Source organism: Malus domestica, chromosome 10 (assembly GCF_042453785.1).
Source record: "Malus domestica chromosome 10, GDT2T_hap1".
Classification (NCBI taxonomy): Eukaryota; Viridiplantae; Streptophyta; class Magnoliopsida; order Rosales; family Rosaceae; genus Malus; species Malus domestica.
The window spans coordinates 4753382-4895634 of record NC_091670.1 but is presented as its reverse complement, the minus strand read 5'-3'; the positions used below and the strand labels follow the sequence as shown (position 1 = coordinate 4895634).

The following is a 142253-nucleotide window of genomic DNA, read 5'->3' as shown; positions in this document are numbered from 1 at the left end:
TCACTAGTGACCGAAGCAACCAAGCGAAGGTCACAAAACCTGACATTTTCTGTTGTACCAAAGTCCTCGCTGATTTTGTGCATCAACATTTGGTGCCGTCTGTGGGAAACGACACTTATTCCCACTCTTTTCAGCTTTGTCAAGCTGGTTTCCACCGCTCGTACACTCTCTTTTGGCCAAGCATCTCTCTCCGATATGGGGAGCGAAAGAAACCACAGCACACAGAATGACACCCATGCTGGACCTAGTATGAAGCAACGAAAGCAGGAAGGAAATAGAGTTACTCTTCAAGCTAAAGTCGATGAGCTAGAGGTTCAGAACAACAAGATAGCGATGAAGAATGAAGTCCTCCAGGAACAATATGAAAAACTTTTCGAGATGCTTCACGAGGCTAGGCAGGCTCAAACACACAAGCTCGTCGCCCCTGTCGAGGTCAACAATCAACTGAATGCCCCCCAACACGGAGGGTCGCTGATATCCGACACGGACATCCCTGATAGGGATCGAGCTACACATCAATGTGATAATCAACATGAGACTTCTCTCAACCCAGCTGCTTCAACCCGAAGCAGGAGAAGTAGAGGAAAACACCTTCTCACAGAGGGTGTGGAAGGATCAAAAGCTGTCTATCGCGATTGTCGAGACTTCCTAAAGCAACGTCGAGAGAATCCCATCCACATAAGCTCGAAGATCAATGACCCAAGGGTTTCTAAAAGACTCGGTCCTCTTCCACGACCCAGGCCAGCCGCCAATCTAGAGAAGGGGCAACAAGTCCCAGAAGAATATGAAGGTACTGGGGACTCGGAAACATTCCGACATACTCACTCTAGAAGTCAGTGTGGCCAGTCCAGAGAAAGATCACGCTATCTTGATCAAACTTTCCTACTTCCAAGAGGCGATGGGGACTTAAAGAAGAAAACTTCGGTGGTGCACGACTCCGCTCAGGACCCCCTTGTCCTGCAGCTCCTTGAGGAAGTAAACAAGCTGAAGGCTGAACGTCAAGCCGAGATACCTGACTGGAACCAACCCAGGCCTGGCCCTCTCACAAGAAGGATCCTCAACACTCCCCTCCAAGCGAAGACAAAGCAGAAGCTTGACTTACAGCTCTATACTGGAAGGGAAGACCCGATTGAACACCTTAACCTCTTTGAGTCCACCATGGTATACCGGGGACACACCGACGAAGAACGGTGCCTTCTCTTCCCCTCCACCCTCTCTGGCGAAGCTTTAAACTGGTATTGCCGTCTTCCACCTGAGACAGTAGACTCATTTGAAGAGTTGAGAAAGCTGTTTGTCTCTCAACACATCTTCCAGACCGATCGCTTGCATTCCGCAGATGACTTGTACACTATTCGCCAGAAGCCGGACGAGTCATTACGAAAGTACGCTGGCCGCTTCAGCCATGAGTATTCTCGCTGCGCTGAGGTAGATGACAAGACCGCCTTCAAGGCTTTCACTGCAGGCTTACGTGACTGTTTCTTCAAGTACATGATCAATGCCAACACTTGGAAGACTTACTCTGAGGTGATGACACAAGCTTACAACCATGCCTCCGCCGAGGCAAAGACATATCAAGGGAAACCCCCTACAGTCACCCCTTATCAGCAAGTAGGGAGTGGAGGCCAGATCCAACCGAATGAAAGACCTCAACCTTCCAAATGGTAGCAGCACACCCCCTGCCTCATTTAACGCTTCGCCAAGTCAGCAGACATATCAATCTCAGGGCAAAAGGAAAGACTTCCATCCTCACCAATCTCATTTTAATAAAAAGAATAAGGGGCACTATCGCGATAACTCAGGATATCGTCACAATAATGCCCGCCCCCAGGCAGTCAACGCAGTGGGCCAATCACGTGTCAAGACAGGCCCTACCCCGAGGTATGAGACATACACCTCTTTGAATGCTACATGTGCTGCCATCTACCCCAGTATAGCTCACCTGATACCAAAGCCAAAGCCAAGACAGCCAGATTACAAGTCCACGAAGAACACGGGCATGTTTTGCTGCTACCACGAGTATAATGGCCATGATAGTGAGAAGTGCATTATCCTCCGTGACCATATTGAAGCTTTGGCACGTGAAGGAAAAATTGATCAGTTCCTCCTTCACCCTCCAAGGGATAACCGTAACCAACGCCAGGTGAATGTGATATATTCCATAAGCGGCGGCACACCCATGTCTGAATCTTCCAATAGGGCCATGAAAAGCAGTGAACGAACTTTGAGACCTGGCCATCAAGTGTTTCACGTGGAAGACATCAGAGGAGGCAAGTATCAAAAGCCTAACTGGGATCCAATATGTTTCTACCCTGAGGAAGAAAGAGGTATCATCTACCCTCACAATGACCCGCTGATCGTGGAAGCTCACATAGCAAATTTTGATGTGAAACGAATCCTGATAGACACAGGTGCTTCAGTCAATATCATGTTTGCTGAAGCTTTCAAGGCACTTAATGTAGCTGAACACTTGCTTGATCGCTCGATTTCTCTTCTGATAAGCTTCTCTGGCGATATCGTGTAACCTTTAGGGAGTATACACTTACCCTTCACCATTGGTACAGGCCCCTACACAGCTACTATTACCACTAACTTTCTAGTGGTCAACTGCCCGACGGCATACAATGTCATCTTTGGGCGCACAGGCATCAATGATCTCAAGGCCATGGTATCCACACATATGTTGTTGATGAAGTTTCCAACCCCTTTCGGCAATGGGTACATCAGGGGAGATCAACTTAGTGCTCGATCATGTTACAACACTTCAGTCAAACAACAACACCTGCCTGTCCCCAAGGAGACTCTCTTTATACATAACCAAGTCGTAAAGACCAGTCCAGATGAATCCAACTCGGGTCTTCAGGATGGCAACAGTCAACCCGACGACCCTCGAGATGACTTATTCACCCAGCAAGCACAACCCGCTGAAGAGTTAGAGAAGGTCTCTATCTCCAAAGACCATCCAGACCGCATGGTGAATATTGGCACCACTTTGTCACCACCCCTTCGGTTGTCGCTGATCTCCTTTTTGCAAGAGAACGCCGAGGTCTTCGCTTGGTCATATAAAGATATGCCGGGCATCTCTCCCGATATCATCTGTCACCACTTGAGTACTGATCCCAAGACCAAACCAGTAAAACAGAAGCGAAGATCTTATGATGTTGAACGATACGAGGCGATGAAAGCAGAAGTTGAAAAACTCAAGGATATAGGCTTCGTCCGTGAAGTCAATTACCCAACATGGGTAAATGTTGTCCTTGTTAAGAAAAATCCGACCAAGGAAAGTCTCCTGCTTCAAAAGGTCTTATGGAGAATGTGTGTCGACTACACCGACCTAAACAAATGATGCCCGAAGGATAGTTTCCCCCTTCCTCTCATTGATAGACTTATAGACTCTACGGCAGGGTGTGAGCTCTTGAGCTTCATGGATGCTTATTCAGGATACAACCAAATCCTCATGAACCCCTCAGACCAAGAACACACGGCCTTCACTACTGACAGGGGATTATATTGCTATAAAGTCATGCCTTTCGGCCTAAAGAATGCAGGAGCAACTTATCAGAGACTGGTCAATTCAATGTTCGCCGAACAAATTGGGAAGAGCATGGAAGTTTACGTTGATGATATGCTAGTCAAAAGCAAACATGCTGACCAACACATCACCAACCTATCTGAAACTTTCACCATTCTAAAGAGGTATCGAATGAGGTTGAACCCCAACAAATGTGCCTTTGGCGTGGGCTCTGGCAAATTCTTAGGCTTCATGATTAGCCAACGAGGCATTGAAGCTAACCCTGAAAAGATCAAAGCAATCCTCGACATGAAAGAGCCAATAACTTCAAAAGACATCCAAAGCCTTACTGGCAAGGTGGCAGCCTTAACCAGATTCATCTCTAAGGCCACAGACAGATGTGCTCCTTTCTTCAAAGCACTCAAGGGAAATAAGAAGTACATTACATGGACGGAGGAATGTGCCAAGGCATTCAGGAACCTCAAAGAGTACATGAGTAAAGCCCCTCTGCTCTCCAAACCAGAAGTTGGTGACACTTTCATCATCTATCTATCGGTTTCGGCTTTAGCAGTCAGTTCTGTTCTTATTCGAATGGACAGTGGTGTCGAACGGCCCGTCTACTACGCTAGCAAGGCCCTACAAGATGCGGAGACACGATACTCCAACATTGAGAAATTAGCTCTAGCATTGGTCATGTCTGCTCGGAAACTTCGCCCTTATTTCCAAGCACACGCCATTATCGTGCTTACCAATCACCCTCTTCGACAGATACTCTAGAGTCCTGACACGTCTGGACGAATGATCAAATGGGCGATAGCATTGGGTGAGTTTGACATCTCCTACCAACCAAAACCAGCCGAAAAAGGTCAAGCAGTAGCAGATTTCATCGCCGACTTCACATATCTTGTTGACATTGCTTCTACACCTGAAGCAGTAGCTTCATTACCATCGGAAGCTCAGAAAGTAAAATCAACGACCCCAGCATGGAGTCTGTATGTTGATGGCTCATCCAACCAATAGGGCTGCGGAGCAGGATTAGTCTTCACTACCCCCGACAAAGTGGCGATGGAATACGCTCTTCGTTTCAAATTCAAGGCATCGAACAACGAGGCCGAATACGAAGCCCTTCTAGCAGGCTTACGTTTGGCCAAACACCTTGGGGTTAAACGAATTGATATTTTCAGTGACTCCCAATTAGTGGTCAACCAAGTCACAAACAACTTTGATGCTAAGGATAGCTTCATGGCAGCATATCTTGCGCAAACGCGACTTTTGCTCAAGCACTTCCACTACCAGATCACCCAAGTTCCTCGAGCGGCAAACAGTCATGCAGACGCTTTGGCTCGCCTCGCCTCGGCAGTGAAAGACAAGATTGGGAGAAAAATTCACGTCGAATTGTTGGCAGAACCAAGCACCATGGTCGCAGAGGTGTGCAATTTACAACAAGAAGATAGTTGGATCACCCCAATTTATAAATTCCTTGCTCATGGCAGCCTCCCAATTGACAAAGTCCAAGCTAAGCAGATTCGATACAAGTCTGCCCGCTACCTGATCATTAATGACCAACTCTACAAGCGCAGTTTCACCCTGCCATACCTAAGATGCCTTACACCTGCAGAGGCGAAAATTGTCCTTCGGGAAATACATGAAGGAGTCTGCAGAGATCATGCTGGGTCTCGATCCCTAGCACACAAGACTTTTCGCCAAGGATACTATTGGCCAACACTCCACCAAGATGCCATCTGAATATCTCGCTCATGTGATAAGTGTCAACGATACGCAACTATCCCTCACTCCCCTCCCGAGCCGCTCACTCCTATGATCAGCCATTGGCCCTTCGCCCAATGAGGACTTGATTTGATCGGCCCAATGCCTGCATGGAAAGGCAAGGTCCGCTATGCAATCGTTGCAGTTGACTACTTCACAAAGTGGGCTGAAGTAGAACCCTTGGCAACCATTACTGAGGGAAAAATAGAAGACTTCGTATGGAAGAACATCCTCTGCAGATTCGGCATTCCCAATGCGATAGTCACAGACAATGGGCGGCAGTTCGACAACAAGAAGTTCAAGATGTTTTGCTTTAAGTTCAACATCAACTTATGTTTTGCCTCTCCAGCCCATCCCCAGTCTAACGGACAAGTCGAGGCCGTTAACAAAATAATCAAGCGCACTCTGAAAACTAGCTTGGACAAAGCTAAAGGTTATTGGCCAAAATTCGTACCCCAAGTCCTTTGGTCATACCGCACTTCATATCGGACTTCCACAGGAGAAACTCCATTCTCACTTGCTTTTGGTACAGAAGCAGTTGTCCTAGTTGAGCTTGAGCAAGCAACATACCGAATCCAGAACTACATACAGAGTGAGAACGACAAGCAACTCACCCTCAACCTAGATCTAGTCGAGGAACACAAAAATCAGGCTCACCTGAGGAATGTCGCCTACAAGCAGCGCATCTCCAACTACTACGACTCAAGGGTCAAACCTCGCTCTTTCAAAGTGGGAGACTGGGTACTGAAGAAAAGATTACTCTGTGATAGAGTCCCGAGTGAAGGAACACTCAGTCCTAACTGGGACGGACCGTTCGAAGTCGTCGGCATCAGCCGCCCTGGCTCCTACAAGCTCAGAAACTCCGACGGCAAGACCCTTGGCCATCCATGGAATGCTGACCACTTGAAGTACTATTACAAATAGACTCACATTGTACAAGTGTTAAGCTACAACCGTTCGGCATCCTATGTAACAAAGACCATTTGGTATGAATTCAATAAAGAGGTGATTTAGCCAACTCGGCCATAAACTCTTTTCCATTCTGAGCAATGAAACACTCAAGTGTTGAAGCTTCAACGCAAATGTTTTCAATACAAAACAAAATCTAAGTATGTGTCAACAAGACTATACAAAGGATCTACATCATACATTCCAACACATTCATACATAAACATCATACATTCCAACACATTCATACATAAACATCATACATTCCAATACATTCATACATAAACATCATACATTCCAACACATTTATGCATAAACATCATACATTCCAACACATCCATACATAAGCCAACTGTGCTTCGAAAGGGTTCAACACACTTTGTGTCATTCGACATTTGCCACAATGTGCCTTGACACCTTGCCCTTATTCTCACCAACTAGGTGATGAAGGAACTCACCTTCGTACCACTAACTAGGTGATGAAATGTACAACCCGTACTCTAATATTATTTGGAAACTTGCCACCCTTATCACCAATCAGGTGAAGAAGGAACTCATCTTCATGCCACTAACCAGGTGATGAAATGTACAACGCGTACTTTCCTTCATGCCACCAACCAGGTGATGAAATGTACAACGCGTACTCTCCTTCATGTCACCAACCAGGTGATGAAATGTGATGAAATGTGATTAAGGAATTCACATTCGTACCACCAACCAAGTGATGAAAGCAACCTACCATTCATTCCATTAACCAGAAGACGAGTGGTACAACTTGTACATGTGGACTCCTAGCATTCACAAATAATCAAAAACCATCAAGCTTTACAACTCAACTAGGGGAGCACTTATGCCTAACAAGAGCTATAGTCACCAACAAAGTCTTATTGCAAGCCAACAATGGCTTCAATGCATGGTATACGAAGATCAAGCTCTTCAGCCCTCTTGCATCTGCTTCAGACATTTCTCCTCTGTAACAATGCAAACACTACAACTCATAGAAAGCTTCAAACGCTTTTGATCAAGACTGTTCGAAGCAAATTCAATTTATATAGTTCATCCAAACCTTCGACTACTACAAGATGTGGCTTGCATCACAATCTCTCGCTTAACAGTATGGAAGCAAAATTTGTATACGTTGTCTCTCCCACATTTTCAAATTTCTAGTTTTCCCAAAAAAAAAAAAAAAAAAAAAAAAAAAAAAAAAAAAAAAAAAAGAGGAAATTGGAAATTGGGAAATTCAACAAAGCTTCATCAATGGTACACAACTACAATCCTCAAAAGCTTTGCACTATCTTCATCAAGATAGTGTGAAGCAAAATCAATTTATGGTGCCAACAAAAGCTTCATCAATGGAGGACAACTATCAATCTCAAAAGCTTCGCACTATCTTCATCAAGATAGTGTGAAGCAAAATCAATTTATGGTGCCAACAAAAGCTTCATCAATAGAGGACAAATATCAATCTCAAAAGCTTCGCACTATGTTCATCAAGATAGTGCGAAGCACAATCAATTTATGGTGCCAACAAAAGCTTCATCAATGGAGGACAAGTATCAATCTCCAAAGCTTCGCACTATGTTCATCAAGATAGTGCGAAGCACAATCAATTTATGGTGCCAACAAAAGCTTCATCAATGGAGGACAAGTATCAATCTCTAAAGCTTCGCACTATGTTCATCAAGATAGTGCGAAGCACAATCAATTTATGGTATCAATCTCCAAAGCTTCGCACTATGTTCATCAAGATAGTGCGAAGCACAATCAATTTATGGTGCCAACAAAAGCTTCATCAATGGAGGACAAGTATCAATCTCCAAAGCTTCGCACTATGTTCATCAAGATAGTGCGAAGCACAATCAATTTATGGTGCCAACAAAAGCTTCATCAATGGAGGACAAGTATCAATCTCTAAAGCTTCGCACTATGTTCATCAAGATAGTGCGAAGCACAATCAATTTATGGTATCAATCTCCAAAGCTTCGCACTATGTTCATCAAGATAGTGCGAAGCACAATCAATTTATGGTGCCAACAAAAGCTTCATCAATGGAGGACAAGTATCAATCTCCAAAGCTTCGCACTATGTTCATCAAGATAGTGCGAAGCACAATCAATTTATGGTATCAATCTCCAAAGCTTCGCACTATGTTCATCAAGATAGTGCGAAGCACAATCAATTTATGGTGCCAACAAAAGCTTCATCAATGGAGGACAAGTATCAATCTCCAAAGCTTCGCACTATGTTCATCAAGATAGTGCGAAGCACAATCAATTTATGGTGCCAACAAAAGCTTCACCTATAAAGCTTCAACCCTAAAGATTCACCTATAAAGCTTCAACCCCAAAGCTTCAACCCCAAAGCTTCACCTATAAAGCTTCAACACAAAGCTTCACCTATAAAGTTTCAACCCCAAAGCTTCACCTATAAAGTTTCAACACAAAGCTTCACCTATAAAGCTTCAACACCAAAGCTTCACCTATAAAGCTTCAAACACAAAGCTTCACCTATCAAGCTTCAACACCAAAACTTCACCTACAATACCAAATTTCAACACCAAAACACATAAAAGCTTCACACACTCTTCATCAAGATAGTGCGAAGCTAATTCCAATGGAGCTGAATTTTGGACATCTTATAGTTCTTGAGCAGATGAACAACTTTCACGAAGGAAATGTTTCTATTTGAGCGACGGAAGTTAGAGTGTTGAAGCTCCAAACATGACGGTCAGATTTCTGCAAGCTTCAAAGCTGCTGCGGTGTTTCGAAGATCTGGAAATATTCAACCGTTAGTTTGTTCTGAATTGTTGATATGTTATGGAAGAGATGATGAGGAAAAACTTCGATGAAGAAAGTATGTTGATCTGAACAAGAGAAAATGGAGTTTCGAAGCTCACAACAAGTCTAACGGGTTAACAGAAAATTGATGAACAGTTACTCATCATACTTGAATTTCTGAAGTTGTACTACTCCGATGGATCTCAAATTTGGATATGTTGTAGTTCACAAGATAAGGAACAACTTTCATGAAGTAGACTTTGCAATCTGAGCTATAGAGAATGGTGTTATCTTGCATCCACTCAGGCTGATTAGTGGAAACGAAAAGCAATTCCACCAAAGAAAAGATGAAAAAGAGAGAAAAGCTACTAATTGCACTTGATCTTGTCTAGTCAATAACATGCAGCATCAAACACACAAAAGTTGGAAATATTTTTAGATAAAGCATATACGAATGTGTGATATCGAAACAAGGATTCGTTACTTTGACAAATTAGTAACAAGCGAGACACCTCATTCGGCAACTCTCTTCGCTTGAAGACTTGGGGGACTCCCACCATATGCTACTGCACCTTGATACTCGACAGTCTCACAACCACTCAGTGACTTGGATTTTTCAAGTCTCCAACCGAGAAGTTTTCCTCACTCGGGAAATTAAGGGAACACTACCTCAAACTACACGCTTCACTCACAAAGCTTCAACAATACAGGTTTCAACAAAAGAAAAAATTCAAAGAACTTTCTGAAGAAGGCATTGGTGTATTTAACACAATATGTTGAAATGAAGCAAAGCTTATTTATTAATATTTTTGATAAGCCACAAATATGTACATATACATGAGTCAAAATAAACAAACAAAAGGGAGCCTTCACAAAGGTTGCTTAGGGGAAGTCTCAGCAGTCGGTAGAGCCCCAGAAAGAGAAAGCACCGGAGGGTGGTTATCCGAAGCCTCAGTACTTGACAAAACCCCAGAAGGAGGAGGCATTGGAGGTTCATCATTTGAAGCTTCATTACCAGGTACAGCCCTAGAGGACGAAGGCAATAAATGCCTTTGGAACAAACCCACAAACCGCTGATGATCAAGTAAAACCTTACCATCAGATTCCTTCATCTGGTCAAGCTTCCTCTTCATGTTTGTAGCATAGTCATGGGCGAGCCGGTGCAACTGTTTATTCTCATGCTTGAGCCCTCTAATCTCCTGTTTGAGACTCATCACTTCAGCAGCCAATGATTCAACTTGGCGGGTTCTAGCAAATAGGCGTTGGGCCATATTAGACACAGAACCTGCACACTGAACACTAAGAGCCAGAGAGTCCTTAACAGCCAACTCATCAGACCGTTTGGAAAGTAGTCTGTTATCTTTGGGAATGAGAAGGTTCCTGGCCACCACTGCAGCGGTCATATCATTCTTCATCACAGAATCCCCAACGGTAAGAGGACCAGTAGGGGATATGAAGGATGGGCGCCATATGTTGTCTGGAGAAGGCGTGGCTGTCTCTTCTCCAAGGTTCAAGTCAAAACGACGGTCGGAGGGTCCAGACATTTTCAAATGTGTTGAAGAGGGAAGAGGTCAGACAAATCAAGATCTTAGAAGTGCAAGAAGGGAGCTTCTACTGGTAGAGATTCAAGTGTGCTGTGGAACTTAATGCCAGCCTCTAAAAAAATCTGCACTCGGCGGAGCTTCAGAAATCGAAGAGGCGTTTGCTTTCTCAAAAGCTGGGCTGCTCAGAGACCACGAGGGCCGATCTCAGAAATCAAAGAAGCACCTGCTTTTTCAGCCTCGTCAGCACCTGTCACATGCACACTCAGCTTTACGGAAATTACGGGCAATCTGTAAAAGATTTCTGGTGAAGTAGAAAGCACGTGAATCTTACTGTTCAATCACCGCTCTCCACATGCACCATCAACTCCTCGGGTACCACATATAACTTTGTCAAAGATCTCTGACAAAGTTTAGGCACGAGAATTTCGAAGTTCCAGCTACCCTACTATTACCCACAAGGGTAAAGGAACAGCACCACTGCTTGACAACTGGAAAGTCCCTATGTGTGCCGACCTCCGTGTTTTGCGACAAGACAGGTTGGCAAGAACATCCAACCTTTACTCACATTCGAGAAAAGACTCCCAACATAATTACTTTCTCAAAAACCGAAGTAGCACCGCTTTCCGAATCTCGAGAGTCAGATCCTCGACGGGATTGCTTGTTCGAAAACCGAAGAGACACAACTCTCAGAACTTCGAGAGCCAGATTTCCTTAGATAAAGCTTGTCTGTAATCTTCACACGTAACATCAGCTTTCCAGATACCACATACCACTTTTTCAAAGTGCTCTGACAAAGTTAAAACATGTGAAGCTGGCAGCTCCCACTACATTGCTGTGACCAAGAAGGGTAAAGGAATAGCATTACTACTTGTTATTGGGAAATCCCTATATACATTGACCTCCCTCCTCAACGGACAGGCAAACCTGCAAAAATGCTCAACCATTTCTCGTATTCGAGAAGGCACTCTCAACATAACCTCTCGAAATACTCAGCTTTATTTCCCCCCGATAATACCTCAGCAAATAAGCCACACCAAGAACAAGAGTATCTCATATCATCAGGGTCGAAAGCAAGAGTATCCCATATCATGCTTTCTCCCTGTCTTTGTCTTTGTCCTTGTCCACACCTGCAGGACAAGGAGAAAGAGAGTAGTCAGTCGAAACCTGAAATCAAACCTCCAATTTGGAACTGACTGCCTGGAACCTTTGCCTGGTTGCTTACTTAGCATTGCTCTCGAGTATTCATCCTCAACTGCTGTCAAGGTCACGAATTCCACCGGCAAATACCTCATGACAGTTGATCAGATATTGGCTCTTTACACTAAAGCTGCCAAGCGTGGATGAGTCACTATGAAGGAATGTTCTGAAGGACCATTTAAATGCAAAGGTTGCACACCACTTCTGCCATGCAAAGGATTGAAGCAGAAGGTTCAACGGTGAGCTGAAACAGATCACTACAGCACGACACCTTTCCATACCACATTCATTATTCCGTCAACAGCAAAAGTATCCCATATCATCAAGGTCGAACGTACTCTAGATTTGATGGACTTGTTTTGACCCTCAAATTCTTGAGTCGGCCTTATACTCTGAAGGGAACCAGAAAATCCTCCAGCACAGTTCAAGAATAAGCATGTGGAAAGTTACTTCTTCAAAAGCAAAAGTATCTCATATCATCTATTCTCCATTTGCTTCTCCTTATCCTGGCAGCTGAATGAGAGACAAGGAGAAGGAGAACAATCAACCGGAAGCCGAAGTCGAACCTCCGATCCTGGGTTGCTTGCTTGGAAGTTTGACTGCTTACCTTGTCTGTCACCTCTTTCGGCAGATCTCCTAGCTCAGCGACTTGGGGGACTCCTACTATAGGGTTTGTATGGCACTTGACCAAGCCCGAAACTACAAGTAAGCTTCAAGTGAAATTGATACATTACCTTGTGCATCTTCATCGGTTAAAGATACCACCCATGGATGGAGGAAAAGTACTTCCAGAGAAGATGCCACATCTACATATGAGACAGATAAGGCACGTGAAAATGATACCACACTTCAGTACTTAGAAGTTTCGTGATTACTCAATGGCTTGGATCTTGCAAGTTCCCAACCGAGGAGCTTCCCTCACTCGGGAACTTAGGGGAGCACTGTTTGTACCATACTTGACCAATCCTGAAACTACTGAGCACCGATCAACGTTATACCGTCAAGGACCTAGAAGAGCTTCCCTTCAACCAGGAGGCCAATCACAATGCGACACGTGTCGACATCAGAAGCCAATCACAGCTCGACACGTGTCGACATCAGAAGCCAATCACAGCTCGACACGTGTCAACATCAGAAGCCAATCACAACACGACACTTGTCGATGTTAGAACAAAACTAGAAACTCTCCTCTATAAATAGGGATCATTCTCCCACAATAATCTCTAATGTCATTTTGTACTAAACTATTCGCTATAACTCACTAAACCAGAGCTTGAACCTATGTATTTGTGTAAACCCTTCACAATTAATGAGAACTCCTCTACTCCGTGGACGTAGCCAATCTGGGTGAACCACGTACATCCTGTGTTTGCTTCTCTGTCTCTATTCATTTACGTACTTATCCTCACTAGTGACCGAAGCAACCAAGCGAAGGTCACAAAACCTGACACTTTCTGTTGTACCAAAGTCCTCGCTGATTTTGTGCATCAACACAGTACAATTTGGTCAAAGGACGACATTTGCCGGGATTCTTTGTACTTGTGTAGAACCATGTTGTTTAATCAACTCTATTTTTCCTTCTGTACATATTTTCAACTAAAAAATAGGGTTGTGATTTTCACACACCCTTAACTACTTTTCCCACACCCCTTCCTATTTTTTAGTACTTAATTGGTATCCTACTATTTAATCTTCCATGCATACCCCTTCCTATTTAATCTTTCATTAATTACCATAAAAAAGTAGGAAGGGTATATATGGAAGATTAAATAGTAGGATACCAATTAACTATTAAAAATAGAAAGGGATGTGAGAAAAGTAGTTAAGGGTGTGTGAAAATCACAACCCAAAAAATATTCAATTGTGCTACAGCATTGTACAATTACATCGAAATAAGAGTTCAGTCATGATTTTTACTATTTTAAGAAATTCAAAATTCAAACAGTAAAATAAGTATTTGATTTTTTCGTATGGTGTTATCTGCACCTCTTTTTACATCTTACACACATTTTTCAAATTGTGGTTCATCGAATCGAATGAAATGAAGGGGAAAAAAAACAAGAATAACAAGAAAACTAGTTTTTCTTTTTTTTTTTGGATCAAGGATGCGACTTTTATTACTAACAAACAACTAAATACAAGAGGTCCAAAACAAGTGAAACACAACAAAAACAAAAGGACCCAAAGTTACACAACACAGGCCCAACACACTAGTTGGAGCCCAAAAACTAACACACCACAAACAAAGCACCCTAGCCTTCTGCAGATGCTGCCACCGCTTACACAGAGCATCATCGAGCCCTGGACGGCCGCCAAGCATCCACCTCCCAGAAATGAAGAACTTGATGCGATGAAAGTTAAGCACTCAAATTAAACCCTCTTGTTGTCAAATTGTAGTATAAATGCAAGTAGGGATCGTTCTAAACCGGGGATTAGAAGGGCTTGCTAAAACCTCTAAACTAACTCAAAAACATAAAAACAAAGTTAAACGTTTAAACAGACTCAAAGGACTCAAAACAGGTTCACAAGACTCAAAACAACTTAAAAACACTCAAAACTGCCTAAAAACACAAACTAGGCAGTTTCTGACTCTAACACAACTTTGGACGAAATTTGGGTTTTGACTTGACTCAAAACATTCTAAAACACAAACAAAACAGATTTTAAACACTTTGAAACAAGAAAGTAAAAGGGGGATTTTAGTTTTGATGAATTTGAAACAAACAAATAAGTTATAAAACTAGGCAGATTGTAAAACGAATTTAAGAAATAAGATGATGGATGGATTAGTTAGAGGTCCGTTCTTCACACATGACACACTTGTATATGAATCAATTTCCAATTGCTTTTCAATAAACTATGATGCTCAACACCCCAGATTAACCGTGATGCACAAATTAACCCTCAGATTTTTCTTTACTCATTGAATTGGATGAATGCATGCGACAACCCAAATCATTCTCTAAAAGTCCCCTATATGAATGCATAATAGAGATACAATCAGAGATCATTACATTCAATGAAAATCATAAGTGTTGACGAGGCAATTATAACTATGAATGCATGATACAATTGCCAAGAATTCAATTAACGCGATTGTAATAAACAACCTTCACTATTCATGAATATAAACTTGTAACGATTAGGTGAAACTCATTTATATTCTAGCATCTAATTCATGCATGACAACTAAGTATGCATCCTTAATAAACATACAAGAATCAGTTATGAATCAATTAGATAATTGAATTGAAATCACAACTTATCAAATCACAATTGGAAGAAATCAATTCAAATCTCAAGCATGTTCATGGCTTCAAACTTCCCCCTAACTAAATAGGGGTTTAGCCACTCATAATTGCAACAAAAATAGAAAATAACAAAGTAGACATTGAAAGCAAGAACGAAGTACACCTAAAACGCTCCAAAGTTCCAAGCTTGAAACGCCAAGGACCTTTGTTTTCACCACCTTGTTGTAGCACAAGTGTCTAGGATGTGTATGGATATATGGATGGAATGGATTTGCACGACATGGAAAATGGAAATGTATGGAGATGTGTTTGAATGTATGGATGAAATGGAATGGAGCTCAAGGCAAGGGACTTATGTTTGTGAATGAAGCTCTTTTGATGGATCAAGATTATCCTTAGGAAGGGGAATGGTGGATGTATTTATAGGCTAAGGAGAGGACCACTTCAATTCCTTGCATGTGCAGTTTGTATGGGTGTGTGATGTCCATGTTTCCCTTTACATTTGCACACACATGACCTCCATCATTTCAGCCACAAAACAAACACATTTTCTTCCATGTTTCTCCTTTATATTTACACACATGTTCTTCATCATTTCAGCCACAAATCAATCCATTTTCTACCCATGTGTGTGTCTTTCCTTTGCCCATGTGTGTGTGTTTCCTTTGCCCATGTGTGTGTGTTTTTCTTTTGCATTTGCACACACATGTTCTTCATTATTTCAGCCAACAATCCATCCATTTTCTGCCCATGCCATGCCTTTCTTGTTGTGTGTGTGCTGTCCATGTAGAGTGTGTGTATGCCCTCCAACCTGTGCAGTTTGCATGTGTGTAGCTGTCCATGTTTCTCTTTTGCATGTGCATTTCCACTTTCTCCAAAGCCAAATGAGTGCAATCATAACCCTATTTGCTGCTGAGTGTTGATGACAAAGCAAAACACAAAACAAGTGCCTTTACTTTCTCATTTTATTAGCCAAATCTGCTTAGCCCTTTTCTAAACTTTTCAGTGTTACAATGCCCATAACTTCTTCTAGAAAAATGATATTAACAATCCGTCAATTGCTCAAGAAAATAGACATCCGTAGCTTTCCAAGCATATAAGGCTCATTCTCTCATTCATTCTGAGCTGTTCGTAACATGCTTCCAAAGTCAGCTAATCTGCACAGGCAGTTTTGACGAATTTGTTACTTAATATCTCACTTGTGCTACTTTTCTTTTCTTTGCTTGATAAATCACACAAACACACAAAAACATAGTAAATAGCTCAAAAATATAAGGAACTAACTAAGAAAAGACAAATGAATTTTATGTAAAATATGTATAAATATGAGCTTATCACTCATGCATCCTGCAACAACCACCGTGCCGATCGAAACTTGAACACGAAAGAAGTCAGTGGAGAACCCACTAATGACAGTGCCAATAAAGGCAAGCAAGTGGAAGGTGGTGGTATGTACACCTAAGTAAAAACTTTATGCACCTTCCAAAAAAACCACAGTTGAGTGCTGTGAAGAAAGGAGATTGCAGATCAGAAAAAAGGAAGCAACGAGGAAGGATGGAGTCAACTCGGAGTGGGACTGGAAGAAATTGGAAAAACATAGTGAGAGGGATATATGAGAGCCTTGGAAGTGGGAGGAGAATAGAGGTGAGGGTAGATAGAAAGCAAAAAAAGGGTGGAAGAGCAAGGCGGATAGGAAAAGTAGGCAGTGGAAAATCGAAGCAAAAGGAAACGAAAAGGAAGAAGAACAAGGAAATAAAGTAGAGGACTGCCACCGACCTTTACCAAAGCTCAGGCCAATGGCTGTGGAGAAAAGTCAAGATGGAAAAACTCACACAGAAAGGTGAGAAAGACTCAGAGAGAGAGAGAAAAAGAAAAGCTGACACGCCCTGACCACGATATTACCCAATATCAGTATAGGCATGTGCTGGCCGATACCCGAAGATGACGAAAGACATAAATATAAGAAAAAGCAAGAACATAGGAGGCAATAATACAATTTTGAAATAAAAATGAGGGCAGCATAAGGTCCAACAGTTACAAAACCAAATTAAACAAGCACAAATATGTCTAGAGCATACAATTAAACGGAAGTACCAATGAAAGATAGGACAATCAAGTTACTATCATGAAGAAAGGCCATATGTAAGTAGAAGAATACTAGATCATTGGTAGGTAAATGCCTCGATACTCGGGTCGTACTCCTCGTCACTATGTCTTGAGGGGGCGCAAAACAAAAGGTGAGTGGACCATAATTTATAATAATACTAATCGTTCCATAAACTACTGCATGTTATTCAAAAATTACTTGTGAAAAACTCTCTCAGACCTGCCTTTGACTTCTTGGGTTCTTATTCATCAGTGGCAAGCTGGAGAGTGAAGGAGACGGAAAGGATGATTGCCATTTGCACTGAACTAAGAAAGGTTAGTTTTTAGTTGCTTTCCTTGCACTTGATATTCATGCACCTGCGTATTGCTTCCCTAACATTTGTTGGAGTTAATTCTCCAGCTAGGAGCAACTGTTGAAGAAGGACCAGATTACTGCATAATCACACCGCCAGAAAAATTAAACGTGACAGCAATAGACACGTATGATGACCACCGAATGGCCATGGCTTTCTCTCTTGCTTCCTGTGGAGACGTTCCAGTTACTATCAATGATCCTGGTTGTACACGAAAAACATTCCCCGATTACTTTGAAGTCCTTGGGAGGTTCACCAAGCATTGAACAACAGTTATAAGATGTGTATCTGTAGATAGGGAGAGAGGGAGAGAGAGAGAGAGGGGGATATTTTTATGCCTCTACAACCAAAGCAGTGCAGATGAAAGCCGCCCCTTTTTAGATCTCTCTTTATTCCCCTGTAATTTTGGATGATTTTATATTTGCAGGTTGAGCTCATTATTGTTTCGAAGGTTTGTCATCTGATTTCTACTCAATAATACTAATAATATGAAATCTGACCCCGATATCTCCACATATTAGGATCGGCACGTGCTGGCCAACACCCGAGTGTGACGAAGCTATTTTAAACATGCATACAAGTAAAAATGTCTTTAGAAAGAAAAACACCAATATCGAATCGTGTTCAGAGCATACAACTAACCAAGAAAAATACCAAAGACTCGAGGATACTTATGCGGAATTGCACTGACGCCAGGATCGTATAGAATGCCTCGCTTCTAACTCCTGAAGGGCCAAAAACAAAGGGTGAGTGGACCAGAGTTTATAATAATACTAATAATGCGAAAACCAGTTCTCTTTTTGAACATAATAACCCCCTGTTTTGAAATCTCATTTAATACTACGTATAGATTTTTCTGAAACCTTTAGCATGCTAAAATTGTTCGTAGCAATGAAATCTTCTCTAAATATGGTATCGAAACGCCCGAAGGCAAAAACCAAGAATCTCATAAATCACAGGAATGGTAATATCGCCGTTGAAGGCAAATCCGTAAATCTCTGTAAATCACATCAATATTGTACTCAACTAAGGGTATCATAGTCGCCTGAATGCAGTACCTGTTCATCTTCAGAGGTGAAGTTGTACGACACTGGGTTACACCAGTGAAGAAGCATGGTAGGCCCCATTACCTGAAGGTGAAGCTATACGACTCTGGATTACACTAGAGAAGAAAATATATACATCACACACTAACACTGCTTTCGGTAGTGAAGCTGGGGCTATAACGTAAATATGATATCTCACTCTTCCTTATATGTGTCATATGGCCATAGACATCTATACTCGTGTTGTGTGGATGTGTTGTATGATAACCCACTAGATAAGCATCAAAAACATAAAACACGTTTCTCGTATCAAATCATCGGACCTCAAAAGCTCAAAGCCTCAACTCATAAATCCAAGCTAGTTCATATTCGTAAATCCATGGAGTCTTATATACGCAAATCCAATAGCTCATAATCTTTAGTAAAACTATAAAACTTTCTAGCTCGAATCATCATCAAAAACCATAATAATTCAATCATGAACTTTCTAGCTCGAATCATCATCAAAAACCATAATAATTCAATCATGTGAAACTATAAATTTATATCTGTAAATCCATCATATATCGTAAATCATAAAAGCCATGGTTGGTTTCATAAACTTAATTTCAACTTATCGTAAATAAATCATGAAACGTAAAATCATGAAACCATACTTTTCATGAAAGCAATCCTAGCATTTAAAATCATGCAGGTTAAGAAGGGGTCCACTCACAACGTTCCACTATTGGGGCGCCACTCGAATGAGGGACAATAGTATCATTTTCCACCGATGCACCTAAACACAAATAGAGACCTTTTTATAAAACTTTACTAATATGATATAATTTGGGAAAATGGAGCGCACAGTTGCAATCAAGACGTTGAAATTAGTCTAGGAAGGGTCCTGACTGAAACCAAAAAAAGTCAACCCTAAAGTCAACATTGACCGGTCAACGGTCTACGGAAGTCAACGGGTCTAGTTTGGGCTTTGGTTGTTGGGTTGGGCCGGTTATTGGGTTGGCATGAGTTAATGGATTTGGGCTTGATTATTGGGTTAAGCCTGATTTCATATTTGTGTTTGGGTTTTGGGTTTTGGGTTTTGGGTTTCTGGGTCGGGTTAACCCTATTTCATGTCGGATTCCACGAAGAAGAAAGCTAGAGCTTCCTAAGCTACGAACATCCCTAAAACTTAAGCAAAACTACTCATTCAATATACCAATTTGAAGCCCAAAGAACAAGGAGTCGGAATATACCTTTGGTTTCCTTTGAGTTGGCCGGAAAACTTGGTTTTTCACTGGATTCCTGGGTAAACTTTAAACGTTCAAAACATCTTCCATACTCAACGAAATTGGATGATTCAAAAACAAAAATTGTACTTCTCGATGAGACAAAAAGATTGGTACCTTCCTCGATGGCTAAATCGTAGTGGTTTGGTTGGAAAATGGCTCAAAGTCATCGGGTTTCACCGGAAAATTGGAGAAGAGAAGAACAAGCATGAACAAAGTTAAAACCTTTGAATTTTAGCTCAAAAATCACCCAGATACCCAAAAAACGTCACTAGAAACTGAGATACAACCTAAACACAATGAACTTACCACGATTTCATCGAGTTTTGAGTTACGTCGCGGGGGAAAGTGTTAAAGTCCCAAATCGGTGGTGGGAAAGAAAACCAAAAGGGTTTGAATATGTTTACCCCACTCTAACTAATGCCGAGGCTTTTTGTGGTAAAACCCTACACCTGACGGATTGGGTTGGTGGTAAAGTTGGGGACAATATCAGTGTAATTAGAGTGGGGCGGGCCTGGCGATCCAACCACTTGTTTTCAATTGGAACTCAGCGGTCGTCTCTATGTTAAAAGCTCAGACTTGTTTCCTTTCCCACCATCGATATAGGACTTTAACATTCCCCTCACATGTAACCTCATTTAGTAGTTCACACGTGGAGATCCATATCGACAATTGAAACTCAGAGGTCAGCTCACGTTAGGCCCACTTGTTTTCAATTAGAACTCAGCAGTCGTCTCTATGTTAAGAGCTCAGATTTGTTTCCTTCCCAGTGGTGACAAGCTAATTGGCTTGCACACAAGCTCGTTAGCTTGCATGGGCTCGCAACCATGGGCTCTGATAACATGTTGAAATTTTTGGATCGACAGACCCACCCTACTTTAACGACACCAATATTGTCCCCAATTTTTCCACATGCCCAATCCGTCAGGTGTGGCATTTTACCACAAAAAGCCTCGGTATTAGTTAGAATGGGGTAAACATATTTAAACCATTTTGGTTTTCTTTCCCACCACTGATGTGGGACTTTAACATTCCTTTCCAGTGGTGACAAGCTCATTGGCTTGTATGAGCCCGCAACCGTGGGCTCTGATATCATGTTGGAATTTTTAGATCGTCAGGCCTGCCCCACTCTAGCGACACCAATATTGTCCCTAACTTTACCAACTGCCCAATCCGTCAGGTGTGGGGTTTTACCACAAAAGGCCTCCATATTAGTTAGAATGGGGTAAACATATTTAAACCCCTTTGGTTTTCTTTCCCACCACCGATCTGGGACTTTAACATTCATTTCCAAGTTGTGACAAGCTCATTGGCTTGCACACAAGCTCGTTGGCTTGCACGAGCCGCAATCATGGGCTTTGATACCATGTTGGAATTATTGGATCGCCGTGCCCGCCCCACTCTAACGACACCGATACTGTCCCCAACTTTACCACCTGCCCAATTCGTCAGGTGTGGGGTTTTACCACAAAAGGCCTCGGTATTTTTAACGCCCTAGAAAATTTAACAAGGACGTATTTTATCATCTTACATTTTATCGTATTTCTTGACATATCTGATAAAGTTCAATCTTACAAGTCCGTAGGCAAAAACCGTTCGTGAAACGGTGTTATGACGAAGAAATTAGAGACGTTTTCGTTGTTGGAAAAATAAAAAAATAAAAAAATAAAATTGGTGGAAACTACCAAGTAACAGCAAGAGAGAGAAGGGAAATAGGGGATACGTGGGGGCAAGAAGACCAATGGGCAGAGGAAAAAGGAAGAGAAATGAGGGAGGTGAGGGAGCACCGGATCCTTTTGGATTCGTACAACCCAACCCGACCTGGTTCCTTGACCCGGCTCTAACTCCTCCGTCCGACATCCAATCGAGGTGATTCTGGTGTCTATGGAAAGCTCTCATCAAGCCCAACATCCTGTGGTGTTAGAATTCTAGGTTTCAAACCCAAATTCACAAATTGAAGCCACAAAACTCACGGGTGTCATGGCGGCTTTGTCCTTTTTCCGATGAATCCAACAATGATTGTCTTCGATGACCACCACCAAAGGACTCCTCTCAACCCTAGGAGCAAGGCTCAAGCCTTGGATTAAGCGGTGGAGTGCGTTTTGGTGGCGAATAATCAACTACCCAAACCGAGGGTTCTGGCAGTTCGAGGCGTTTTCTAACCACTTCTCAGCCGAACTAGGCTTCGGCCAAGGTATAAAAGTTCTTCCCTTTGTGGAGTTCAACAATCTTGTAAAATTTGGTAATTTTTGGAGTTAGTTGGAAAATTGGGTTTCCGTTCGCCGGAAACCACCACTCGTGGCGATGTGTGCGGCGGCCAGTGTGGCGTCTAGGCGCTGGAAGACAGCCAACCGCCGCGCTTAACTCTTAATCGGCTCGGCTACAAAATCGGAGAGTAGATTAGGCAAGCGTTGGATGTGATTAGGCGGGACTAGGTGGAGATATGCAAGTCTGGGCGGGTCTAGGCAGAGCTGACTGAAGACTAATCAGGCTTGTATGAAGACGCCAGAATTTGCAGTTTTTTCACCTGTCAATCCGTCAGGTGTGAGATTTTACTACAAAAGACCTTGGTATTAGTTAAAGTGGGGTAAACATATTTAAACCCTTTTGATTTTCTTCCCACCACCAATGTGGGACTTTAACAGAAAGCTGTTGTTCCACAGCGCATGCCATGCATGCAGAGTTGATAGGAACGAGAGAGAGAGAGAGAGAGAGTGTGTGTGTGTGTTTGAAAGTGAGAGTTGCAGAGAAGTGAGGTGAGGGGGAGAGAGAGAGTGTGTGTGTGTGTGTTCGAAAGTGAGAGTTGCAGAGAAGTGAGGTAAGGGAGAGAGCACAAGAAGAAGAGAAAGAGGGTGTTCTCGAAAATGGAATGTGTCACGGGGGGGAGAAAGGAGAATAAACAATGGGTGTTTTGCAGAGATTGTGAGGGTGTTCTCCAGAACCGGCCCTGAGATTTTAGGGGCCCTGTGCGAAAGTGAATTGGAGACCTTAAAAAGTACTAAGAATTTAATTTTTTTTTTTCAAAATAATAATTTTAGTTTTCAATTGAACTTCTATAAATTATAATAGCACAAACAAATTTAACAAATTAACAAGTGGAAATGTGACGTATTGTTTTTCCTTAACTATTTAGAGGGTCAGGTTTCGAATTTTCATGTTATTGTGTGGAATTTTTATATTATTTTGTGGAAGTTTATGCATTTAATAAAAATATAAACTGAAAAAATGATGGAGATGAGTTTCAAACCCATTCCCTAGGCCGATGTAAAGAAGAAATAATTCCACTTACACTAAGACTCAAGTTTGTAATATTCTACACTTTATATATATGTATATGCATGCAAAATTGAAAAATCGGGGCCCTTCCGATTTGGAAACCCTGTGCGGTAGCACCACTTGCACCCCCCTCAACGCCGGCCCTGGTGTTCTCGAAAATGGGATGTGTCAAGGGGGGAGAAAGGAGAATAAACAATGGGTGTTTTGCAGAGATTGTGAGGGAGAGAGAGAGAGAGCTTGAGATATGGAAGGGACGGAACACGAGGAAATCGGGTGTCACGGAAGGGAAGAAGCCAACGTGCTGGTTCACAAACCCAACACAGGGGCATTTTTGGTAATTTGAATGCCATTTTAAAATTGGGTTGTTACAAAAGCTCATACAAAAAAACTAGATTTTTTTTTATGGAAACTACAAAAAAAACTAGTTATGCAATTAAATGTATTACAGAAATTTGGTTTCAGCGATACAAAACCTATCACGACCTTATATGCATCTACAACCAAAACAAAACTAGTTACACAGTCCAAGATAGCAACAAAACCACCCTTTTCCCATAGAAAACAAAATGAATTTATGATGGTTCCATTCCATCCGACCTCAAATTTGCTCCTTTTTTCTTCCAAATCAAATATTTTTTTAGCCCCCGTCTTTCCAAGGTTCTTTTTTTTTTAATCACAAATTCACCATTTGAAAATCGTGAGACCAAATTCCTTTTTTCTTACTTATCTTGGTTTTTCACATTCTACTTTTTAGCCAAAATGGTTATTGGGATTGACATAACTCTTCACTTTGGTTCATGAGATTTAAAATCGAGAGGAGTGGTCCCTAAGTTTGTGCACCGTCAATCATTTTGGTTCTTTTGTGAAAAATCTTTGTTAAATAAGGACCTAAATGAAAATATCCTAAACTTAATGAACAATGGGCCCAAATTATTTAACAAAAAATTGAAGGTCTTTTGTCATTTTTCTTATTTAACGAAGATTTTTCACAAAATGATTAAAATACTTGATGGTGGACAAACTTAGAGACCAGTTCTATTATTTTGAAATGTCATGGATCAAAACGTGAAGTTATGCCAATCTTAAAAGTCATTTTCGCTAAAAAGCCTTTACCTTCTAAACCAAAATATTAGCTTTTGCAACGGCACTAAAATCCCCACACCCCTCTAACTCTCTCCCTGCCCCAATCCGTCAGCGAAGGGCTTGAACTCTGGACTACCACTAAACAATCAGTCACCTTATACTTAACGGAATCTGAAAAATGCTTTCGATATTCACTCGACCAGAGAACCTTATATCAACATCTTCGTGCACGGTTACTCGGTTAGCACTATTCTTCACACAATTGATTTTCATTTCAAAATTTCCAGCTCTCTATTCCTCACTTTACTTGGGAGCGCCGAGTTTGTGTCATGCCATATCAATTTGTGTTCATCCCGAATTTGATTAATCATGTCAAATGACTGGACACACTAACTCTTGTAATTGAGTTGGCAGACGTGTATGGTGATCTAGAAACTTAAACGACTAAGTTCCTATTATTTATAGGCCAAACCTATCATTTCCGATTCTTCATTAACTAACAATCTACATTATCTTAGACAGCAAGGTTCATATAAATACCATAACATAAAAGTAACAAAGTTACGTCCACTCAGAATCAATACATTCGTCCTTGACACTAGGTTTGTGCAAAGTAATGGTCAACCTACTTAGTAACTTTGCATTTGGTCAAAGCCAAATTATCATGCCGTGCTCAAGATTGTCACTCCTAATTTTCTCTGATTCTTCTTTCCTTTCCTCCAGCTCCTACTCTTGTTTACTGAAATGGAACTAATAATGATAAGTTCATTTTCTCACTGACAAATGGAAAGAGAGAGCGAGAGAGAGAGGGAGAGATAGTACCTGAACTCTATGGTTGAGGGAGTCGACCAGGGACTGTAGGTTGGTGATGGGGTCTCCGTCCGCGACTTCCTGAACATGGTCGATCGACTGATCTTGGTGGTTCGTTTCTACTTCCCAGAGAGAGAGAGAGAGAGAGAGAGAGATGGGTGGGTGGTGATGGAGCCTGGTATGGAGAAGGCCGGGGATAGTATTCGGTCGTTTATCAATTATAGCGTACGGGCGAGAAAAGTTTGGGTTGGGGGAGGATTTGGTTGTCGAATACTAAAATTTGGGATTTAGCATCTCCCATTGCAGTTGGTCTAAGTGGATGATAGGGTTGATACGTCATACTTTTATGGTATATTTTTCAATATTTTTATCTTTATATTGTAATACGTGGTATACCACCTTATACTTCAAATACACCTAAAAATATCTAATGTAATAAGTGTAGCAGTAAATATATTGCAGGACAAAATTAAGCAAAACTGATACTATAGTGAAATCTGTTTAGGTTAATATTTGAATATTGGGCTACAAGTGTGAGAAAGCCCAAGGGTGCCAATTAAAAGAAGACTTGCTCGAAGCCCAGCACTAGGCCCAGAGACAAATTTGGTGCCTTCCCATTAATGCATAGACCATGTGTCTATGATTTAAATGTCAAGTGATGGAGACTAACTCACAATCAGCCAAAAAACACTTTTTAGTGGCAATACAAGTAAAAATATGATGAGTCACTACTCTCCAAATGCTTTCGGGCAAGAGTAAGGTCACATCAGTCGGGCTAATTGGTCTATAAAAGAAAGAAGAGGCCCCAGAGACAAAGACATTCAACCAATCAAACAAACAAATATACAAACTCTGCTCTCAAGCCAGATTTGCATCCAAAAGCTGTAATCAGCCCAGATCTCAAATCTTTTTAGCAACAAGCTATCCTTTGTTTAGATCTCCTTAGAAAGCCTATCTTTCTCCAGTTTAAAAGCTCTGCTACCTCCCTCAGTGGCGTAATATCGATCCCCTCGTGTAAACCTATTTACCATCCATCCCTTTCCAGCATACAAACCTCTATAAACTCAAAGAGAAGTGCATGCAAGAGGTTCAACCTTGACAGACAAGGTGAAATCTTGCTCAACTTCCTTGTTTTTGTACTTACATTTGTAGATATATTATTTAATGCGTTCTCCAGTATGTATTCAAGTTATATCCATCAGTTTTCCTACTTCGAGAACGTCATTTGTAGTTGGATATGGTTAGTTTAATGGATATATCATTGTTAAAACCAACCAAGAACCAAGTAAATGGCTTAGAGCACTTTGAACTACCTTCATACGAACATACAAGACTATGAACTAAAAGTCCTTGGTCACAACGCAAGAAAAAGAACTTAACATGGACTTAACTCATCCACGACAATCTTTTGATAACAAGAAGTCCGAATAACTTGGGGCGCAAGTAATCGACTAAAACACACTTATTCTATATCTACTATACTGAGATAGCAGTGGCACGCCTAGCACTTAGTTTGTTTTGATTGCAAGCCTCAAGGCCTATACCTAAGGCCCCACAAAGGCACCTTTCAAAACTAACTTTGTCCTCTTCTTGTAGCACATCGACAAGCAAGACCCCGACTATACATCCAAAGTGCCAAATCCTTGAGGAGCTGTGGGGAGAGTCGAGGATCCCTCTCGAGAGAAATCTTCGCACGAACAAAATCGAAGTAAAACTACAAACTACAAGGTGAGCTAAAAACTATCGGAAGGTTGAAAATGGCTTAATCAAACTATTTTTAATCTCATGGGTTTGATCTAGAAGCGAACTATTAAATTGATATCGAATTTGCCATTTATGAAATTCGAATTTGATACCTCTCACTTATATTGGATTTGGTCACAAAAATGTTTAATTTAGTTCTAAGGACAAAACTAAAGCAAATCCAACAATGATTCTAACATCTGTCCAGGGCAGACCCGTCGTGCTCATAAAAATAAAATAACAAAATAGGTAGGAGCTCCTAAGTCTATAGAGAGTGAGAAAGCATTAATTATATCAAAAGAAAAGATTATCTCTATTTTTATTTGTTCATATTTATTATATCTTATTGAAGTCCAAAGTTGGTTAAAGTACAAATTTTTTAGGGAGCCTCTACAATAGTTTTATAGTATTTTTAGTTAAAATTAACTAAAAACAGAAAGTATGATTGGAGTCTGAGTAAGAATATGAAAGTCATTATCAAGTTTTCTAATAGATTTGTACGTAAAGTTAATCCAAACCAATTTGTTTGGTCACAAGCCTAAAAATCTAAACTCAACCATTAAATTGAGGATATTTATTAAGATACTACCGTAATTATGTATCAGTGAAATATAAGTCATTCTCATAGGCTAAGAAGTAAAAGAATATTGGGTGCATGTAGAAGTAGAAGCACCCCGTTATTCCGGCATATTGTGGCAGTGTCGAATTCGGACCCCATCTCTCCCTTCCATGGCTCTCCCGGTCCCTTTTCCTTTATTTCTCGTTTCAAAAGGCAGAAAGCAAGGAGAGGTGCTGTGAGCCGTTGGATGAGACGGACATTTCCTCCAGTTTCGCGTTGAATGCCAACGGCTTTCAACGCCCTACAATTTTGGTAACCGCCTCTTGACATTGTCTGCTCTCAAACCTAGCTCCCACCCCACTTCTTCCACTTCATCGATCAATCCCCAAGGACAAGCATACTGCCTCTTGATTTTGATTTTGATTTCGATTTCGATTTCTGATCATGGGTATAATTCTTTAATTTTTGCTCATACATTTTATGTGTTTGCCTGATTGCTCTTTAATTTCTGATTATTTTTGTTAATAGTTCCAAATATTTAAATAATTGTGTGTTTCTTGAAGTTGTTGCAGACCTGCATTTTCTTCTTTCCCAACATGGCATTGGTAGGAAGAAAGTGAGGTGATGTTGAATGTAAAATTTTCTCAGGAAAATTCATTTAATTGTGTACAAAAGTTAGGGCCTCCTGGGTAATGTTTTCGTGTTCTGCTGCGTATTAGGAACATATTCTGTAAACATGTCTTACCCCAATGGTGAATCTTGTGTATTGTATGTAAACATGTCGTGCACTCCGAGATGTATAGATTTCATGCACTTCTAGGTTTCTTGTGCATCAAGTATCATAGGGACGTCTTGTATAAATATCGTGTAATTGCGTTGATGAATGCTTGGCTAAGTGATTGAACTCATCCTATATCTTATTCTCATTATTCTGTCACATATTCATTTATCACCTGAGCTTTGATTGTGTATGAAGTCGATTTAGTTAGGTACGGAGCGATTGCTAAAGATTGTCGTAGTATTATTGACAATGGAATTGTTTTATTCTTCTTGTGAAACAGGCTCTAATTGATTCTTAATTGAGGCGTTCTCCGTAGAAATAATAGATTAACTACATAGTAAACATATTGGGGAATTGGTGCTGGTGATCACAGCAGAGAGCTTGCAATTTATTCGGTTTTACTCATCACAAACTGGAGGTATTATATGTTGCCTCTTGGAAACTATTGAGTGAGAAGGCCTGAGTTCAAAAGATAAGTAGAATGGTTCAGTGATGGGTTTGTATCAAAGGAGCATCGGGAGTTTCACTGATCTGCTTCAGAAAGTGCAGATCAATTATCTGCGTCTCCATTGCCCACTTCTCCAAGGTCCCCAAAGTCCCCTAAATCTTCAAAGTCCCGAAAGTCTCCAAAGATTCAGGGGAAACATGGAAAAGGAAGTCCACTCAAGCATGATAGACATTCACATTCTGCAGTTGATGGGCATCCTAAAAAGGGTAAACTACACTTTCGAAATTTTCTCATGGATTCAGGTTGAAGGCGTTCTTTTGCATTATATAATTGCTAGCATGAGGTACTAGGGAATGGCATTTTAGACAATGTCGTAGCTATATATTGTTATCTGATTATCACAATTCAAAATTAGGTTTTTACTCTTAATTTTATGAAGATTATCATTATGCAGGTGGTTCTGGGGGTAAAGGCACCTGGGGAGGGATAATTGATACAGATGACAGTTACACTGCTGACCCGAATGACCCAAACTTCAATAGCAGTGAGGCAAGTAACTGAACAACTCACACCTTCATATTCAACTCTTTTTGGATCTTGATATGAAAATGATCAGTTTATTTGGCATCTTCAATATTAATTGACTTATTTTCACCGTGTTTACCAATTACGTGGTTGCAGGAGTGTGAAAATTCCGATGCAAGAAAAGAGAGGGTTGATTTTGAGGAGTACAAAAAGAAAGCTACAATAATAGTGGAGGAGTACTTTCCTACTGATGACATTACCTCAACTGCAAATGAACTTAGAGAGCTTGATAGGCCTACCTATAGCTACTATTTTGTAAAGAAGTTTGTCTCTAAGGCGATGGATAGGCATGACAAAGAAAAAGAAATGGCTGCTGTTCTTTTATTTGGACTATATGCTGACTACATTGACCCCCCACAAGTTTACAAGGGGTTCTGAAAATTTGTAGAATCGGCGGATGACTTCATTGTAGACATACCTGATACAGTTGATGTTCTTGCACTGTTCATTGCCCGAGCTGTGGTTGATGACATACTTCCTCCTGCATTCTTGAAGAAACAAATGAACTATTTACCTACAGATTCAAAAGGGATTGAAGTATTGACAAGAGCTGAAAAGGGCTACTTAGCAGCCCCGCTCCATGCAGAAATCATTGAGCAGCGATGGGGAGGTAGCAAGAAAATGACTCTGGAGGATGTCAAAGCTAAGATAAATGATTTGTTGACAGAGTATGTAGTGAGTGGTGACAAGAAAGAGGCGTGCAGATGCATCAAGGATTTGAAAGTTCCCTTTTTTCACCATGAAATAGTTAAACGAGCTCTAGTAATGGCAATGGAGAGGCGTCAAGCTGAAGGCCAGCTACTAGATTTGCTGAAAGAAGCTGTTGAAGAAGGTTTAACAAACTCAAGTCAAGTATCAAAAGGCTTCGGTAGGGTGATTGACTATGTTGACGACTTATCACTCGACATACCAATACCAAATGCACGAGGTATATTGTAGTCAATGATCTCCAAGGCAGCATCAGAGGGCTGGTTGTGTGCTTCATCTTTGAATCACTCTCTGTGCAACCAGAAAGCGATTATTAGAAGATAGTGTTGCTAGAGTTTTCAAGACGAAGGCTCAATCTATTATTCAAGAGTTCTTATCTGGAGATATCTCAGAAGTAAACAGTTGTCTAGAGTCTGAGAATAGTACTTGTTCACTTGAGCTGAATGCTATCTTTGTTAAAAGATTGATAACTCTAGCAATGGATCGCAAGAACAGAGAGAAGGAAATGACATCCGTCTTACTGTCATCCTTGTGTTTTCCAGCTGAAGATGTAGTAAATGGGTTTGTAATGTTGATAGAATCTGCAGATGACACAGCTCTGGATAATCCAGTAGTTGTCGAAGATCTTGCAATGTTTCTCGCTAGATCTGTGGTGGACGAAGTTCTAGCCCCACAGAACTTGGAAGAGATTGGAAGTCAGTGCTTGGCATAAGAGTCAATTGGGAGCAAGGTCCTTAAAATGGCCAAGTCATTGCTAAAGGCTCGGCTTTCTGGGGAGCGGATATTAAGGTGTTGGGGTGGTGGTGGCAGACCTGGATGGGCAGTTGAGGATGTGAAGGACAAGATTGGGAAGCTGCCAGAAGAGTTCGAGTCGGGAGGGGATGTAAGAGAGGCTTGCCGCTGCATGGAGGAGTTAGGCATGCCATTTTTCAACCATGAGGTTGTCAAAAAAGCTCTGATGACGATTATGGAAAAGAAGAATGAGAGACTTTGGACTTTGCTGGAGGTATGTTTTGGCTCTGGACTCATCACAATGAACCAAATGGCAAAGGGGTTTGGGAGAGTTGCAGAGTCTCTAGATGATTTGACTTTGGATGTTCCTGATGCCCAGAAACAATTTACAAATTACGTTGAACGAGCAAAGAATGCAGGGTGGTTGGATTCCTCATTTTGTTTCAGCAAATTAGGACACAGTACTGAGAATGGCACTGGCTAATTAGTTAGCTATTTTCTTAATCGCACATACGAGCGTATACACACAAAAATATGCATGCAACCAAACATATTGTAAAAATCTAGTTACATTTTCCTTGTCCATCATCTTCTTTAGCTACTCTCTCCTCCTTTTTTCTGGCTTATTGATCATTGATCAATTGAATACTGGTAGATTTTCTTTTGGATGAATAAGAGATTATTTTTCAGTGTAATTGCAGAATAAGCAGACTAAGATGCACACGATTATCTAGTTTCTCTCGGCACAAGAAACACAATAAATACTGCAGAAACTCAAAAGCAAGTCGATTACTGATTACTAGCTGATAAACCCCTCACAAGATTCCTATTCTCAACACTATTTACATTGGGAAGAACTGTAGCATGGAATGATATATCTAGTTTCTTGTGTGACAAGTAAACTGAATTAATTGATCTTTCATGAGGCATTAACTCTTGTTAATTCTACTTTTTATACATCTCAGAGCAGTCCAACAGTTAACAACAAATGCCTTCCAACAGAGAATCTCTCATTCATATTTCATCAAAACTGTAGCTACTCATCTTGGCTCCCAATTCACACTAATATAGAACTTTTTTTTCTTTTTTCACAAAACAATATGCTTTTTGTAATCCTACCAGATGCAAATAAATTCACCACAAAAAAAAAAATAAATAAATAAAAAATCAGGCGCAAGTAACAAAATGTTTTTTGATTAAAATTTTTTTGTTACAAACTGTAAAATACACTACGAAATCTCTTTAATTCTCTCAATTTTTTTAAAATTCTTTAAAATGAATTTTTAATTGAATACACGTGAAATGTTATAAACTTATTTAAAATCTTAATTCAATACACTTGAATTTCTAAATCTTAAAATCCTAATTGAATACCAGTTGAATTTTAAAGAATTATTTACAATCTAAATTAAATACGTTTAAATTCATTAAAAAATTAAAAATTCTTTAAAATCTCGATTGAATACATTCGAGTTACAGAGGGCGTAAAGGTGAACCTCCTGCAAGTATATGTGTTGACCCGTTTGGCTTTGATGCCTCCTATGCGCACCTCAAAAACAAAATCTATAAATAACATAACACGAGCTTGGATATAAAAAATTGCAACCTAAAATCCAAAAAAATGGACGAGAAAGCTGACAACAAAACCGGGGAAATAGAGGAAACGGGTCCAAAATCCGACGGGTATTCTCCGAACCCGAATCCGAATCCCAAAACTGCGAGGACGAAGGTTCCAGAAGTGGAAGTCTGCCTGTATCGACAAGGGAAAGGCCCGATCGACACGTTCAAGTCGGGTCTGGGAGGTTGGGACCAGAACCAGTTGGAGGTCGGAGACATTCTCGACAAGTACGGATTCAAATCGCTTTACGCTTTCAATACCGAATCGGGTCGCGGGGTTCCGATCCGGTTTAACCCTAGAAACGGCAGGTCTATGCTGCCGTATAGAGATGGAGCCACGGTCCACATCGACGGAGAGCCTAAGGTAAAATTTTCTAAGACTCTCCTCTTGTTAGAACATGATTGCCAAAACCCAATTGATGAAATTAGCCAGAGGAATTTTCTGTTTGGATGCCGAGAAAATTGTATTGCACTGTATTTTTTTTTTTTTTTAATTTTATTGAATTGTATTGTATATAGAGGTCGTACTTGCCTTCGCCCATGAGCGGTAGCTCTCGGGTTCGAGGTTCGAGACTTGGGAGCAGCCTCTCCATAAATGGGGTAAGGCTAGCCAACATTCACCTCTTCCAGACCCTACGTAAAGCGGGAGCCTTGTCACTGGATACGACCTTTTATTGAATTGTATTGTATTTAAATAAATTTACTTTGCATGTGTGAGAGATACATTAGGGTAAATACATTTAATGTTTTTTGGCTTTGGAGTTATATATGCTTTCAGTTGTCACTCTCAGTTAGCAATATAGTAGTTCCTCTTACAATTAGAGGCTTTGGAATTTAGAGCAAGAGATATTAGCAACTTACTTGGTTGAATTCGAGCCATCGCCATCGGTTTTCATGTTTCAATTAGTTTAACTGCGGCGTTTCATTTGTGGTCTAAGCATGTAAATGATTTCAAATGCCCCTAAGAACCCTACGTGATTCATCTTGTAGAGCTTTGATTGTTTGTTTGATAAACACCGAGTTTTAGGACCGCATAGTCCTAAAAAATAGGATTTCGCATCGTTGTTTTGGTGGATGCTTATGCCCATTTTTATGACGAGCAAATTTGCATTCACCCCTTAAAGTGATTGTGTTTAGGCACCGTGCTAATAGCACTGTGCCACAACATAGCAGTGTCGTTAACTGTAACATGAATAACTGCCCGCTAAATCCATCTCGAGGATTTCAATTCGTACCTTGTTTGTCGTCTATTTTATGAGCAGTCTGTAAGGAATCAGGATCTGCTGACTTTATTACCCTTCTGTATAATTTGTGTTTCCATACTGCCATTTCCTTCTGATCATGAATACTGAAGGAGGAACAATTGTTCTCTCATTAAAGTGAAACAGTGACACTTCCAGTATTCTTTTGGTGCCAGTTCTGCTACTGAGTTCTTGTATGTTCAAATTCTCTTAATGCAGGATTCCATGATCCAACCGGTGACGAAAATCTTAATTGGAGTGGCTTTTATGACCATCCTGATAACATTGGTTTTGAGGGATCCTCCGCAGTGGATCCAGAAATTAAACATTACTGGAGGTAACTTCCCTCCATGGATCATCGCTCTCGTGATCATAGTTTTTACTCGAATGAGGAAGAGAACCAGGGATTTGCTGAAAAAGTTTGGTTGGTGAAGGGCGCCATTGATGCTTCTCTTGTAAGGTTCATTAGTTTCTCCAGTTGCTTTCAAATTTTGTTAGAAGGTGATTCGTAATCACTGAAAGTTACTCTGAAGTATTTAATGAATTTTGACAACAACCAAAAAATAAAATAAAAAGACGCTCATCCGCGACAACCACTTGGGGATTAGACTTTGTAATCCCCTGCAAAACTTTGCGGATGTACGCAAGGGGGCATTTTCCATAGTTTCCCACTTACATTTTAGGCCAAATTGGATAAATCTTTGTGGTAATAAGGTATTTGGAAGACAAAAAACCTAACCCACAAACCCAGAACCTTCCCCCCCCCCCCCGGGCCGGCGACACACTTCCCCCCCCCCCCCCATCTCCTGCCTCTTCACCTCCCGTCCCTTGTCCATCTCCATCCCCTCCCTCTTCACCTCCCGCGACGCACTATTTATCATAATTTATATACCACAGACTACAGAGGTTGGAAGGGATATAATGGGTCTTGTTGGCAGCATTATGAATTGAGAGAGAGAGAGAGAGAGAGAGAGAGAGAGATGTGTCTGCAGTCAAAGAGCGTATAGAAAGAGGCTCCTGAAATGTCATTTCACTCTGCAAATATAATCAGAGCATGTACTGTTTGGGGGCTATGGAGGTTGGAGACATTATTCTAAGGATTTAAAAAACAAACTTATTTTATGGTATGCTGCAAAAGTGTATTCGTAGCCTCGGAAAAGGATTAGCTCTGTCTACTGGGCACTGGTCCCAACCTGAAACCCGTCTACCGTTGCCTAGCGCTTGTTCTTTAGGTGGAGGGACGATCGCCTCTCTAACCTGAACCCATTTCCATACGTTCCGTTAAAAAACAGACCGATATGATGACTTGTGTTGCAAGAACGTAGAGAATCGTAAAAAGAATCAAACATGGTAGCTCAATATCACATAAGTCTATCCCATAATTTTAACTTCGAAAATTCCATGAAGTTGATTCTCTCACAAGTCAAAACTACAAGCAGCGATTTCGTTTCCAAAGGTCAAAGCAAAACTCATAGCGACTGCTTTCCTTGGCGTTCCTCTGACAAAAATAGGGACTACTTTCCTCAAATTGGAAAAAGTAGGGCATCGCTAAACAACAGAACTTAGTATACAACGTGTACAAACAATGCCTATGAATCGGACAACAAAATAATAAAAATTAGGCAACCCAGCATTGGAGGTGAATTGCCCGAATAAATTCAGCATGCACAGCCGCCACCTCCTCTCTGATCGGACTCTGTAACAGCCTCCGGGACGCCCTGGAAATATCTGCAAGTAAAAAGAAAAGAGAAACAATGATGAATAAGGCAGGTTTGGAGGGTCATAAAATACCTCATATAAGCGTAAAGCAATAATAGCAGAAAGATAGATACTGATGCCCTGTAGATATACAATTGGGGTAAATCGTAAGGTAATTTTCACTAGAATCATATGCTTATTCTACAAAGAAGTTTTGACAGAATTTGGAAAGATCAAGATCAGATGCTCATACTTTGATTGCTTTACAGCAAAGATCCATTATGTGGGACAATGAGACTTAGTTTAGTCATCTGCTTCCACACTGCCGAGCCCCTTACCTCGTCTCAAGCTGTACTTAGTCCCATTCAAATGCACATCCTTTGATGCGACCAGTCAAACCAGGCTTTATCTATACTTACAACTATTGTGACTGGTGAAACCAGGCTTTATCTATACTTACAACTATTGTGACTGGTGAAACCAGGCTTCATCTACACATGCGACCATTCTTCTCCTAAAATATCTTAACTAAGTTCTAAGAAGACCAATATACTAGGTTTTATCCTTCATGTCATAAAAGTGAGAACTAAAAACTACATTCATAATGAAAACTATCATGTTCATTCTATCTAATTCTTGTCTATAGAACCAAGACTATGATCAAATACACTATATAGAATCATCTATCCACTATGCGGATGCTTCCAAAAGAGAGCCGATGCTCATCTTCTGAATCTGGAATAGCTGATGAACTTAAATATATTCTAAAAAAGAACTTGGCAATATCCTCCATATAAACTTACATGTCCTGCTCATGTTCATTTGCAAGAGCAGTCTTCGCAATACAAAGAAATGCACCATCAACGTTGTAATCCTCTTTTGCTGATGTCTCAAAATAAGGTATATTCCCCTTTGATGCACACCAGTCCTTTGCTTTCTTCTCCGACACCTGTAAAGAAAATAATTAGAATGATGTACATGGGCAAGTTGTAGACAGCACTACAAATGTGTATCCTTACCACACGACTGTTCCCCCCATCTATATCAATCTTGTTACCAAGCAAGATAAACGGAAATGTCTTGGGATCGGGAGGGTCGGCCTGGGAAACAATTAGAATGGAAACGATATGCGCATTAAAACAAAATATATGCATTTTCTGAAAAACAAAATTCAAATTACAGAACTGTAAGCCAAACTGCTTAGGCTTGAAAGGTATATATTTACAACTTTCAAAACTGCTTAGAGACACTTTTATCAAACCACCATGTTTTATAATTAAATCAATGACAACATAAAATAAGGTAATCGTATTAATTCGGATAAACAAACTGTTATAAGGAATGTATAGAATTAAAGAAATAAGAGAAAGGCAGCCTTATGTAGCCACCCATGGAAAAGCAAGCACAAAATGGAAAATTAAAAGCCTATAGCATGGAAACTTAGTACTATCCGAGGCTCAACTGTCATCTCATGTCAAATACACCATAAAACACACACAGAACAGCATTTGGAAATTAGTGCTAAAATGGTAATTCATCTGGAAGAATTCTGTGCAAATTCTACAATTTTTCAGCTGAAGCAAGAAATGATGGATGGAAGTAAGATAAGCAACCTTTACTCCCTACATGGGAATTCCCTTCTTGCATACGAAATAAAGGTCCCAGGAAATGGAGCATTGATGGAATATTGATTGCTTTCGTACTTGGGAAGAAAAATACTTTTGCATTTGTCTCAAAAGCCAACGAAAATAAGGGGACAAAGAGAGAATGGTTAATAGAAAAAACTAAAACGTCCAATATCAGAATTGTATTCATTTTACTTAAAAAACTCTTAATTCTTCCTCCTTTTTTCTCGTTACCTCTCTCATTAGACAAAAACAATAGAAAACATAGATATTATCAAGCCAACTCTAAATAAAAAACAAAGCAATAAAAAATAATTACGCATTAGACAACTACTATTCAGTATTTTTAAGCTCTAAACTAGTCTTCCCTGCCGCCATATTCATTCTTCAGGCTAGAAAACCCCATTTCCGAAAAAAATTGTTATAACTTAAGTAGCTAACCCAAGATAAAGCAAATAGCTCATTATTGATCAAAGTGCAGTAAGAACAGAAGTAATACAGAACTAGCATAACTTCTCTAAGGTAGTTATATTCCATTGTGCTAATGCTGCCAATGTTTACTCAAGTTTTATTATGTCAAGGGAATTATTAATAGTGTTCCAAAATAGTTATCATGACCTTTTCTCCTTTAGTTAATTCACATGGGAGGAGTACTATACGACTTTTTTGGAGTTCAAATAATAGCTCCCTTTTGACAAACATATATCCTTGCTTGAATATAGAATGACTGAGAAACGCTATGTGTGTGTGTACACATTTATATAAGTAATTCAATCTTGTAACACAATTGGCACGCTATGCTATCAGATAACAATAAGAACTGCACCTCAGATCCTCAACATATGTTTCCAATGGATAATGGTCCTACTTGAGAATCTCACAGCACAGTACATCAGTTTGGCAAGAGAAAGTTATCAGATAAATATATAAAGAATTGAGAAAGGCATGAAACAAACCTGCTTGAGAAACTCCTCATGCCAATTATCTAGAGTATCAAAGGACTTCATTACGTTAACATCATAAACAAGAACACAGCAATCTGCTCCTCTGTAGAATGCAACTCCAAGACTCTGAAATCTTTCCTGCCCGGCCGTGTCCCAAATCTTCCAGACGAAAAAAAACAGAAAAACCCACATAAATTAGCACCCACAATTCCAACAATAATTACCCTAAATTATACCAAACAGAACACTGAAATACCATTGAACCACAAAACCCACTTGTAAAGTGACGAGCCTGTCATCGATTTGGAGTTCTTTGGTGACAAAATCGGCACCAATTGTAGCTTTATACTGCTGACTAAACTTCTTGTGCACATATCTAAGCCATCAGTTAAAGAACCACACAGTCTTAACACCCAAAAAAATACATAATTAAACTGATACCTCATTAGAATAACAATGCCCCATTTGTCGATCATAAACAATATCAACCTAATTAAACTTAATTCACCAAAATTACTTAGATTTCTGAGATCGCACAACGAAAATTACACAAATTCAACACCGAAATTGGAAAAACATAATTAAAGTTAACGAAAATAATCTCACGGATGGTGAATGAAGGATACTGGTTCATCAACGAGGTCTTGCCCACCCTAACAGAAGAACAAACACAAATTTAATCACTAAAATTCACACAAAATATAGAAATAAACTACAATTGCTGCAGAATCAGAAACCCTAAAACGTACCCGCTGTCGCCGAGAACGATGACCTTGAGCAAGGTTCGTCTGCGCAATGACATGGCGACGAATTTAAACTGATGCAAAAGGCGAAAATTTCAACTATTTCGACAGTAAACAGATTTCACGCACCAATGCGATTGATTGGTCGGCGTGTTTGAATTTTTCTTTCCACTTTTGTTTCTCTTTTTTCTTCTCTTTCTAGGAAAGGAAAGAATGAATGGGAAGAGAGAGAGAGAGCGAGAGAGAGAGAGAGAAGAAAGGGGCGCCAATTTCGATCGGTGGTTGGTTGTGTTGTTTTTAATTTTTGTAATTATATTTGTGTACGAGTCGGCAGGACGGACAGCAACATATATTATTACAATGACAAAGACCAAGTGCCAGGTGACATTATTATAGTAAGAAGTAAGTTTAGATTAGACATGTGTTTTTTGGGTCCCACTTATCCACACAACAAAGGACAAGGATTGTCTACCTTTCCACTTTCGGTGTTTTCCTATGCCCTCCTGTTTTGTGTGGTTACAGTTAAATCACGTCAATATTTTATATTATTTTTTATAGAGATAATAAAATAAAAATGAATAGTAATATAAAATGTTGGCGTGGCTTAACCGTGACCACACAAACATGAGGGCACCGGAAGTAGGAGGGCAGACAATCCTTGTCCCCCTCCCATGCCATTCTGTTTGTGTGGTCACGGTTAAGTCACGTCAACATTTTATATTATTATTCATTTTGTCTTATTATCTCTATAAAAAAATAATATAAAATGTTGACGTGGCTTAACCGTGACCATACAAAACAGAAGGGCACGGGAGGGCACCTGAAGTGGGAGGGCAAACAATCCTTGTCCACGGGAGGGCATCAAAAGTGGAAGGGCAGACAATCCTTGTCCCACAACAAAAGTGGTTTAGGACGGCGGCCATCACACTAGGGTGGGATTAAAAGTTTAAATCGTGATTAAGTCATGCAACCAAGTTGTAATTTTAGCTGTGTCATCCTCCAAAGTAGGCGTCAAGCGTTAAATCCAAGCGAGTGACATGTATTGACCTTTCACATTTACTTGGGCACGCGCAGAAAAACTAGTAAATTTTAAAGATCGAAGTCACAATACATGTATAGTTGCTCTTTATGATTACAGAGATTGAGTTATTTAGTATTATGATTTAGTGATATTTTCTATTTGTAAATGATTAAGTGAGAGATTTTACGTTTAATCCTTATTAAGGGTGAATTCGAACCAAACTATTATAGCTAATAACTCTTTTTGAAGCTTAACCTTCTTTTTTCACACATGTAAATATTATTGTGTGTATTACAAAATGAAGTATAAAAAGGATGAGAGGGAAACTAACAAAAGCTAAATGCCCAAAGAATATTACACTCAATACTGTATCCTAATGCTCTCTAGCTCTTATAAGTAATTTATATTTCTTTTCAAATTTTGAATAGTAAATGAAAAAATAATTTGACAAACAAAAACATAATTACAGTAAATAAATTAGTTATAAATCTTTAATATTGAACATGAAATCTTATATGCATGGGTAAATACTGATTCTTAATCAAGGTGCTTATCTCTACTAATTAAAAAAACACTCATTATCAACTAAAACCATATAAAATTACCAATTTAACCCTTATTAAAGCAAAACATGAATAAGAAATATGGGGTAGAAATGTAATTTCACACAACTAAATTTTGCTGTTTTTTTTTTCAAAACCTCACATACATGTAATCCTAACATATCTCTAATTATAAAAAAATAAAATAAAAATTTCCCGCTCCCAATTTCTCTATCTCTCCCTTCCTCTCTCCTTCTCTTTCAAAAATAAAAATACATATTTTGTACGTGACTATATGCTAGTTTCTTATTAGTAAAACATAATTTTATTTAAAAATTTGTTTTTTGTAACATTATCCTTTTAAGTTAGAGGGGTTGTGGGAGAGTCAAACACATTAGCTAAAGCCTAAAACAGCACTAGTTAATTTAACTACGGAAGCGACGTGGAGCTCTGGCGTCCGCGCGCTCCCGTCTTCGTGGAACCTCAGAAGCACAGCCACAGGCCACAGGCCACAGACGACAGAACACAAGAGCCGCACGCACACTTGCATTTCGGTCGTCAAAACTCCCTTCTTTTCTTCTTCAATTCCTGTGAGGCGGAGGCAATGGCGAATTCTTTGGTGATTGGCTTAAGAGTTCTGTTTGCAGCTTTGGGCTGCGCGATGACCGTCACTCTCGTTTACACTCTCTCCGTCGACGGCCTTCCCTTTCGCAAGGACCTTCTTACTCCGTACTCTCTCTCTCTCTCTCTCTCTCTCTCTCTCTCTCTCTCTCATACTCCCAGTCTTTTGGTTTGTTTGTTTGTTTAATTATTTTGAAAGTTTTGGGATTTTTTCTGTTTCAGGTGGATGGTGGCTACCTTGATTGATTTCTACATCAATGTTGTTCCTTTGGCGGTATGATCTTAAACTTAAACACAGTTTTCTGCTAAGCTTTCATCGAATTCTTGAGGTTCCATCGTTGTAATTTTTTTTGTAATTTTTCTTGTTAATTCCGTCTTCTTTTTTCTGTTGGTGCTATATCAGTAATATCATTGTTTAAAAGGAACGAGGCTCCCGTAAAGTGGGGTCGGTATCATGTGCAATCTTAACCTTGCTTTGCAAAGAGGCTTTTTCGTCGACTCAAACCTGTAACCTTTTGGTCACAAAAGGAGCAACTTTATGTTGCGCCAAGGCTTGCCCTCCATTAATAGCTTTGTTTGAAATGGATAAAATCATAATAGTTCTTTTGACTTTAAAGATGAAAAGAAAGAAGCATATGAACAACCGTACAGTTTCCATAATCGATTGCAGTGATTGTCTCGGGGTACTTTGGTAGCTAAAAATTTGCTAGATTAAGGCTGCTTGTAATCGTTGGTATTTCTATGAGTTAATGAGTCTAGAATGTACGTTGCTTGTTAACCAAGTATACTTCCTGACATTTCCTTTTAGATTTATTTCTTCCATGAGGAATGGAAAATAATAAAATCTTTCTATATATGCCAGAATGCTTTGTACTGGTAAACTTAATGGAAAGTGTCACTGTTTTAGTTTCTTCTCCTTATCGTTCGGGGTTTATGGCCTCTATGATGTTGTATTGTTATTTCATTTTGAGGTGCTTAAAGGCTCCTCGATTATATTTAGACACGAAATATATATTACTGGCTGTTTAGGTTCTTTTGGTCTCTTTCGGTCGACTTGCTATTTCATCATGCATTGAGTTGAATCTGCTATAAACAAAATTGTGTGCGTAGCTCAGTTTAACATAGACTTATATAAGTTATGTCTCTCTTTTCAGATTTGGATTTCCTACAAGGAGTCAAACTGGATTATTGCTACACTATGGGTTACACTACTAGTATGCTTTGGAAGGTTTGCTTTCTACCCTATACTAAATATATTCTGAACATGCGTGTGGGGTGGTTCAGTAATGTGGTTAGACAAACTTTTTTATTACCTAGCACATTAGGTTTGCCAGTTATAAGCTTCTCTCAGTTGGTCTTGTATGGTTGAAATTTCAACCCAATACTGTTGGGTCAGATAGTTAAGTTTCTCAATCCTGATCTGAGTGGTCCCAGAAACACGTCCTAATCCTATCAGTCACTATGATTGAATTTTGAGATGTGGTGATTGCATTAGTTGTTACTACACCTAAGTAACAGAGCAGTGGTTCAAAGTTCTACTATGTTTTCTTTAATCGTTATGTAGTTTTGCTTCTTTTTCTGGTATCAGTTGCCTTTTTGTATTTGTGTATTGATTTCTTTTCATTTCATGACAATGATTCTTGTTCGAATTTGAGTGTGAAAGTTTGATTTGAGCTTGCAATCTTTTCTATTTTCTTTTTTGACCTGTCATGCTTGGTAATATTTCAATGTGTTAATATTTGTTTGATTTTTCCATTACACACAATTTATCTGGTTCATTATCAACTTTAGTTTGTTATTAATTTGTTGCTATTCTTTGGTTTCTGTTTCAAGTATCACTACATGTGCCTACATTCTGTTGCAATTTATGAAGCTATCGACTGCAGAATCGCAAGATCCTATGTACTATGTTCTGTTGCGACATTCAAACAGGTAGGTAAACTAAACTTCACCTTAGTGTATCGTGCTCTAATGTTGAATCAAATTATTGTATAGAAATTATAATACTGAGAGACGTGCATAGAGAAACTTGTCGGTGGATGGCAAAGTGCATGGAAATCGGTTGATTCCCATCTGATTTCCTTCTTGTGCTCTCTCTTGATTCAATAAATGTATTCTAATTTGATTTATCTCTTAATACAATGTTCTTAAGTTGTAATCTCTGGGAAATAGATTCAAATATGACGTGGTTATCAATTACATGAAAATGACAGAGAATTTTAATTTTAGGAATTCTGATATTACTTAATTGCTGAATCATTATAGTTTTTTTTTTTTAAATTATTATTTATAGCTTGCAACCCATTAGTGTTTGTAGAATTTATACCTGCGGCATTGAAAAATATTTATTGTGTAAGAGAAAAACTGATTTACCAGAGGAGATGGTTCGAATTTGTCTGCTTGAGGTGTAACAAGGTGGGTGATATTCAAAAACTCGGATTGAAGTTCTAGCAGAGAAAGAAGACTTTCTGGTTAGCACAATTGCAGTGGAGGAAACAGAGTTTCCCCTTTTCCGAGGCAGCCATGAAATTTTATTGAAAAGGAGATTGGAGATAGGAAGACAAAATAGCATTGTTGGCTATTATTGGGGTATGAGAAGCTGTTGTGATATTGGCAACTGGCTGCAAATGAAGATTGTGCTCTGGTGACCATGTAGAGGAGTGACATTTTTGGATGATTTCTATTGAGTCTGTGTTACGGTGTAAATGTCAACTTAATACATGATGTCATTTGTTTACAAGTAAACATTTAGAGAGGAATTTTGCTTAAACAAACTTTAAACTAAGGAGTTCACTGTTGGGCTTTATTTGATTTATGAGCTCTGTGTGATCACTGAGCTTTATCTGATAATGGTGCATCATAATTCATATGCATGTGACCATATACTAGAACTCGTGCAGGTTTGTTGATACACGTCATAGGATAGGGCATACACGAAGATGCACGTCTTACTATGCTTTATGAAACTGCATATGCTGCTCCATTTTCTTTATAAACATGGTTTCTCATGCAGCTATTTCTTTTCTGTTAGATAAAGCTCTATATCATAGTATCATACTAAGCTTAATCAGTAATGGTGGCCATCTTACATGAGTTGTATCGGAATATTTGTGAACACATGCACATGCATGCACACACAACCGTCTTATGCTAAGAAAGTATGCATATGCTGGTGAAGATGCTGCTTTTCTTATCATATCTTTCTTTCCATCTTTTTCTCATTTTCCTCTATCATACTCCCGGCTGGAGGTTTGGGAGTAGCCTCTCCATAAATGGGGGTAAGGCTAGCCGACATTCACCTCTCCCAGACCCTGCGTAAAGCGGGAGCCTTGTGCACTGGGATACTCCCGGCTGGAGGTACTAATGTTAAAGATTTAACTGGCAATAAATGCGATAGCATGGTACAATGCACATCTTTTATCTTGCCTCATCCCAATAAAAACTGATTTGATTTGATAAATGTTTTCATGTAGTTATGGTACGGAAAGTAAGAATAAGTGCTCCCACGTTATGATTGCAAGAGTTACCTTTATTGCTTTGGGTCTCTTGATGCTGGGAACTCTTCTGTACACTCTCTTAACAGATGGTACTCCTTTTCGCACAGAGCTTTTGACTCCGTAAGTTTTTATTTATTTATTTCAGTTTAATTGAAGATTTTGATCGATCTTTTCAGCTGTCATGTAATTAAAAGCTAGCTGCTACATGTTTGCAGGTGGATGACAGCAACACTTATTGACTTTTACATCAATGTTGTTGCTCTATCAGTATGTCTCAGATACTCATTATATTATGCGTAGTTATTTATGCTCTCAGTATCTTGTGAGAAGTAGGCAGGGGGAGTTAAAAGACACCGATAATAAATTGACAGAACTCGTTAAAGCCATGCATATAACTGAAATTGATACCAGTTAAGCTGCATCTTGAATAAACATTCAAATAGCTTTAGGCTCATTAATCTACCCTAGAGAATTTTCCCCTATGGTCGCTTTTTCCTTCCTGAACTTTTGCTGATTAATTATATTTTGAGCCAACCATCGAGTCAGGGTGTGATTCTGTTTAATAAGTTTGTCAACGATTGGAGTCTTAAAATAGAATGTTAGGAAACATTCATATGCTCAAAGAAAAATGTTATTGAGGAATTCATGTTATGCAGCAATTAATTGCTAATGAATATTCTAAGATTTGTGGCTGAGGGTTTCTAGTTGCCTCAGTGATTGTTATCTTTCCCTTCTTTTAAGTTCATTTCTATGCTTGAAAAGTAGAAAGTAGTGATTAATTTAGCAACATGGTGATTTCCTGAACCTAGTGGTTTTTAACCTTCGTCATTTAATTTACTTCAGAACCTTGCTTTTGAGTAAATGTTTTGAACATATCTTTCTGCACATTTGTCTTAATTTTGAATAAAGATCTTCTTGCTTTTGTATAAAAATCAGGTTTGGGTTGTCTACAAAGAATCAAGTTGGACTACTGCAGCTCTTTGGATAATCTTTTTGATAAGTTTTGGCAGGTAACTCTCAGGGTTTTAAACATCAATATACTTTCCGCTGAGAAGACGTCAATTCTGTAATTGTATAACAGCATCCATATGTTCCACACCTATGTAAACAGGGTCTACTTGCAAATTTGTAATTTTGATAGACAATACATTGACAGACACACAATTACTTGTTTCGTATTATCTGTATATATACAGATATATATATATATATATGTGTGTGTGTGTGTGTGTGTGTGTGTGTGTGTGTGGTTTTTGGAAGGGGAATTCATAAAGTATGGTTATTTATAGTTGAGAAAACATTTTTACTTTGAATTTTTATAAACTTTTTGTTTTCGGTTTTCATAAGTAATTATTCAATAATATACATAGATTGATGGTGAGAAAAGACAAAAATTGAATATGGGATGACAAAGTTTTTATGATAAGAGGATGTATCGAGTGTGTTCTCTTTTATCAACTGGGTTTGCTCTTTTCATAACACAGTGAATCTGCTGCTAGCCCATTAGGGTCAATTTTGATATATTAACCTTTTTGTTCTCTCTACTTCCAGCATTACCACATGTACCTATATTGTCCGGCAGCTGTTTCTGTTGACATCCCAAGATCCACTCTATGTTGTTCTACTAAGAAGTGGTAGTAGGTAAGCCAAATTTCAGTAAAGCTGTTTTGCTGTATTTATCAAATGCTGTATAAAGTACTTAACTGGTTTGCTTGGAATGGAGACTAAGTGCAGTCGAGAAAAATTTTAGTTGAAATTTGAAACTACAGGATACAAACTTTGGTGTGCGTGAGTGTACAAGGACAAAAATGGGGTGAGAATAGTTGTTAAGTTTATTCGGGGTTGATAATCAAGATTGTAAGCGGGAGAGGTGATGACCAAAATAGTTGGACAATGATATTGGAAATATGTGGATTAAAGTCTGATTAATGGGATACAAAAGAATCAAGTCTCAATTAGAGAAATTGTTAAGCTTTCTTTGCGTTTGAACTGGTGAGCTTTGTTCTTCTAGCTGGAAGAATCTTAACTGCAGCCACTGGTAGCTTAATGAAACAGAAAAAAGCAATCTGATTTGCTTTTTTTCTTTCTGTTTCTATTCCAGGATTGTTTTTCTCGTACTTGTATATAAACCGGCCATGGATTTACCCAAGAAATCTAGATAATTTTGAGGTGGAGGAAACAGGTTGGCATTTGGCAAGTAGGTGGGACAGAGAGAAGTCTAAATTTCGTGTAGATTTTGAAATGAGTAGATTTATGAAATATACAAGTTGTCTGAAATCTAGTTTTAGGTCCGAAAAAGTTACGACCTCTCTGGGATCAAGCTAAAATAAAAGGTAGAGACTTGGAGTTTGTAAAGCATGTTTAGCGTGAGGATTAAACACTTAAACTGTGATTTGAAGTTTGTTTGTTGTTTGCTGTAGGGCAGAAAGCAGAAGTGACGGAGCTTTGATCTGATGAGACACTGTAAAATTTGAGGTTGATGTGCAATTCAAGACCTGTATAGCGCGTTTCTGTGTTGCATATTTTGAAGACGGAATTCTAAGAGTGCAGAGTGCATATAGTCATATAGAAAAGGCCACTTGAGCAGTCTGTAAATTTCGGAATTAATGTTATGATTCATAAAAAGTACCTTCTAAATTTCCAAAACAGAAAATACCTCTCGGAATGGGAGCAAACATGTTCATGTGTAAACTAATGTTTGTTATATATGATGCAGAATATGTTATCGTTAAAAATAATTATCGTTGAGTATTGCTTCATGTTGTAGAAGACTATTTATTTCACTGCAAATCTTCTCAACTGATCAAACTTTGTTTTCGATCGATTGTTCATTGACTGACGTGTAGAGCATTGTACTAAAACTGTTCTCGGTCTGATCTTGTTCTTCGATCTGTTGAATGATGTTGTTTGGTTGCCTATTGCATTAGACAATTTGGATGCAAATTGCAAGGGATGGTCCTTTTAAGGTCAATCCATCAAGTGACAAGACAACCAAACTGTCAATTGATTGACACTAGAACTAATGGTCGTACCCAGTGCACAAGGCTTCCTCTTTACACTAGAACTAATGGTGAACTGTCTAATGCGATACTGAACCAAACAGCATTATTCGATCAATTGCAGAAAAAGTTCCGTTTGGTCAAACATTTTCTGTATGATGCTGAGAAGCTAGTCAATGAAGGATCAATCGAGTACAAGGTTCGAGCAGTCGAGAAGCAACTTGGTTAGACAAAATCAACAAAATGTAGCAATGTAATATTGACATGAATATTCACACTCGAGTCAAACTTTGTGTCATTTACTAGGAAAAAAAAAAATAAGAATGAATGGGTTATCATGAGTTCAAATCATCTCCGGATCTCACTGTTCGGAGCTTAAGGACCAAGAAATTTAGACTACTCAAGTTGAATCTTGCGGTCTCCATTAGTCATTTCCACCGGCTCATCTCACACAAAACGAAGGCCCATATCTCTCTCTCTCTCTCTCGAATGGTTTGGATTTTTTAGTCCTTGGGCTCTCTAGACAGTGAGATCCGAAGAGGATCTCAACTCGGTCTTATCACATATGTTCTTTACCGTTAGTGTTAGCCGTGATAAGACTCTTGACAAGCAAATATGAGCAATGGTAGAATAGTATTTGGTGTGATATAAAGCAAAGAATCTTATCTAGAATATATTTGATCTAAAGTAAAGTATAGTTGATTGAGGAGATTCCTCCTTATCATGTGTAAGTAATGAACAAAACATGAAGATGCCTTCTGTCCCCTGATAATTCTAGAAAAGTTCTGGGAAAGTTCCTCCCAGGCCTATAAATATTTGTGTGTGTATCCTTTGTAATACTCAGACTTGATTTCAACCACCACAATCTTGTAACTTAACTTCGATTGGTTTCACTCTAGATCTAATTCTGTCTATGATTTTGAAGATTGAACAGACAGTTTCCCTAAACTCTAAACCCTTCACAGTGAACTTTTCATTAGACATAAAGTTCCCCCATTTTATACCGATTTGGTTTTCAGGTCACACTAAGCATCTTTGCGTTAGATATTTGTTTATTAAGGCTAATGAGAACATGATACTTGAATTGCATTCACATAGTTGGAAAGGGATCCATTTCACCTGAGCCAACTGAGCACGAAATTCGGGTCTTTGAAATTTGATCAAACTGTTAAAAACAGGAGCCCCCATTAAAAGTTATAATACTTTAACCGTTAGATCAAATTTCAAGGGCCCATATTTTTTGCTCAGTTGGCTCAAGTGGAAGGGATCTGGAGAGGATCCCTTTCCCACATAGTTGTTGCTGCTAGCACCACCAAATCCTAGATTAATGGATTGGCGTTAGTTCCTAATTAAGTTGTCATATGTAGGTAATTAGACTACCAGACAACGGAATTCCACACCTTTTAATAAAGATAAGGACCACCAATACAACAAAAAATTCCACATCTATTAGAGAGAGGTTCCAATGTGGTCTACCAAATGTAGTTGTCATAACATTTTAATCGTTTTCTGTGTCATCATATAATTTTGCCGTGTTGTGTTTTTTACGTAGTTAAAATTTATTATATTTTTCTGGGACTTTTTTTAGCAAGGAAAAACACTAAGTAGAAAAGCCTTTTGGGTGACCAGTACAAGAAACGTCAAGGTAAAGCGCCTGCTTGACGCAATCCAGGACGTAATTGGTTCAAGGGTAATTACACAAGATTACCTCAAGTATAGATCAATCTGCAATCTCATACCTCATGTATGTAATATCTCAATTTATTAATTCTTTACAATGTCATACATCCGTTAAAGTTCTATCAATTTAAATGTTAACTACTGACGTGGTAGGCAGCCAGGCAGCCCAGCCCACTCACTCATCCAACCGGATTGATAAATTAATTAAATATTAAAAGATAAGAATTTTTTGGTAATAATAAAATTAAAATAATGAAGAGGTCTCTCAACCAAGCACCCCTTCCCATCACCATCATGCATTCTTCTTCTCCCACACCAGACGCCACCCTCACCTTCATAACTTCGGCAAAGTCTCCTTCATCTCCGGCCATTGGATTATGCCCGCTACTTGCCACATCAGCAGTTAATAGCTAAATTAACAAAAAAATTAATGGAGGTCTGACATTGCAACGAATTAATAAGTTGAGATATGACATTCAATATTTAAAATATGATGTATGAGATTGTAGTTCAACCCATAATTGAAGTAGTTTTGTGTAATTTACTCATAATTCAAATACAAATTGAATCAAGTTGTTGTACACAAGTAACGAGAGCATTAGCAGAAAAATTGGCTTCTCTAATAACATGTAGAAAAGAAATAGCAAAAAACAATCCAGTAAGGACTAGCAACTTCTCCACGGCACATGAAAATCTCCAGCTAAGCATTTGCTGATGATTTGGGAATCTCCTTTTACCAGCAACTTCAGAATCCCATCACGAGTTAAATCTAATTTCAATTTTTTTAAATTTAAAAATCAAAACTCCAATTACACAAAAGTTAGGGACATTGCTGTAATTGTATTTATTGAATTTGAACTAGTGGAAAGAGATCCTCTCCGGATCTCTTCTACCAAAGCCATCGGATCCAAATGATCCGGACCTTCTGTTTTGACTCCTTAAAAATTGTGAAATTTTTTAGCCGTTGGATAAAATTTGAAAGGTTCAGATCATTTGATCAGGTGGTCTTGATGGAAGAGATTCGGAGATGATCTCTTTCCCAATTCACACAGTTGTATATTGGGCATTGACCAACCAATTATCCATGATTCTTTTTTTTTTTTTTTTTGTCAGCGCCAATATTTTCCATGATGAAATATACAAAAAGGCACCTTCGGAAAATTAAAGAGACGTGTCCAAAAGCCCTGGCCAACCGTAACCAAAAAAGTGGGCCAGCACCAACTGCCGTAAAGCAAATAAAAAGCGCGACCGCATCTCACATAGAATGCCACGTCATCTCCCGCACGCGCGCTTTCCCTACCTTAATCGTTACGAACTCCCAGCGCACCGCTTCGATTCACTCTCTCTCCGTATATATACCACTCTTCGTCTCTGCTTTCCGCTCCCTCTCACTCCTCTCTCGCCCTTTCCTCCAGAGAAGAAGAACAAAAATTAAAAATTAAAAAAAATCCCCCGAAAATAAAATCTCGGTTTCATTTTTTCCCAAAAAATAAAATTCATTCCATTTATAGAGCAACTGAAACCCTACTCATCACTCTAAATACAAAGAATTCTCCGCGAACCCTAAACTTATCCCTAATTTCCCATTTTTTCCCTATTTATTTGATTATTTATTCGATTTTCTTCTGCAATGGCGGCGGCGGTATCGGGTCCGGTGGCTCAACCAGTGTCTCCGGCGGCTCAACAGGCGCCGCCGGTTGCGGCTCCGTCGGTTTTCGGGAACGTGTCGCTGTACGTGGGCGATCTGGACCCGAGTGTGAACGAAGCGCAGCTGTACGATCTGTTCAACCAAATGGGGCAGATCGTTTCGATTCGGGTCTGTCGGGATCAGAGCCGAATGCAATCCCTCGGCTATGCCTACGTTAATTACGGCGATCCTCAGCACGGTCCGTACTTTTCGCATTCTCGTAATCTGTCTCTGCGTTTGCCTGTTTGATTCAACACACAATGTCTGTCTTCTGTTTTTGTAATTTTGTAATTTTGTAATTTTGTTGTTTTTGTGTTCCGTGAATCTCATTGTTTACTAATTCGATTTTTGTTTCTGTTATTGTTGTCTTGTCGGATTTTGTTTCGTTTGTATAATAAAATGATATTTGTTTTGCGAATTTGTTGGAAGATTCTGCGATCGCATTGTTTATTGTCTGTGTTTGTCATTAAAAAATGCAAACAGATTGTTTAATCTTTTGTTTGTGTTTTGTGGATGAAGTTGTAGACTTGCATAGGATAAAATAAACTACTTAATATTTTTTTACCCCGCCATCGCCGTCATTTGGAAAAAAGTAATTTTTTTTTAACTAGGAATTGATTTCTGTAATTTTCTGCCGTGTAACTTGCAGCTGCTAATGCCCTGGAGGTTTTGAATTTTACTCCGATCAATGGGAAACCCATCAGGATTATGTACTCTCATCGTGATCCAAGCATTCGGAAGAGCGGAAAGGCCAATGTGTTCATTAAGAACCTGGACAAAAGTATTGATCATAAGGCGTTGTTGGACACTTTTTCAACCTTTGGCAACGTACTTTCTTGCAAGGTTGCACTTGATGGCAACGGTCAATCGAAAGGGTATGGGTTCGTACAGTATGACAATGAGGAATCTGCGCAGGAGGCGATCAAGAAGCTGAACAAAATGCTGATAAATGGAAAACTGGTTTATGTTGGACTGTTTCAACGAGGCCAGGAAAGGAATGGGCAAAATGGATCACCACATTTCACTAATGTTTATGTGAAGAATTTGTCAGAGACGACGACAGATGAAGACCTTAAGAAAACTTTTGGTGAGCATGGTAACATTACCAGTGCGGTTGTTATGAGGGATGGTTCTGGAAAGTCAAGATGTTTTGGTTTTGTTAACTTTGAGAAGCCAGAAGAAGCTGCTGCTGCAATTGAGAAGTTGAATGGGAGCACCGTTAGTGGTGACAAGGTTTTGTTTGTCGGGAGGGCTCAAAGGAAATCTGAGAGGGAGGCGGAGTTGAGAGCTAAGTTTGAACAGGAAAGGCTCAGTAGATTTGAGAAGCTACAAGGTGCTAATTTATATCTCAAAAATCTTGATGACACAGTAAATGATGAAAAACTAAAGGAGCTATTTTCTGAATTTGGAACAATAACATCGTGCAAGGTATATCTTATTTCAACTGTACTACTGGTTTGTCTTTCCTGTTTATGTCTCCTTTGTAGGTCCTTTTCGAAAGGTTAGCTTTACTTATAATTCCGAAGCTCTCCTAAAAAGTAATATATTAAAAAAAAAACAATGTTAATTTTCTTTATTTTCAAGGTCATGCTTGATCACCAAGGGGTGAGCAAGGGTTCTGGATTTGTTGCATTTTCTACTCCGGAAGAAGCCAATAAAGCCGTAAGCTTTTTATTATATGCTGAATTCTTGGCACATCCTGCAATTCACCTTTTGTCTCTCCCCCCCCAAAAAACAGTTTTTGTGTTAGTAACTTCCCTTTTTCTCTTCTTCAGTTGGCCGAGATGAGTGGCAAGATGATTGGACGGAAGCCTTTGTATGTTGCCGTGGCCCAACGCAAAGAAGAGCGCAAGGCTCGATTACAGGTAGTTTTCTTCATTGCATCCTCCTTTTGTCGTTTCGGAATCTTTAATTTCTTGTAATGTAGAATTGTAGGTTCTCATTTGAGGATAAGAATTATATAGGCATCTTATGAAACCAATTATTACTAAATGGATCTAGACGGTGTGCTCGCTTTGATTTCATTTTTCAGTGTTGTAATTTTACATGCCTCTGATACCTCTGATATATGGCATTTCTCTGCATTTATGATAGAAAGGATCTGCATAGGGCTCGTCATACTCAACTTTAGGAGAGGGGCTCTGCTTAAGCATTTTGAGTCTGATTGTATTTTACATTAAAGTTTACAAAGTTGGTTTTCTTTTCTAAAGCTGATTAACTCCAATGTAAGGGGCGGAGTACAAACTTTACTATCTTATTTTTAGCTTTTTTCATCAGTTCTTGAATTTTTTTTATATATAATCTGAGCATCAACTTTCATTTTCTATTAGCTTTGGTGATCCCAGATATTGGTTAGTCTGCACAGATTCTTTTTTTATTTTTCTTCTCGTGATAAACGGAAGCTTCAGTTGTCAATCATATCCACATATCCATTATTCCAACCTTTATCATTTTTTTCAGGCACGTTTTGCCCAAATCCGAGCACCAGGTGGGATGTCACCATTGCCATCGGGAATTCCTGCATATCATCCTGGGGCACCTAGACTTGCCCCGCAACAACTGTATTTTGGTCAAGGTTCTGGCATTCTACCCCATCAGCCTGCTGGTTATGGCTTCCAGCAGCAGCTAGTGCCTGGCATGCGCCCGGGTAACTTCATTATGCCATACCACCTTCAGAGGCAAGGTCAACCTGGGCAGCGGATGGGTGTACGGCGAAGTGGGAACTTCCAACATGTGCAGCAGCAGCAGGTGCAATAGTTTCCTGATTTGGCATAGCAGTTTTCTTTTCATTTACTCAAAATTTCGATACCACTAATTGGTTGTGTAATTTAATTATCGATCATGATGCATTATATTACTACATCACCTGCTCAATAGTCACTATTGTCAGTTTTTTCTTTCACCTTTGATAATTTCTTACTCATCCATAATTTCAGTTACTGCACCGTAATTCCAATCAAGGCTTGAGATACATGGGCAATGCACGGAATGGAGTGGACCCATCTTTGGCTCCTCAAGGTCTTGTGGGTCCAATGATGCCTTTGCCACTTGACGGTGCAGGGCTGCCTGTGTCTCCTAATGATATCCATCGTTCTGGGCCGTTGCCAACGTCAACACTTGCTTCAGCTTTAGCTTCTGCTACCCCAGAGAATCAGCGTTTGGTATGTTCTTTAACCCTCTTGTTATTACTCCTTCAACTTGTGTTGCGTTTGGTGCCATCTTTGTTTTTGTTCTAGACTTGCTAATTATTATTGTGTTTGAAAATTGCAGATGCTGGGTGAACAACTATATCCACTTGTTGAGCGGATTGAGCCTGAACACACGGCTAAGGTGACAGGGATGTTGCTAGAGATGGACCAGACGGAAGTTCTCCATCTGATCGAGTCTCCAGATGCCTTGAAGAACAAGGTAGCTGAGGCAATGGATGTTCTGCGTACAGCTGCAACGAAGTCTGACGTTACTGATCAGCTTGGTGCATTGGATCTGAATGAGTGAATCTCCCTCCATTGCATTTTTGGGTACTAAGGCCAAGTTAACTTTGCATTGGTAGTCGGATATTTTTTTTCAGAAGAGTATTGATAGGTATCTGGTTTATTTTGCGGGATTTACGCATGGCAACTCAAATGCTTAATTTTTTTAGGCTTGAGGGATTGAAAGACCTAAGGTTGCTAGGAGTTTGTTCAGCGTCCTTCATTTTTCTTAGACTTATCATTTGTTACTTTTCTTATATTATTTATCATTGTTACTTTTTTTTTAGTTTTGATCATTTTATTGTTGTTGAGAGGCAAAAGGGATATTTAACAATGAATTAAAGCGGAATGTTGTCGTAAACCTTTACTTTCTAGACATTTTTACGTTGTCTTAGTGATTCAAAGACATAACTCAGGGTTTTGAGACAACGTCTCATCGTTTGCACTTATTGCAGTCTCATTTGTTGTTGTCTTGTCGATTTCATTGCCGCATTGGCCAGCATTATCTGCAGATTATTGTGTCGCAAGCCATAATCGTCATCATCGTCTTGGGATTACATAGTAGTGTAGCCTTTGTAGCCTGACATGTTCATCTCAGTTCCTGCTCATCTCTCGTTATAAAATGCCTTTGTACTTTGAACTGTCCTCGGTGATTGTCAGCTCGCACTTGACCTGCTCCGCGTCTGCCATTCAAATGCATTCAAGTTAATCATATTCTGATGGATGATCCTTCTACCTACTCACTGGTACTCCTTTGTGGAAGGGAAATGACATGTTAGTTGAAATTCCTCGTAGAGAAAACTGGTTTGTGATTACGCGGCTCATCCACACCATATTTGTTCAGCTTTGGTTTCTTCCACAACTCCGCAGGAAACTCAGTTACAATCCCAGGCTCAAAACCACAACCTGCACCGAAACCAATCAACTGATAGAACTCGTTACAATCCTCCCATCTCATTTCCTGCTTCGTCTTTGTCATCATGTTGCCGCCCTAATTACCTTCCTTATAATCCAGGTACTGGGTCCTATCAGTTCGTTCTTTCTTCACGGTCTCTTGCGAGCAATCGGAAGAAACAAGGGTATCTTGTTCTTGTTGCTTCTGCTGTTGGTGTTGGGTTTGATGGGCGGACTGGCGCGACATGTTGGAGGACTGCTTCTGATTGAAGACGACGTGTGCCCATTTATTGCTTGGGAAAATTTGAAATATGTCCAATTTTATAAGCCTACTTTTGAAATAGATCTAATTTTTAGTGATTTTTTACTTTTGAAATAGATCTAATTTTTAGTTACTTTGAATCCACATCAAAATACCCCTTGCTTCTTTTGTTCCTCTGCTTCACGTGCAAATTTAATCAGCATTGGTTGTGGGATCCATTTTACAACAAATTTTAACAATCCGAACAATCTATTTTGTAAGTCTTATTCATACAATTTCATCCGAAATCATTTGCTCATTAAATTGTTACTTACAATATATATATATATATATGTATGTATGTATGTATGGTGGAGCATTGGCAGCATGAACTGCGATGAATATGGGGGCATGTTCTTATCTCTCTGATTTCGGATTCCACAAGTCGATGTGGAACTTTTTTTTTTTTTTTTTTCAAATAGATTTTTTAAAATTAGATGTTAAATTAACTATTTACGAAGTTCAAACTTACGTTATTATATAAGAACTCAAGATCTTTCTACTATTGTGGTACAAGCTTACTTGCAGTCGATGAGGGATTTTGATGTTTCTGAAATTTTTGGAGGCGATTTGATTTGGGGTTTTGGCGGCAAACTTTGGAGATTCAAATCGGGTTTTGAGGCCAATTCTTATTATTTTGTTTATTTTTTATTTATAAAAGGTTCTCGTCGCTGATATGGAGAGTCCCTCCAAAGCGGGCTGGCCGGCCCAATCCTGAAAGTATCAGGTTACAACTTACGAGGGGTGCCATAATTTCTTTTTGTTTTTTTTTTATACAAGAGCTTCATGATTAAATCTTCTACACCATGTGAAATTTCTATGGCCTCGTATGACATATATTAATTTTATGATAATAAAATTAAGAAAAGATAATAAATGTATGTCAATCATTTATTAGGATCATAAAAAGGTCTATTTAATTTTGGGTGCAAAAGATTTAACCTGATTCTCAATAAGATTTTAAAGAAGTAAATTCTTTCCTACGTATTCTTTTTACGACTGAATAATTAAAATTTAACTAATTGAGATTTATTCGTGCATACTAAATATATAGAAACTTTTAGTATAATGGGAATACGAACATACTAATATTATAATACAAATAATTAAAGAAAATTGTTATTAGTATTCTAAAAATTTCATTTGACACTCTCAACTTTCTATAATGAAAGAAAAATACACTTGTTTGAAGTGTAAAATGAAAATTTTAAAATGTTAATAATAGTTTTTTAATTTTTTTTTAAAGTATATTGATATTTTTATACAAAAAATATTTTTATACAATAAAGTTGGAAAGGAATCCTCAAAGTAAACGCCGCCACCATGTCCTTGGACTCTCACATAGAGAGGGTCCTCTGGACTCCCGACCAAATCGCCGCCCGTGTTTCCGACCTCGCCGCCCAAATCTCCGCCGACTTCTCCCTCTCCTCCCTCTCCCAACCACCTGCCCTCGTAGGCGTCGCCACCGGCGCCTTTCTCTTCCTCGCCGACCTGGCCCGCCAAATCCCCCTCCCCGTCACCGTCGACTTCATCCGCGCCGAATCCTACGGCTCCGGGACCCAGTCCAATGGCGCCCCAACGATTTCCTTCGACTTGAAGGTCGACGTCACCGGCCGCCACGTCGTCCTGGTACGCCCTCCTTCCTTACCCTATTCTCTGTAAGACTACTCTGTCCACCAGTTGTAGTTGTGCATGTTATTCCTGAATGCGACGCCGTTTGGTGCGTTTTAGGTTGAGGACATTGTGGATACAGGAAGCACAATTGAGCGTCTGATTGCACACATGGAATCGAAAGGCGCTTCGTGTGTGTCGGTCTGCACATTTCTGGATAAACCATCGAGACGGAAGGTTCATTTTCAGCTTCTCAGCAACGGGAAATTCTACCGCGGTTTCGAGGTTTATATACGTTTCTTCTTTCCTCTTTTTTCCTCCTTTTTAGTCTTTAGCTGCCTTCCATTTTGAATGTTGCAAACTAGGTTACATTACTCTAAACCCTCGCATTCGATACTTGATTGATTCGGTATTTGGACTGCTTAATGCATTCTGCGAAAATGTTTACATTCCTAATAGAATATACCATCGATGCGTAATTTAGAAAATTCCGATGCATTAGCAATATATGCGTAATTTAGAAAATTCCTATTCGGCCTTTATTAGTTGTAGCTTAAAAAAGTTACAAAATCATTACCTATTTATGTGAACTTTCCTTTGTGTTGGTAGGATATCTCTAATTAAGGACTTGAATCCGACACGTTTTTCATCCCTTTTATCATGTAGAGGTGACTGAGATATTCTATGATCTAACTAACGGCTGAGAATTTATATGTTGTGGAATCATCGTATTGATTTTCCTATGTAGAACTCTTAGAAGTTGTGAAAATTGCAAGTGTCCGTCTTGTATGCCTGGGTATTGCAGATGAGCTTTTTGTATTGTTTCTGGTGTATATTTTGGGCTTTGGAAATTGACTTATCCGCTGTCAAACTTATCTGTTTATTTGTATCTGCAGTGTCCAGATTACTTTGTTGTGGGCTATGGAATGGACTTTGATGAACGTTACAGGAACTTGCCGTACATTGGTGTATTGAAGCCCGAGCTGTATAAGTGATTTGATTTTAGCTGCCACGATGAGGAAAGTAATTTATTGTGAGTGTTTGGAAGTGATCAGATATGGAGATGATTGGCGTTACTTCGGAGCATGTACTTCATTCGATATTTGAACAAGGTGTAGCTGGTTCAAATACAGGAACACGGTTACTGAATATACGATGTTTGAACAAAGTGTAGCTGGTTCAAATACATGAATCTGCTTATGGAATATATATATTTCACCATTTTAGACTACATACGTTTGCACCCATTAATTCTGCACTGACATTTCCCCTTCTTCCTAACCTTTAATGTTGTGGTATCGTGCTATGAGGGCCGGTTTTCATCTTTTCTTCTTAGGAACTGTTGACTGCTTCTTACAGAAGGAAGTATTGATTTTTACTCGAAACTGTTCTGTGTTCTTATTAATTCCCATCAAGTTATCAACGGCGGGACCACGGTGTTATTGCCTCCTACAGAAGCACTCTTAAACGGGACTTCAACTGTTCGTGCCTGTTATATTTTCCATCTCATTCTACTAATTTTCCTTACTATGTACAGGAGGTGAATAAGCTTTTGGTATATTTTTATAGGGTTTTTATCATGTTTAGTCTCTGAAATTGGACGTTCCAATCAAAATCTATCATGTTTGGTTCCTGAAAATAGGTTTTTATCATGTTTGGTTCCTGAAAATAGGTTTGCAACTCAATTTGATCATTCCGTTAGCCTTTATGTTAGTGTGCTGATATGACACACAAGTGATTCTCATGTAAAACACTTAAATTTCCTTCAACAAAAAAAGTCAAAAAGCTAATAGATGACTAAATTGATTTGCAAGACTCATCTTCAAGGTATTCCAGAGACCATTTTGATTGGAATGGTTGAGACCAATTGTGACTGTTGCCACCAAAGAAAAATTGACTAAAATAATCATAAATCAGTTCCTCAAATAATATTAACTAATCAAATATCAACGATATAATAATTAAATATTGACAATTATATACCCGAATTAGGCCGAATCGGATCACCTTGGATTGAGTTGGATTCTTGGGTACCCAAATCCGTATTGTAAATGGTGGGCTAGGACACCTTCCAACCCGCTCCATCTGGTTTCCGGGTTTATCTTGTTAGGCGACCATGTGAAGGTTTTATGGCATAGTTGATAAGTTATCCATCATTTCTGAGAGAACCATAACCAAAATTTGCATTGCAAGGAAAACGCCATGGGAGGAGTATCAAGAACTCTCCTCACTTTCTCTCTCTACTCAAACCTTTTCGCCTTGTCACGTCTCCCCGCCTCCAAACGCTTCTCTCTCATCAACCCCACCAGGGTTTTAACAAGGGTTAGGCCTCTTTGCACCGCCACAGCCACAACCACCACCGCCAGCCCCGCCGGTACGGTTGATTTCGAAGACGAAGAGAACCAACCCTTGAAGCACTCCTTGCTTCTCGAGAGGCTGCGTCTGAGGCACCTCAAGAGCAATGCCAACCCACAAGCCAAAACCGCCGGCGGAAATTCAATTGGGGATGCCCAGAGGCAGAGCGATGACGGGTTGGGGAGGTCGGAGAACAGGAAGAAGAGGGAGGTTGGGAGTTTTGGGGAGTTGGGTGTGAGCGAGGAGGTAATTGCGGCGGTGAGAGAGATGGGAATTGAGGTTCCCACTGAAATTCAGAGCATTGGGATTCCGGCGGTGTTGGAAGGGAAGACTGTGGTCTTGGGTTCTCACACTGGCTCTGGCAAGACTCTGGCTTACATGTTGCCTCTTGCCCAGGTACTTTTTCTTTGCTGCTTCTTTCAAGATTCAAATGGAACTGTTTTTCGATTACTTTTCGCTATGTGGGTCTGTTGAATTTTTGAATTTCATGCTTGTTGGAGTTGTAGTAAAGCGCTGGAATGATTAGTTGTGTTCAAACTTTATTTCGATGTGTTTTCTCACTATGTAAGCTGTAATTTACATGTGTTATCTTAGGAGCCACCTTACGTATCGGGTTGGATTGTGATTCTTTAGGTTGCTTAGATTCTACCTGCTTGTACTTTCAGCAAATTTTAGAAGCAACTCAAACAAATTCTAATAGATTAAGCTATTTATCAAGGACAAAATGGAAATCGTGTGCGAGTGTGATGCGTTATGTTGATGTTGCCTACTCTTGCCTGTGTTGTAATTTGAATTAATCAGAGGAGTGCTGATACTCTGGGAATTTTGTAGCTGTTGAGAAAGGATGAGGCTGAAAGTGGTATTCAAATGAAGCCCAGGCGTCCTAGAGCTGTTGTGCTATGCCCCACAAGGGAGCTGTCTGAGCAGGTTCTTATACATTGTTATTCAGAATTTAGAACCACCACCTGTGGACTATGCATTTTCTATTGACATCTGGTCTGTTTTGTAGGTTTTTCGTGTTTCCAAGTTTGTCAGCCACCATGCAAGATTCAGGTCTACTATGGTAAGCGGCGGTGGTCGGTTGAGACCCCAGGAGGATTCATTGAATAACCCAATTGAAATGGTAGTTGGTACCCCTGGCAGGGTTCTCCAACATATTGAGGATGGCAACTTGGTTTACGGTGACATAAAATATGTGGTATGTTTATTCGTTTATTTAGTTTTTCTATTAGAGTGTTGGTAGATAATATGGTCATATTAAGTTGTTATCTTTGATGAAGAAAAACATACCCTAGTAAGTTGTTGGTGCACTTTGTGATGTTGGTAATCGCTTATCAGGTATTGGATGAGGCAGATACCATGTTTGATCGTGGCTTTGGTCCAGACATTCGCAAGTTTCTTGTCCCATTAAAACATCGTGCATCGAAACCCGGAGGGCAAGGGTTCCAAACTGTTTTGGTCACAGCAACAATGACAAAGGTCCGGTTACTTGCATTTCATCTTATTTAACAAGAAGCTAAATTTATAAGTAGGAAAAATAGACTCCAATTGAAAGTGAATTGTTCCTTCCCCATTGTCACTAAAGGAACTCTTTGTTTCGTTGAAAAGCTTATTTGGCTTGTTTATATTTTCTCATAAAAATATAAAAGTATTTCATGAAAAATGAAATCCAGTTCGTATACTGACATTACTCTACAGCTATATTTGTATTTCTTTCTGATATTTTTGGGTTTCAATACCTATTAATTTATTCTTACAGGACCAAGTTTAACTATGTAATTTTACTTTATCATACTACCAAATAAGGGCCAGGTTTAGGAATGGGCCAAGCTAACCAATGAGCTGAGCCGAGCCGAGCTAAAACCTTTGAAAAATTATTCAAACTTAGGCTGAACATCTTGATACTCGGCTCGGATTGGCTTTTTTACACTCCTATGACATATAATAATAGAGTTATCCTCTGAACATATCTCTTAGTTGAGCTGTTGGAATTTTTCAAATGATCGCTTATGACAATGTTATATACCTTTGACAATTGTAATCTGGATAATATCTTGTGCACAAATTGTATCTTCTATGAAGTCAGTCACTTGACCCTTATGATATTTTTCAGGCAGTGCAAAACCTGATTGATGAGGAGTTCCAAGGAATATTACACTTGCGCACATCCTCACTGCATAAAAAGATTGCATCCGCACGTCATGATTTTGTTAAGATTTCAGGTGCTGAGAACAAGCTGGAATCACTTCTACAGGTCTAATTCTGTGATACCCTTTTTCTTTTAGCGCTTTACTTCTCAAGTAGTGGTTATGTCTCACGATGCCTAACATGTACGGTGGCCATAAAGTTAATCTAGCTTAAGTGGTTGCTAAACGCATGGTGGTAACTGAAACGAATCAGGGAATTGTGCTGACAGAGGGGTACTGTGGGGGTATTGAGGAGAGAGAAAGAGGGGGAAGTTGTGTGTGGGAGTGATTTTCCAATTTTACCCTCAATTTGGCAGCAAAAGGGATGGAATTAATGGTAAGGATAAGATTGATGCATGCCATGTAAGAGTGGGGAAGATATTGATCGAATTGAAAGAACAGGGACTAAAATGCGGGAAGTTATTTTATCAATATTGGCTTTTATGCATTTCATCTTGGCTTACCGATGAAGGTTTTCTACATGAATAGAGCATGGCTTGATATTGCAGCGGTCTAACAATAAAATATTTATGTGGATTTTGTGGTAAATGCAGGTTCTGGAGCCAAGTTTAGCAAAGGGAAATAGAGTAATGGTGTTCTGTAACACATTAAGTTCCAGCCGTGCTGTGGATCACTTTCTCAATGAAAATCAGATCTCTACTGTCAATTATCATGGTGAGGTGCCAGCAGAACAAAGGTGAGACAATAAAAAGTACTCTCTCTCTCTCATAATACCCTTGTACTTGTATTGTCTGCACATTGTCACTTTAGAAAGAGTCCATACTGTTTTTTTTTTTTTTTTTTTTTTTTGCTGTTCATGCTACAAGCATGAGTTTTTATCTGTTGCTTTCATTTTGTTTTAGTAGAGTTTGGTTGTTTTTATCAATACAAAGTCAAAGTTTAAGCTGTCTGAATTTTGGTTTCATTTTTCTCTTATTTTCCTCCTTTCATTCCCCTTTTTATGTTAAAAGCATCCATATACATCTAAAAAATCTGTTTTCTTGCTATACAGTTTGGAAACATAGTGTACTGTGAATCTGGAACATTGATTAGTTTCCTTCTTGCCTGAATGTGTGGCCCAGACACACAAGTGCATACAATTTCATATACACACTTAAAATTAATGTACATCACTAGTGTTCAGTAGTAGTGCTTAGCTTGACGGCTTTCTTCTAACAACTCATACAGGGTTGAAAACCTCAAAAAGTTTAAGAGCAACGATGGAGATTGCCCTACATTGGTCTGCACAGACCTGGCTGCAAGGGGACTGGACTTGGATGTAGACCATGTTATAATGTTTGATTTTCCTTTGAACTCTGTAAGCATCAGATATCTGCTCTGCGTTTCAGTGTTAAATAAGGTGCTATTGTATGTAGGACTTCTATATCTTTCCTTTTTCTTCTTTGGAAGCTAACCTTCACCCTTATTTGACCGTTAGATTGACTACCTTCATCGTACAGGAAGAACTGCTCGTATGGGTGCAAAAGGTACACATTCATTTTCTGTTTGCATTTTTATTTAGTTTCCTTCTTAGAATTACAAGGGAATGCACATCTCTACCACACTTGGGTGAGTCTTTTTTCCTATTTGTGCTTGAATCTACCAATTGCATCCACAAGATTTTGAATCGATTGAAGATGAGGAATCTTAACATGATTTTGCATCCACAAGATTTTGAATCGATCGAAGATGAGGAATCTTAACATGATATTGAATAAATAAAACAAGGAAATTATTGACAGTATTCCATTGTAAGATTAGTTTTCATTTACATAATACAACAAAGAGGAAAAGGAAAGGAATAAGAAACCACACATCTTATGTAAATTCTCGAGTGCTCCCCTTTCCGAAGGGCCACAAGACTTTCTGTATCTGTATCTCTCAAAGATTGAATATACGTTGGAGCAATTCTCATAGTTTGTGACAATCAATTTTTTATTTCTTTGTTTGGTTACACTTCATGCTTTAGACTTCAGTGTAATAATCTCAAAATCAAATAATTCTTGTAATGCAGGGAAAGTGACGAGTTTGGTTGCTAAGAAGAACCTCATGTTAGCGAACCGAATTGAGGAAGCAATAAAGAAGAATGAAAGCTTAGAATCTCTCAGTGTAGATAGCGTCAAGAGGGACATTGCCCGTTCGCGAATTACTCCGCAGAATGGAAAGAATGTAAAACCGGTGAGAGTCTCAAATCAGAAAAACAAGAGCAGACCAGCATTTGCTCCTACAAAATCTGCAAAACCATCTTTCCAGTCATCGAAGTCAGTAGAACCTTCCAGAGCGAGCAGCTTGAAAAGAGCTCCTTCCAGTGCTAGCAACTCAAGAAAAGCTCCTTCCAGTGCAAACAGCTCTAGAAAAGCCTCTTTTAGTGAGAAGAGGCAACCAGAAAGCAGAAGATTCAGTACAGTTAAATCAACGCCCTCGAAGTTGAGTGTGGTTGGGTTTAGGGGGCGAGCTTCTTGGTCTAGTAAGAAAGAATCGTTGGAGTCGAGCTGATTGTAGACAAAATTTTAGATATAAACTTTCTTGTAATATTTAAATCTTGAAAGTTCTTTGCCAAAAAAAAATGTTGGCAGTCTTGCCGTGGTTCTCGATATCAAGAGCAGGCCAGAATCCCTGAAAATCGCCCATTGTGTTATAAGTTGTCACGTAATACATCGATATCACTGGTTTGAAAGACAAGGAAAGAAAAGAAAAAAGGAGTTATTGATGACGCCGGAGGTTTTGGAAGCCTTGTTTACTTCCAGGTTAAACGAGGAGTCTTGTCAGGCTTGACGATGTTGCCCTCAGCGTCGTAGATTATGACACCCGAAAAATCTGGTAGCTGGCACTTTCCACCCATGAGTATGTTCTTCTGCCAGACCGAGTCTTCTTCCTGCTCATCACTACTTGCATCATAGTTTCCAGGCTGAACATGTTGGACAACAGGACCATCGTCAAAGAAGTCTGTGCAAGCATTCCACTGGCGGCGCCATCTACGCGAATGAGAAGCACACATGAGCAACGCCACGGCACAAAATGCGAGGGTCATCGCTGCCAGACCGGCTTGAAATGTGGTCGGTAGGGAGAGTGCCGAAAGAAGCTTGCGAGCCATGTTGAAGTTGAGGATGGAATTTGGGTATGGAGTTGCTATTGTCTCACAGTTTTATATAGGGCAATAGGAGAAGAGTAGAGTAGTTGAAATTGGAGGATCTGTTAGGGTTTATATGTTGTGTGGTTTTGGTAATCTTTTGACCTCCACTGTTCGTTGATATTTTGGTGAGTTTAGGTAACAAACTCATCTACTAAACTTTGTTGTTTTGGTAATTTTAATTTAAAGATTTGGTTACGATATTTATATGTATTTAATGTTTAGGGTTAGGGTCTAGGGTTTAATACAATCACCATGTATACTTATAGCCATAGGGTTTAAAACGCTACAGGTCAATTAATATATTAAGGGGAAATGCTAGCGAAATTTCCATTTGATCTCGACTCTAAATTTTCTTTTGGAAATTTTCACAATTATCCAAATCGATTATTTTTTATGTCAATTTTTAAAGACCAGTTTTGAGAAAATTAAATCGACTTGAAATTGTTTAGTTATCTTATCGTTTGGTCTTATAAGGCTTAATCCAAGCCGAGCCAATTCAACTTAGTGTTTGAAACTGGTCTAGTCTAAAACAACAATTGGTAACATGACTTATTAGTCGAAATGTCCCCTGAAGCTACCATTGAGTCTCAGTTTACCCTCTGAAACTAATTTTGTCTCATTTTGCCCCCTGAAACTGATATTTTCAACTGTTTTGTCTCACTTTACCCATTTTTTTTAATAGACTGTTAAATTTAAGGGTATTTTAGACATTTCAATTTTAACACATTTACTTACCTCTAGCCTACACACTAAACAAGTCTCAATTTTATTTTTGACAACTCTAATTCAAACTCATAAATTTTGGGCATTTTTAAAATAAATTATTCAATCAATAGAAAAAATCTGATAAACAAAATCATTGTATCAACCAAAATAAGGGTTACATTTGTTCGTAGAGTCATTTCACTTGCAAGACATCCATGTTTTGCCTCGAAACTTTGCAATTGAAAATTATTCATTACAACAAAATCATTATACCATTAAGCTATCATATCCAAAATACTTTCCAAACAAAAAAAAAAATCATTTAAAGCAAATGTGCACAGTTTGAAACAAAAAATTGACATTGTTAAGCACTGATTCCGCTAGGCATGAGCTTGTTCAAACTCTGCACATTTGCTTTAAATGAATTTTTTGGTTTGGGAAGTATTTTGGGTAGGATAGCTTAATGGTATAATAATTTTATTGTTGTAATGAACATTGTTCAATTACAAAGTTTTGAGCTAATACATGTATGTCTTGCAAGTGAAATGACTCTACGAACAAATATAACCCTTATTTTGGTTGATACAATGATTTTGTTGCTCAGAATTTTTCTATTGATTGAATAATTTATTTTTTAAAATGCCTTAAATTTATGCATTTGAATTAGAGTTGTCAAAAAAAAAAAAAGAGTCTTGTTTAGTGTGTAGGTTAGAGGTAAATAAATGTGTAAAAACTAAAATGTCTAAAATACCCTTAAATTTAACAATCCATCAACGAAAGTGGGTAAAGTGAGATAAAAGAGTTGAAAATATTAGTTTCAGGAGGCAAAGTGAGACAAAACTAGTTTCAAGGGGGTAAACTGAGACTCAATGACAGTTTCAGAGGACATTTTGACTAATAAGCCTTGGTAACATTAACAACCAGGACCCACCACTAGTAACAAATTTTACTAAAGGTTTCTAATTTTCCTTTCATAGTACGTACCACTGAGTGATTCAAAACTCGATAAAATATTTCATATAGACATATAATAAATCTTTATAACAAGAACAAATTTTGTATGGTACATAGTATTGGAAAAGGGATCCTCTCCGAATCCCTTCCACCAAATCCACCCAATCACCTAATTCGGGCTCTTGAAATTTGATCAAAAGGCTAAAGTTATTATAACTTTTAAAGAGGCCTCCTGTTTGTAGCCGTTGGATCAAATTTCAAGGATCCGGATTGATTGATTGAGGTAGATTTGGGGAAAGGATCCGGAGAGAGGATCCCTTTCCATACTATTGTAACCTCGTAGCTGGGCCTTTCATCAAATTTTCAAGTATCCCAAATGCGCCAAATTTAGATCTGATATTAAAACAGTTTAGGGTTTAGGGTATTCCGGAGCACTCGGGAGAGCAACAATGAATCATCAACGTTCACAAATTGCGCTTTGCAAATGGCTCTTCCAGCACTCTTTCCACCCTTCTCCGAAGCTCTTCTCCCTCAACTCGCTCTCGACGAGTCCTACTCGGCGCGTTTCCGACTCAGCTCCATTGCCGGAACCCGAGATTCTTCTCAACACACCCACAACAACTCCCCACCATTTTCTCCATCCAGCTCTCTCGAACTCACCGACCCAGTTCGCAGCTCGCCGGAATGTGAGGCAATTCAGCGGCGGGCCGGAGGAGTTCGATCAGAACCAAGTGGTGGACACGATCAACCTCAAGTTTGCAGAGGCGAGGGAGGAGATAGAGATGGCCATGGAGTCCAAAGAAACTGTTTACTTTGACGAAGAGGCCGAGTGCGCTCGAGATTCTGTGAAGGAAGTGCTGGAATTGTATGAAGGTCTTTTGGCTAAGGTGCCAGAGAGCAATAAGGCGGCGTTGCAGAGGTCGATGGGGCTCAAGATTGAGCAGCTCAAGGCTGAGCTTCAACAGCTGAATGAGTGAAATTAAGGTTGGTGAATTTGGGGTTTTTCCCTTTTCGTCTTATTTCGATGAATTTTCGGTAATGCTTTGATTTAGGTGTTTCTCATTTTATTCCCTTTTAGGAATATTTAGTCAAAGAATTAGTGACAGTAGAAATTAGGGATGAATATTTGAATAAAGTGGAAATTGGTGTACTCTGTAGTTTATGCTCTGAATTGCATTCCTGCGAATCGTCCCGCGGTCTGTTAAATTTCTTGAATTCTTATATAACAATGCCTGTAGTTATATCTTTCCTTTTTTTTATATGTTTTTGAGATACAATTCTTACTTGATATTGGGGTTTAAGTTGTGGGAGATTTTGACCCCTAAAAAATAGAGTTGTAATGCGATGTTACCTTGTAGTGAGATCCGCCCGTAGGCAATATTAGTTTCTGTCAATCGAATGCCCGATAAAATTAACAAGTCAGACGGATCTTGTATAAGAGACATGTAATGCAACAGGAAGAGAATAAAAAAGATGTAGAAAATTAGTCGCCTAATGAATGCGCAAATCAGGCCAAAAGAAATAGGGGGAAAGAACAAGCCACAAATAAAAGATTTGTTTCTTTTCTTTCTTCTAAATGGAGCCATTGCCTTGGCCAAACTGGGAAGTGAACCGTTTATAGTCTACCATTTATGTATGAAATGATACTTTTCAGCCAGAAGTAAATGGTTTGAAGTCATACCTTTACAGTCTCTGCTACTTAGGAGCCATTCTACAACCTACTACATACTTGGGTGGATGTTCACAACGATACCACTAGTGATCACTATGCAGAAGAACAATTTTAGAGCATCATTTAGTACATCAATTAGTACTGATTTTTAGGTGAGGGATTTGCAAGTACCAAGGGATTTGGGAGCAAAATCAAAGTAGAATTAATAATTAGAAGGCAATCTTCGCAAGGTACCGGAGAGTGTGGACAATTGTCTAAGACTCTAAGACTATGTTTGGGTGAGGGATTTGCAAGTGCCAAGGTTTTTGGGCTAAATATAGTTATAAATGGACTACAAAAGATTAGATGGAGAGATTAGAAATGCAGCACATGATCATTGCAAAAGACGTATGATTTACAAATTACTCCTTTCAAGTAGTCATTTACAAGTCCTCTTAATGCATTGTATCCACTCATTTCAAATCCCTCCCACCTTTTTGTATTTCATTTCTAACTATTTTTAGCCCAAATCTCTTGGTACTTGCACATCCCTCATCCAAACATATTGTTTATTAGCTCATATTCAGGGCTTGTGAGGGGGCCAAACCCTTGCAGATTCTTATCCTACTCCAACATAGTAGCCAAGTATGAGAGAACTCGACAAAAAAAGCACCCTCATCCAAAGATTAGAATTCCGCTCTATGCACTGCTGTTACTTATACTAACCTCTGATTGATTACCATGCAAATGGAGAAGAAATGAAAGTCTCGTCTCGACACAATTTGAGAAATTTATAGAGAAGGAAGTTAACTCTATTACCAAAAAGAAAAATACACAAACACAGATAGGTCTAATTTTAAGAACAACAAACCTGTTTGCTTGGTAGTTTGGTGAAATTTGAACTTTCCTGCTCAGTAATAGATGATCCAAGAGCTTAAATGGTTGATTATCATTTTGCTAAAATCATTTTGTGATTCGAACATGACACATGCATTAATGAGATTTGGAGTTATTTTGGGCCTGCCAAGCTGAGGATTTTACTTTATTAGGATTTAAAACTTATTTATTCTTTCTCACTTATTGTTGTAGTATTTGATTAATTTCAGGTCCTTTGTTCATTTGGCAATGTCTATGGGCCTTATTTTGATAGGTTTTCAGACGTCAAGCATTTTGTTTGAGCATGTAGATAGAGTTTATGCGTTCTGTATCTCTCCCTCTCTCACTCACCCACCCATATACGTTTCTCCTTCTCTTATGGAATCTATGTTCTCTCCTTTCATTTATTATCCTCACTGATGTCCGACTTTCTGTTGTCCTTTGCTTTCAGAAGTTAGGACCCACAAGTGTAGAATAGAAGAGAGCAAAACAAGGTGGAGAAAGAAAGCAATGGGGAACAAGTATGGCGAAGAAATCAGTTTCCAGAAGAGGACATAGTTTCTCATGTGGTGGGAATGGGGGGATATCTAAATTCGTCCTTGGAACTACTGTACGGTGGCCTCCCAATTTGTGGAGGCACCGAAATTTGAATGTATCCTTGCTCCTCCACCTTGACGATTTTTGGTGTGCCATTATGTCTTTCCATGTCCTAAATATAGATATTTCTTTATCTTCCTTGTTGGTTTATTGAAAATGAAGCTTTAAACGGAAGGAGAACCCTTGGGGCGGTGGCTCTTCTGCAATTGTTTGTTTTTATCTTCTAGATGCTATTAGCTATGTGTGTGCTGAGCGTTAGCTCTTTAACTCGAATGATAAATTTAGCATTGTATCCTACTTGTGCTGATGAATCTAAATGATGGATTTGATGCCGTGATCAGTTCAGACATGGCATGAGGCTGAGTTGAGTTGATGGATACCTCAGATCATGATCTTTCTGGAAGAGTGGACACACCATGTTATCTGCAGTTCTTGTGCAACATTTCGAGAAAAAGTAACGAAACAAATAATGCAGTCGACAATTGAAGTCTTGCATTGTTTGTGGTAGGTACTGCTCTTGCTTCTCTGGTGGTCCTTTGGCCATGAGGTTCGACTTGATCTGATGAAAACTTCTCAGGTGGATTCTTTTGGAACACTAGACCAAGCATGTTATCTGTAGTTCTTGTGGTGGTACCACTTTGCAATACCTTTCAGATAATAGTAGTGAGATATATACTGTGTTTGTGGTATGCTGCATGCACTGCACTTGCTCAAATATTTTTCTCAATATCTTATAGATTCAATCAAATGTAAGACCTTGGGTGCATGAATAATTTTAGTGCTAGATATACTAATTGATGCGCCAGCGTTTCATTTGTTTTTTGTCTGGACCCACTTTCAGACCTATTTCAACCCAAATAACCAAAAGTTGGTGTAACGAGTTTGTCAATTGTTATTTCACGAGCAAACGCTCGTACCCATTTGAAGAAATTAGACAGATTAGTTAATATCCTAATATCTTGTGGAATTAGAAGGAATAACGTTTCATTAATGACTAATCCATCTACTCTCAAAAATTTCAAAGTTAATCTTTATTTCATCAGCACACAATTAATATAGCGAGTTATCCAGTCAATCAGATCCTCGTGTTCCAAACTCGACGGTTTTGTTTCTGTGCCCAACGGCAAAACAGAAGCTGTGTTCAAGAATACAAGGATGAAAACATGGAGGCACACACACATATTAAATCTGCTGTGCAACCACCTTTCTTTTCTGGGTTGTATTTTTGGCCATAATATCCGGATTGAGAAGATTTGACTTAGAAGACCACCAAAGACAAGTCTAACTAAACAATGAAAGACGGAATTTGATCATCATATTGACTATTCTGCTTTGAACCATCCATCTTTATAATAGCATCCACTAGTACTGTCCCAATTTAGCGGTATTTTCTCTAATTTTAAGTGAGATATTTTAGGTTACAATTTTCATAGATGACGAATTCGACATCAAATTATTATAATTGGCGTACTGTGTGAAATGACCCTAATTTCTCGCTCAATGTAAATTATTGTTATATATGAAAAGGGTAGTGCTATCCACACTCATTTTTTACTTCTCACATATCACTCAATTTTCGGTTGTCGGATCGAATCAATTGAAGAATATTAATGACCACATAATTAACAAGGATGTATAAAAAATAAAAAATAAACATATGAATAACAGTATCCATATTAAAAAATATTCAAAAGGGCATGGACCAAAACAAGGTGGAAGAAAATAGAGAGGCATGGGGGACAAATCTTGTGTCTGCTTAAGCATGTGGGGAAGCATGCCCTGTTTCTCTGTCTCTGCTTTTACACTGCAATTCAGCCTAAGGGCAATGGCATAGTTCTAGTGCAAGTTGTGGGGCATCTGCTTTCCATTTTTCCTTCCTAGCCTCCCATGTTTCTGATATTGTTTGCCATATGTGACAGATTTGGAAAACGATCCTCGCCGGATCATTTTCTTAGGGATTCCGTGATCATGACCGTTTATCGTATATCGTGTGATTATTTTTCGTTAGGTACTATTTATATTTAATTTTAAAATTTAAATTTTGAAATGATTTCTGACTGTACAATCTGTGATGAACGGTCACGGTCACGATCACGGGATCCCTAGGATCATTTTCCGACAAATTTTCTCTCAATCGATTTTCATACTCCATTTTCTTTTCTCGCACTCCTTGTACGCTCTCATTTTAGTAAAGATTGAATGAATCAACGAAGAATCATTGAAAAATTCATAACAAAACAAAAGAAAATGAGTGTATACGCAGAAAACGGATGTGAAAATCATTACCCTTTTTCTTTTCTATTGTTTGAAGCTGAGAATTTGATCTCCATACAAAATAGAATTATTCAATTTAGGCTCAATAAGATTTTAGGGCTGATAAAAATTAGTGAACATAGATGTTATATGATATACCCTCTTTATCGTAATAAGCGTACTTGTTAAACGTAGTGTGTAGTATTTCTCTTTCCAATGTTGAAAAATCCCTCGAGTTTAAATTTCCCTCCGCCGTTGATTATGAGAAGAAAAAAGCCATAGGAATGAAAGCATGTTAAAAAAATTAAAGCAAGAAAAGCAGGGGGAAGTGTGATTTGAAGCATTTAACCAGATTAACGTCTCAAAACTGTACAAGAAACCTAAAGCCATCACCATTCAAAACCATGAATCCCTCGCTGATATTGTTCTAGAAAATTAATCACTAAAATTGTCCTTGGAAGGTTTAGAAAAGGGATTAAAACCCATTAACTTTGATTTGAAGGTTGCTTTATTAGGGGTTGGGAGGTTTTTCCCCCCTCTTCAGGCTGGCTCTTAACCTCCATTAGCAATGCCACCACTTCCTTCATGGTTGGTCGTTCTGCCGGCGAAGAATTCACACAGAACATTGCTATTCCAAGTGTTTGCAGCATCTCCTGCACCATTTGATCTGGTAGACCTTGGAGCTTTGTATCTAGTATCGATACAGCTGGTTCGAAACTTCCCATCTTCTTCTTCACCCATTCAACAATGTGTAGCACGTCACCAATCTGCGGCTGAACAGCGCTACGCCCACTTAAGATCTCCAGCAGAACCACACCATAGCTGTAGACGTCACTCTTCTCCGTTATGTTCATCGTGTATCCGTACTCTGCATTCGTAATGGATTGAGATTATCAGTTGAACAAGATTGTGACACATAAATACGTTCATAAAACGTATGTGACAACTAGTCAGAAAAAAAAAATGAAGTAGCTAGTTTTACCTGGGGCAATATAACCATAAGAGCCAGCTACTCTCGACATTGCGTGGTGGTAAGTAGGAGAGTTCATCAGCTTTGCCAGACCAAAATCTGCTAGATAGGCTTCATACTTTGAATCCAGTAGTATGTTGTTGCACTTGACATCCCTGTGCAGAATCGTCGGGACACAATCGTGATGAAGGTATGCTAAACCTTGAGCTGATCCAATTGCAATCTTGTACCGAGTTTCCCAGTCCAAGTTCCTATTCCCTTGCAATAGCTGCTGCAGATTGCCATTGGGAATGTAGTTATAAAGAAGCAGCTTGACACTTCTATTCGAACAGTAACCTAGGAGCTTCACAATGTTCCGATGGCGAATGTGTCCAAGAATTTGAATTTCTGCAGCAAAAGAGTCTATTGGCTCTTCATCTTGCTTCGTTTTCCATAGCTTTTTCACCGCAATCAAATCCCCATTGTGTAATTCGGCCTTATAGACGATTCCAGAACAGCCTTTTCCAATCACATTTTCCTCCTTCAAACAATCCAAGATGTTATCAATGGTGAAATTGAGCTTCTGAAATGGGATGAAAGTCCATGGATACGAGAAATCTTCAGCCCCCGACGACGCTGCCATTGCTCCTAAAGATTTCTTTACCATATATCTATGATTTCGCATAATAAGAACCCACGAGGCAACAAGTGCTATGGTGACTGACACCAGAATCACAGTAATTAAAGCAACAGTTTTTGTGGATTTCAAACCATTCTTCCGCATTAGACTTGAAGAACAAGTAGTCCCATCAACAGACTCACAAAGATGTGGATTCTGAACATATGAATTCGAAGAAAGAGTTCTGAAAAATGGCGTAACTGGGATGGCACCTGAAAAATTGTTGCAGGAAATATTTAGGGACGCGAGACTAGTTAGAGAACCAAGAACCTTAATTTTTCCATAGAGCATATTATGCGAAAGGTCCAGCGATTGCAATTGCGTCAAATCTGCCATTGTCTCTGGGATTTCTCCAGTAAAACTATTCCAGCTCAAGTCCAAACTGATTGTCAAGCTTGTCACACGACCAATTTCGGGTGGAATTGGACCGGAGAGGCTGTTGAAGCTCAAATCTAGCAGAGTTAGCTTCTGCAGGTTCCGGATAGATATTGGTATCGAACCCGTGAGTAAATTATTGTTCGCAATGAGCTTGTTCAGGTAACTTAAGTTGCCAAAGCTCCAAGGAATTTCTCCAGTGAAGCTGTTCCTGCTCAGATCAAACTGCTCCAAATTCACAAGCTCCCCAAGCTGAGGCGGGATTTCGCCACTTATATAGTTGTTGTGCACATCCAACAGTTCAAGAACTGTTATGTTGGCAATCTCAGTTGGCAATCTTCCGGAGAAATGATTCATGTACAAGTCGAGAAACACGAGGTTTTGCAGCTGGCCTATTTCCTTTGGAATCTGTCCCGAAAGCTGGTTCTCTCCAAACCTCAACCTGACTAGAGATTGACATTGTGCAACGCTTCGAGGCAACCCACCCGACAAAGAATTCCCCAACAGCAAGAGCTTGCTCAGCTTCTTCAATCCAAAAATCTCTTCTGGGATCGACCCGGTAAGCTTGTTTCTTGAAAGATCAAGTGCATAGAGTTCAGTGCAGTTGCCAAATGAAGCCGGTATAGTTCCCGATACAGAATTACCCCACAAGAAAAAACTCTGCAAGAGCTTGAGATTGCCAACCTGCCAAGGAATTGTACCTGACAATTGGTTCTTGTCAAGCTGAAGAGCTGTGAGGCTGGTGCAGTTGCTGAGCTGGGATGGAATTGCTCCAGTGAGCAAATTGTCGGAGAGATGAAGCTGTTCAAGAACCACCAGCTTCCCCAAGTCTCTTGGGATTGGTCCAGAGAGATCATTGGCAGAAGCATCAAGAACAACAAGGGAAGAACAATTTGAAATCTCAGCTGGGATTGGTCCTGATAATGCATTGCCCCAAACAAGCAGGCTGGTGAGCTTCTGCAGTTTCCCCAATTGTGGAGGAATCGAACCAGTAAGCTTGTTCATATGCAAATACAAATTCCTCAGCTCTGAACAATGCCCGAGTTGCGGTGGTATTGAGCCAGATATCTCAGTATCATATAGAGACAGTGTTTGGAGGTTGATCAAGTTCCCAAATGTGGATGGAATCACACCCGAAAGGGCGGTAGCTGCCGCGCCAAAAGTTGTGAGGTTGGTGAGCAGGCCTAGTTTGGAAGGGATTTCGCCGGTTATATATGGATTCCCTCCAACACGAAACTGTTGGAGGGAAACCAGAGAGCCCAACTGAGACGGTATTGAGCCGTTGATGAGGTTGTCTTGGAGACAAAGCACTTGGAGGGAAGTGAGGTTGGCAAGTTGTTGAGGCATTTTGTCTGAGAGTTTGTTGGAGTTGAGGAAAAGGAATTGGAGGGTGGAGAGGTGGCCGAGCTCCGGAGGAATGGGGCCGGTGAGGGAGTTGGAGGATAAGTCGAGGAGGCGGAGATGGGTGAGTTGGCCAAAGAAAGGTGGGATGGTACCGGAAATGTTGGTGGAGGAGAGGTTGAGGAGCTGGAGATACGAGAGGGAGAAGAGCTGCGGAGGGAGAGAGGAGAGGTTGAGGAAAATGTTGGGGAGAGAGAGTGAGATTACTCTGTTTTGGGGAGAGCATGTTATGCCTTGCCATGAGCATGGTGTGTCACTTGATGAGTCCCATGAGGAAAGCACAGAAGATTGCTTTGCAGGGAGGAGGGAGAGAAGGGCTTGGCCATCAGAGGACAGAGAGGTAATTAATGAGATTCTTGTCATGGTTAATAAAATCAACAATGTGAAGGAAAATTGAAAATGGGTTGTGTTTAGCTCCATTTTTTGAGTGGTTCTGGGGAAAATTAGGGCTTGAAAATGGTGGTGGTGTTGAAGGAGGAAGATGGTGGTGGTGGAAAGTCTTGGTGTGAGGAGGAGACAAGATGCATGTGGGAGGAGGTTTGTGGTTAATGAGATGGGAGAATGCTTGAATTTTACAACAAGGTGTTGAAGTTGAATAAGTTGAAGGCATGCATGTGAACAAAAAAGCTTGTGTCACCCATCTTTAAGGTGGATTCATATACAGTTCAGTTGAATGTTTTGGTCAAAGCAAAAATGGTGGAGTGTGATGTTATCTTACCTGAAAATGCTAGCTCTCTTTTCTATTTTAGTGTTGGTTGATCAGCTGGTGCTCTAGTGGTGGTGGTGGTGGAGATGAGAAAGGTTCAAAAACTCTTTCTGGACAAATTAAAACAACCAGAAATGGTGGTGTGTGTTTGAATAGTTTCAAGGTTGGAGTGTTGGTGGTGGTGGTGGCTGTGGTTGCTATGAGGTTTGAGGTCTAAGGGAGGTAGAGACTACTACTGACTCTTTTTCTCTTTGCTTGTGTTATGTTTCCAAGACTTTGAAATCCCCATTCCTATTTGCAATATAGTATCACCACTGATTATTATACTCTAAATTTCATGCACTTCAAGGAAAGGGTTGAGCGCCCCTTATCAATTGTATTGCCCAAATTACCCTTTTGTGGGGATCGTGAAGGGTCCTCATTTTTCTCTCTAATACACTAGGGGCAATTCTAGCACACTGAGTGGTGTTCATATAATTTTTCTCACTATATTAACACAGATGTCACCGTTTCATTATTTCAAAACAATCATGTATTATTATGTGTTCTAAACTTTACAAATAGGAATAATTGTCTTAACTTAGAATAACTATCACAATAACTTCATTTCACATTTGGACGTCCTTCTCTTATAAGCGGTACTTGAAACCTTTATCTTAAGGACCTGGATGTTAAATTTGGAATTGAATTAGGGTAAAATATGCCTATAATTTTATATATCAACTGTGAGATAAAACTATTGGATCATATTTACTTTGTTGATTGTATTATAATGGAGGTAAGAGATATCTATGTAAGTGAATCTCACTTTCATAAAAAAAAGCTATCCATAAAATAGTTGCTGAGAGGTTATCAGAAAATAAGATAATTAGTAAATTTGATGCCAAAAGAAATAGATAATCCAAGTAATAAGATAAATACTTGCATTTAGGCCGAGACAGAATAAAAAATTTCAGAGTCTATTAGGGCACGGGGGCAGGCACAAGGAGGAGAGAGTGCCTGCTGCCTAGGGAAGAGAAATTAAAAGACTTTGATGAATGATAATATTGGAGTGAGGCAGAGAAGGGGGCATGGAAGATCGCGAAAGTTTAAAGGGTTTGTTTGAAGTAAGCAAACCATTTTCAATGTCTTTTTCCTGCATAATAAACTATGCGACCTTACTGGATATTATAAGGAGGGAGAGGAGTCGGGTTTTAGGGTTAGCGTGGAGACAGAGGAACTTTTATTGGAGCATTAGGGTTTATATTTGTTTATTGCTGATTACTGTGGTAGGGTGAAATTAAGTAGAGGTGCTGTGATTTGTTTACCGAGGGAGAGGTAGTGGGTTTGTTTTGGGAGTGGGGCGGGCAAAAGAAAATTTACATCATCACATGAAAGAGAGAGGGGGAGGGAGAGAGGAGAGAGAGGGTTTATGAATATATTAGGGCACAATGCACGATTAGGGTTTTATTAGAGCTTTAGGTTTTTGACTGTATTCTAAACGATTCAGCGGCACGATATATATTCATCTCATTATTCTCCCTCTCCCTCTCCCTCTCACTCTCACTCTCACTCTCCCTCTCCCTCTCCCTCTCACTCTCACTCTCCCTCTCCCTCTCCTGCAAATCAAATACCCAATACGATCGATTTTGCCGCCCATGAGTACGTAAAAGATGTAACAACATCTACAATGAAGATGTACAATGCCTTAAATGAGGATGTTATAACTTAAATATCAATTTTGCATCGGTCAAGAATATGGGTATTTTACATCCCTTGAAAAAAAAAATTCACTGGAGAACCTTTCGGTCAGTGAGAAATGTAAAATGCATATTCAAAGGCATTGTGGATCTCCTATTGGACATGCTCTAAAGATTGTTAATGCCACTCTGAGAAAATATATTATGACAAAAAAACAAGGTTTTTTTTATTAGCAGTGTTGAATAAACCCCACATAATATTTTATTACTAAATAACTTATATACCCTAATATGCATTTACTATTTAGGCCATATATGAATTAAAAAACAAAAATTATTTTCTGAATACACCCCAACTATTTGTAATATGTATTCTAAGATTGTTTTCTTTCAAGCTCTTGAAGATACTCTCACCTCCATTATAAAACAAAACCCTAACTAAAAACAGAACATAGTTAATGAAAAAAAGAGGTTAATTTTGACGAATGAAACATGAAATCAATGTTTTGGAGGCTTCGACGTCGTCCGTAGCTCTGTCACTTGGGTATTGACTACAACATTTGTATCATTTGTAACTTCAACATTGAACATCTATATCATCTGTAAGTTTGAAACTAAAATGTCATCTCCAACTTTTGTATTATTAGAATTTTAAAAAAATGCATGTGCTTATATATGTCTTCATAAATACATCTCTTGACATACAGTTTCCTTTGCATGAAAATCATTTAAAATCTCTAATTGATATGCAAAGGGAACTTTTGGGTGGAGCTTTAGATACCAGGCATGAATCGTAACATTAAAATTTCTTCTTTGATCCTACAATTGCCCAAAAATATTCAAACATAATATAAGCAAGAAAGACAATATGAGCATATACTTCTTCTCATAACGTGATCCGCATATTTGAGAAATCTATGACTATCTTCTCCCCCAAAACTCTAGCAAGTTCTTTGCAGAAAAAAAAAACACCAAAAACTATTTGAATAATGTAATTAACGAAGAGTTTGATTGTAGGGTTTAAGTATGGTGTGAGGTGTATGTAGAGGGGTGTGGGGTGTAAGGGTAGTATTGGAAAATAAGTGGGGTGTAATAAGATAAATTTTTAGTTAAAAAGTAGATGTAGGGTGTATTAAGTATGTGGGATGTAGTCAACAAAATGTGGGGTGTTAATAAAACAAGCCAAAAGCAATATCCTTTCCATCTTAAATTTGACCCAAACGATTTGTAACTTAGTTGGTAAAGATGATTCACCTTTGCAACCGAGTTCTCGATTTATAATCTTTATTCTCTCAACATCACTTGTATCAAAGAAGAGAAAAACTAGGACAGTTGTGTACCAAAGGCTTATTAAATAACATCTTAAGCCTCTTCAACAGTTTCTAATTGATATCGGTTAGATATGATGCTCATATTCTAATTACTATAGCGATCATTAATTGTTACTTAATACTGTGGGTTAGTGATATTCTTCTTTACTTGTAAGTGAGAGATCTTAGGTTTGATTCTTGCCAAAAGCAAATTTGAACTATATTATTACTAGCCTATTATGAGGCTAAGCTCACTCCCTTCCCATTAGTGTAGATAATATTGATTGTTCAAAGAAAAAGAATAAAATTACTATAGTGACCCTTAACCTAGTCGTTGTCCATTACTACTCATTTTTCCATCAATTCTCCATCTCCGAGACATGAAAATCAGTTGCTGAATAGGCAGTGGACCAAGGAAATCTCAAATCTCTGCTGCCAGAATTTTTTCAGTCCAATGCTTAACCGTAGATTTCACCGCTCCGCAATCTGGCCATAGTTACTGAAGGACTGAATGCAGAGGTTCAAGTAGAAGAGTACTTAGCAAATAGAAGTTTGATCAGCGTGCTATTTTTTCTTTCATCCTCACTAAATCCAGTGATTGTTTTCAAAGTTAAAATTGCTAACATATTGGAGCTTAGTTTTTGCAACATTTTTTAGGTTACAATAGCCAAACAACCTCGTTAGCGAGGCTATTGGAGTCTCTTAGGATCTTAGTTAGAACATGTGTCTTCTGTTATTTTGGGCCTAAATCCTACTATTAGGATAGTATTAAGGGGGCGTTTGTTTGAGCTCGCTAGCTTTCGCTGGCTTAGACTGGACTATGTAGTAGTCCAGTCCCGTGTTTGTTAACAGTCCGGACTAAGTTTAATGAGATTAGAAGGGACTCGCGGGGACTAACTCCCTCGCTAGCAAACCCGTCGAGAACCATGGGATTAGCGGGGACTAACTCCCTCTCGTCTTCCTCTGCTCCTATGTTTTCACAAACGCCGAGAGCCACCATCATTCCCCCTCGCCAATTCCCCCTTCCCTTCCTCCTCTCTCTTCGCTTTCTTCTCTTTTTGCTCCGTCGAGATCCAAGCTCGGCTCGAACTCGGCCGCCACAGCGACAGTTGCTCCATCCTCTTCATGCTGCAAATTTGCTTCTCTGCAACTCTGGCCACCTGTACCCAGACCTGAAACCCACCACCTAATTCTCAACATCCAACCACCAAAATTTGAAAAGAAAAAAAAAATCAATTTGATAACAACAACAAAAAACTCAACAGAAAAATTCTTCATTTTTCCCAAAAAATTTAAGAGATTTTTCTGAGAAAATCAAAGGAGGGTCGAGAAACAAAGTGGTTGTGAAATCCATGACGCCGCAGAGAGGAGCTTCTGCACGATTTCAATTTTCCGTGGGATTTGAAGTTGGGAAATCAGAATATGTGGTGCCATAAATAATTTAGAGGGTGATGAATGATGATGTTTTGAGGGAGGAGAGACTGGAAAGGAAAAGAAAAGACGAAGAAAGGGAGAGGGTCAGAGCAACATTAAGAAGAAAAACGAAGATCACAGGAAAAAAAAAATTGGGAATGGAGATGGGAGTTTCCAGAATGATAAAAGAAATAGATAGTGGTAGTACTAAATATGTATTAAATAATATAAAATATTAATAAAATATGAATGAGAAAATATAATATTAAAATTTGTTGTTATCCTGTTTTTTAGTCTGACACTGCACCAAACGCTTCACTAAGTCAGTCCAACTTAGTCTAGTCTAAGGTAGTCCAGCTTAGTCCCTGAAGCTAGTCCAGTCCTAGATAGTCCGGTACAACAAACGCACCCTAAATGGTTCGTCAAGAACCTTCTAGAGAGTCTGTATTTTGTTTGTGTGTTCCTTAAATAGCCAGCTGACACAAGGGGATGATGATGAATGAATTGAGTATTGTTTCTCATTAAATTCCTTGTATTTTCTTCAATTTCCTTCATTTTTTTTTGTCTTAGGCTTCTGCGGTTGATGGATACAGTTGTTTCATGTATCAGTTCTATTTTCGTCCCGCACAAAAATATGTCCTTTAATAAGTCACTATAAAAGTTCTGTCATTCGTAAAGAAGTATCAATCTCTTCACAAACATCATCACTTTACATTTTCAATTGAAACTAACGGAGATGTGATGTGAACTTGATCAGTAATCACCCGTATATAGTACATGGAAGAAATTTGTGGATATGTATTGAATTATAATTTCTCTACGTCTTGTTCAAACTAGTATTTTTTGGGAATTGGAAGGAGAGGGAAAATTTGATTGAGATCTATATATCGTAAGTGAGGTCAGGGATAGCTTATTCACTATACATGATGTCGGCTAAACTTAAGCTACAAGCATTTCAAGTGATTGAAATCGATCAATTTATAATTGGTGGCATTAACCACATGAATTTTCAAATATTAAGTAATTGGTACATAGTATTGACCAATGAGAAATGCTAAGGAAACTTTCTCAAAAGTAAGACTTTCCATGTACTATTTGTCACCTCATATTTTTTACATAATATTGTTTTATAATGTTGGCACGATAATTGATATTAAACTGTTAGCATTTCTCACATAATATTGACCAATACATAGTCGAAAAAAATAATGTAAATAGATGTTAAATTGGAAATGAATGCAGGTTCATATTCCTTGAGTTTGAAGTATAATTAAGTCATTATTTTGATTGTCAAGCAAGATATTGAAATTGTAGGGGTTTAGGGCTACATATATAATGAACATTTAAAAATAGGAGGGGTTGAGGGTTAAAGCAGCAAGACGCACATAAAAGGGGTACAATCGGCCGCTACATCTGGGGTTATACAATATTTTTAGTCGTAATATAATAATTGTAAAGCTACGTAATTTTGTAGTATCGAAGTCTGAGTGCAATGGGTTTGACTCACAGAGTCTAAAAGATACAACTGTTCGATAAATTTCACAAATTTTCTTTTATTGTATGTACATATCATTGAGTGGTCCGAAAAATCAACAGTTACATATTGCATACAAAAATTTATTAAACTTTTGCAACAGTCTTATATAAAATTTATACCGCTGAGTTATACGTATCGTTGTAAATAAAGAAAACAGATATTATCATGGCCCTAGCTATCTCACCAGTGATGGAATCTAATCTCTCCAATGAATTGAGAAAATGAATGCATGTCAAAATAATACGACACAATTGAGTAGTTAACAATGAAAATGGTCGCACTGCTGTTTTGCTGAGTAGAGTATTTGTGATAATGGTACCAATATTTTATATGGATATTTTATATGGGATACTTTGGATGCGGTCCCTAGCTATCAATATTCTTTGATTGAAACCTTGTTAGTTTTTAGTTTTTGATTGAGGTCCCTATTAGAAGTAGTGGTTTTATCCACTACGTAAGTTTAGGGTTAATTATGTAAGCAGTTTCAACTGCATGGTGAAATAAACCCTAGAATTTAGGGATCAGTTTCTCTTTCAGACTTAGTCTTCTACCACGTTTAGGTTTATGTTCAGCGTGGGCTGCATGTTTTCATTCAGTTACTGTGTAAGGCTTATATAAAGCCTGTTTGTTCTTCGTTTAATATTAACGTGATTTCTCATAGCTTGCAAAAGATCTTTGTTGACAAAACTCAGATTTAACATTTGGTATCAGAGCCCCCACCTGGGGCTCTTGGTTGAAGCTTGAGAGATAGCAATCTTTTGAGTGAAGAAGCACGAGAAAATGGCAGGAGAAGGAAGTGGTTTTGTGCAAGCATCCATTCCGAAACTGGATGGGCATTATGACCATTGGGCGATGCTTATGGAAAATTTTCTACGCTCAAAGGAGTATTGGAGCATTGTAGAGCATGGAATCACTGCAGCAGCAGAAGGAGCCTCACTCGCGGAGGGGCAAAGGAAGGTGCTTGAGGATCAAAAGCTGAAAGATCTAAAGGCTAAGAATTATTTGTTTCAAGCAATTGATAGAGCTGTTTTGGAAACAATCTTGAACAAGGATAAGGAGATTTGGGATTCGTTGAAGCAAAAGTATCAAGGGACTGCTCGTGTCAAGCGAGCACAGTTGCAGGCACTTCGAAAGGAGTTTGAGATGCTTCACATGAAGACAGGAGAGACTGTGAATGAGTTTTTTGGTCGAACTCTGACCATAGCCAACAAGAGAAGAATCAACGGTGACAAATTGACAGATGTAGAAGTTATTGAGAAGATTCTGAGATCGATGACTCCTAAGTATGATTATGTGGTTTGTTCAATTGAGGAATCCAAATATTTAGATCTTCTCTCAATTGATGAACTGCAAAGCAGTTTGTTGGTACATGAATAGCGGATGATCGGACATGTTGTGGAGGAGCAAGCACTAAAGGTGGTTTATGAAGAGAACTCTGGAGGAAGAGGACGTGGTCGAGGAACCTTTCGTGGAAGAGGCAGAGGGAGAGGTCGACAAACCTTTAACAAGTCAACAATTGAGTGCTATAATTGTCATGAATTAGGGCACTTTCAGTATGAGTGTCCCAAGAAAGACAAGGAAGCAAAGGTCAATTATGCTGAGGCTAGTGAAGAGATGTTGCTAATGGCGTATGTAGATGCTCCAGAGGTCAAAGAAGATATTTGGTTCCTCGACTCGGGGTGCAGCAATCACATGTGTGGTAAGAGAGAGTTATTTTTTTACTTTGATAAAAGTTTTAGAGAAAGTGTGAAACTAGGGAACAATACTAGTATGACGATTTTGGGGAAATGAACCATTCGACTACAAGTGAGTGGGATGACTCAGGTGATCACAGGGGTTTTCTGTGTGCCTGTTTTGAAGAACAACCTTCTAAGCATTGGTCAGCTTCAGGAAAAAGGTCTTTCTATTCTCATTAAACATGGAAGATGCAAGATTTATCATCCTGAGAGAGGACTGATCATGGAGACCATTATGGCTGCAAACCGCATGTTTATTATTGTTGCTCAGCATCAACTCAGTGTCCAAGCATGTTTCAATGCTCTCACAGATGATCCAGTTCAGCTGTGGCACTGTCGTTATGGGCACTTGAGTCTTGGTGGCTTAAAGACTCTCCAACAGAAACAGATGGTGAGTGGACTGCCTCAGATAAAGGACTCCTCAAGAGTGTGTGAGAATTGCATGGTAGGCAAGCAGCCGAGAGACCCCTTTCCAAAAAGGAGTACCTGGAGGGCTTCTCAAAGTCTACAACTCATTCATGCAGACATATGTGGACCGATAAAGCCTGCATCCAACAGTAAGAAGAGGTATCTACTGACCTTTATTGATGATTTTACTCGCAAGACTTGGGTCTATTTCCTAGTAGAAAAGTCAGAAGCTTTTCGATTTTTTAAAGTCTTCAAAAGTCTTGTTGAGAATGAGACTGATGCAAGCATTAAAAGTCTGCGCACAGATCGGGGAGGGGAGTTTACATCTTATGAGTTTGTTGAGTTTTGTGTTGAGAATGAGATTCAACGACAGTTAACTGCAGCATACACCCCACAGCAAAATGGAGTAGCTGAGCGTAAGAATCGAACCATCATGAACATGGTTCGAAGCTTACTAACCGAGAAGAAGATGCCAAAGACATTTTGGCCTGAAGCAGCAAACTGGACAATTCATGTGCTTAACAGAAGTCCCACACTTGCAGTAAAAAACAAAACACCAGAGGAGGCATGGAGTGGTACGATACCGTCAGTAAGTTATTTTAGGGTTTTTGGGTGCATTTCATATGTGCACATCCCAGACAACAAGAGAACCAAGCTGGATGATAAGAGTATGAAGTGTGTGCTACTTGGGGTTAGCGAAGGGTCTAAAGCCTATCGGCTATTTGAACCAGTCTCACAGAAGATCATAATTAGTCGTGATGTTAGGTTTGATGAAAACAGTAGCTGGGTTTGGGATGAGCATCATCATGAACCTGTCATAGCAGATTTGGAATGGGATGATGATGAAGACACAACAAGTGAAGCTAATGAGGTTGACAGTGAGGGAGGAGATGAAGATGGATTCGATGGAAATGACAATGATACAAGCAACAATAGTGGATCAGATAAAGTCTCAGAAGCAAATTCATCCAGTTCAGAAGAAAGAAGACCTAGAAATCCGCCAGTATGGATGCGGGATTATGTGACCGGAGAAGGTTTATCTGAAGAAGAGGAAGCCACGGTGCATTTGGCTTTTCTTGCGAGTAGTGATCCAATTCATTACAATGAAGCTGTGAAAAATGCCAAATGGAGGAAAGCTATGGATGTTGAGGTAGCAGCTATTGAGAAGAACAACACTTGGGAATTGACAGATCTACCTCAAGGAGGGAAGATAATTGGAGTTAAATGGGTTTACAAGACTAAACTGAATGAGAATGGAGAGGTGGACAAGTACAAAGCATGGTTGGTGGCAAAGGGGTATGCTCAAGAATATGGGGTTGATTATGCTGAAGTTTTTGCTCCTATGGTTAAGTTAGATACCATTCGAATTGTGATTGCACTTGCTGCTCAAAGGGAATGGACAATTCATCAAATGGACGTGAAAAGTGCTTTCTTACGTGGGGAAATCAACGAAGAAGTATTCGTGGAACAACCACCTGGGTATGTGCAGAGAGGTAAGGAGCATAAAGTTTACAAATTAAGAAAAGCTTTATATGGACTTAAACAAGCCCCTCGTGCTTGGTATAGTCGTATAGAAGCTTATTTCTTGAAGGAAGGGTTTGTGAAGTGTCCCCATGAACACACTTTGTTCATCAAAGTAGGAGATGAAGGTAATATTCTCGTTGTTTGTCTTTATGATGATGATCTCATTTATATTGGCAATGATGAAAGCATGTTCAGTAAGTTTAAGCAGTCGATCATGAATGAGTTTGAAATGACTGATCTTGGTAAGATGAGATATTTCCTTGGAATTGAAGTATTGCAGAAACCAGATGGAATATTCATATGTTAAAAGAAATATGCTCAGGAAGTGTTGGAGAGGTTTAATATGGGGAATTGCAATCCAGTGCATAATCCTATTGTTCCAGGTACCAAGTTAACAAAGGACCTGATTGGTGAGAAGGTCGACAGCACTTACTACAAACAAATTGTGGGGAGTCTCATGTATCTCACAACCACTCAGCCTGACACTATGTTTGTGGTAAGTTTAATTAGCAGGTTTATAGAAGGTCCAACAGAAATGCACTTGGCAGCAGCAAAAAGGGTTTTAAGATATGTAAAAGGCACGATCGGCCTTGGAGTTCTTTACAGAAAGGGAGAACATGCTGAGCTCAGAGGCTATACAGACAGTGATTATGCAGGTGACTTGGACGATAGAAAGAGCACATCAGGATATTTGTTCATGTTAGGTTCAGGAGCTGTGTGTTGGTCTTCCAAGAAGCAACCGGTGGTTACACTATCAACAACTGAAGCTGAATTCATTGCAGCAGCTTCATCTGCTTGTCAGGCAACCTGGTTAAGAAGGATAATGAAGGACTTATGTCAGGTTCAGCAAGACTCTACAACGATTTTCTGTAATAATAGTTCAGCAATAAAGCTCTCTAAGAATCCTGTGCTACATGGTCGAAGCAAGCACATAGATGTACGGTTCCACTTCCTTCGTGAGCTGACTAAGGATGAAATTGTGCAACTGGTTTATTGCAACACTCAGGAGCAAATAGCAGACATACTAACCAAGCCATTGAAGACTGATGCCTTCCTGAAGTTGCGGGAGTCTATGGGAGTGTGTTTGGAATCAGATGTAAACTGATTGCTTAGCAGTCAGTTTAAGGGAGGATGTTAGAAGTAGTGGTTTTATCCACTACGTAAGTTTAGGGTTAATTATGTAAGCAGTTTCAACTGCATGGTGAAATAAACCCTAGAATTTAGGGATCAGTTTCTCTTTCAGACTTAGTCTTCTACCACGTTTAGGTTTATGTTCAACGTGGGCTGCATGTTTTCATTCAGTTACTGTGTAAGGCTTATATAAAGCCTGTTTGTTCTTCGTTTAATATTAACGTGATTTCTCATAGCTTGCAAAAGATCTTTGTTGACAAAACTCAGATTTAACAGTCCCTGACATTAATGTAATAATGTAAGTTACTATATTTTTTAAATTAAAAATTAAAAATTGAAATTTGTAATTGTTTATATCAATGAGATTTTAAATAAAACCCATAATTTATGGGATTAAAAATAATAAAATATAAATTATACTCTCTATTATATTGTGTGTGTGTGTGTATACATATATGTATGGGTACATTAACCAAAATTAACAAAAAAAGTTATTGTACCAAAACATGGATACATTCTCAAATCAATGAAAAAGAATGTACCCATATAAGTTTAAACATGGATTAAAAAATTTGAATGGATTTTATATTAAAAAAGGGTACATTTTACATATAACAAATTGATATATATGAGAATGGGTACATTGATGATTAAAAAAATTGAAAAATGATATGAATGGGTACATTTAAGATTAAAAAATTGAGAATCTTTATATATATATATATATATATATATATATATATATATATAACTAATAGGTACAAACTTAATTTAATTTAATTTTTTATTATTTTGAAAATGTTTGAATTGAAAATTAATTAGAAGTTTAATAGAGGTGTGAGTATTAAACCCTAAATTAATTACTAATTTTTATATTAAAAAATTATATAATAAACATGTAAATTCATTATCACATTAATGCTAGGGACTTGAATCAAAATTTTAGAACTAATATAAGGTCTTAGTATATGAACAGTAAGAACTAGGGACCGGATACTAATTTTTTCATTTTATATTTAATTTCTATAGGGTCTATATTAATATTTAACATAGTATGAAGAGCTTTATCCTCTAAAAATGTGGTTATGTGTTTAATTTTCCTTATTAGTTAGTGCCACAAGCAGGGGAGTGGACAGGTATAGCATACCAGCATGGAAGTGGGTTTGCATTTTACAGTATCTTAAATATTATTTTATTATTATCGTTAATGATTTAGCACTAGATGTTATCATTTTTTTATATATATATATAATAGTGGAAGAGAGGGATCAAACGTATAAAAATGAATACTCTTAATTATTACTCGAGTTACAATTTCTTGCATTCGGTTATCTATGCTTCTAAAATCAACCTTATCATTTTTTGTTAAGACAAGAAAGACTTTGTCACAACGGTGTAGTGTAAGCCAAAAACCCACATATGCCTAAGTTAAACTTAATAAAGGAGAATAAAACACAATTACCTTTTTTTATGCATGAAAATGAACATGCCTTTATATAGTGCTAGCCATGGACTTGTGAATGATTCATTAGGGCACGTGTGACACTCCCTAAGTGGTTGGTTAACACACCATATTATCCGACCCCTTTAGCCAACAATGATTGATTATGGGATACGTGATGAATGGCATCAATTGAGAGTCTTGTTAAGGGACAACTCTTAACTAGCGTTGGAGAACATGACATATGTTTGAGCAATGATTATCCCTTGAAGATCATGTTGGTTCTTTCCTTGCATGGCCCTGCTGGGCAAATCTCTTATGCGAGCTCTTTTGGACTTGTGGATGTCATTTGGGTTATATCATTAAGCTTGCTGAGTGAGAGTGGTCTATTGCTTTGGTTTACATGAGTTCATCACGTGAGGCGTGGAGAACGCCTAGTCCCGGCAGGGGTGTCACCTCTACTGAAACCTCTGCTGGCGTGATTTATGGGAAGACATCTCTTCTCGCATTTAATATTCAACTCGCATAAAAGACTCAAGTGTTGGCATATCCGTAAGAGTAATTTTGTCAATTGAGTCTGCTTCGGCACATTCAACGTCCCCTCTGAACCGATGAGATTTGGTTGCGACAGTAGGCCCCTAGACAATCTTTGAAATCCCACTGATAGACAAATTCAGCTCTTGCGCTGCCAGACAAAGCTTGTCTCATTATCACATATGAGGGTGCCTAAACTGTTTTTTATCACGGGGATGACTTTCTTGGCTATATTTTCTTCTTTTAAAATTGTATCATGGAGCCCCAAAACCTAACTAGTTAGGGCATGACAAACTGATCTAGGGTTTAATATAAATGAAATGGAAAATCATCCATATGGAATAGAAAAAGAGAAAAAAAAACATGAAAAAGACAAAATCAGCCGCACCGCAGACTAATTATTATCGAATCGAATATATGTATGTAAGTGCCTGATGCAGAAAATAAATTAATCTCTGAAATTGTAGGGTACCTACGGTTGGTAAGGGCCCTTAACTTAAACACTAAGACGAACAAATTAAGCTAAATTTTAAGCGACATCTTGCTGGAATCCTGTTCTGGGTCAATAGAAGGAAGACTTCTTTGCATAAATATATGTATTATTTTCCTGATTCTTTCTTCAAGCATAATGACTAAAATTTAATCCTCACTCTTTTTTTGTTTTTTGGTAAAACCTTCCCGAATAAAGGAAAAGATTTTATTCCAAACAATATATTACAAACAGCGGCCCGCTAACAAAATAAGACCAGAAACACAAATGGACCTCCCAGCTAACCAAAAAAGCTCAACCAAGAGCCTAACACTATAGACAGAACAAAAGAAACTTCTCGACCCCAGCATACACCACCGTAATAGTGTTTCACGATCAACTTAGAACACTTCCTCCAACAAATGCCAATAATCAATCAAGCAGCTCCGCAAAAACCAGCCACAAAAGCCGCCCCTATCTTAGCCAGAAATTGGAAGAAGCCTGCCATGAACAACACTGCCATCGAAGGCAGACAAAGAGAAGGAGGTGGTGTTTTAAACAATGTGAGCTGATGTGCCCACCGGAGCTCTACGCACCCTCTCGAATGGTCGCAACAAATTGCGATGAAAACTTACTGCAAATTGAAATGAAAGTGGTTGGGGAAGACAGACGTCCAAGAGGAGAGAAAGTTTGGGTAAAGTAGGAAATACATATGGGGGAAAAGTTAGCATAAGTACTGAAAAGGAGAAACAAAGAACAAAAGGAAAAGTTTTCCTCCGACCCCCGTCACAGCGCGAGCCGGTGACAACGGATTTATACGATGGGGAACTCACTCACACAATCAGTGGGAAAGACTCTTAGGAAAAGAAAAAGTCTCACTTACTAATCCGTAATCAAATTGAGATAAATTGAATTGAGGAGGAATTGGATTGAGGTGGAATCAGGATCAGATTTATGTTAAAGTTATTTACTAAAACTGTCTAGAATCGGAGTAGGAATGATGTTGAGTCCATATAAGTTGTTTACTAATTCAGTTCAATCGAAATAAAAACTAGGCTGGTTACTATATTGCCCTTACATAAATAAATTAGTTTCATACTAATTAATTAAATTAAATTTATATAATAAAATTCATCTATATAAACATTTATAAATAGATTTTATTTATTTATTAAAAGATGGCATAAATGATGATATTGAATCCATATAAGTTGTTTACTAATTCATTTCAATCGAAATGAAAACTAGGTTGATTATTAAATTGCCCTTACATAAATAAATTATTTTGACACTAATTAATTTAATTAAATTTATATAATAAAATTATCTATATAAAAATATATAAATAGGTTTTATTTATTTATTAAAAGATGGCATAATGAGTGTCAAATGAAGGGCAATGTTGGGATAATAAGAAACAAGTGAGGGCATAATAGGAATAAAAGATGCATTCCCGATTCCCTTACCCTCAGGGAATTCAAATACCTCACAAAACTAGAGAATCTCGTTCCTCCAATTTCAAGAATTGAAGTCCTTGTTTCGTGTGGGCTCCACCATTTTTTTTATTCCTTAATATTTAGTAAACACCGAAATACTCCATAATCGGAATTCAATTCCGTTTCTTTATTCCGATTACCCTTACGTAAACATGCCATCAACGGAGAGAAAATCACTCTTTTTGTTTGGATAGTTTAGTAAGAACATATATATATTAGTATTCCTTTTGTCTAGATAAATTACTCTGCAAAGATCATCTCAGCAAAAAAAAACAAAAAAAACAAAAAAAACAAAAACACAAAAAACAAAAAACAAAAAAACCAAACAAAATTAAGATCGTTTAGTCAATCAATTGTAACAAATAGATAAACAGTTTGTAATGCTTTTACCAAATATGTCCATTTGTTTTTATACAGTTTGATAACCAAGCAATCTTAGTTTTAATTGATCTTTTGTAGAAATAATTTTTACATAATAATTTATAATATGAACAATTTCAACCATAGATTTATAAGCACAAAATTTTGTGAATAGGACACGACCATTGGTGAATCTAGGACTCTAACCTTATAGGGTTCCAATGTAAAATATTCAAGTGCGCACAACAATCAAAATATTTTTTTTTTCATTGAGGAATTTAGTCGAGCACTTGATAGCTTCCAAGGCATGATGCCAAGTTTTACCTGCAAAGGCTTGTCCCAGGGTCTGCTGAGCATCACTTGCCAATGTCTGTCGAATTCTACCTAAAAGATATTTCATCGAACAGTTTGTGGGCATACTTAAGTCCCAAGAGAACTCCCTGAATCCACCCTTGGCCACGACGTATTTTAAGAAAAAATTCCTCCTTAATTCTTGAGGAGCCAAGCCTATTATTTATCACCATGTGTGTATTTATATATATATTTTTTTAATCTTCATACTTACCCTTACTTTTGTTCCGCAGTAGAAGTGAAATATAAATACTTATCCACCACTCCCAGTGCTAACATCACCATTGCCTCTCTCTAGTTATTTCCTATGATCACGCTTGATAGTTGCTACTTGTCTTAAAGGTTTTCTATTCATCTTTTTCTTTCTTTGCACTTGTATTTTGTCAGAGGAAATTGATCTTCTTCGCTGCTTGGACCCAAATTCACACATTATGGTAATAACTACGAATGAAATTAGTAATACTCTAACTTGTGGTGTATTATTGAGTTTATTAGGTGTTTGAGATCAGATTTCCTTTGTCGCTTGAGTATAACGATATATTTACGCTAAGGGGGGTGAGAGTAATAAATTGATTTTATACTTGTCGTCCATGATATTCGAATCTAAGACCTCTCACTTAACGGTTTACAATTCTTGTTGATCAATAATACCAAGTGACGTGACACATGCAGCTTTGCAATTGGATGAGAGTAAAGAAAAGGGCCTCACAAAACAACTTTCAATCAAAAAGATTTAATCAACTAATCTGCGCTACACGCTCACGGTACCGGATTATGATAAGTTTGATAGAAGAAGTCACTTTGTTTCCTTTACTTTCAGATTAATGACAAGTGAGAATAGGAAAGGGAAGCCATTCTCTCCATATTTGACGCCTGTGGAGGTTCTGAGGTTTATGTCGTTTGGGCGCATATAAACAAAGGGGTTTATGTCGCACATTTGTTATAACTCTATTTTGGATTTCAATTTGTGAACTCTATTTTTGTAGTGTCCAATTTGTAGTACACAATTGTCAATAAGAAAACATATAAAAAAGGGAATAGGCACTTCCATCCATATCCAACGGATTCTTCGATCATGTCCGTTCAAATGAAAATCGAATGGCCATAAATTAATTCCATTTTCACCTTCACCTTCTCCTGTTCATCTTCACCCGTCTTCCCCTTCTCCTGTTCATCTTCTTTCTTCTTCCCTGTTAACCTTCCCATGTTCATCTTCTTCCCTTTTCTCCATCTCTCTCTCTCCAGCTTCAGAATTGAATTGAAAGATCCGGAGGATCCTGACGGAAGGGATCCGGAGAGAAACCCGGTCCTAAAAACTGAACCACTCTTCAGCCTACATAAATGCTTCCTTATACTTTCTTCACTCACCCTTTTTGGTGTGGTGGGTTGGGCCGAAACAAAGTTATGGGGATGACACCCATGCACAGGAAATAGAGTTTGATTGCTATTACACATAACCCATATGGATTCTAAATTGCAGCACAAGAAGCTGAATAAAGGTTAAGGGTGCATGAATGAACTATCCAACCTTAACAGGACCGGTGTTCGCTGGTTTCTGAAACACTCTTACAACTGGCATTCCATCTCCACCATCATTGCCTACCCTCCAGGAGCGATCCTTTTTCCTCTGAGTCTTCTTGTGTTGTTTATGAGGTGCAGTGGGCTTCCTGACAGCGACTTTCTTCTTGGTAGCAAGCCCATTAGCTATGTCAAATGAATTGAGGTCTTCCAGGGCATGATCAAGCTCCGGCTCGTCTTCACCTTCATCATCTTCAGAGTTTTCATCATCAGAGGAGCCTGACTTATGATGTTCAGGTAAGCCGTTTCCCACATCATCTTCCTCAGCAGTCATTCCAGGGGGCATTTGATAATGGGGCAGTTTCCCATCAATGTAATCCTTCAAAATTTGGCGGGCAGCTTTTGTTTCATCAGGAAGTCCACTAGAGGCAACATAACCACGAGAGGCACAATAGGCCCTCAAAAATTCTGCTGCCAGAGGTGGTCGCGACTGCAGTTCATAGGATTTGGGTTTGGGCAGATCAATCCTGTAAACCGCTTCAATAACATGTCTTGGAACTCGATTGGCCACTACCTGCACAGCCTCCCTATTCTCGGTCATTCGATCAATTGGCAATACACCAGAAGCAATCATCTCATGTCTGGAGCTTGAAAACGATGGAAAGACTAATCCAGGGCAATCACATAGCATTAACTCATCAGACATAATCAATGTTTGGAAATGCTTTGTCTTCCCAGGAGTAGAGGTAACACCTGTCTTCTTCTGGCCTACCAAGGCATTAATAGTCGAGCTCTTTCCCACATTTGGATATCCAACAAATCCCACAACTACATTACTGGAAGCTGAATTTCCAACAACACTTCCACTTCGAGAATCACTGGATCCTGATTTCCTCAGTCTGACTATTTCTTCAGCCTCAGATTGTAAACGAGCCAATAGCTCAATCCTCCCGTATATTTTAGTATCAGGGTCTTCTGACTCGTGCAGGTTATCTTCTGTCCATGGGGAACTGAGATTTTTCCCTTCTGTAGCTGCTGTAGCGGCTTTAGCCGACCAAAACACAAAGAGAATATCTTGCGAACAGAAATAATTGGCCCATTTCTCTCTGAAAAAAAAAATCAAGTAATAAAAATATTTTAGAAGGGTGTAAAGTTGGAGAACAGATCAGCTGATCATGGTTACAAAAGTACGAACCTAACAGATAAAGGTAAGAGATCTGCTTTGTTAACAAGAAGCATTGTCCTTTTGTGCTTGTCGACCTCTCGTGCATAAACCTGCATGAAGTAAAGATAAGTACTGTTATGCAAAGTTATCCTCTAGTCAAAAAGGAAAGGCTCAGGGTTTCTCCATTTCAAAGTATCTTGATAGAAAACTTTAAACGACTTGTCCCCTGTGTTTGTACCATACTTGACCAATCCCGAAACTACCGAGCACCGGCCAACGCTATACTGTCAAGGACCCAGAAGAGTTCCCCTCCGACCAGGAGGCCAATCACTACTCGACACGTGTCAAGATTAGAAGCCAATCAGAGCGCAGCACGTGTCAACATCAAGAACCAATCATAACATGACACATGTCAATGTGACAAAGCTACAAGTTTTTCTATAAATAGGGGTCATTCCCCCACAATATGGCCTAATGCCATTTTGTGTTAAATCATTCACAAGAACTCACTAAATTGAGAGCTTGATCCTTTGTACTTGTGTAAGCCCTTCACTACTAATAAGAACTCCTCTACTCCGTGGACGTAGCCAATCTGGGTGAACCACGTACATCCTGTGTTTGCTTCTCTGTCTCTATTCATTTACGTACTTATCCTCACTAGTGACCGAAGCAACCAAGCGAAGGTCACAAAACCTGACACTTTCTGTTGTACCAAAGTCTTCGCTGATTTTGTGCATCAACATTTGGCGCCGTCTGTGGGAAACGACACTTATTCCTACTCTCTTCAGCTGTGTCAAGCTGGTTTCTATCATTCGTACACTTTCTTTTGACCAGGCATCCCTCTCCAACATGGGAAGCGAAGGAAGCCACAGCACACAGAATGACACCCCCCTTGCACATAGTGCGAAACAACGAAAGAAGGAAGGAAAACGAGTTCTTCTTCAAGCTAAAGTCGATGAGTTGGAAGCTCAGAACAACAAGATAGCAATGAAGAATGAGGTCCTCCAGGAGCCATATGAGAAGCTCTTCGAGACACTCCACGAAGCTAGGCAAGCTCAGACACGCGAGCTTGTTGCCCCCGTGGAAGTCAACCATCAACTGGGTGCCCTCCAACATGGAGGGTCACATGCATTCGACATAGATATCCCTGATAGGGAACAGATTACCCCTCGACTTGATAATCAACATGAGGCTTCTCTTAACCCAGTTGCTTCAACCCGAACCATGAGAAGTGGAGGGAGACACCTCTTTACTGAAGGGGCAGAAGGATCGAAAGCCGTCTTTCGCGATTGTCGGGATTTCCTGAAGCAACGTCGAGAGAATTCCATCCATATAAGCTCAAAGATTAATGACCCAAGGATTTCTGAGAGACTCGGTCCCCTACCACGGCCCAAGCCGGCCACCAATTTGGGGAAGGGGCAACAAGTCCCAGAGAGACATGAGGGTACAGGGGACTCAGAGGTGTTCCGACAGACATACCCTGGAAGCCAGTACAGCGAGTCCAGGGAAAAATCACATGCCCTTGATCAAACCTTCCTAATTCCAAGAGGAGATGGAGATTTACGAAAGAAAGCTCCAGTGACACATAACTCCGCTCAAGACCCCCTTGTCCTACAACTTATTGAGGAAGTAAACAAGTTGAAGGCTGAACGTCAGGCTGAAATACCTGACTGGAACCAACCCAGGCCTGGCCCTCTTACAAGGAGGATCCTCAACACCCCCCTTCAAGCAAAGACAAAGCAAAAGCTTGGCTTGCAACTTTATACTGGAAAAGAGGACCCGATTGAGCACCTTAACCTCTTTGAGTCCACCATGGCATACCGGATGCACACCGACGAAGAGCGATGTCTTCTCTTCCCCTCCACCCTCTCTGGCGGAGCTCTAAATTGGTATTGTCGTCTTACACCTGAGACGGTAGACTCATTTGAGGAATTGAGGAAACTATTTGTTTCCCAACACATTTTCCAAACCGATCGCTTGCACTCTGCAGATGACCTGTACACTATCCGCCAGAAGCCAGACGAGTCATTACGTATGTATGCTGGTCGCTTCAGCCATGAATACTCCCGGTGTGCCGAGGCAGACGACAAGACTGCCCTCAAAGCCTTCACAGCAGGCCTACGTGATTGTTTCTTTAAATACATGATCAATGCCAATACTTGGAAGACTTACTCTGAGGTGATGGCGCAGGCTTATAACCATGCCTCCGCCGAGGCAAAGACATATCAAGAGAAACCCCCTACAACCATCCTTTATCAACAAGTGGGAGGTGGAAGCCAGACTCACCTAAATGAGAAGACCTCGACTTTCCAAACAGCAGTGGCACCTCCCCATGCCTTGCATAATGCTTCGCCGAATCAACAGACATATCAATTTCAAGGCAAGAGGAAGGATTTCCATCCTCACCACTCTCATTTCAGTAAAAAGAGTAAGGGACACTATCCCGATAACCAAGGGTATCGCCACAATAACGTTCGCCCCCAGGCAGTCAATGCAGTGGGTCAAACCCGCGTCAAGATACCCCCTACCCCAAGGTATGAGACATACACGCCCTTGAATGCCACATGCGCGGCCATTTACCCCAGCATAGCTCACCTGATACCAAAGCCAAAGCCGAGGCACCCAGATTACACGCCCCCGAATAACGCGGGCACGTTTTGTTGCTACCATGAGCATAACGGCCATGATAGCGAGAAATGTATCATCCTCCGTGATCGTATTGAAGCTTTGGCACGAGAAGGAAAAATTGATCAATTCCTTCTTCACCCTCAAAGGGATAACCGTAACCAACGCCAGGTGAATGTCATATATTCCATAAGCGGCGGCACACCCATATCTGAATCTTCCAATAGGGCCATGAAAAACAGTGAACGAAGTCTGAGGCCTGGTCACCAAGTGTTTCACGTGGAAGACATCAGGGGAGGGAAGTATCAAAAACCTAACTGGGATCCGATATGTTTCTACCCTGAGGAAGAAAGAGGCATCATCTACCCTCATAACGACCCATTGATCGTGGAGGCTCACATAGCCAACTTTGATGTTCGACGAATCCTCGTAGACACAGGGGCTTCGGTCAATATCATGTTTGCCGAAGCTTTCAGGGCGCTCAGTGTAGCTGAACACTTGCTCGATCGCTCGATTTCTCCTCTGATAAGCTTCTCCGGTGATATCGTGCAACCCTTAGGGAGCATACATTTACCCTTTACTATTGGTACAGGCCCTTACACGGCTACCATTACCACTAACTTCCTAGTGGTTGACTGCCCAACGGCATACAATGTCATCTTTGGGCGCACAGGCATCAATGATCTCAAGGCTATGGTATCCACGCATATGCTGTTGATGAAATTTCCAACCCCCCATGGCAACGGCTACATCAGAGGAGATCAGCTTAGTGCACGATCATGTTACAACACTTCAGTTAAGCAACAACACTTGCCCGGACCCAAGGAAACCCTGTCTGTACATGACCAAGTCACAAAGACCAGCCTAGATGAAGCGAACTTGGATCTTCCTGATAGCAACAATCAACCCGATGATCCTCGAGATGACTCTTTCACCCAGCAAGCCCAACCTGCTGAAGAGTTGGAGAAGGTACCTATCTCAAGAGATTATCCAGATCGCATGGTGAAGATTGGCACCACATTGTCACCACCCCTTCGGTTAGCATTGATATCTTTTTTTAAAGAGAACACTGAAGTCTTCGCCTGGTCATACGAGGACATGCCAGGCATCTCTCCCGATGTCATCTGTCATCGTTTGAGTATTGACCCCAAGATCAAGCCGGTGAGACAGAAGCGAAGATCTTATGACGCTGAACGATACGAGGCAATGAAAGCAGAAGTTGAAAAACTCAAAGGCATAGGCTTTGTCCGCGAAGTCAATTACCCGACATGGGTAGCAAATGTGGTCCTTGTTAAGAAAAATCCGACCAAAGAAAGTCTTTTGCTTCAAAAGGTCTTGTGGAGAATGTGTGTTGACTACACCGACCTAAACAAAGGGTGTCCGAAAGATAGCTTCCCTCTTCCTCTTATTGACAGACTTATAGACTCTACGGCCGGGTGTGAACTCCTGAGCTTCATGGATGCTTACTCAGGATACAACCAAATCCTCATGAACCCTTCGGATCAAGAACACACAGCCTTCACTACCGACAGAGGACTATACTGCTACAAAGTCATGCCTTTCGGCCTAAAGAATGCAGGAGCGACTTATCAGAGACTAGTCAACTCAATGTTCGCCGAGCAGATTGGGAAGAGCATGGAAGTTTACGTTGATGATATGTTAGTCAAGAGCAAACATGCTGACCAACACATCACCAACCTATATGAAACTTTCACTATTTTGAAGAGGTATCGAATGAGGTTAAACCCCAACAAATGTGCCTTCGGCGTAGGCTCTGGCAAATTCTTAGGTTTCATGATTAGCCAACGAGGCATTGAAGCTAATCCCGAGAAGATCAAAGCAATCCTCGACATGAAGGAACCGGTAACTTCAAAGGACATCCAGAGCCTTACTGGCAAGGTGGCAGCCTTAACCAGGTTCATTTCTAAGGCCACAGACAAATGTGCTCCCTTTTTTAAAGCACTTAAGGGAAGTAGGAAGTACATTACATGGACTGATGAATGTGCCGAGGCATTCAAAAACCTCAAGGAGTACATGAGTAAAGCCCCTCTACTCTCCAAGCCCGAGGTAGGAGACATTCTCATTATCTACCTATCGGTATCAGCTTCAGCCGTAAGTTCCGTTCTCATTCGAAAGGATGGGAATATTGAGCGACCTGTCTACTACGCTAGCAAAGCCTTACAAGATGCGGAGACACGGTACTCTAACATTGAGAAATTGGCTCTGGCATTGGTCATGTCTGCTCGAAAACTCCGCCCTTACTTCCAAGCGCACTCCATCATCGTGCTTACCAATTATCCTCTTCGACAGATACTCCAAAGTCCTGACACTTCAGGGCGAATGATCAAATGGGCAATAGCGTTGGGTGAGTTTGACATCTCCTACCAACCAAAGCCAGCTGAGAAGGGCCAAGCAGTAGCAGATTTCATCGCCGACTTCACATATCCTGTTGACATTGCTTCTACACCTGAAGCAGTAGCTTCATTACCATCGGAAGCTCAGAAAGTAGAATCAACGACCTCAGCATGGAGTCTGTATGTTGATGGCTCATCCAACTAACAGGGCTGTGGAGCGGGACTAGTCTTGACTACGCCCGACAAAGTAGCAATGGAGTATGCTCTTCGTTTCAAATTCAAGGCATCAAACAATGAGGCCGAGTATGAAGCCCTTCTAGCAGGATTACGTTTGGCCAAACACCTCGGGGTTAAACAAATTGATATTTTCAGTGACTCCCAATTAGTGGTCAACCAGGTTACCAACAACTTTGATGCTAAGGACAGCTCCATGGCAGCATATCTTGCGCAAACACAACTTTTGCTCAAGCACTTCCACTACCAGATCACCCAAGTTCCTCGAGCGGCAAACAGTCATGCAGACGCCCTGGCTCGCCTCGCCTCAGCTGTGGAAGACAAGATTGGAAGAAAAATTCATGTCGAACTGTTGGCAACACCAAGCACCATGGCCGCAGAAGTATGCAACTTACAACGGGGGGATAGTTGGATCACCCCGATCTATAATTTCCTTGCTCATGGCACCCTCCCAAATGATAAAGTCCAGGCTAAGCAAATTCGATACAAGTCTACCCGCTACCTGATCATCAATGATCAACTCTATAAGCGAGGTTTTAGCCTGCCATACTTAAGGTGTCTTACGCCTGCCGAGGCGGAAATCGTCCTTCGGGAAATACATGAGGGAGTCTGTGGAGATCATGCTGGATCTCGGTCCCTAGCACACAAGACTTTTCGCCAAGGATATTACTGGCCAACACTCCACCAGGATGCCATCAAAGTATCCCGCTCATGTGACAAATGTCAACGATATGCGGCTATTCCTCATTCCCCTCCAGAGCCTCTTACTCCTATGATCAGCCCTTGGCCCTTCGCCCAGTGGGGACTTGATTTGATCGGCCCAATGCCGGCAGGGAAGGGCAAAGTCTGTTACGCAGTCGTTGCAGTGGACTACTTCACAAAGTGGGCCGAAGTAGAACCCTTGGCAACCATTACTGAGGCAAAGATAGAAGACTTCGTGTGGAAGAACATCCTTTGTAGATTCGGCATTCCCAATGCGATAGTCACTGACAATGGGCGACAGTTTGACAACAAGAAGTTCAGGTTGTTCTGCTCTAAGTTCAACATCAACTTTTGCTTTGCCTCTCCAGCTCATCCCCAGTCTAATGGACAAGTTGAGGCCATCAACAAAATAATCAAGCGCACTTTGAAAACCAGCTTGGACAAAGCTAAAGGCTGTTGGCCAGAATTTGTACCCCAAGTTCTTTGGTCATATCGCACTTCATATCGGACTTCAACAGGAGAAACTCCATTCTCACTTGCCTTTGGCACAGAGGCGGTTGTCCCTGTTGAGCTCGAGCAAGCAACATTCCGAGTCCAGAACTACATTCAAAGTGAAAATGACAAACAACTCACCCTCAACTTGGATTTAGTCGAGGAACACAGAAACCAAGCTCACTTGAGGAATGTCGCCTACAAGCAGCGCATCTCCAACTATTATGACTCTAGGGTCAAGCCTCGTTCTTTCAAAATAGGAGACTGGGTCTTAAAGAAAAGATTACTCTGCGACAGAGTCCCGAGTGAAGGCACACTTAGTCCAAACTGGGATGGACCGTATGAAGTCATTGGCATCAGTCGCCCTGGCTCTTACACACTTAGAAGCTCCGATGGCAAGACCCTTGGCCATCCATGGAACGCTGATCACTTGAAGTACTACTACAAATAGACTCACGATGTACAAGTGTTGAGCTATAGCCGTTCGGCATCCTATGTAATGAAGGCCATTTGGCAATGAATTCAATAAAGAGGTAATTTAGCCAACTCAGCCCTCACTCTTTTACATTCATAGCAAGCGATGCCGGAACCCTTCTCAATCAGAAAGCAATCTGTCTTCCACAGTCACTACAAAACAAGCAAATGAAGACCGTGTCAAGCGCCAAAAAAAAAAAAAAAAAAAAAAAAAAAAAAAAAACAACTTCATCCAAAAAGCTTCACCCGAAAAGCTTCACCTCCAAAGCTTCACCCACAAAGCTTCACCTAAAAAGCTTCACCCAAAAAGCTTCACCATCAAAGCTTCACCTAAAAAGCTTCACCCAAAAAGCTTCACCTAAAAAGCTTCACCCAAAAAGCTTCACCATCAAAGCTTCACCTAAAAAAGCTTCACCCAAAAAGCTTCACCCGAAAAGCTTCACCTAAAAAGCTTCACCCAAAAAGCTTCACCCGAAAAGCTTCACCTAAAAAGCTTCACCCACAAAGCTTCACCTAAAAAGCTTCACCCAACAAGCTTCACCCGAAAAGCTTCACCTCCAAAGCTTCACCCACAAAGCTTCAACACCAAAGCTTCACCTACAAAGCTTCAACACAAAACCTTGCTCCAAATAAACAAATTTTGTTCACAAAACCCAAGATGCCCTTGAACTTGTACAAAAACACTTGGGTAAACATAAACATTTTTTGTTTTACACCCACAAGGGCCCAAAATTTTCCTTCTTATTTATTCACTTATATATGTTCCCAAACATATTATAATAGATCCAACAACAAGCCAAAGTCCCAAATTTCATAATGGACAAAAGTACAAGCAATTCATCAATAATGAAGGTGCTACAAAAATTGGAATCTGCCCCAAAATAGAAATCCAACCCAAGAGACTTTTTCTCTCTCTCCCTCTTCCGCCTCCTTTCATCTATCAAATTTCTGCAACCTCTGCTCTTCTCCAATGGAGCTGAATTTTGGACACCCTATAGTTCTTGAGCATATGAACAACTTTCAAGAAGGAACCATTTCTGTTTGAGCGACGGAAATTAAAGTGTTGAAGCTCCACACATGATAGTCGGCTTCTTGCAGATTTCGAAGCTGTTGTGATGTTTCGAAGATCTGGAAATATTTAACCGTTAGTTCATCCTGAATTTTTGATATGTTATGAAAGAGTCGATGAGGAACAACTTCAATGAAGAAAGCATACCGATCTGAACAAGAGAAAATGGAGTTTCGAAGCTCACAACAAATCTGACGGGTTGACAGACAAATAATAACCAGTCATTCATCATACCTGAATTTCTTGAGTTATACAGCTCCGAGGGATCTCAAATTTTGATATGTTGTAGTTCACAAGCTGAGGAACAACTTCAATGAAGAAAGCATACCGATCTGAACAAGATAAAATGGAGTTTCGAAGCTCACAACAAATCTGACGGGTTGACAGAAAAATAATAACCAGTCATTCATCATACCTGAGTTTCTTGAGTTATACAGCTCCGAGGGATCTCAAATTTGGATATGTTGTAGTTCACAAGCTGAGGAACAACTTCAATGAAGAAAGCATACCGATCTGAACAAGAGAAAATGGAGTTTCGAAGCTCACAACAAATCTGACGGGTTGACAGAAAAATAATAACCAGTCACTCATCATACCTGGATTTCTGGAGTTGTACTGCTCCGATGGCTCTCCAATTTGGATATGTTGTAGTTAAGGAATTAACGAACAACTTTCATGAAGACAACTTTGTGATTCGACCTACAGATGATGGTGTTATGTTGAAAAACAATTCCGGTTGTTAGGGGAAATGAAAAACAATTCCACCAAAGAAACATCATTATGATGTTTCATCATTATGGTGTTTTCATCATTATGATGCTTTCATCATTGTGATGCTTCCATTATGATGTTAATGCACCAACGGTTACACCTTCTGCAATTCCACTTATTCGGGCCTAGCAACCTTCATCAACAAAATCTATGAAGAAAAAGTCCGGGGCTATTAGCAAGACACCTCATTCGTCAACTCCCTCGACTAGAGACTTGGGGGACTCCCACCATATGCTACTACGCCTTGGTACTCAAAAGTTCGTGACTACTCAGTGACTTGGATTTTTCAAGTCTCCAACCGAGAAGTTTTCCTCACTCGGGAAATTAAGGGAACACTACCTCAAACTACATGCTTCACTCACAAAGCTTCAACAATACAGGTTTCAACAAAAGCAAAAATTCAAAGAACTTTATGAAGAAGGCTTTGGTGTATTTAACACAATATGTTGAAATGAAGCAAAGCTTATTTATTAATATTTTCGATAAGCCACAAATATGTACATATACATGAGTCAAAATAAACAAACAAAAGGGAGCCTTCACAAAGGTTGCTTAGGGGAAGTCTCAGCAGTCGGTAAAGCCCCAGAAAGAGAAAGCACCGGAGGGTGGTTATCCAGAGCCTCAGTACTTGACAAAACCCCAGAAGGAGGAGGCATTGGAGGTTCATCATTTGAAGCTTCATTACCAGGTACAGCCCCAGAGGACGAAGGCAATAAATGCCTTTGGAACAAACCCACAAACCGCTGATGATCAAGTAAAACCTTACCATCAGATTCCTTCATCTGGTCAAGCTTCCTCTTCATGTTTGTAGCATAGTCATGGGCGAGCCGGTGCAACTGCTTATTCTCATGCTTGAGCCCTCTAATCTCCTGTTTGAGACTCATCACTTCAGCAGCCAATGATTCAACTTGGCGGGTTCTAGCAAATAGGCGTTGGGCCATATTAGACACAGAACCTGCACACTGAACACTAAGAGCCAGAGAGTCCTTAACAGCCAACTCATCAGACCGTTTGGAAAGTAGTCTGTTATCTTTGGGAGTGAGAAGGTTCCTGGCCACCACTGCAGCGGTCATATCATTCTTCATCACAGAATCCCCAACGGTAAGAGGACCAGTAGGGGATATGAAGGATGGGCGCCATATATTGTCTGGAGAAGGCGTGGCTGTCTCTTCTCCAAGGTTCAAGTCAAAACGACGGTCGGAGGGTCCAGACATTTTCAAATGTGTTGAAGAAGGAAGAGGTCAGACAAATCAAGATCTTAGAAGTGCAAGAAATGAGCTTCTACTGGTAGAGATTCAAGTGTGCTGTGGAACTTAATGTCAGCCTCTATAAAAATCTGCACTCGACGGAGCTTCAGAAATCGAAGAGGCGTTTGCTTTCTCAAAAGCTGGGCTGCTCAGAGACCACGAGGGCCGATCTCAGAAATCGAAGAGGCGAATGCTTTCTCAAAAGCTGGGCTGCTCAGAGACCACGAGGGCCGATCTCAGAAATCGAAGAAGCACCTGCTTTTTCAGCCTCGTCAGCACCTGTCACATGCACACTCAGCTTTGCGGAAATTACGGGCAATCTGTCGAAGATTTCTGGTGAAGTAGAAAGCACGTGAATCTTACTGATCAATCACCGCTCTCCATATGCACCATCAACTCCTCGGGTACCACATATAACTTTGTCAAAGATCTCTGACAAAGTTTAGGCACGAGAATTTCGAAGTGCCAGCTACCCTACTATTACCCATAAGGGTAAAGGAACAGCACCACTGCTTGACAACTGGAAAGTCCCTATGTGTGTCGACCTCCGTGTTTTGTGGCAAGACAGGTTGGCAAGAACGACCAACCTTTACTCACATTCGAGAAAAGACTCCCAACATAATTACTTTCTCAAAAACCGGAGTAGCACCGCTTTCCGAATCTCGAGAGTCAGATCCTCGACGGGATTGCTTGTTCAAAAACCGAAGAGGCACAACTCTCAGAACTTCGAGAGCCAGATTTCCTTAGATAAAGCTTGTCTGTAATCTTCACACGTAATATCAGCTTTCCAGATACCACATACCACTTTTTCAAAGTGCTCTGACAAAATTAAAACACGTGAAGCTGGCAGCTCCCATTATATTGCTGTGACCAAGAAGGGTAAAGGAATAGCATTACTACTTGTTATTGGGAAATCCCTATATACATTGACCTCCCTCCTCAACGGACAGGCAAACCTGCAAAAATGCTCAACCCTTTCTCGCATTCGAAAAGGCACCCTCAACATAACCTCTCGAAATACTCAGCTTTATTTCCCCCCGATAATACCTCAGCAAATAAGCCACACCAAGAACAAGAGTATCTCATATCATCAGGGTCGAAAGCAAGAGTATCCCATATCATGCTTTCTCCCTGTCTTTGTCTTTGTCCTTGTCCACACCTGCAGGACAAGGAGAAAGAGAGCAGTCAGTCGGAACTTGAAATCAAACCTCCAATTTGGAACTGACTGCCTGGAGCCTTTGCCTGGTCGCTTACTTAGCATTGCTCTCGAGTACTCATCTTCAACTGCTGTCAAGGTCACGAATTCCACCGGCAAATACCTCATGACAGTTGATCAGATATTGGCTCTTTACACTGAAGCTGCCAAGCGTGAATGAGTCACTATGAAGGAATGTTCTGAAGGACCATTTAAATGCAAAGGTTGCACACCACTTCTGCCATGCAAAAGATTGAAGCAGAAGGTTCAACGGTGGGCTGAAACAGATCACTACAGCACGACACCTTTCCATACCACATTCATTATTCCGTCAACAGCAATAGTATCCCATATCATCAAGGTCGAACGTACTCTAGATTTGATGGACTTGTTTTGACCCTCAAATTTTTGAGTCGGCCTTATACTCTGAAGGGCACCAGAAAACCCTCCAGCACAGTTCAAGAATAAGCATGTGGAAAGTTACTTCTTCAAAAGCAAAAGTATCTCATATCATCTCTTATCCATTTGCTTCTCCTTATCCTGGCAGTTGAATGAGAGACAAGGAGAATGAGAACAATCAACCGGAAGCCGAAGTCAAACCTCTGCTCCTGGGTTGCTTACTTTGAAGTTTGACTGCTTACCTTGTCTGTCACCTCTTTCGGCAGATCTCCTAGCTCGGCGACTTGGGGGACTCCTACTATAGGGTTTGTATCACACTTGACTAAGCCCGAAACTACAACTAAGCTTCAAGTGAAATTGATACATTACCTTGTGCGTCAACATCAGCTAAGTACACCATTCCCGGATGGAGGAAAGGTACTTCCAGAGAAGGGCAGATGAAGATCAGACCACACTTCGGTACTTAGAAGTTTCGTGATTACTCAAGGGATTGGATCTTGCAAGTCCCCAACCGAGGAGTTTCCCTCACTCGGGAACTTAGGGGAGCACTGTTTGTACCATACTTGACCAATCCCGAAACTACCGAGCACCGGCCAACGCTATACTGTCAAGGACCCAGAAGAGTTCCCCTCCGACCAGGAGGCCAATCACTACTCGACACGTGTCAAGATTAGAAGCCAATCAGAGCGCAGCACGTGTCAACATCAAGAACCAATCATAACATGACACATGTCAATGTGACAAAGCTACAAGTTTTTCTATAAATAGGGGTCATTCCCCCACAATATGGCCTAATGCCATTTTGTGTTAAATCATTCACAAGAACTCACTAAATTGAGAGCTTGATCCTTTGTACTTGTGTAAGCCCTTCACTACTAATAAGAACTCCTCTACTCCGTGGACGTAGCCAATCTGGGTGAACCACGTACATCCTGTGTTTGCTTCTCTGTCTCTATTCATTTACGTACTTATCCTCACTAGTGACCGAAGCAACCAAGCGAAGGTCACAAAACCTGACACTTTCTGTTGTACCAAAGTCTTCGCTGATTTTGTGCATCAACACCCTGAAAATTCAATGGAAGGGACTCACACCATCAAGATTGATGGCAAAAAGTTACAACATCTCCTTCTTTGTAACAGGAATAAACTAACTTAATCCTGTTAGCACTCTATATTTTACTAAACACACGGATACCAGTAACAATTCGTTCTTTCGAAACCTCACAAGTGAATGTTCTTGTTTCTGGAACCAATGAGTATTAAGTAATTTTGTTACATTCATCATTTTTGAAACCTATATCACTATCAAGCACTGCCACCAATTAATCACATTTCAAGGGTTAAACAATGTGCTTATTCACCTATCATCCTTTCATCAACAAACACGACAAGGTGATGTAAACGAATGACAAAATTGATAACATTACCTCAAGATCAGGGCAGCGATAGAATAGCGGGTCTCGCGCATCAACAACCATCACAAGCTGAAATAAAATACAGCACAATATTATTACACAACAATGATTCATGGTGACATTGAAACAGAGACAAGGCCATTGGCCTATCTTACCAAATCGCTACGCTCCACAACCCGCCATAGCTGCCTCCAAATATCGAGGTTCTTCTCGAAAGGAGTAAGGAGAAGCTTGTCGTTCTCCTCAAGCCTGGCAAGGCTTCTGCGCCAAGTCAAGAAGGCTTGCCTTTCATTGTTATCCAGCTCCTCCACAGACATTTGAGGGGTCCACGCAGGCCTCCGCGGCACCCGCAGACTTCCGGCGTGCAGGGCCTCCTCTTTCCTCTTCTGCTCCCTCCCCTGCTCCGGGGTTATCTCATTCCCATCTCTTCTCACATAGTAAAATTACATAAAAATCAATTCGATAATCCCAAAAAAACCAGAGGAATTTGGAAAATTTGATTGATTGGAGGGGTAAAAGGGGGAAATAAAACAGAACTTACAGGTCGATGAGGAGGTTAGGGGCAGGGTGGTCGAGGGAGAAGAGGCGGTCGGCCTCGTCAGCTTGTTCGACGATGGCGTCGATGTCGCTGACTTCAGTGACGGATTCGAGAACCTTCTTCTGCTGCCTCTTGTACATCAGGCCTTTCTCTTTCGTTTGCTGAACCAGCTGGTTGTGCTGTCTCACCAGAGCCCTACCCAGACCCGTCTTCTCGTTCTTACCCATTCTCTCTCTCTCTCTCTCAGAGTCTCAGATGGAAGGAAAGGTGGTGGTTTCGATGGAGGTATATGGCGGGGAGAGGAGGGGATTGATGGCGGCCGGGGAGGGGGAACTGCGAAAGAATTGGGAATTATTTTAGGAAATTATTAACTTAATTTTAAGGCTTTATACCCACCGTTCAGATTGATCTGACGGCTACAATAGAAATGTGTTCACATGGTATGTGTGTATTAGTTCTAGGGTTTAAGATCAGATATTTGTATGTAAATATTTCGTTTATGTTTTAAATTCCATATTTCTTTACACTAAAAAATATTTAACTTATGATTGATAATCTTAATTGAGTGTTTTTTTTTTTTGTAGACTTTTATATCACAGAAGAATGACGAGTATTTTGTTAACATGTCCTAATAACAACCGAACACGTCAATGAAGGAGTTAACACGTGATCCACAAGTGTCTCTACAATTGTTGATGGACGGGGATGACCAACGAAAAGACAACGAATTCTACGGCTTAGGAGAGGATCAAATTCTAGACCTCGAGGGAATTTCTTCTTCATCTAGCTCTCATTCTTCAAGCAGGACGTCTTCCAAACAGCAATAGTTGGAGATGGAGGTGAGTCCGTCAAAGTCTGATGATGTGAAGATTAGGACGTAATTGTGCAAGACACCTCATTCATGGAACGGTTTTCTTCAAATATTGATGTATATTTCCAGAGGGGACCATCGATGCTGAAGTACAAGTAATTGTGCAGATTTCCTGTATAAAATTTCATTTCTAAGTTTGTGTTCTTACTTTGTAATGGACGGTCAAGATTAGGACGTAGACAATCATTAGATGTTAGCCATCTGTCATAGCAGTGGCTTTCTAAAAATACATTTGTTTTGGGTAAATTACATTTTACTCCCTCAAGCTTAAAGTCGATTTCAATTTCTTACAACATTTTTAAAACATTTTAATTTCATACATTTACTTATCATTTTATTTTAATTTCATACATTCGTTAGAAAATCTGTTAAGTAAACTGCTAATTCAAGGACGGATTAAATAACTTTTAGTCTTCTAAGACAGTTGATGTTGCCACTCATTAGTCGGATTAAATAAATTTCGGCCTTCTAAGACGATTGATGTTGCTACTCATTAGTACAGTTAGGTAGTATTCATCTTCACTTATAAGTCAGAAGTTTTATATTTGAATCGTGGATAGCTAATTCAATACCCAAGTACACTGCCCATTGTCTAACTTGGCACCTCTCTCATTTCCCTTAGCCTAAATATATGGTTGTACTAAAAGAAAAAAAAAGGGTTGATGTTAGGGTGAGTCCACTTTGTGACATATCAATCGCTTCGCCAGAAGTTGTAATGAGTTGCAGGTTTGCTATCTCATGATGCATGTCCCGTCTATGTCTCCTTATCTAATTTTTCAACAAGTGTCCTTACATTTAATAGACTATTGACACTGTTATCTCTTACTCCCACTTCTCTGTCTCTCCGGCTTTTTTTTTTCTCTCGCCTTTCTACAAAAAAAATTCTACACCCTAAATAAAATCACTTTCTCCAATTTTTGTCATGGAAAGCAATCAATAATCTGTAAGTTTTTTCTTCGTCATTTATATAATAGTTGATTTGATCATGTGAACTTGATATGAATAACACACATATATATATATAAGCGTACTAGGGTTAATATGTTAGTCTAATTTTTTATTTGTTTTCGTTAATATGTTAGTCTAATATTAGGGCTCAGATGTCAATCAATTTAGGGTTCATATGTTGGATCAAGAGCTATGCAAGTTAAAAGAAGGCAGGCATGCCCTGCAACATAAACCGGAGGGAATATTTGGAAATAAAAAAAAGGGGGAGGGGGGAACAAAAAAATAGCCATTAAATTGATGTATATTAATTAGTGAGAAAAATAATTATGAGAACCTTAAATATAAAAGAAGGGGAAAAAATTATATTTAAGACTTGTCATGTGTCCATTTTTTAGTGGATTGTAGTCCCACTCAGTAAAATTCAATGGCAAGTTAAGCCCCACACAAGTTTATCTCAACAATTAGGCAACTGCATCTTCACCCCATACATAAATTGACCAGACAATTAGTTTTAAAAATACTTTTTAAGAAAGTTAATAAAAATATAATTTTATATTTAATTACATATATGATTTTTTACCAACCTTAATGCCATTACAATTTTGTGGATAAATATTTGTAGGAGATGGTCAGTTTTGCCCTACACATGGCATCATCCTATTGGCTAAGGTGTGTAATCTGTTTGATGAATAAGGAGAGGATATTCCCAAGATATTATTAGGAGATAATATTGTAGACATCGAAATTTCGTAAATAAATGTTGACCGATAAATCAAAGTGTCAACGCTCATGTATTACATAAATTTTACACGTAGCGTGTGACTCAACGAAAAATTGAAATGAGTTGGAAAAGTCATCAAACAGGACACGTGTCAACACCTGGCAGAAACGACTTATTTCATCTGGGATATTATATTCAAAATTAGGCCTTGGAAAATTCTATAAATACAAGCCCATTTTATTCATATGGGGAGGGACCAAAATCATTATGCAAAATTCTTGAAGCTCTGAAGCTCTGAAACTCCGAAGCTCTCAAGCATCCAGGTTCCCGAAGAATCAAGAAAGCTCTATTCGTTCTTCGTTCATCGTTCATCCTAAGATCAAGCCCCAACGGCCCTTTGGATCAACAATCATCCACCAATTCAAGATCAAGCCCCGACGGCCCTTGAAGAAAGTGTTCTTCGTTCTTCGTTCATCGTTCTTCCAAGATCAAGCCCCGACGGCCCTTGGATCAACCATCCACCAATTCAAGATCAAGCCCCGACGGCCCTTGAAGAAAGCACCATCGTTCATCATCCGTTCATCCAAGATCAAGCCCCAACGGCCCTTTGGATCAACAACGTCGACAAATCCACACATCCAACCGTTCTTCAAGATCAAGCCCAAAAGCCCTTGGAGATCCATTCATCACTGTTCTTCAAAGATCAAGCCCAAAAGCCCCTTTGAAGATCCGCTCAAATCCACCTTCAAGATCAAGTCCACGGCCCTTGAAGAACGTTCATCCTTAGATCAAGCCCAACGGCCCTTTGGGTCAATCACACATCCACAAATACACCTTATGGAGATCGAATCAGAGGATCAAAATAGAGAGAGATTGTAACCCAAAATCATCAAATACAAATATTTGTTTGTGCACGTCGTTCTTGTCTCTTTCGTTTCAGGAAATTTTCCGTGTTCACAAATTGGCACGCCCAGTGGGACATCTCTACCTCTCATCTCTTTCTCCGTTCAAGAAATTCAAGCGCACTTCCAAAATTAATGGCATCAAGGAAGGCTCAAACTGTTCCCGCAACCGGTGCAAAGAACAAGAGCGTCCTCGTCGCAACTGGTGTCACTTTGGGCATCACGACTCGAAGCATGGCAAGAACTACTTCTGCCGCCTCTTTCACCTCTACATCAACTCTGCCAAGGGAACAAAAGCACCCAAGGCATGAGCCTTTGATCACCTTAGCCTCATTAAGGGCACCAAGGGGGGAAAGCCCAAGGAAATACTCAGAATCCATGCTCCCCGATGCCGATTCAAGCGACAGTTCAGCCATGCAAGTCATGACCATTGGAGCAACTTCAATCGATGAGCAGCTGGCTCAAATGAATGAAGCAATCGCAAGGCTAACCCGAACTGTGGAAGAAAAAGCCTTGCAAATTGCAGCACTAGTCAATTGACTGGAGGCGCAGGACGGCGATAAACCCGACCCAGAGAATGATCCACTAAAGAGAAGAGATGAAGAAGAAGATGAGCCTCAGGTGGAGAAAAACGATGTGAAGCCGAAGCCAGACCAAGCAGCGGCACTCATGGGATCTCTTTCTATCCAGCAGCTGCAAGAGATGATCACCAACACCATCAAGGCACAGTACGAAGGGAGCTCATATACCTCCGGGTTGTACTCAAAGTCGTATTCAAAGAAGATCGACGCCTTAAGGATGTCGAGGGGTTATCAACCACCAAAGTTCATGCAATTTGATGGAAAGGGAAACCCGAAACAACACGTTGCCCACTTCGTTGAAACTTGCAACAACGCAGGAACCGAAAGGGATTACCTCGCCAAGCAGTTTGTGCGCTCGCTGAAAGGAAACGTCTTTGAGTGGTACACAGACCTAGAGCCTGAGTCCATCAACAGCTGGGAGCAATTAGAGTGGGAATTCCTCAACCACTTCTACAGCACCCGCCGCACTGTGAGCATGCTAGAGCTAATGAGCACAAAGCAGTGGAAGGACGAGCCAGTCATTGACTACATCAATAGATGGCGCACTCTAAGCCTCGACTGTAAAGACAGGCTCTCGGAAACCTCTTCAATCGAGATGTGCATCCAAGGCATGCAATGGGGTTTGCAATACATCCTTCAAAGCATTAAACCACGGACCTTCGAGGAATTGGCCACTCGCGCCCATGACATGGAGTTGAGCATCGCCCATCATAGGAAGAAAGAACCGATCGCCGACTACAAGAACGACAAAGTTCTTGGGACAAAGATGGAAAAGGCTGCATGGAAACCCACCAAGGAAGCGATGACGGTCAACACAGCTCCCGTCAAAATCTCCACACGAGGCAAGGCGATTTAAACCGAAGCTTTTCGTGATCAAGAGATGCGTAGACACACTTTGAAGGAGCTTGAGGAGAAGATTTATCCATTCCCCGACTCTGATGTGGCTGCCATGTTAGAAGACTTGCTGGAAAAGAAGGTGATCGGCTTGCCTAAGTGCAAACGGCCAGAAGAGATGAATCGCACCGACAGTCCAAGATACTGTAAATTCCACCGCTTCCTCAGTCATCCGACAGAAAAATGCTTCGTGCTGAAAGATCTCATCATGAAGTTGACTCAGAAAGGAATCATCGAGCTAGATCTTGACGATGTGGTGAAGTCAAACTATACCACCATCACTTATGACTCTTTCGACACAAAGTTTTCACCTCAACCGTTGGGGGCATGCTCCAAGTCAAGCGAAGTTAAAGGATGGACTCAAGTCACTCCTAAGAAATTGCACAAGAAGCATACGTCTCTTCCACAAGTCCGCCAATCGGAAAGGGGGCAAAGCAGCTCTTGTCAACCTTCAAAGCAACATGAACGTGTTAAAGATGATGAAATTTCGACACATAAATCGTCCATCCCCATCACGATGCGTGATTTCTTTCCTGCAGACTTCTTCAACTACTCAGTCAAGGCTCCTTGCTATGAAGATTGCAAGGAACGGCTCTCCCGGATCGCTTGACGAACCAACAAAGCTCCTTGTCCACAAGAGCCTAAACTGTAGGACACAAAGCTCATTGTCTGTAAGAGCCTAAAATGCAAGACACAATGCTCCTTGTTCGCACGAGCCTAAACTGCATGAACCAAAACTCCTTATCCGCACGAGCCTCAACTGTAGGACACGAGGCCCCTCGCCTGCACGAGCCTAAACTGCATGGCACTAAACTCCTGGTCTGCACGAGCATAAAAGGCAACACCAATGCTCCTTGTCTGCACGAGTTGAAACTGCAAACGACACCAACACTCCTTGCCTGCATGAGTTAAAATTGCAAACGGCACAAAAAGAAAATACCAAAAATAAATCTGTATTTGAACTACGTTTTGACTTGATCTTTTCGTTGGAAGGGTAAGTAGGCAGCTCGAGCATTCAATTTCGAGTTCAGTCACATCAAAATAAAAAAAATATATATATATATAAAAATAAATAAATAAATAAGATTTTATTGAATATTTGACTATTGAGAGTATATTTTTATTACAAATACAAACATTTTCTTTGTGAAAAAAAAAAAAAAAAAGGGCGGCCCATCTTTCTAAATCCCAATAAGCCCAGCTCTCAAAACCCACTTCGGGTTTTCTCCTCCAACCAAACCCTTCTCCATTCCAGTCACCGACTCAAGCGCCGTCTCCTCCTCCGGTAAATTTACCGCGCTCTCGGTGATCAGTCTAAGATCCGCCGTCGCTCACAGATCCCACAACCTCTTAAACCACCGCGCCAGCAACATTCTTCTACGGTTGTTCGCTACAGAGGCCTCAAGGTCAGATCTGGAAAATAGGTCGGATCATGCGATGGCAAAATTCTCGGGGTACAGGCAGTGGGGTGACACGTATTCGATACAGAGACAACTTAAGCAGTCCAGTTCTCTGGGTGAATTGGATCCGAAAGCTGCAGAAATTTGCAGAACCTGGAGGACAATATCGATGTGTACCCATGGCAGGACCTGAACCTAGAGGACGTTTCAACTCCTCCCATCCAATACATCATTTCTAGCGTCAACAACGGCAGCGTGTCGGACGATTTCGTCTCAACTCAGATTTCCCGAGACGGCTCTTGAACTAGAAGCTCTAAAGGTGCACAAACCTCAACCACATCAACAAGTCCACGTCCAAATCCTCAAAACCAACCTTCACCAGGACATCCACGCGGTGCCCAATCTCGTCGCCGCGCCGTCACTCTACAGTCCCTCACTGCTGCCGGAAGCTCCGGACAAAACCCATCTCCATCGCCTCCAGTTTTCTCCTCCGCAGATTCCTCCGCTTACTGGTGGTTCTTCCCCTGCTATACGTCTCTGGCCTGCTCATGTGTGTGGGCCCGTTCTCTGGTCTAGTGGGTCATACCCCTCTTCCCGGTTCCGTTTACCGCAGTCACGAGATGTTTCAGCTGCTCTGGCCTCACATTCAGGCCGATAACTCGACTCCGATTGAGTTGTCCTCTGTATGGAGATTCAGAAGGAAGTTGAAAGAGCAGAAGCCTTGCCCACCTTCAGCTTCTGGACTACAATTAGATTCCCCAGGCCTTACTGGTTACTTAATTGGGGAGGTTAATGGTGGCCTTAACCAACAGCGCTCTGCGATTTGCAATGCTGTGGCCCTTGCTGGTCTTTTGAATACAGTTCTGGTTATTCCTCGCTTTGAATTCCATAACGTTTGGAGGGATACAAGCACGTTTACTGATATATACGATGAAGATCATTTCATAGCCACCCTTGAAGAAATCTCCAGCCAAATTCAAGATCAAGCCTCGAATGGCCCTTGGATCGACATCTACAATAAGGGACTTCAAAACGTATCTCCTACACGTGACAAGCACATGTATACGACGTGCCTTGAAGTGGGGGCATTTGTAGACATCGAAATTTCGTAAATAAATGTTGACCGATAAATCAAAGTGTCAACGCTCATGTATTACATAAATTTTACACGTAGCGTGTGACTCAACGAAAAATTGAAATGAGTTGGAAAAGTCATCAAACAGGACACGTGTCAACACCTGGCAGAAACGACTTATTTCATCTGGGATATTATATTCAAAATTAGGCCTTGGAAAATTCTATAAATACAAGCCCATTTCATTCATATGGGGAGGGACTAAAATCATTATGCAAAATTCTTGAAGCTCTGAAACTCCGAAGCTCCGAAGCTCTCAAGCATCCAGGTTCCCGAAGAATCAAGAAAGCTCTATTCGTTCTTCGTTCATCGTTCATCCTAAGATCAAGCCCCAACGGCCCTTTGGATCAACAATCATCCACCAATTCAAGATCAAGCCCCGACGGCCCTTGGATCAACCATCCACCAATTCAAGATCAAGCCCCGACGGCCCTTGAAGAAAGGACCATCGTTCATCATCCGTTCATCCAAGATCAAGCCCCAACGGCCCTTTGGATCAACAACGTCGACAAATCCACACATCCAACCGTTCTTCAAGATCAAGCCCAAAAGCCCTTGGAGATCCGTTCATCACTGTTCTTCAAAGATCAAGCCCAAAAGCCCCTTTGAAGATCCGCTCAAATCCACCTTCAAGATCAAGTCCACGACCCTTGAAGAACGTTCATCCTTAGATCAAGCCCAACGGCCCTTTGGGTCAATCACACATCCACAAATACACTTTACGGAGATCGAATCAGATGATCAAAATAGAGAGAGATTGTAACCCAAAATCATCAAATACAAATATTTGTTTGTGCACGTCGTTCTTGTCTCTTTCGTTTCAGGAAATTTTCCGTGTTCACAAATATCATGGGATGATTATCGAAGCATTCATGATTGATTATGATAGAGTTTATCTTCAATTGGGTTTATGGAATGTATTAAGATAGGATTTAGTAATTAATCCCATTTTAGGATATTTCGTGGCCATAACCTTTTTAGGGCTTCTCAAAAGATCTTAAGACTATTTTGTAAGAAAATCAAAGCCAAGTAAAGTCTCTAGGTTAAATTTACCTACCAAGAATCGGCTCAACTATGCAAAAAACCTAACCACTACTTGAAATTTCAAACTTTCTCTACATCACTGTGTGGAGGAAGATGCACAAATCCGTTTAACTTGTAAAAGAACTAACACCCGTAAGTAGCTGAGGACCAGGAGTGCCGCCCAAAGGCTCTTCAACAGTCAAATTAGTAAGAAAATATTTGAGACTCAACTAGTAGGCAAGAGATAATTGTATTGCGATAGATGAACCCTAGAATAGTGTATTTATACTAGTCTAGATAAAGTCATTTTAGGATATAAAATCTATTTTAAACCAGGAAAATCTCAAACGATATCTAGTAGTAGAAATTGCACCCTTTTAGAGTATGATTACTTACGACACATGCCAATGATTATAAGAATTCTAAGAATATAGGAAACTTGACTGATTTCTTATTGAACATGCTTTCGTTGGATTTTGCCCAATGCTCCAGAATAGGGGATTTCGCCCACTACTCCAGAATAGGATAATGATGGCATCGCTGCTCCGTCTGGGAAGCTCCGCTGCAGAAGCTATTAAGTCCATGACCGGACTTCTGAGATATTCATGTTTCAATCTACCTTACTCCGACTCTAGAAAATCATGATCCCACAATTTCAAGAAAATCATGGTCTCACAATTTCACATGACTATGTGTTTCCTGTTCCTTTTGAGAATGGATAGTTATCTTAATATCATGTATTTCGGAATAAGTCAGAATAGCTATCGTTTCTATCTTTATGACGCGTGGATATTCATCCTAGCGAATGTTGCAAAGCACTCGAGACACTCCGAATTCAGGCGAGGATGCCATTGTCAATCATTGATTCATTGGAGTAAATTAGAATACGTGTCGTTTTGATTTATTCCCGCTCGGCTTGCGGACGCCATTGTCAATCATTGCTCCAAATACCCAATCCTTGATCCTGACTGGATACGTGCTGAGAAGGTTCAAAAAGAGGTCCGCTTAGTTCGGACCGAGGAATATTCGAAACCGAACAAGAAGAACGGAGGATATCCAGTGGTGTGCCTCCTAAGTCCACCGTAGGAGTGCCCCACAAGAAGCAAATAACTGGAGGCGAAGGTTCTGGAGCTTTGTTAAGGGGGCTCAAGATTAGGGAAGTAGAGGAAACTTCCTTGATTAGAGAATGGAACTCCATTGATGCCCCGGTGAACCTCGCCAGAATAGCGGACCAACAACCTCGTGCAGATAATAATCGTTATTTACAGGGTAACTCAACCCCACTAAGGCAATAATTGCCCTGACAATTGGGCGATGCATCTCCACCCCAATAAATTAACTGAACAAATAATTTTAAAAAATTATTTTTTAAAAAAGTAATAAAAAAACTTTTATATTTAATTTCAAATAGGATTTTTGACCAATCCTTTTACGTTATGTGTCATTATCAGAAATTACAATTTTGTGGATAGATATTCGATAAGATTTCAATAAGATTTTCAACCAATCATGCTGCGCCACATGACATTATCTACAACCTCATCCTTTTTTATTCTCCATATAAACCTACATCCAACCTAAAGCTCACACACCAAATTCAAAGTCTTTCTCCGAATCCTTTTTGATAGTGTAAAAAATCTTGAGTTCTTACAATACTACAGCATAACATAATTCCCTTCACACCGAAAAGACATCTTGCAGTGGCTGTTATTCAGGTATTATTCTAGTTTTTCTTAATCTCTTTTCATTCCGAAAAGATTGAAATCCTCTCTTTTTATTGAGTTATCTCCATCAAATTGCTCCCCAATAACCCAAAATTTTGAATTTGGCTTACCTAGCATTCAATTTGGATATCTTGACACTCCAAATTTTTCTTGTAATCTTGATGTTTCCTGTTCAGTATGTTCATTTTAAGTGGAATATTTGTAGGTGGGGAAATAGTCACTTCCCTAACATAACATAAATGTAAGGGGGCAATGTAAGGGAGTTTGTTTACTTGGCAATTTCAGATGCTAGCAAGATTAGGTTAAAGTTTCAAATTCGTACCTTGTGTTTCAGAACTCTTTGTCAGCCGCTTTAAAACCAGACTCAAAGTACAACTATAAGGTAGCCGTTCTCAATCTATCTCCTCCCTCGATCGATCGATCGTTTAGGCCGGATTTATAGGCAATTCAAGAAGGGCTTGTGACAGCATAGACAATCGGTCCATGACATATAAAATGAGCAGATCTGCTGAGAAGGATTCAGAACGACTTATTTCATATTTACCATATGCATATGTCGAATTTGGTACTTGCAACATTGTATTGATTTTTTGTTCTCGCATTTTTGTAGCTTCGAAATCGCGTCTGACAACATAGATATACTGACTGTTTTATATATGATTGTTTGTGTATTTATTTTATTATTTGTAAATTGTGTTTCTATTTTTTTATTTTTTTTAAGCTCGTGATGATTATACTAAAATTTGGAAGCTTGATGATTCTCTTTATATTACAATGTATGGAACCAAATACCTTGTTAAATGACGATGAAGGTGATAGAAAAATACCTTTATCATTGCCTTAAACTCAAAATGTAACAACGTCCCGATTAATTAAACGGATTTTGAATTGGGAGGACATTTATGTAATTTCACGAAAAGAGGTTATTTTTATTTTGGAATTGCTTTTGGGACCTTAAATAGTGAGCCGGGTGGGACCCCTTCTCTTTTTGGTTCCCCAGTCTCCCTTCCCCTATGGATGCAACGTGGCAGTCCTCTCTCTTTCCCCCTTTCTTCTCTTTTCTCTCTCCCGGTTATCTTTTGCCTCTCCCCGAAACTCTTTCTCGATCGCTTTTCTCTCCTCTATGGAGGAACTCACACACACACATACATACAAACACCCAGACGACCACCACCACTAGGACCCTTACTTTTCTCGCTCACCCTTCCCTCGATCTCCCCCTCTCTTCCTTGCACGCACTGTAGCACAGTCAATGTGCTTGCATCTCACCGGCGAGTTTTCGACAGTGCAACTAAGGTAAGCCTCTTAGGGCCCATTTAGATCATGTTTTAGGTTTTATTAGGGTACTTTTGAGAACCTTGGTGACATTCGAACGCAGGGACAACTCGGGGAAGCATTCTCCATACTTTCTGAGGACTGCCGTGAGCTTTGCAGGCGACTCTCTCTCAGCCTTCTCCGCCCACCTATTCTACTTGGATGAGGTAGATTCCATTCCCTCGTCCTTTCATCTTCGTTTTGGTTTAATTTTAGGATTGTGTTTCATTTTTTTTATTAATTAATTTTTAACAATTTTGATGTCCACGCATTCCTACTTGTGTTTTTTTGTTTGTGTTTCATTCGGTCCTGATGCGCCAGATGGAGGCCCAATTGCAAATCTGGCCCATGTGCCCATATGTAATAAACCCTAAACATGCTCCGGTGAACTGGACAGAAGAATCGGCTGTTTCAATTCAGGTAACGCTCTCTTTTCTTGTTTCCAATTTCTTTTCATTTTGACTGCCTCAGCTGCATACCCATAATTGTGGTTATAAATTCTCTTGATTCTGTTTTATTATTTCTCGCATTTTATAGATATTGCGGAATGAAACAAATATGGCTTGTTTTTGTTAGGAAGATTAAGTTGTTAGAATCATTTTTGAGTTATGATCCGTGTGTGGTATGCCGTAAAATTTAAAAGTGATGATTTTTCTTACTTATAAATACCGGCATACCTTGTTTGGTTTGTTCCTCTGAATCGCCCAGTGTTGCAGTATTTCTCAAGTGTTGCTATGGAGCCTGAGAATGGCGAAGGTTTTTTTTTTGTTTTTGCTCTTTATTTATTTATCTTCTAACTGTTGGCTCAATTATTTTTAATTTTTTGCAGATATTCTATTTGGGACCTGCAACATTGTTGCTATTATTGGTTCCTGCTTTTTTATAGCTTCTCTTATGAAGAAAGACAAATTGGCCATTTGTAAGTTTTTTGTATAATTAATTGTTTATGTATTAGTTAATTGTATAATTAATTGTATTTTTATGTGCTTATTTTAATTCAATTTTTTTTTTTTGAAGCGAGTGGTGACTATAACAAGATATGGAAACTTGACGATACTCTGTATCTTACCATGAATGGTAGTCGGTCATCGAAAAGATGAAAATCGATACTAAAAATTACCTTGATCGCTGTGAAAAACTGAAAAGCTTTCCTGTCTTTAAAGATGTTGCTCTGAATGGCTTCCAATACTTGAAGAAAATTGCTGGTGATAATAAACGTCCTGATTTCACTAAAGATCAGCTTCGTCATTGGGTGCTTAAGTATCAGAATGCTGCTTCGTTTTTCTGTAGTTTCGTTGATCAGGTATGTTGTTTTTGAGTCATTTATGTTTTATTTGAACTCAAATTTTTATTGATTTTATATTTGTGCTTCAAATTTTTATTGGTATTTTTTTTGCAGACACCTGTTATTTACAGGGTATGAGTAAAAAATGAAAACAATGCACCCGTAGACGTTTCTACTCTTGATGAGAAGGCTAGATTTGATTTTCTCGGATCTAGCATTACACAAGCTAGGAAGTACTTGGTGGAAACTGAGTTTTTCAGAAGGTATCCTTTTTAATCCTTATATATTAATGTATCAAACCTTAAATTTATGTGTTTTTTATTTTTATTTTTTTAATTCATATCTTAAGGTCTGTATTATAGGTGCGAGGAGTTTGAAAAAATGGCAATGTGTCTGTTGGTGACATTTTTGTCCAATTTGCGAAGAACTACTTTGCCAGGGCAATAGTGTCTTGTGCTCTTGTGGACAATTTTTCTGGTGGAGACATTCAAGGTATTTTTCATTTTTTATGTTTTTCAGTTAGCTTATTCACTATGTTTTTGTTAATTTATCTGTTTTTATACAGATTTTGTTCTTGTTTTGTTTTGTTCAGTTAAATGTATTTCTGCTAGTGGGGAATATTTGTCCTTCACATCCAATGTTGCTCAAGTGTACCTGGACTCATATGTAGATTTAGAGATACACAAGGACATAGTGTTGTTGTTGTTTGTATCAATTGAGTCAAAGGATAGAGCATATGCTGTTTTAAAGTTAACTCCGTTTAAGAAATGGGAAACTCTGGCATTTTTTCATCGGTTAGGTGTCTTTCGGAAAGCGTATGTTCATCGTATTGTATTTGCCAAGTTTGGGGATGAAATTAATTCGCTTGCGGACCATACGAAGGATCTGTTCAATTCAAAAACAGGTAGTATTGGGCCGAAATTTGCTGATTTGGGTAAGGTGAAGGAAATTTTCTCTAAGGTGACGCGAGTGAGATGTTTTGGGTTTCCAGCCATTGAATACAAAGGTGTCCAGGTGTCAGGGCTCTTTCCTAGTTCCGACGATGTTGCCATCAAGGAACTGCTTTGTGGCAATTGTGTTGCTGGGTGGGTTTGATTCCTGACTTACAAGTTCAACGGGATCTTTACTATGTTAATAGGGAATTGGGTATTGGTTTAAATCAATATGCTATGTTGAATTATGCCATGCTTGTTAGGTTTTGTGGAGATTGTATAGAGTTTAGATTAGTCACAATAAAACAAAAGTTCAGAGTTTAGGTGCTTACTACACTTACACAATCTCCACACAACCTGACAAGCATGACTTGTTTCAACAGAGCATACTGATTTAAACCCAATACTCAATTCCTATTAACATAGTAAAGATCCCGAGGAACTTGTAACTTAGGAATCAAACCCACCCAGCAACGCGATTGCCACAAAGCAGTTCCTTGATGGGAACACCGTCGGAACCAGGAAAGAGCCTTGACACTCGGACACCTTTGTATTCAATGACTGGAAACCCAAAACATCCCACTAGCCTCACCTTAGAGAAAATTTCCTTCACCTTTCCCAAATCAGCAGACTTCGGCCTAATCCTACCTGTTTTAGAATTGAACAGATCCTTCATATGGTCAGCAAGCAAATTAATGTCATCCTCAAACTTGGCAAATACAATACAATGAACATACGCTTTCCGAAAGACACCCATCCGATGAGAGAAGGCCAAAATTCCGCATTTCTTTAACATAGGAGTTAACTTTAAAACAGCATATGCTCCATCCTTTGACTCAATTGATACAAACAACACCTTGTCCTTGTGCATCTCCATACGAGTCCAGGTACTTTTGAGCAACATTGGATGTGAAAGACAAACATTCTCCACTAGCAGAAATACATTTAACTGAACAAAATCTCTATAAATTAACAAAAACGTGAATAACCTAAATGAAAAATACCTTGAATGTCTGCACCAGACGTTAAGATCTTTGAATTTAAAAAAAAAACACATAAATTTAAGGTTGGATACATTAATAAGGATTAAAAAAGGATACCTTCTGAAAAACTCAGTTTCCACCAAGTACTTCCTAGCTTGTGTAATGCTAGATCTGAGAAAATCAAATCCAGCGTTCTTAGCAAGAGTTGAAACGTCTACGGGTGCGTGTAGTAAGCACCTAAACTCTGAACTTCTGTTGTATTGCACAAGTCGTGACTTCCCTGCTCTGTCTCTTAACCAAACAAGTTTTTAAGTTTTTGTGATTTAGAAATAAAACTGTACTTCTTTTCTTTCTTATTTTTGTGATTTAGAAATAAACTTGTACTTTTCTTAGTTTTTAAGTTTTCAAATGCAAGCCCACTGAAACAAATTTGCATATATAACTAGGACATGAATGAGTGCACCATCATACTGGAGATGAGAGTTCAATTACAGTTGAAGATCGAACAAGCGAGAGCAATGATATGAGACTTTGAATTTCCCTATCTTCAAATGTAAGATTAGTCCCAAAACAACATGGTTTGCCCTTTTTACCTGTCCGCTCTCGAGGAATGTGTGCGTATGAGATGAATGGCAAAGTTAAACAGTGCTTTTTCGAGCTACCAATATCACAGGCCAACCTTAAGCATCACCTTGGTTCTTGTTACTTTTCAAGTTTGAATCATTTCCAATTTGCATACCTGCTTAACTTGTTAAAAGGTAGAGCATCATCTTCAGGGGATTCCGACTTTAAGATCGGCGAGCACAGCGGTCACCTTTTGCCTAGTACTCAGGCGAAACGAGTAAATCATAACTGATGGAAACAAATATTTTCTTAAGGGATGGTGTTACCTCGCTGTTTGATGAAAATAGGCCATGCTCACTTTCAAGGCCAGCAATGCTGCAAGCCAAGAAAAGTTGAATTCGGCATCAATTGGGACTTTCAAGGCCTGCAATGCTGCAAGCCAAGAAAAGTTGAATGGTGCAAGCCGTGCATCTTTTCTTATTTTCCAAGAACGATGATATTTTTGTCTCTCTTTCTTGCAGAACCTAATAAAACAAAAGCCATGAACCTGAATCCTCAGACCATGGTTCACAAAAGCTTCATCAGCAAGCAAAATGTACTTAGAGCAATCCTCAACATATGAAAAATGTTTTCTGAAACAACAGATGTTGTCGTGGCATTAAACATCATGTGACCTAAACATAACTGAAAAATTAGATATTTCAGTTGTTTGTTAAATCATTTCTCCTGGCCCTTATGCGCTACGTCTCCCGGAGAAACCAATTTAATTATCTTATGTAGCATGCAAGAAATCTCGATTGGTGTTGAGCAAAAATTGTCACAAGGGCAAATAATTTACTCAACACAATTTCACTCTCGTTTATCTTTTCAAAAAGATTTCTATTATTTTGAGTTCGACTCATTCTAGACCTATGAGCCTATTAATTACAACCCTTCTTTTGAGAAAGGGATTCCCTTTGTTTCTAGTCTGAAAGAAATGAAATTTGAGGATTGGTGTGTTTATTTGATTTTGCGACCGCACCTAGGTCCAGCCCTAGATTGCTTACGTACCCTTTTGAGGGATCAAGTAACCCTAGTTCTTTTGATTTGGATTTGGGGTTTTTAGTGAGTAAATGACACACTAAAAGGATTTGGGGTTTTGATTTGGATGAATGAACTAGGGATTCGATTTGGTGTTTCGATTTTGCAGTTGCATCTAGAATGTGAGACTAGGCTGCCTACGTATCCTTGATGGAATCAAAACCGGCGTAGTTCTAGATGTAGCTTTGTGCCATTTGGAATTTGGTGCAGCTTTGTGCCATTTGAATTTTGACGCGGCTTTGTGCCTTTGATTTTTTATGCGGCTTCGTGCCACTTGACCACTTGGGAAATTTGACCCATTAATTTTGACGTAACGTATTTCCTTCGAGCTTTGTCATTTGAGATAGTTCTCCTCTACGGAATTTGAAGTGGTTCGAAGCTGTCTCCATGCCCCTTTATTTTACTTTGGATTGCTCGAACACATTGTACCTGCGGCATGCCGTTTCGCTCTTGGCCCAAATTTGGTCTTTTGGTTTTTGAGCGGATGACTAAAAGGAGGGTTTCCATCTTTTAAACCATCACCGTGATTGCTCCATTTCATGCAAACAATCTTGAGTATGCCCAGATACTTTTTCTTCCTCTTTTAAATTTTGGAGGCATCTGGTAGACTGGCACTTGTTGAAAGCAGAATTGTGGTGAGTGCTATCGGATTGCAATAAATCCGTAGCATAACCATTAACCAACAAACATTTGATTTGCTGACTCATAAATCACGGGAAGGAGAGACAATTTGAGTCCCTCATGTTTTTGTTGGATTGTTTACTGTCAGTAGCTGTGTGGAGACGAAGCTGATTTTGAGCCTTCATCTGGATGAACTTGGCATCCAACAACTGCATGAGTTTAGTACCCCAAACACTGCGGATTTTAACACTTAGGAATTGAAATATGATTTTGAGCAAAGCATGTTATTTTTCTCCACCGTGGACGTTAGAGAAAAGTACACGGCAGCTCTGCTATGGGACCTTTCTCCATCGTGACTGCCTTTTCCACCAGAGAACACAAAGGCCTTTTTTCCAACACGATCATCATCTGTCAACTGAACTGAAGGTCTTCCATTTTTGTTTACTGGTGCGAGGCTCATGCATAAATAACTTGTACACGCTTTTGCAAGCTACCAGAATGTGATACATTTCACCTTGCATATAGATATATTTTCTTTGTGATACATTTCAAACTACCAGAATAAATCTTCAAGAATCAGCTGAAGTTCTGAAACTTTTCAGAATGGGGCAATCCTGAGGAGCAACCATTAGGTAAAAAGTATTACATAACTGCACGCCTTTTCAGTTTAAAGTTCAGAATTTCGATTAGGGTGTGATATCCACACACCCCTTTTTACTTCTCACACACCTTTTTAAGTTTCGGCCATTGGATCGGGTGAATTGAAGAAGATCAAAAGGTAGAAATTAAGTTTCGGCCATTGGATCGGGTGAATTGAAGAAGATCAAAGGGTAGAAATTAACAAGGGGTGTGTGAGAAGTAAAAAGGGGTGTGTGGATAACACACGCCTTTTGATTTATATTCTGAATAACTATATTATGTCTTCTGATCATCTTCATTCATTTAGATACATTGAAAGCTAATGCTATTTTACTTCCAATTTGTGGCGTTCTGATCTTTCAAAAGCACAACAACACACATGCAACATTTCTTCAAAAGAGGCAAATTCAGGGAAACTATGAGCCAGTCTGATTTTGAGGTAAGTCTTAAAGCCAGCATACCTCATGTTAGTTTCTTCTATCCTCACTTGAGCTCCATATGGAAATATTTTCTTAACGGTTCCTTCCAAAAGTGTTCCTTCCTTAAGGTTTAACAGTTCCTGTAACAGCATATAGCAAACCGATGTCAGTTCTGAAGAAAAATAAGATCATAATTTCTAAAAACAAAAAATGAGAGAACACTCAAAGCAACAAAAGAACATGAATAACTTAAGTGTCAATATCCTAACTGACCCAAGTTTCTTTCTCACTCAATACTAAGTCATTCTTAGCTTCGTCTATTTGAGTAATCTGCACATGCATCCGACAACCCACCTACACCATTAGGAAACATATGCAAGAAGCAGATTAACAAATCAAATTTATGAAACTATATTAGAAGGAAAAAGTTAAACAAAGGTGTTGGTGCCACATTAAGAGGCTGAGTGGGATGAGAATACCCGGCCTACCCTGCCCTGTTGCTGATTCCTAGTCTCAATACTTGTACAAATAGCTTCACCAGAAAGAAGATTTTCAAACTTCAATTTAAAAATCTCACTTAAGTTCAAACACATCACGGACACATTGATTAACTATAATATATGTTCAAAAGATGACAAAAAAATCGACAAATGTGGAATCTTGATGAAAATGATGAAAATTCTAAATGAAAATTCTTGATATTTGTAGAGATATAATTGCCTTGTCCACACTCTTAAGTATCCTCATTGCCTTGACTACACTTTAAGGCTAAAGCACACTCTTTTCATTATGAAACAGTGGCTTTAAGAAAACAGTGTATAATGGATTGTGTCCAGTGTTTCAAGTGCTTCAAGTATACACAAGCAAGCATTGATGTTAATGATATCTGGCTGGTTGGACTATCTAAGTACATAGAATTTCCAATTATTACTCTTATATTTTCATCTCTTAATAATACTGACATCTCAAAGAAATTGCTTCATTTGACGTTGATAGTGTCATAGAAAGAAGTAGTTCCAGTGGATACATGATATCAGTACTGATTGATGGCTTGGACGCATTAACATAAAGCAATTCAAATCATACCGGAGATGTAGCCAAATGAACACCGCATGAAAATATACATACACACACACACACATTCCACAAAACCATCAACTTACATCTCTCTCAATTCAGTGAAGCTGTTCACTTTACTCATTAAGTAAGTTTTTGGAAGGAAAGCTTGGGGACCCTAATGAACCAAACTGTGAAATGGTAGTTTGGAAACAAATACACCTTCACAATTTCACACACAAGACAAAGACACAAACCTCAATTCTTGTAAGAAGGCCTCCAGTATTCCATTCTGTAATTCTAACTTCAGTACGTTCATTGAGTTGTTTTATCTGTACATCATGTCGAAAAGCTTTAGGAAAAATTTGGAATACATTCTCACCCAGCATCACCAGTCAGAGTATCATGAGATAAATGCTACAGTCAACATAGTAGTTGCGAAGAGAAAATCAAGTATCATGAAGTCATGATAATAAAAGACTTAAGAGTTCCGAATTAACAAATAAATATGGTCTAAAAAATAACAGCGACGGCAAGATAATCCGAAAATGCACACAATAAGTCATGCAGCAAGCACAAGGATTCACCATAAAAATTGCCAATGCCATATCCAATGAATAGAAAAGAAACAAAACAAAGTGAGATAAGAACCTGCCTCACTCGATGCCAAGATATTCGCCTGAAGAGCGTCTAGTTGAAAGCAAAGGCCTACCACTGAGCGTTCTTCCAAGGACCTCAACAAACAAAACAGTGCCGGTTTCAACAACTGGCCCTTCCGGCACAGGTCCCCCCATCACAGCTTCATTTTTCACAATCCCCATCTTCCCTCTGACCATAAACTCTTCGGCGTCATAATTCGTATCACATAACAAGTAATCCATCTCTTTGTCATACAAGGCAGCACCTCCTTAGTCCTTAGCATTGTACCCAACAAGTCTGCCCCCACATTCACGTCGAGTTTATTCTCATCAACTGAAACAACAACTTCAACCACAAAATCACCCGGTTTTGGTTCGTAATACTCCACATTAACCTTCTCAGCTCCCTCATTTTCACCATCCAATTCACTTTCTTCCTCAAAAACTCCCACCTCACCTTCCTTCTCTTCCACTCCATCTCCATCCCCACTATCTCTCGGAGCGAAAAACTTCAAGAAAGGCGCCAATGCCTCATCTTTATCGACATTTTCGGAGTTTTCATCCATTTTTTTGGAATCTTTATCCACTTCTGAAGCAGACCCATTACTCATAGGTACAGGGGAAACTGGGAAAGCTTAACAAGCAGCTCAAACTCTTCATTCTCTTCAATCCCATCCCCTTCAAACTTGTTACTCAAATGGATACTTGGAAAAACATCATACACCTCACTCGTAGAGCAAAACGTAACCCGGGTTCTCCCCCAAACGGGAAAATTCCTACAAATTTTCCGACTTTTCGACAACCCAACTGTGGAAAACGAGCTATAATTTTAAGGTTTAGTAAAAACGCTGAGGTTTGTGAGTTGAAATTGTCAATTTGAAGTCGAGTCAGAATTTTGTAATAATGGGTCATGATAAATAAACCTTTCACAAAGAAAAAAACTTAATGAGTTAACCTACCTGTAAGAATAAATACATGTGTCACTTAATATTATTGTCTAGTGCTATTCTTTTTCACTTGTAAGTAAAAGTTCTTAGGTTTGAATCTCGTGAATGACAAGTTGACAACCAATTCATTCCCTCACTCTTTAGTATAAATATTTCTTTGTATTAAAAAAATTACAAAAAATATGTAATCGGTTGCCCTGAGTCTTAGGCCCCGTTTGGGATTGAGGTGATTTTAAAAAAAGCCACTGTGAAAAAAAGCTGAGGGTCATTTTTGTGTTTGGTAAACTGAAAAAAAAGGGCTTATTTTGGAAGCTGCTGTGAGAATAAGCTGAAAATCAAAGGAAAAGCTGAAGCTGCTATTTGCTGCTTTGAAAAAAAGCCATTTTTTTCAAAGCATACAGAGCTACAGTGCTCCTTTAATGAAAAGACACACTATCATCCTGCTTTTTTTTCCAAAAGCACTTTCACAAAAAAGTTTACCAAACACTCTACTGGCTTTATTTCACAGCCGCTTATTCTCACAGCACAGCCGCTTATTCTCACAGCAGTTTTTTTTCAAAGGACAGCAATACCAAACCAGCCCTTAGAAGATTGTCATAAGGCTCACATTGTATGTCTTGCGTTACAAATTATTAGATCAATTTAATCCATTGAAAAGAAAACTGATACTCCATCATTGGTACTAGGTATGATAATGCAATCACATTCAAGACATAATAGAAGATAGTTGCTGAAACAATTAATGAGAAGTAACCAAGTGAATTCTGTAATATTATAATTGGCAAGCGAAAGATGAACATATGTAGTGCACAAACTGGTCAAACAAAAACCAACCCAAATGAATTAGGAAGTAAAATTCTTATCTCCAGTCCAATGGATGAAGCCAAATTCCAAATGGATGGTATGCAAAATATCTAGCACTGCTCTACCTACACCATCAAATTTGGTCTTCTTTGAACAAATTATGAGGTCAAGACAACAAAATACAAGGAGGAGCACTGGGTTATTGGGGTCGTGAGCATGTATTGCCTCCAATGTAGCTCCGCTACTGTTTGAAGTGACGAGCCGGGGAAGGAGAAAGACTTACAGGGTTGTCAAAGAGTAGCATGCATATCTGTTTTCGTTATCTTGGGCACCCCATGAGATTCAGCTAGAATTTTGCGTTCTAAACAGTTTACTGTGCAAGGCTACGTTTTAGAAATCTTACTTCTCGACATTCCATGACCGTAACGTTTTTTGGGCTTCCACAAACATCTTTTAAGACTATTTTGCAAGAAAATCAAAGTCAAGTCAAGTCCCTAGGTTAGATTTACAAATTATTAATTCTTAATATCTATACTACATATCTAAAATAGATATTAATAAAATTCTTTCAATAAAAAACCAATAGAATTACAATTATAACTTTTAATACATAACTAAAAAAAAATATTAGAAAAGAAACAAATGTGAGCATTAACACAAACAACTTTTTACTATTTTTGTGCTGGACGGATCATTTTCCTGGAGATCCTAGGGATCCCGTGATCGTAGCCGTTCATTATATATCATGCGATAAAAAATCATTTCAAAATCTAATATTTAAAATTAAATATAAATAGTATATAAAGAAAACTGATCGCATGATGTACAATGAATGGTCACGATCATGAAATCCCTCACCGGATCCTTTTCCTTTTTCCTGAACCTCATAACCATGTCACTCAACCGGATCCTTTTCCTTTTTTCTGAACCTCATAACCATGTCACTCAATCGTTATCCTCTAAACTCAAACATCCTCTCTCTATCCTTAACTGCCAATCCCGTTAAGAACAAATAACTCCTCCCTTAAAATAATAAAAAATAATATTTGAGAAAAATAAAAATTATAATTATAATTCTCACATAGAGAGCGTGTGACCTTTGCTAGTTAATATTAATAAAATTTTGCTTGTCAACCAAAACTTCATAAAATTACCATTTTACCTCTCTAATTAAAACTGGACATAAATAATAAGTATGGGAAATTTAGTAATAAAATTTGTGTTGTTTTTTTTTATTAAAACATTACCCACATATGATTTTAACATCTCTAAATATTAAAGACTAAAAAATAAAAAATTAACCTCTCTCCCCTCTCCCACTCCCACATTGTGTCTCACTCTCTTCCTCTTGCCTTCCATTTAAAAAACACAAAATAAAAATGTTGTGTGTGGATATATGTTAGTATATAAAGTCAGAAGGCAAAAAATGTGAAATGTTCATCATTCTAAAAATGTCCCTCCTTAATTAAGATTAATTAAAATCTAAAACTAAATTTTAACTTAAAAAACAATCTGCTAACAGAATAAAACTATACATGCAGTAGACAATTTTGTCCTTTAATTTTTAAAATATAAATATAAAAAATATTTAAGACAAAAATAAAAGGAATAAAATTAGAAGTAAAAGATAGCATGTAAAAGAGTAAATTACCACAAGCATGAGCCTGTGGTAAGAGGCGTATATATAAATGGAGCACTCTAAAATGGTGAAACATTTAAGGAGAAATTAGGTTCTCATACTTTCTTTTGCTACTGCATTGATTAAAATCTTATTCATTTTCAAATTTTGATCAAAGTCATTAGGTATTAATAACATCATTAATTATTTCAATAATAAAATATTTTTTTTATTTCTAAATATATTCAGTTAAAAATGTTACAATTAGTCTATTTATATTTGTGACTAAATATTTTATCATATATTTTTAGTTTTAGTTTGTACCCATTTTTAATTTGTAATTTTTTTTAACTTGTACCAATTTTCTTTTCAGTTTAATTTGTACCCATATATTAATTTCCTTTTGTGCCCATATTTTTTAAAGTTTATTTGTATTTGTACCCATATATATTTTTTTTTTGTATTTGTACTTTTTATTTTGCTAAATGTACCCATGCTAATTATATGTACCCATTCATGTAAAACTTTTTAATCTTAAAATGTACTCATCCTTAAATATACCAATTTGTTATATGTAAAATGTACCCCCTTTTTTTTATATAAAATCTATTCAATTTTTTTCTAATCCATTTTTAAACTTATATGGGTACATTCTTTTTTCTTTGATTTTAAAATGTATCCATGTCAAGTTTAATCGAAGAAATTTACTAATATTATTAAGCCTAATATCTTTTTTTTTGTTGTTGTGATTTTGAAGAACGTACCCATGTTTTGATACAATAAATTTTATGGTTAATTTTGATGAATGTACCCATGTTTATATATATACACACACATAATAGTATATTTATATTTTAATATTTTTAATCCCACAAATTATGGTTTTTTTATTTAAAATCTCATTTATACAAACAACTAAAATTTCTAATTTTTAATTTAAAAAATATAGTAACATACATAGAAATAAATTATCACATTAATTTCAGGGACCTTGATCAAAAATAAAAAACCAACAAGGTTTCAATCAAAGAATATTTATAATTAAGGACTGCATCCAAAGTCCCCCAACATTTAAAGTACCATAAACTGCTTGTGACAACCCGTCCCAAATTTTACATTTTTTATTAATTTTAAAAGCGTGAATTTATGAAAATGCCCTAGAGGCAATGACTTTGACTTCCGTTGACCATCGCCTAGAGAGACTTATGACTTATTCTTTTAGCATATCCCCGTAGTACTCGTTGGTATGAGCGCATAGGTGAAAGCCGTTTGCGAGTTCGAATTATAACGGTATAGTTACGGACGTTTGAAATTGGTTATTCAAAGTTTAGTTTTAATTAAATTGAATTTCCATCTTGTGGGAAAGAAGCCCAATTAGCTTTTAGTAAGGAAATAAGGAACCAATCTTATTATTTATTTTAAGGACCAATTAGACAAGGGGAGAAAGAAAAAAGACCAATGGGAAGAGGAGAGAGAAGCATCCCTCACCATTTCATCAGCTTGTGCACACCACACAACCGAGTTCGACCTCTCATTTTCCAAGGTCGATTCCGGCCAACTCCGATAGAGTTTTTCGACGCCACCACCGCCATCTTGAAGCTCTCATTCCCCTCTACAAAACCCACTAGAACCACCTTGATTAACCACGGTATGTGACGGTTTGAGGCCATGAAAGTCGACAAAAATCAACAGTGCTTCGGCTACTCTTTTCAATATTCCGAAGAATCGGCAAAGCAATGGCTGATGTCACCACTTGGGCTTTGTAGCCCATCATCCCAGGAGAAAATCCCAACCAAGCTTCACCCCATTGGACCACCATAGACGACGAATCGACACCGGGAAGCTTTAGGCACCCGTTGGCTTTGTGGACAAAATTGACCACCTTCCGTCCACTTTTGGACTTCGTGGCATGTATGAAAGTTGTTCCTCTCTTCGAGATCTTCATTTCTGTGAAGTTTGAGAATTTTTAGAAATAGTTGGATTTTCCAGCGAGTCGGGGTGGCCGACCGCCGTGTGCGGCGGCACGTGAGCCGAGTCACCCCTAATCTTTCTAAGCTAAGTTTGACACCCCAATTCCATAGGTGAAGTCCAATTGATGAAATCTCATCGTTTGAACCTAGTTTTGATAAAGACCGCTACTTGAACATTATTTCCAAAAGTATATTATTGCGTAGAATTATTGTGAATGCTTTAAAGCACGAAGGTGAACACAGGATGCACAGATAAGTTTAGGTGAGTATATGTTGTGAAATGTGGGATGCATGGTTATGATTACATTTTATTTGGAACGATTGAGTGATGGCATGCCTATATTTATGTTTTAAGCAACTCCGACATTGTCGTACATGTTGTCTGTAAGTCGTACATGCCATATTAGATGCATCTAGAGCTCATAACCCTGCACCCCGATGTTAGTGCTCTCGTCCGAGGACAAGGCCTAGCCTTCACATGATCGTAACACTTAAGCGTAATTATTTACACCCAGCCTATCGTACAGACCACAAGAGGTGGTTCCGACTCGTGTGCAAGGATATGTGATGAGCTATGGATTCAGCCGTATAAGCCACAAAAGGTGGATCCGGCTAACATATTACTGGGATATTGACTGATGAGATATGGATAAGTCGTACATGTCACTATAGGTGACTCCGACTTATGTGCTAGCATTGATTGTTGAGATATGGATAAGTCGTACATGTCACTATAGGTGACTCCGACTTATGTGCTAGCGTTGATTAATGAGATATGGGTGCAGTCGTACAAGTCAAATTAGGTGACTCCGACTTGCATGCTAATATAGATTATTGAGCATATGATTATTTATATTACTGATGAGTTGTTGTGTCATGGTATATTTATGGAATTATTGTTGATATATTTTTGATCTCACATTGATACGTAATATGATTTTCTGGAAACTATACAGGTGTTGCATCGAGGGGTTATAATGTTTTAGAAGGCTTCTATTAGAAATTTTATTTCTAGGGCCACTCACTCCTGTTTAGTTTTCACCCTCCAGGTTTTATTAGCTGAGCTTTCTTATCGTCAAGGATTCGTGGCAAATCTTAGTATTGGAGATTTTTCGAGGGTATGATTCTTAATCCACTCTACTGTACTTACTTATGCTCTAACGTCACATGTGAAGTGGGTTCATTCCCGCTCACCAGCTCACTCTGGTTTTTAGGCACTCTTAGGTTTAAATTTATTCACATTTTTCCACATCATCATACTTTATGGCTTCGTCACCTTCTAGGTGTCGGCCATCACAATTCGATTCGGAGTCCTAGTGGACATTTTGGGTCAGGGTGTGTCAATTTGGTATCAAAGCATAAGTTGGGCAGTAGTGCGTTCATCACACGCGTGATGGGATCATTCTTTGTTTTCGAGTCTAATGTTTGAATCTTGCCACCTCGTCAAATACGAAAAATATGTTAGTTGTTCCTAAGTTTTGGGCATATTTGATGACTCGTTGATCTTTAGAAGATCATTTTGGTGAGTGTCTCTAGATTATAAGCAAAGAACTTTTCTGCCAAGGAAAGGTATGGAATTGAGACTAGTTGATGGCCCTAAAGTGGGGTTAATGTATCATTATTGGTGTATCGCCAGGGATTTATGGGTCAATCTCATCACTATTGTTAATCGCCATTATTAAACCTTTCGAGAATAGAAATAAAAAATAGTTTTGATTCTTTGGCAATATTCAGGAGAATACCACCATTCCACTTCTTCGTACTACATTAGTTTTCTTGCATCTTTTCGCACAAATCCTATTTCAAATTGGTGGTCGATGTAACAAACTTTTGAAATTCAGAGTTTTCTCGTGAAGCTTGTTGAATTAATAGTAGTAGTCTTACCAATGTATAGAACCATTTGGAATGTACTATTTTATCCGTGATTTAAAGTTAACAATTATCATCTTTGCTTGGAAATCGAATGACATTTCTCTATGGAGAACGTGTCTAAAATCTTTATCAACCTTAGAACTTCTTAAATACACTTACTTTTTGGAAAGGACTAAGTTTATGACAGTGGCGGTAGAAGAATTTAATCAGCAGCTATGAGTGCACTATAGTGTATCTTTTCGGTTGTATGAAAAGGAGATATTTACTCTTGAACACTTTCAGCTTGTCCTATTCTATTTTAGTTGGAAAATACGAGTATCGATATGGAGTTACCTTTAACCTATCAAGAAATGGTTTGAATGATTATAATCATTTTGTTATATGAATGGAGTTGGGAAGTATCATTATACACTCTCAGTTCGAGGTATTTTGTATGTGTAGAGAATGTGAAGATCAATAATCGTGATGCTGAACCAATGTTACGCTCATGTGGTGTTCCAATTAGTGGTAGTTTTACTTAAATAGAAAGCAGTATTCTTCCAGCCTCAAAGCTTAAAGTATTGGCGATGGTTTATTTTCTTAATATGGGCGTTGAAATTTCAACAACAAGACACTTGTGAAGACAACTAAGATAGAAGTGGGATGTTGTTAACTTATCTGTGGGATGTGATCTAAAAGTCCTCGTTCGTGACATGATCAAATGTGGAGATAAAACAGAAATTAAAATTGAGGCTCCACTTGAGGTGATTGAAGAGAATTTTCAGTCTAGGCGTCTTGCCTTCGGTTAAAGTAGAAGGATGTTGAGGAAATAAAGTCCAAACAAACTGGATAACCACAGTTTCTTCTCTATTTACTTTCGGAGGATGATGGCATTATGAGAAAGCTGCTTCTAGATTTTTATACAAGTTCAGGGAATAAAAAACCCAACAAGATTATCATCTTAGTGTATTTATATTTCATCGTGTTATGTGTTTCACTTCCGAGCCTTTGGAAGTCTTTTTAAAGGTTGTAAGTATTAAATGTTGTTTAGTATCACATTTCCACCTCTAAACTAACGATTAGATTGAAGCGAGTTACTCAGACTTTAGTGGACGTGTTGCATTTTGTTCGTCCCACAAGTTGTAAGGGTGTAACTGTTGAGCAAAAATTGTACATAATATATAAACAAATAATTCACTCGACACAATTTCACCCTCGTTCATTTTTCCGAAGAGGGTTTTATTAATTCGAGTTCGACCCATTCTAGGCTACGCGCCTATTAATTACAGCCTTTCTTTTGGGAAAGGAATACCCTTTGATTCTAATTCGAATAAAAATGTAACTTGAGGATTTGGGTGTTTGTTTGATTTTGTGACTGCATCTAGGTAGAATCCTAGATTGCCTACGTACCCTCGTTGAGGGATCAAGTCACTCGTAGTTCATGGATTTGGTACTTATTTGGATTTGATGCCTTGTGCAGTTTTAGCTCATGCGGGCGAGGGGTTTGATGCCTTGTGCAGTTTCAGCTCGTGCAGGCAAGGAGCATTTGATGCCTTGTGCAGTTTTAGCTCGTGCAGGCGAGGACTTTAAGCCATTGGAGCTATTGGTGCCTTGTGCAGTTTTAACTCATGCGGGCGAGGAGCATAGTGCCTTATGCAGTTTCAGCTCATGCGGGCGATGAGCTTCAGCTCATGCGGGCGAGGAGCATTTGAAAATTTGATATGGCTTCGTGCCATTTGAGACTTTCCTTCGGCTTTGTGCCATTTGAGACTTTCCTTCGGCTTTGTACCATTTTGAGATTTGATACGGCTTCGTGCCATTTGACTTCTTCAAGAATTTTATGGGAGCTTGATCCATGTATTTATCGAGCTTTTTTACTTTGAGATGGTTTGCGTCCACGGTGTTTGGAACGATGTGTTGTCATTATCTCTGTGCTTATACTGCAAGTTTCGTTGACTTGGATCTAACTTAATGGGTGCTTGAATCTACAAAGTCCACTTTGGTGAAAACAAAATGATAGACTCACGGGCTTAGCTTCCATTAGCTTGCTGAAAAGCTTCTTTCATATTTTAATCCCTAGTAAATTGGGACTTCATCTTTACTTGACTTTTCCTCATGGTTTCGTAGCAATTCCATCCTATTTGAAATAGGACTTTTTGAAACTTCGAAAGAATGAAGGGCCGGCCCCCTTTTTTCCTTACTTTTCTAGGACCTTTGTCAGTTTGTCTTCTTATTTAAATTCTGAATAAAGCCCATAATTTTGATGGGTGCAGTGACTTTCTTTTGCTCTCCACGTGAGATGCATACTTTTCTTTTGAACCTACTTTGAATTTTCAAACCTTCACAAAACAAGCTTTACTTTTTTCATGCTTTTAAGTTTTCACAACTTCCCACGTGGGTTCGTGATTTTCAGGAAGCTTTATCCACCCCTCCTTTTCTTTTGTGCGGTTTTGATACCTACAAATCCAACAAAAACTTTTATGCGGCTTTATTCCTCCCTCTCTGGCGAAATGGGTTTTTTTAAGAGTCCCCATTTTTCTTGGCTCTCATACAGGGTAATTTTCCTCCAGAAGCAACTGATATCCTTGGGTACTCGTCATATTTCAACTTTCTATTTGGATTGGGTCACCGTGGATTTTTCAGTGAGGATGGATAAGGTTTGTTGAAGTTCAATCTTATTTTCAAACTTCTTTGATTTAACATCGTTTCCCTCGAGTCCATGAAGGCTTTCATTTTTCCCCTCTTTGATTTCTCAGGTCCCCGAAGGCTTTCACTTTTCCTCTGCTGTATTGCTCTTTTGCTTTTGCCACTTCACTTGTGTTTCTTTTTATGAATCAAGAACTCAAAACGAAGAGGGCGGTGGGAGCGAAGCAGGTTACCCATTTTCATTTTCTTTATGTTCTGAATTTGTTTATGTATTTGGAGTGAAACGAAGCTCTACACTTTGATAAATTTCTTGAATCTTCCGTGCATGCAGGCGTCATAGGTAAAGGCTTCTCTTCTATTTGGTTGTTGGACGAACCTGTTTTTGCAGTACGAGTTCGTTGAAGACAAGTATTGATTCATGGCTCCCAAGGTGAGAATTTGCACTCTTAAATTCGTAGTAATGCATCCCTCGTATCTGCTACATTTTGAATGAGTTTTGATGTATTAGAGTGTAAATACTCTCTGGCATTTCTGTTTCCACAGGGGAAATTATTTGATTGGTCTTGACAATGGGAATTTAGACACCCTTTTTTGTGTTCCCATTCGTATTTTGTCTTGGATACTTGCCATATTTTCCAATTAACACTTGTACAAAGGGATGCTTTTCCCAAAATCTTTTGTAGTTTTGACTTGTCTTCTAGTTCCTTGGGTGTTTGCCATGTGAATGAGTTTCCTGAATAATTTGGCAGCAAGCTTTCCCTTCTTTGTAGACTTGGGACGGCAAGTGTTTAATATAAAGGCTTTGAACCTTCTTTTAAATGTTTGTGGCAGAGAAGTAGTGAAAATTTTGACACAATGAAAACTCTTTGTTCTATCTTCACGTGACAAAGAAGGCTTTGAACCTTCTTTTAGCTGTTTATTCAAAGATTGGGAAATTTCCTTTCTTTCCTTTTTTGTCTTGTAGCAGTCTTTGGTCAAGAGTTGTGTTTGAAAACTTTTCTTCTTGTGGAATTGGACCAAGCAGGAGTCGGTCAAGGGAAGTTTTGGCTTTCTTTTCCTTTGCAAACCATTTTTTCCATTTTCTCTTTTTTTCTTGGACTCTATCCCAAATAGTTTTTCGTATCATTTTAGCCAAAAGCATCTTCCATGTTTTGTACCCGTGGGTAGCAAAAACACCAAACAGAATAATTTCTTCTCTCTTTCTTGTGTTGCATCTTTGTATATGTTGCCTCCTTGCTGTCTTATTTCTCGGGAACTTAAGCTTAGAACTTTGAAACTGCACTTGACAATTTGGCGAAGGGGTAGACCATTTAAACTTGGTTAAAATTTCACGGGGTGGTCTAGGCCACCCCGAAGAAATTCATGGGATTCTTGGAGATTATCTTTGCTGTAGCTGGGGGAGTCAGTGGATATTCAGAGTCTCCAACTCCATTTAATTGGTGAAGAACGCCAAACAAAGAGGCAAAGGTCTTATATGCCTTTGCTTATTTCCCTTTCTTCATTCATTTTTTGTTTGTCTGCAACTTTTTATTTGTGTTGGTTGCTGCAATGCTTTTTTTTGTTCTTCCTGCAACATAACATAAAACGAGAGGAAAAGAATAATTTTAACAGAACTTGCTTCATACCTGGTGATGAATGTTCTTCTTTTGGATCTTGATTCAAAAGCACAAAATGGTTGAATAGCTTGCTCTCTTTCCTGACAACACCTTGTTGCTTTGAGTATTTTCTCTCAATGTTTCTCTATTTTTTTTCTGCAGAGTATCCCCTATCTTTTTTCTGACCCCCTCCTTTTTTTCTTGTTGTAGTTGATGCCTATTTATAGGCATCATAGGAGGGTTCCAGAGCTTGTTACGTGGGGGGGAAAGATGGAGGGCATGACTTCCTGCCACTCTCTGTTAACCACCATTTCTGACTCCACGTTCCTTTTTGTTTGCAGAAAATGGGGAGCACTTGTATTTTTTTCTTTTGTGTATGTTACTTCCCCCCTTTTGTAGGAGAAAATAAATTTTTTATTTATTTCTGAATGTTTTTGTGGGTAAAGCCCATCCTCATCTTTTGGGCTTGGATTACACCTTGTAGTTTGACCCAATTTGTGTGGACTCTATTTTTTCATATGTTTATTATTTTTTTTGTTCAACAATAACATACCATTATCTCTATTTTAGTTGCTTGTAACTATGGTTAGCTATGATGCCATTAGAGTCGATATACAGAGACTTTTTGCACAGTACATGATTGTTAGACACTTAGCCTTGTTAGAGTTATGTGTAACTGAGGTTACATTCCTGGTTATGGGTACGGCACCATTTGAGATATGGTAACAATATGTGAGTTGCAGCAGAGAGTTGTGGGTAGGTATTAGAATGATGGAGATTGTGACACGGAAATTTTATGGTATTGACGATGCTGCCTGATAAAGTAGCGCGTGAGCACGTTTGAGGCTTGTTCAAACATTGTTTGTGTATTTCCCAATGGGGGGGCATGATGGTTATAGTGCACCTTCAGGAAATTGTTACTTAGCATGACAACAGTGAGTTGTCAATATCATGGACTGCATACCGTATTATCAAAGACTTATTCATTGGATTAGTGGAGCAAATAAATATGTAGGTCTTTTTACATTAGTACATATATTTTATTCTTCCCTATCTTTGAGTTTTGTGTATCAATGATTTTAAAATTTCGGGTATGAAATTTTCTTAAGGGGGGTAGATTGTGACAACCCGTACCAAATTTTACATTTTTTATTAATTTTAAAAGCATGAATTTACGAAAATGCCCTAGAGGTAAGGACTTTGACTTCCGTTGACCATCGCCTAGAGAGACGTATGACTTATTCTTTTAGCATATCCTTGTAGTACTCGTTAGTACGAACGCATAGGTGATAGCCGTTTGCGAGTCCGGATTATAACGGTATAGTTACGGACATTTGAAATTGGTTATTCAAAGTTTAGTTTTAATTAAATTGAATTCCCATCTTGTGGGAAAAAAGCCCAATCAGCTTTCAGCAAGGAAATAAAGAACCAATCATAGTATTTCTTTACGGACCAATCAGACAAGGGGAGAAAGAAAAATGACCAATGGGAAGAGGAGAGAGAAGCATCCCTCCCCATTTCATCAGCCCGTGCACACCACACAATCGAGTTCGACCTCTCATTTTCCAAGGTCGATTCTAGCCAACTCTGATGGAGTTTTTCGACCCTACCACCGTCATCTTGAAGCTCTCATTCCCCTCTACAAACCCACCCAAGAACCACCTTGATTAACCACGGTAAGTGGCGGTTTGTGGCCACGTAAGTCGACAAAAATCAACGGTGCTTCGGCTACTCTTTTCAATATTTTGGTCAATCGGCAAAGCAATGGCCGATGCCACCACTTAGGATTTGTAGCCCATCATCCTAGGAGAAAATCCCAACCAACCTTGACCTCGTTGGACCACCGTAGACGACGAATCGACGCCGGGAAGCTTTAGGCACCCGCCGGCTTTGTGGACAAAATTGACCACCTTCCGTCCACTTTTGGACTTTGTGGCAGGTATAAAAGTTGTTCCTCTCTTCGAGATCTTCATTTCTGTGAAGTTTGAGTTTTAGAAATAGTTAGATTTTTCGGCAAGTCGGGACGGTCGACCGTCGTGTGCGGCGGCGCGTGGCAGCGACGCGTGAGCCGAGTCACCCCCTGACCTTTCTAAGCTAAGTTTGACTCCCCAATTCCATAGGTGAAGTCCGATTGATGAAATCTCATTGTTTGAACATAGTTTTGATAAAGACCTCTACTTGAACATTATGTGAATTGATGATCGAACCGTTGGATCGTCACCAAACTTTAATAAATTATAGTATGTAATATTTAAGGATATTAGAAACTTACCAATTGGGAATCTGACGTACTGATCTTTCCGAATTAGATTTGTAAGTTCATAAAATAAAATGTTGACTACCACTTGATTTTGGCAATTGGCGGAGATCCGACCGTTGGATCATAATGAAACCTTAGGACGTTGTTCTAGAAATATAATGTGCATCCTTGGAAGTAACGGATCGAAAATCCGTGATGCAGATCTTCCGAATTGAATTACGTAGGGATGTGTTTTATGTAAATTATGTATTTTATCGGTAAGAACTCTGAGATGTGATTTGATAATTGTTCTAGGTGACGATGGTTCGTGATGTCTCGATATGCGTGCTAGGAAGTCATAGCGCGGACCTCAGTTGAGTGGGTCTTTTCCTTTCTATCGTGTGTGTCTTTTCCTTTCTATCGTGTGTGTATATATAAATATATGATTGATAATTCCACAAACGGTTATAAATTGATTATTGCATATAATTACTGTGAATGCTTTGATGTACTAATGCGAACTACGAATGACTTGATCCCTGTTTAGGGTACTAGGCAATCTAACCAAACGTTAAATGCAGCTATACCATAAATGAGACTAAATAATTGAGACAATAGCCTTGTTTGGGAAATTGTGCAATGTGAGGGACATTGGTGGAAAATGTGAGATTTAACCTTATGATTTAGTGATTGGATGTTGGTCATAAATCATTGTGTGAAGGATCGAGAAATTAAGTAAAGAATCGTAAGTATTGATAGTTAGTTAAATTAGTGTTTAGTTGAGCTTGTCACCGATAATTATTCTCGAAAATTAATAGTTTGGGAGTAGGGCGTTATAAATTGTGCATTTTACGCCACATTATTGATATATATATATATATATATATATATATATATATATATTTGGAAGCACTACGATATGATTAAGTTTTGGATTGCATCAGAGCATGTCCATAAGTATATTATTGCGCATAATTATTGTGAATGCTTTAAAGCACAAAGGTGAACGCAGGATGCACAGATAAGTTCAGGTGAGTATATGTTGTGAAATGTGGGATGCATGGTTATGATTACATTTTATTTGGAACGATTGAGTGATGGCATGACTATATTTATGTTTTAAACAACTCCGACATTATCGTACAGGCTGTCTATAAGTCGTACATGCCATATTAGATGCATCTAGAGCTCATAACCTTGCACCTCGATGTTAGAGCTCTCGCCCGAGGACAGGGCCTAGCCTTCACGTGATCATTCAGCTCCCGCACCACACGCTTACCTTGGATTTAAGGCAAGTGCCAGCCTGTCGTACATACCATATTAGGTGGTTCCGACTCGTATGTGACTTGCGATACTTCGCACAGCCTTCACGTGATCGTAACACTTGAGCGTAATTATTTACACCCAGCTTGTCATACAGACCCCAAGAGGTGGTTCCGACTCGTGTGCAGGGATATGTGATGAGTTATGGATTCAACCGTACAAGCCACAAGAGGTGGATTCGGCTGACATATTACTGGGATATTGATTGATGAGATATGGATAAGTCGTACAAGTCACTATAGGTGACTCCGACTTATGTGCTAGCATTGATTGATGGGATATGGATAAGTCGTACATGTCACTATAGGTGACTCCAACTTATGAGGTAGCATTGATTGATGAGAAATGGATAAGTCGTACAAGTCATTATAGGTGACTCCGACTTATGTGCTAGCATTGATTGATGAGATATGGATAAGTCGTACATGTCACTATAGGTGAC

General features: G+C 39.4%; 14 protein-coding genes, 1 long non-coding RNA gene and 1 pseudogene across 17 annotated transcripts; 10 read left to right on the top strand and 6 right to left on the bottom strand.

Moving 5' to 3' along the window:
* The first annotated feature begins 23199 nt into the window (after window positions 1-23199).
* On the top strand, window positions 23200-31433 carry LOC103400377 (MA3 DOMAIN-CONTAINING TRANSLATION REGULATORY FACTOR 2). The gene is given in 5 exon segments (XM_017322829.3): window positions 23200-23375; window positions 28508-28731; window positions 28920-29014; window positions 29147-30042; window positions 30044-31433. Coding segments are annotated over 5 exon segments (2322 nt in total). The 3' UTR covers window positions 30975-31433.
* Window positions 31434-31965: 532 nt separating this feature from the next.
* Window positions 31966-33944, top strand: LOC103400358 (uncharacterized). The gene is made up of 2 exons (XM_008339005.4): window positions 31966-32471; window positions 33568-33944. Exons 1-2 carry the CDS (start codon window positions 32112-32114, stop codon window positions 33778-33780), a joined length of 573 nt encoding a protein of 190 aa, XP_008337227.1. The 5' UTR covers window positions 31966-32111; the 3' UTR covers window positions 33781-33944.
* Window positions 33945-34698: 754 nt separating this feature from the next.
* LOC103400359 (ras-related protein Rab7) lies at window positions 34699-38720 on the bottom strand. The gene is made up of 7 exons (XM_008339006.4): window positions 38365-38720; window positions 38242-38268; window positions 37892-37991; window positions 37628-37774; window positions 36066-36146; window positions 35850-35995; window positions 34699-35076 (listed from the first exon to the last, which is right to left on the bottom strand). Exons 1-7 carry the CDS (start codon window positions 38415-38417, stop codon window positions 35007-35009), a joined length of 624 nt encoding a protein of 207 aa, XP_008337228.2. The 5' UTR covers window positions 38418-38720; the 3' UTR covers window positions 34699-35006.
* A 1592-nt stretch (window positions 38721-40312) lies between these two features.
* On the top strand, window positions 40313-46777 carry LOC103400360 (uncharacterized). 2 transcript variants are annotated; one of them, XM_008339007.4, is made up of 9 exons: window positions 40313-40650; window positions 40765-40816; window positions 41697-41770; window positions 42376-42474; window positions 44016-44159; window positions 44255-44306; window positions 44976-45049; window positions 45591-45680; window positions 46460-46777. In XM_008339007.4, the coding sequence occupies exons 1-9, from the start codon at window positions 40526-40528 to the stop codon at window positions 46491-46493; spliced, it is 744 nt and encodes a 247-aa protein (XP_008337229.2). In that variant the 5' UTR covers window positions 40313-40525; the 3' UTR covers window positions 46494-46777. The 2 variants fall into 2 exon arrangements, with proteins under 2 accessions (XP_008337229.2, XP_028965205.1); XM_029109372.2 differs by having other exon boundaries at window positions 40323-40650; window positions 46465-46777.
* Window positions 46778-50103: 3326 nt separating this feature from the next.
* Window positions 50104-54236, top strand: LOC103400361 (polyadenylate-binding protein 3). The gene is made up of 7 exons (XM_008339008.4): window positions 50104-50604; window positions 51055-51833; window positions 51990-52067; window positions 52181-52270; window positions 52866-53153; window positions 53342-53566; window positions 53676-54236. The coding sequence occupies exons 1-7, from the start codon at window positions 50349-50351 to the stop codon at window positions 53898-53900; spliced, it is 1941 nt and encodes a 646-aa protein (XP_008337230.2). The 5' UTR covers window positions 50104-50348; the 3' UTR covers window positions 53901-54236.
* Window positions 54237-56348: 2112 nt separating this feature from the next.
* Window positions 56349-57912, top strand: LOC103400362 (uncharacterized). Its single transcript, XM_008339009.4, has 3 exons — window positions 56349-56699; window positions 56802-56966; window positions 57578-57912. Exons 1-3 carry the CDS (start codon window positions 56394-56396, stop codon window positions 57674-57676), a joined length of 570 nt encoding a protein of 189 aa, XP_008337231.1. The 5' UTR covers window positions 56349-56393; the 3' UTR covers window positions 57677-57912.
* A 790-nt stretch (window positions 57913-58702) lies between these two features.
* Window positions 58703-63818, top strand: LOC103400363 (DEAD-box ATP-dependent RNA helicase 39-like). The gene is made up of 9 exons (XM_008339010.4): window positions 58703-59432; window positions 59868-59963; window positions 60046-60234; window positions 60375-60515; window positions 61150-61290; window positions 61777-61919; window positions 62411-62540; window positions 62661-62709; window positions 63237-63818. The coding sequence occupies exons 1-9, from the start codon at window positions 58884-58886 to the stop codon at window positions 63716-63718; spliced, it is 1920 nt and encodes a 639-aa protein (XP_008337232.2). The 5' UTR covers window positions 58703-58883; the 3' UTR covers window positions 63719-63818.
* Window positions 63819-63959: 141 nt separating this feature from the next.
* On the bottom strand, window positions 63960-64316 carry LOC103400378 (uncharacterized). The gene has a single exon (XM_008339022.2). The coding sequence runs from the start codon at window positions 64314-64316 to the stop codon at window positions 63960-63962; it is 357 nt and encodes a 118-aa protein (XP_008337244.2).
* Window positions 64317-66209: 1893 nt separating this feature from the next.
* On the top strand, window positions 66210-69344 carry LOC103431453 (embryogenesis-like protein). The gene is made up of 2 exons (XM_008369609.4): window positions 66210-66998; window positions 68993-69344. Exon 1 carries the CDS (start codon window positions 66464-66466, stop codon window positions 66989-66991), a length of 528 nt encoding a protein of 175 aa, XP_008367831.2. The 5' UTR covers window positions 66210-66463; the 3' UTR covers window positions 66992-66998; window positions 68993-69344.
* A 2364-nt stretch (window positions 69345-71708) lies between these two features.
* Window positions 71709-75793, bottom strand: LOC103400364 (LRR receptor-like serine/threonine-protein kinase RGI5). The gene is made up of 2 exons (XM_008339012.4): window positions 72374-75793; window positions 71709-72259 (listed from the first exon to the last, which is right to left on the bottom strand). Exons 1-2 carry the CDS (start codon window positions 75213-75215, stop codon window positions 71877-71879), a joined length of 3225 nt encoding a protein of 1074 aa, XP_008337234.2. The 5' UTR covers window positions 75216-75793; the 3' UTR covers window positions 71709-71876.
* Window positions 75794-85451: 9658 nt separating this feature from the next.
* On the top strand, window positions 85452-86213 carry LOC139188504 (secreted RxLR effector protein 161-like). The gene has a single exon (XM_070806087.1). It carries the CDS (start codon window positions 85452-85454, stop codon window positions 86211-86213), a length of 762 nt encoding a protein of 253 aa, XP_070662188.1.
* A 5613-nt stretch (window positions 86214-91826) lies between these two features.
* LOC103400367 (GTPase LSG1-2-like) lies at window positions 91827-107445 on the bottom strand. The gene is made up of 5 exons (XM_029109373.2): window positions 107092-107445; window positions 106706-106976; window positions 106563-106619; window positions 93604-93683; window positions 91827-93514 (listed from the first exon to the last, which is right to left on the bottom strand). The coding sequence occupies exons 1-5, from the start codon at window positions 107313-107315 to the stop codon at window positions 92410-92412; spliced, it is 1737 nt and encodes a 578-aa protein (XP_028965206.1). The 5' UTR covers window positions 107316-107445; the 3' UTR covers window positions 91827-92409.
* LOC139188492 (uncharacterized) lies at window positions 101092-103640 on the bottom strand. Of its 2 annotated transcripts, XM_070806067.1 has the most exons (4): window positions 102120-103640; window positions 101939-102036; window positions 101758-101855; window positions 101092-101582 (listed from the first exon to the last, which is right to left on the bottom strand). In XM_070806067.1, the coding sequence occupies exon 1, from the start codon at window positions 103506-103508 to the stop codon at window positions 102834-102836; it is 675 nt and encodes a 224-aa protein (XP_070662168.1). In that variant the 5' UTR covers window positions 103509-103640; the 3' UTR covers window positions 101092-101582; window positions 101758-101855; window positions 101939-102036; window positions 102120-102833. The 2 variants fall into 2 exon arrangements, with proteins under 2 accessions (XP_070662168.1, XP_070662169.1); XM_070806068.1 differs by having other exon boundaries at window positions 101209-101582; window positions 101939-103640.
* Window positions 107446-117604: 10159 nt separating the features above from the next.
* LOC103422047 (uncharacterized) lies at window positions 117605-122940 on the top strand. Its single transcript, XM_029109375.2, has 8 exons — window positions 117605-118583; window positions 118666-118768; window positions 118923-119021; window positions 119431-119520; window positions 119619-119904; window positions 120001-120149; window positions 120249-120378; window positions 122248-122940. Exons 1-4 carry the CDS (start codon window positions 118540-118542, stop codon window positions 119485-119487), a joined length of 303 nt encoding a protein of 100 aa, XP_028965208.1. The 5' UTR covers window positions 117605-118539; the 3' UTR covers window positions 119488-119520; window positions 119619-119904; window positions 120001-120149; window positions 120249-120378; window positions 122248-122940.
* A 3360-nt stretch (window positions 122941-126300) lies between these two features.
* On the bottom strand, window positions 126301-127578 carry LOC114827506 (protein PIGMENT DEFECTIVE 338, chloroplastic-like; annotated as a pseudogene).
* An 8880-nt stretch (window positions 127579-136458) lies between these two features.
* Window positions 136459-138705, top strand: LOC114827507 (uncharacterized). The gene is made up of 3 exons (XR_011572255.1): window positions 136459-136665; window positions 136765-136882; window positions 136986-138705. It is a non-coding gene; the product is annotated as an uncharacterized lncRNA (long non-coding RNA).
* Window positions 138706-142253: the final 3548 nt, after the last annotated feature.

Coding starts and splice junctions, on each gene's coding strand:
- LOC103400361 (XM_008339008.4), top strand. CDS start 50,349: ATGGCGGCGGCGGTATCGGGTCCGGTGGCTCAACCAGTGTCTCCGGCG. Junction 52,068..52,180: donor CGGAAGAAGCCAATAAAGCC/GTAAGCTTTTTA, acceptor TCTCTTCTTCAG/TTGGCCGAGATGAGTGGCAA. Junction 52,271..52,865: donor AGCGCAAGGCTCGATTACAG/GTAGTTTTCTTC, acceptor CATTTTTTTCAG/GCACGTTTTGCCCAAATCCG.
- LOC139188504 (XM_070806087.1), top strand. CDS start 85,452: ATGGGGAATTGCAATCCAGTGCATAATCCTATTGTTCCAGGTACCAAG.
- LOC103400362 (XM_008339009.4), top strand. CDS start 56,394: ATGTCCTTGGACTCTCACATAGAGAGGGTCCTCTGGACTCCCGACCAA. Junction 56,700..56,801: donor CCGGCCGCCACGTCGTCCTG/GTACGCCCTCCT, acceptor GGTGCGTTTTAG/GTTGAGGACATTGTGGATAC. Junction 56,967..57,577: donor AATTCTACCGCGGTTTCGAG/GTTTATATACGT, acceptor TTGTATCTGCAG/TGTCCAGATTACTTTGTTGT.
- LOC103400358 (XM_008339005.4), top strand. CDS start 32,112: ATGGACGAGAAAGCTGACAACAAAACCGGGGAAATAGAGGAAACGGGT. Junction 32,472..33,567: donor ACATCGACGGAGAGCCTAAG/GTAAAATTTTCT, acceptor CTCTTAATGCAG/GATTCCATGATCCAACCGGT.
- LOC103422047 (XM_029109375.2), top strand. CDS start 118,540: ATGTGCTTGCATCTCACCGGCGAGTTTTCGACAGTGCAACTAAG. Junction 118,584..118,665: donor TTTTCGACAGTGCAACTAAG/GTAAGCCTCTTA, acceptor ATTCGAACGCAG/GGACAACTCGGGGAAGCATT. Junction 119,022..119,430: donor AATCGGCTGTTTCAATTCAG/GTAACGCTCTCT, acceptor AATTTTTTGCAG/ATATTCTATTTGGGACCTGC.
- LOC139188492 (XM_070806067.1), bottom strand. CDS start 103,508: ATGTCTGGACCCTCCGACCGTCGTTTTGACTTGAACCTTGGAGAAGAG.
- LOC103400378 (XM_008339022.2), bottom strand. CDS start 64,316: ATGGCTCGCAAGCTTCTTTCGGCACTCTCCCTACCGACCACATTTCAA.
- LOC103400363 (XM_008339010.4), top strand. CDS start 58,884: ATGGGAGGAGTATCAAGAACTCTCCTCACTTTCTCTCTCTACTCAAAC. Junction 59,433..59,867: donor ACATGTTGCCTCTTGCCCAG/GTACTTTTTCTT, acceptor GGAATTTTGTAG/CTGTTGAGAAAGGATGAGGC. Junction 59,964..60,045: donor CAAGGGAGCTGTCTGAGCAG/GTTCTTATACAT, acceptor TCTGTTTTGTAG/GTTTTTCGTGTTTCCAAGTT.
- LOC103400359 (XM_008339006.4), bottom strand. CDS start 38,417: ATGTCATTGCGCAGACGAACCTTGCTCAAGGTCATCGTTCTCGGCGAC. Junction 37,992..38,241: donor AAGACCTCGTTGATGAACCA/GTATCCTTCATT, acceptor CTGATGGCTTAG/ATATGTGCACAAGAAGTTTA. Junction 35,996..36,065: donor ATGGGGGGAACAGTCGTGTG/GTAAGGATACAC, acceptor TTTTCTTTACAG/GTGTCGGAGAAGAAAGCAAA.
- LOC103400360 (XM_008339007.4), top strand. CDS start 40,526: ATGGCGAATTCTTTGGTGATTGGCTTAAGAGTTCTGTTTGCAGCTTTG. Junction 42,475..44,015: donor CTGTTGCGACATTCAAACAG/GTAGGTAAACTA, acceptor GTTTTCATGTAG/TTATGGTACGGAAAGTAAGA. Junction 44,307..44,975: donor TCAATGTTGTTGCTCTATCA/GTATGTCTCAGA, acceptor TATAAAAATCAG/GTTTGGGTTGTCTACAAAGA.
- LOC103431453 (XM_008369609.4), top strand. CDS start 66,464: ATGAATCATCAACGTTCACAAATTGCGCTTTGCAAATGGCTCTTCCAG.
- LOC103400367 (XM_029109373.2), bottom strand. CDS start 107,315: ATGGGTAAGAACGAGAAGACGGGTCTGGGTAGGGCTCTGGTGAGACAG. Junction 106,620..106,705: donor TTGTGGAGCGTAGCGATTTG/GTAAGATAGGCC, acceptor ATTTTATTTCAG/CTTGTGATGGTTGTTGATGC. Junction 93,515..93,603: donor CTCTTACCTTTATCTGTTAG/GTTCGTACTTTT, acceptor TTTTTTTTTCAG/AGAGAAATGGGCCAATTATT.
- LOC103400364 (XM_008339012.4), bottom strand. CDS start 75,215: ATGGAGCTAAACACAACCCATTTTCAATTTTCCTTCACATTGTTGATT. Junction 72,260..72,373: donor TTATGGTTATATTGCCCCAG/GTAAAACTAGCT, acceptor TTACGAATGCAG/AGTACGGATACACGATGAAC.